The sequence below is a fragment of the Dermacentor silvarum genome, chromosome 2, assembly GCF_013339745.2.
Source record: "Dermacentor silvarum isolate Dsil-2018 chromosome 2, BIME_Dsil_1.4, whole genome shotgun sequence".
NCBI lineage: Eukaryota > Metazoa > Arthropoda > Arachnida > Ixodida > Ixodidae > Dermacentor > Dermacentor silvarum.
In genome coordinates this window covers 245,196,871-245,341,049 of record NC_051155.1, presented here as the reverse complement: position 1 = coordinate 245,341,049, position 144,179 = coordinate 245,196,871, and the positions used below count along the sequence as shown (strand labels likewise).

General features: G+C 45.4%; 3 protein-coding genes across 9 annotated transcripts; all 3 read left to right on the top strand.

Moving 5' to 3' along the window:
• The first annotated feature begins 37,926 nt into the window (after positions 1 to 37,926).
• LOC119443026 (motile sperm domain-containing protein 2-like) lies at positions 37,927 to 61,874 on the top strand. The gene is made up of 8 exons (XM_037708147.2): positions 37,927 to 38,317; positions 48,372 to 48,518; positions 51,498 to 51,584; positions 51,961 to 52,115; positions 56,069 to 56,129; positions 57,913 to 57,951; positions 58,141 to 58,265; positions 60,563 to 61,874. Exons 1-8 carry the CDS (start codon positions 38,200 to 38,202, stop codon positions 60,620 to 60,622), a joined length of 792 nt encoding a protein of 263 aa, XP_037564075.1. The 5' UTR covers positions 37,927 to 38,199; the 3' UTR covers positions 60,623 to 61,874.
• A 6,502-nt stretch (positions 61,875 to 68,376) lies between these two features.
• LOC119443025 (motile sperm domain-containing protein 2) lies at positions 68,377 to 100,377 on the top strand. 2 transcript variants are annotated; one of them, XM_037708145.2, is made up of 8 exons: positions 68,388 to 68,723; positions 79,396 to 79,542; positions 84,976 to 85,062; positions 89,038 to 89,192; positions 94,201 to 94,261; positions 95,816 to 95,854; positions 98,616 to 98,737; positions 99,326 to 100,375. In XM_037708145.2, exons 1-8 carry the CDS (start codon positions 68,567 to 68,569, stop codon positions 99,383 to 99,385), a joined length of 828 nt encoding a protein of 275 aa, XP_037564073.1. In that variant the 5' UTR covers positions 68,388 to 68,566; the 3' UTR covers positions 99,386 to 100,375. The 2 variants fall into 2 exon arrangements, with proteins under 2 accessions (XP_049518505.1, XP_037564073.1); XM_049662548.1 differs by lacking the exon at positions 79,396 to 79,542 and having other exon boundaries at positions 68,377 to 68,723; positions 99,326 to 100,377.
• Positions 100,378 to 103,377: 3,000 nt separating this feature from the next.
• LOC119443024 (venom protease) lies at positions 103,378 to 126,112 on the top strand. 6 transcript variants are annotated; one of them, XM_049662543.1, is made up of 8 exons: positions 103,378 to 103,638; positions 105,836 to 105,860; positions 113,368 to 113,636; positions 113,721 to 115,218; positions 119,157 to 119,251; positions 120,263 to 120,558; positions 124,479 to 124,624; positions 125,160 to 126,112. In XM_049662543.1, the coding sequence occupies exons 4-8, from the start codon at positions 114,352 to 114,354 to the stop codon at positions 125,409 to 125,411; spliced, it is 1,656 nt and encodes a 551-aa protein (XP_049518500.1). In that variant the 5' UTR covers positions 103,378 to 103,638; positions 105,836 to 105,860; positions 113,368 to 113,636; positions 113,721 to 114,351; the 3' UTR covers positions 125,412 to 126,112. The 6 variants fall into 6 exon arrangements, with proteins under 6 accessions (XP_049518500.1, XP_049518498.1, XP_049518501.1 ...); XM_049662541.1 differs by having other exon boundaries at positions 113,368 to 113,720; positions 113,763 to 115,218; XM_049662544.1 differs by having other exon boundaries at positions 113,368 to 114,459; positions 114,592 to 115,218.
• Positions 126,113 to 144,179: the final 18,067 nt, after the last annotated feature.

Sequence of the window (144,179 nt, the reverse complement as noted above, 5' to 3'; positions counted from 1 at the left end):
TCACGAAATTCCTCTTACGGCGGCGCTGCCCACGACTGGCCGTTGCCGCGGCGATAGTCTCCTTATCACGCCGATTGTCATTACGACTGGCTGGTACCAAAACACTAGTCAATGGAGAAATTGTGTGACGTAAGGGAAGTTCAGTGAATACGAACCCTGATTAACACTCGCTGCACAATGGCAATGTGTATACCAAAGCTTAACGGCGAAGCCTACTTGACTTTTTGTGATGACTATTAAAAGATGTCCCGTTTAATCCACCAGTGAAATCGTTTTTCCTAAAACAACAAATAATATTGGTTGCTGTGAACACAGAGTGCGGTTGCCTGTTAAAGGGCCTATTGCCTCATATAAACGCAGAAATAAAGCATTCGACTTTGTTGCTCATCTTGACCACCACCGCTCGCAAAAAAAAATGAATAAATAAATAACAAGTAGACAACACACTCACGCAACATCGCTTTAGTGCTTTACATTTAATAAAGAGAGAGAGAAGAACTTTATTTATTTCCGTCAGATTGCTGGGCTGGGCACCCACCTAGGAGCCAGCGGAGAGACCGTGTCTCCCGGCAGCTTCCTCGGCCTGCTGGATAGCCCACAGTTGCTGGTCCAGGCCTGAACTGAGCAGCGCAGTCCCCCAACGCGCCCGAAGGCCCTCATTGGAGGCCGCGACCCCAGTATTGCTGATTAATGCTGGACATGCCCATAGGATGTGATCTAGTGTGGCTCTGGTGTTACAATACTGGCATAGATTGGTTGTATATAATTCGGGGTATATATGGTTCATGATGACAGGGTTCGTGTATGTTCGTGTTTGTAGCTGCCGCCATTGAACGGACTGGGCCCTATTGAGCTTGGGGTGAGGTGGTGGATACTCACGCCTTTGCATTCGATAATGTTGAGTAATGTCACAGAATTTAGTGAGCCGATCGTCCCATTCCCACACCACCGCGGAGGTGTCCGTTCGAGTGGCTGCTTCTTCGAACGCGGCTCGGAACGTGAGACCTCGAACCACGTTGTGCGCCACCTCGTTTGGACTGAACTCCGGCTGATCAAGAGGTGTGTGGGCTGGGATCCAGAGGATTTGTACGCATTTGTCTGCCTCATAAGTTTTGCCTGTAGTAAGGATCCGCAATGCCTCAGGGGAGATTCTGCCGTTGGCGTAGTTTCACCTGACGGTCGTCTCTAGCGTCAAAGATTGAGACGCCGACCATTGTGCCATTGCTTCTTTTTGTCAGAATAACAAAAATGATTTCAAGCTACAATAACTGCCAGCCAGTTCGCCACCTGTATCATTTTTTTTATTGTTTATTACTGCGACGTGGGCAGTGAGTGAAGAAGTTACTTAAGCGTCGACCAGGTAACCTTCACTATAACAAATGTACACTTTATTAAATGTAAGATACTCGAGAATCTCGGCATCTCTTACATTTAATAAAGTGTACATTCGTTATAGTGAAGGTTACCGGGTCGACGCTTAAGTAACTTTCTCACTCACTGCCCACGTCGCAGTAATAAACAATAAAAAAAAATGGTACAGGTGGCGAACTGGCTGGCAGTTATTGTAGCTTGAAATCATTTTTGTTATTCTGACAAAAAGAAGCAATGGCACAATGGTCGGCGTCTCAATCTTTGACGCTAGAGCCGACCGTCAGGTGAGTGGTTTGAATTTTGTGTTTATTCGAGTGACCATTACTCGTAATGTTTTTTTTTTCTTCTAACACTTAGATTACGACAAGGATTAGCAGATCTTACTGGCTAAAACTGGGGCCACCGAATCCGGGATGCCAGAGCAGGAAATATTCAGCTACAGCTCTGAAACCATAATTTATACGGTCGTGTTTCCAAGCTCAATGAAATATGCTCGATAACCTGCGTCTGCACTCCTCGTACCCGCGAAGCGAGGCATCGGGACCTTCCCCACATGTAAAGGGGCACAAATTAACGATCGTTATTCGTCATTCTCGTATGCTGAGGCTGCCTCGATACGCGTACCATCTCTGTCTTAGGAAAACATCAGTCCTTCTTCATAAGGGATCGACGTTGGGATAGTTGGTGTTGCATTTGCTTCTTGTCGCGTCTCAGCTTCTTTCGCTCGACATCGGGTCGCGCTTTCTGCTTTCTTCAAGATGCAGTTACCCCCGCCTCCTTCACCAGATGAGTGGAAGAGTAGAGCAGGACGAACGCGAGACGGAGAGTCGGAAAGGGAAAGCCCAAAAATAGAAATCGCGCAACGAGGTGACAGCGCACGCAGAAGCGACGCTCTTTATTAAAAATGCGCCCTAATGCGCGGGACGCCCCTGCTTTCGCCCACTCGCTCCCCGGATTTTCCTCCTCCGCTTCGTCCCCCGGTGTCCGGCCTCCGTGCGATTTATCCAAACGTTCCGGAAAGGTCGCTGCCGTGTTTTAACAGGGATCGGCTCGAGGCACCCGGACGGGTCAACAAACAAACAGGACGCGGCTGCAGGGCGCGAGCCGCCGTCGCGCTCTGATTTATTAGCGCTGCTCGCGGTGGTGCGCTTGTACAAGCAAACTCCTCGGAGCTGGCGCAAGCGCGGACGCCCCACCCCGCAGAACAACCTCCTCGCTGGCCCGGCGCTTTCCTCGACGGCCAGCCGACTTTTCCACGAAGAAAAAGAAGACGGACCAGAAGCGAAAATGAGTGACGCCGTAACAAGTCTGGTCCCAAGGGAGGGGCTTAAAAGCGCGAAGCTCCGCGAGCGATCTCTGGAGGACCGCGCAGCACGACGCCTTTCGCTGCCAGACTCTGCTGTCACCTGCCTTGTCGTTGCGCGTCATCGCTTGCTGGCTGGAGATGAGGTTGGGGCACACATCTGCCGTCCTTGGTCAGCCCTGTATAGTGTATACCTATACAGAGCCGTAACCATTCAATAGGTTCCAAGGCAACCCTCGCTATATCTTTGGGAGAATGCACGGCGTCGGATCTCTCATCTGATGCTTTTTAGCGTTTATGTACACTGTTAAAGCAGCAAATGAATTTCATGCCTTTAAGGTGATTAGCGTTCTTATTGTATTTTACGCACTTCTCGGGGGCTTTCTGTCTGCCTGCCTGTCTGCCTGTCGGCGTCTCTAACCGCTTTTCCGCCAACTTGGGTCACCGGGTATCCCATGATCCAATGGTTAGGGCATCGGGCTGCCAGTGATGAGGGCACCGGGTTCGGAACCAGTCGTCGGGCCAACTTGTGTCGTAGTCATGTGATATTGCGTATGTGCCACTCACCAGTTAAGCCATTTCACGCCAACTTGTGTTATTAGTTATGTGATGCTGCTAATGTGCCGCTTTTCCATAAACCCCGTTCACCTACCTCAACTTGGATCACTGCGTATGCAAAGATAGATATGCATCAAACTTCGGTGAACCTCTTTGATGTTAATTTGGGTCACTGGGTTTGCGTAACTGAGTATCTGCCGCTCTTTAATGAACCTCCTTAGCCCCAACTTCGGTCACTGGTTATGTGCCACAACCGCTCTTTAATAAACCTGTTTCACGCCAACTTCGGTCACGGGGTATTTGTCGCTTTTCAATGAATCTCTCTGACCCCAACTTGCGTATGTGCCACCCTTGAATGGATGGAGAGATGGAAAAATTTCATTTTGCCACCCTTGAATGAGAAAACAAAACCCCTTAAGTTTATCCGGTGTTGGGAGGAGTCGGACCCGAGTCATAAACACTCAGCCAATCTTGTCTAAATATATATTCACACACACACGCCACGCGCAGCCTTCTCTGCGGTGAGGGTGACGATGTGGGCTTGTTGGTCGGTCATGATGGAATGGCGCTTGGATAGCGCAGAAAAAACACGAACACCAGAAGAAACGAAGACGAAGACAAGCGCTAACTAGCAACAACGGCGGCGCTAGATGCCACAGCGTGTCCAGAGGAAACGGGAGAGAGCATCACAGCTGCCTACACCCCTCGTATACATGACGCGTTTCGGCGGTTGTAATACGGTGTGTCGATATGCTGCTCCTATGCTAATCGCAGCCACGTCCACGTCCACGGTCATCGTGAGATGGGTCCTGCCTGATGTTTTTCGTTTTTCTTTGAATTTTTCGTAGAACCGCTGCGAGTGACGGATGTTGGAATTATTCTGGTGAGTCGGCGCCCATTTCGATATGTCCATAGCGCCGACGTGGTCACTAGAAGAAAGAGAATTGGAAAACGACACGTTCTGGGCCCGAATGTCGTACACAGCTGTTGAGCTCTGGCGAATTCTACACTCAATTTGCGTTTTTCTGCTTGTACTTCTTCGTAGAGCCCTTCGGCTCTGCTGTTCTGGAGATTCGGCGAGCACGGTGATTGCGACTCGTGACTTACGTTGTTCAAATTGAAATTTAAAGGGACATGCGCGTCAGAGATCCATTTTCGTTGACGATAAAGTTACTTGAGTGGTTAAATGGAAGTTAAATGGAAGCTTATTCTCCTATTTGATAATATGAATTTAGTTCCTCAATGTCTTATCTGGTTATCTTTATCTGCTCCCTGCAAGTGGGAAAAGTAAGATCTTTTGTGCATTGTTTGCGCTTCGTACCAAACCTAGAAGAGTGTTATGACATAGCCAGTATTGCACTTTAGCAAAAAATTGAAAGTAAGCTCGAAAGGTATTAGCGTTTTTCTTGAACATTTAAAGAAATAACCTTTAATCTCGAGTACACTTATCGAGAACATTGATGAATGGCCTCCAAAAAACGCACACGACGAAAATTGTAGTAAGTTACACTAAAGTTTAAATAATTGCATTTTGCACACCTTTTTGCATGCACATGCAAAATTTGGTCGATATTGGCTCACATTATGTACAATAATGTTTCTGCACAAGTACTAGAAACAGCGTATGATAAGAAAAAAAAAATAAAGTTTCCAAACGTGCTTATTACTGTTGCGGATGATCAATCTTTATGAAATCTGTCCAGAAGGATGACCAGTGTTTCCAGAAGAAGTATAAGACTTCAAAATTCGCCTGTTGCATATGTGGTGCCTTCAGAATCCTTGCAATCTTCCTCATCAAGCCAGGCTTTCTTTGCTACCCTGCAATGAGAAAATATTTAGCTTCAGCTACTTGCGTCCCAGGGATTCCTTTTATTCTCCTATGGTCTTGTCTGGACTCTCTGGTTGCTCGGAGCGGTCAACTCCCGAGTTGGAAGGACGTCCAACTATAGACGTATTAAGTGCCCCCCTCTTCCCCACTTTTAAAAGCGGGCGCATGCGGCTGCACGCTGGAAAATCCAACAAAACTACAGCTGAAGCAAAATTTTCTTTCTTAATAAAGTGGCCACCACGTAAGTGATGTTTTTTTTTTTGTGCTTCAATGCATGAAACAGCGTTTTCCTTTAAAAATTAGCTTGAACGCCAATGTATTTCGTTCGGACACATTGAAAATTAATGTGTTGGCACTGGTGCAAGTCCTCAGAATTCGTTCCAAATGTATACGCCTTGCGAACTCATCGACAATAATTCATAGATTAAAATATGTGCCGTATTGTAAATAATTAAAAAAGTTAATTAGCCTAATTACGTTAATTCTTCAATTAAGCGTTTTGATTTCTCGTAGAAGTAATGACCAACTCATCGAGTAATTTAAATCAAGGGACAGAATTGTGCTATCCGCCACAGGCAATTTTTTTTAATGTGGTGCCGCTAAAAAAAAAAAAAGAGAAAAAGAAAGAAAATAAAAACACCCTTTAGTATACGCAGCTGCGTCCATGAGCATCAAGATTCAAGATTGAGATAGACAACGAAACTTTGTCTTAAGCGCTACATGAGAGCAACTTGATCGCAGAGATAGAGAAACACCATATCACAGGAATACCAAGCAACGTCGAGAACCAATACTGAGATGCAGTGGCGGCGTGTGTATGCCCCTCAGCAAGTCGCCGCGAGTGTTCGTGGCAGTGCCTTCATTAGCATTCATGCGCCGTGGATGCTGCGCCTGGGTTGAGAAATATGCGCTGAGTAAATGGCGCTCCCTGTATTTGCTTTGCCCCTGTACGGTACGAGATACCTGCGACGAAGAACATTTGCGTCACTCGAGACAAAGAAGAGTTTGAGGAGGAGTCTGGGAACGTAAACAAAGCACCGCATTGGTCCACGTCCTTGCTGGCCGGCGAGCGCTGATGCCGCCACTAATAACGCAGGCGTTCGCTATAGTTGGGGAACCGCTGCGGAGTTGTTACTGGATGATGTCGAGGTGAGAATAAACCAATCGCTGCGAGCATAATATACGCACGAAAACCGTGAGGCCCTCCTCTGACGAGACGTGGGGCGCTGTCTCTGAGTGGGGAGTTTAAAGTCGCTTCATTCACATGCAAGCGATGACGATGGTCGGGCAAGGACTGGGTGCGCTTTCATAAAATGTATCTTACGTAAGAACACTTCCTGAATGGTCGGTGTTCGGGCGTCTGTAATTCATGATGGTGATCGAGCTGACAACAAAATGATCGCCACGCACGGCGATGGCGAATCGTAGACCACTCTTAATTACGTTACACTAGCCAAATTCACAAAGCCGAATTCGAGCGAACTGATTATGTTCAAGATCGCGATGGCCTCGCATCTCTTCTCACAAACAGTTATAGTAGGAGAGCATTTTTCTTTATGCGAAATGGGTTCGCGGCCCGTATTCACAATGCAGTGCTTAAGCTAGAACTGTTCATAAGATTGTGTGATAGCCAATCGTGATGTTCCACATTAATACAGGAGGAGGTGGCCGGCCAATGACAAACAGCACTTACACACGAAAAGCTTCCTTAATTGGACACCTGGGTTCGTGTGTGAGAAAAAATGTTCCACTCAAGTTGATCGTATATATATATATATATATATATATATATATATATATATATATATATATATATATATATATATATATATATATATATATGTGAATATGGTTCCTGAAGCCTTGCGAATATGAACTCTTGGGCCCAGCTGGCAAAGCTTATCGTGCATATGTGTTCTTTGCCATTGACCGGTCCCCTTTGCTAACCATAGGCCCGACATCACGATTGGCTTGCATCTATTCTTAGGAACAGTTCTAATGTAAAAGTCTTTATTTTTATTTTTTTTTGTGAATACAGATGAGTAAACGCACTCAGTGATGTGCGCATTGCGGAGAAATCTAACAGACACCAATTCAAGCGAAATTCATTGAACCGATTTCAATTTCCGCTTTTCCATGTTCAGAAACTGTAGCACTACAGTAGAGAGAGATGAGCAGGAAGAGGCAGTGAGGTTAACCAAGGCAGTGCCCTCTTTTGTATACCATGTGCACTTGGGGAAGTGGAAAAGGGGAAAGATATAACACATGAAGAACACTAAAGATGTAGTCAACATGAACACACTCGCAGAGGAATGTTCGCTAACAGTCACAAACGTTCGTAGTCGCCTTCAAGAAGCGTAATAGGGTTTTTTGCGGCCTTGTGTCTGTGGTGGCGAAGAGAACATCGAACATTTATTGTGTCACTGTCATCGATTTCAGTGGGCAAGACAAACATTATCTATAGCATTGCGAAGACTGGACGATGGGCCGTTGTCCGTGCAGGTGATACTTGCACGGACAACGCAAGACCTCGCTAGTCGATCCACGAAGCTGTCAAGGCAATTTTGTCTTTCTCGAGGGCGACTAGCCGCGAGCTCACCGCGTCCTTCCTCCCCCCCCCCCCCTCTCTCTCTCTTTCTGGTTAACCAGACGTATTTTTGATTAACATGCCTGCCTTCTCTCTTTCCTTCCTCCTCCTCCTTTGCATGCAGGATTGCTTAGGCCAAGACTCCTTGATGTTTTATTCCGAGAGCGGTGCGTCTTCAAGGTGCCTGAGGCTAGTTTGCAGAACACATCATCGAGTATCGAATAATGGGCAGTGGCACATAAGGATTGTCTCGTCCCACCTTGCATGCGTCTCTGTTGGGCATTCCTATTAGGTATGAGAGGCGTTCGTAAATGTGACTTCCGACCACATGCAGCACAATAATAAAATTGTTTCGCGACAAGAGAGCCCGGGTGACAGGCGAAGTCGCTAGTAAAAGACGAGAGAATACAAACGGGAGTTCGTGAAACCCGCTGAATTCAACCGTAGATGTGTGATGTGGTGAGCAGGTTATTCAAATTGCTATGCTGAATCCGTTCTCGAAAGCGGTATACGTATATGTAGACACCAGCATACCTTGTTCATGGGCCAAGCATGCATGCATCTTCCTCTGCGCAGTTGTTGCTGACAATTTCACAGTGGCACGGCAACCATTGAAATAAAATGTCCTCTCCCTTCTCGAGTGCGTGGTGGTGAGCGTGCATTATTTTATACACTAGCTGTTCGTGTGAACCATCACGTAAAGAACACTGCAAAATGTCTAGGGCTGTCTTCGAATCGAACAAGTCTGCCCAACGATTAGATGGCTGCTGGAGCACGTAAGGGATGACACCTTGAATAGCCGCAAGTTATACCTCTGTTCGTATAATGTGAGAAAGTTTAAACTGCATAGAAATGGCGTCTTGTGGAACAAGCACTGCTCCAGTAGAGTTGTATTTACTATTTCAACCATCCGTGCAGATGTGTACGCAGTCAAAATAGGCCGCGTTCACGAGAAGTAGAGAATCAGAGTTAGCGGTGACAATTCTGCCTAATTAACGATCCCAGGAACTGAGATGCACATGTGAGGCTGTCGAAGACACCACAAGGATATAGGTGCTTCTCAGGTTTGAAACTAAATGGTATGGTACCATGGTGACTAGTCACAATATCACGCAATGAAACCTGTGGTCTCCACGCAGTTTAACAAGCTAAAGGTGGTGGTGGTGGTAATGCTGTAACAAGCGGGGTTAGCCTTGCATAGCAGGCAAGTGTTCCACCTAGGCATCCTATATGAGTTGAGATCCGGGGTGTGTCACCAGGTTTCGATGAGCCCCATGTCTCGCAGGAAGGCAATCAGCAGTCGTTGCACTCTCTTCCTGATTGCCGCGGGCCCTCAGGGGAAAACGACGTCTTCAAAGGTCATGTGCGTAAGACCACTTTATTGAATTGTCAATTCGTCCGATCTCACTTCTTAATTACACAATACTCTACTATTCGCAGTTTTACTTTTTCAACTTCATTTTTCCTGAGTTCATAACTGTGTGTACAACTACTTCAAGTTTGGACCGTCCGCCATGTCGGTACATGCATGTTTTACAGGCGTATCATCATCATCAGAAGACGAAGAACCAGAATAACAATTAAGCAGATGAAGGCCGATGTCTTCCACAGAACGCTTTATGATACCGAAATGGGAGAAGAAAGATATAAATTCATAATGAGGACGTGATATTTATAAAGTTGTAGTAAGGCGTGTATTGCGTCCATCCCACTCCGTTTCTGCTGGTGTAATTTACCCGTGCTGCATGCGTGTGTGTTCCTCCTTAATGATAGTACGTCATGTAGATTCCTTTTAAACTTTTTTGAATGCTCACACCTCGCACTTGAAAAGGCGTGAGATGCAAGTTTCCAAGCTGTTTCCGACACTTTCCAAGCATGAGGCGTTCGTCTCGAACTTGAAAACTTCCTGCTAGGCGCGCCTTCACGAAGCTTCGCCCATCTGTAAACAACGCCTTTTCCGTCCGCGAACAATCCATCGCTTGCTCCTCCTCTTCCTAGCTTCTCGCAGTGGCAAAACAAGGCACGCTTGCTGTATTTGTTACGATGCGCTTGCTTTCGTTGCTAGCGAATTATGACAAGAAAGTAACGAGAACAGTGGAGGGAAGGACTGGAAAGAAATAGTGAGCGTTCTGCCCCGTTCACCGAGACGATTACGGATACGCTTTGGATTTTTGGTATTCTAATCTCGCGCTTTTTAATTGCTTTCAATTTTGCAGGGTGTGCTGTATAGCGCTAAGGCACAAGGCAAGATGAAGGTAAAAGAAAGCAAAGACGAAGCCGTAAATACGCTCAAGACTAAGGTTTATCGGAAGAAACAAACACGTATATACCGCGTGTGGCAGCTAACGTTAGCCATGCCGTTCAAAGAAAAAAGAATAAAGGTTGAAAAATTATTGTGCAAGACAATATGAAGACCTACCAGGTCAGGCATCTGACGACATTGCACTGTCGTTTTCGAACATGTCTTTTCTTTGAATAGCTTAGCTAAATAAACAGGAAGAGGACAACATAAAATATCAATAAGCGTTTGGTTCTCCCCGTAAGGATTAGCTGTGACTGCAGCGCTTCGTCCACCTTACATTTTGAGTGTGTGCGCACGCGTACTGTAAACATTTTTATTCCTTTTCTTGCGAGGTAGCCAACCTGACTCAGCCTGGTTAAGTTCCCTGACCTTCCCTATTGTGACTACTTTCTGTCCTTCTTAATCTTGAGTTGCCTCTTTCACATTACATCCACATCGTGATCTGCTAATGCCCAGTGTGATCTGCTAATGCCCAGTTTTATTTTCTGCTAAGTTTTCCATCTTGTAACGCACTTTATCACGATCTGCACCGTTCGAGAGGTATCTGGAGATCGCAGATGGCAATTATATCCGAGTCCAATATGCTTTAAACCTTAGTCGCGGAAAAATTGACCTGAAGAAAATAAATTGTTTTTTGTAGTCGAGTAGACAAGAAGCCATCGGCAGGCTACAGATAACCACAACAGTGAGAGATCAAAGTTTAGCAAAGTAATTAGACGAAAAAAGGGTATGAACGCGGAACCGCTTTTAAAGGATGGCGCCACCGCGCTGCTTGCTTTTTCCACCGAGAGCTGGCGCCACTATAGAGGAGGCAATTCGCCGTCGCCAGGGCACTACCTGTCGCCGGCAGCGCCGACCCTATACTGGCCCGACACGCACCTGATGCAGAAGTCGCACAAATACTTTCGTACATGCTATTCCGTGACCCAATGCTCACCAACGTATTTTATGCTATAGTATTTATTACAATAAAATTTGCTCATTTCAAGTATGGTTTTTAAACTCTGAAGCCTCGTGTAATCCACGATCTCCTAAACGTGGCCACACCGGCCAAACGCCCACCTCAACTTCAAAACTCCCTTTCTATTCCAATTATTCAATCACGGTTATTCTCTCATCTAGCAACCAAATTATTCACTAACTTTGTATCTGTTGACTGTTCAATAACCTAGCGTAATCTCTGCCATTAAAAAAATATTTTTAACGAGTCTCCCGATTACCTTTTCAGCTGCAATAAACCATTTATTTATTTTTTTCTGGATTCCATGGGCACGTGCAAAAATGGCTAAAATGATTCCAACTCTTAAAAATAGAGGAGAAGGACACATGATTAATAATGTTAGACCAATAACGTCAAACTCCAATAACTCAAATTTGGTTATGGTAATTGAAAGAATAATGTACATGGAACTTCTGAAGTCTGTACATAAATGAGAGTTGTTTAATTAACACCTGCCAAATCGGACTCAGGCCAAGATGTCACATCAGACATGGTCAGGGGGATCTGGAATGCAAGATAAAATCATCACGGCGCCAGAGAGACAGTGGCACTAGGTATCTCCAAAGCCTATGCTTGCAGAGAAAATAGTTTACTGGATAAGATGACGAAACCATGAATTTCAAAATTATCTTGTCACGCGGATTATGTGCAATTTTATCTGGGAAACAATCTTTATTGTTCTCTGAAAAGCTTCTCATCGTTTATACAGAAGCATTCACGGAGTGTTCCTCAACGAGCCATCACTTCGACATTTAATGCGATTACCATTTTTATTATACTTCATTCGCTTTTCGGTGTCTGTCTGTCTGTCTGTCTGTCTGTCTGTCTGTCTGTCTGTCTGTCTGTCTGTCAGTCTGTCTGTCTGTCTGTCTGTCTGTCTGTCTGTCTGTCTGTCTGTCTGTCTGTCTGTCTGTCTGTCTGTCTGTCTGTCTGTCTGTCTATCTGTCTGTCTGTCTGTCTGTCTGTCTGTCTGTCTGTCTGTCTGTCTGTCTGTCTGTCTGTCTGTCTGTCTGTCTATCTGTCTATCTATCTATCTATCTATCTATCTATCTATCTATCTATCTATCTATCTATCTATCTATCTATCTATCTATCTATCTCGCTGTCTGACCATAAGGGTATATTGAAGCCAGCTTTCTTTGCCTATTCTCTCTGAGGTTTTGTGTGTGCAAGTAGATATTTAACGCCTCTCGCCGATTAGGCGACAACTTGGGCCACAGGGTATGTGCAACTGGGTGTGTGCAACCAACCATGTGCCACTGCGTATTTGGCCGAATAGAGCACTTAGGTCACTGGATATGTGCAGTAGAGTGTATGTGCCCATTCTTGACTCATTCCTGGATTCTTTGTTCTTATGTTCATCGCTCACTACAAATAGTGGTTCTTACCTTTTACACATGCTTCGTTTTCTATATTGCCAACTATATTTATGTGGGTTCCTGGTCGTAAGGGCTTATTAGAGCGCAGCTTTCCTTTCCCTGCCTTCCGATGTTTGGTGCACGTACGTCAGTGACGTTTATTGCCGAATTGACAACTTGGGCCACATGGTGTGTGCACTTGCTATGCGTCATTGGAAACGGGCCGGAATAGACACTGGGAATATGTGTCATTGGGAATATGTGTGCCCCTTCTTGGCCAATCCTCCAGATTGGCTATCTGCCACCAGTGTGGCACAATGTGTATAGGAGCCCTAAATGTGTTTAGATACGTGTCGCACTCCTCTGTGTGCACGCACCTCTCACCAACATTCTTTTCTAGTCTCCTTCGTCCACGTGACAGAGGCAGCTACAGGAGACGAGAGTGTGAGCTTGAGTTGGCGAGATCGCCAACTCAAACAAGCTTCGCGATGATAATTTTGATTCTAACACTGCGTTGGATGTGCGTGAATTTATGAATGACAAGGCTGATAGCCTGGTGACGGCAGCCTTCGATGGTCTTGTTCTGTAGGCCCCAGTGAAAGAATCTGCAGATAAGAAAAAAAATAATTGCAAGTTGTCATAACGGTGCTTCTAAAATGTTTTCCTTAAATACAATAGAGGACGACAGAATAACAATAAAATTCAACTGTTTCCATTTCTACAGAATTGGCACATAGGCGAAAATACCAAAGCAGCTCTACGATAGTAAACGTTTAAGGTAGGTATCCGAAATCGTAATCGAGTGAAAATTACACGAGTTTTTCAAGTGTGAAGAAAATTTCTGCGCCAAGAAACTACGATGTGTCGACACTCAGCCAAATAACTTATAGCGGTGTTCAAACGTCTAGCATAATTCGATGTATTGTGAATTGCTACAGCAGTTTTGTATGTTGACGCGGGAAGTAGTACTTCCTCCCTCTCTTGAACACTGTCATAGGGAGGCTTGTTCAGCTGAAACGTGGATGAAATTCCAATGTTTGAAGGCTATTTTCCTGATGACAATTTATTACATTTCATTTTTCATTCCTCCTTCGCCCAATTTTTCGTTGTTTTCAATAAGGACTATACGCTTTTCTAATATGATCCGACTCTTTACCAATCACGCACAGTGACCCACCAGTAAAGGAAAATCAAACAAGTGTGGTTTTGGAATGGAATTCAGTTCTTTTACTTCGTTTTTTGCTGTTTCGGGAACTGATGATGCTCCCTTCTATCGAGTTTCTGCTCTATCAGGACAGGTAAATTCCAGTAAGTCGTTATGGTGCTTCCATGAATGCGACTTCTTTGTTTTCCGTTGGTGACACCTTTGGCCACAGGTGCAGGAATGTTCACGCTGCTATGAAAAATGTCCTTATTGAATCTCTCCATATGCATGCTTACTCTTATTGTTGTCTTCTCCTTTCTAGCTATCTCGCTCTTTTCGTTTGGTTTTTTTTTATCCTGCTCATGCCAGACTGACCGCTTTCAATTTCTTATTGTCTTTTCCTCTTGAAATATAGGTTTCTCAGTTTCAATTTAAATTTAGACCTTGCAAGTTTTCACTGCTTGGACCTCCAAATTCTTGGCCGATCCTGCAGTTTCTGAGGTCATAATAGTAATAATAAATGGTGGACGACACCCACCTATATGAACCTGCATTTCCGGCTGGTTCTTTAAGCTGCGAACGCTATATTTTGGCGCAGCCGACAGGATGAATGAAGAGATGTTGGTGACAAGATCAACGTGCGATGAACCTCTCTCGTAACGTGCCCTCTACGGCTCTCATTGGCACAGTGCTCGAGAAAACGTCGACAAGCCCGGACGAAGAGCTGCAGACTGGTTAAGACAGGTTTGTGGCTACAATCACTGGAGAAGCTTCTCCTGATGCAGACGTGGCGTCGGCTTACCGAAGATGAAGCATCAGCTGAAAAGGCGAATGCTCCGCGAGAACAGAAACGAGAAGTGATGCGAAAAAGTGAAATAAAGGCAGCACTTTTATTGTTTTTGATTCGAGGTACGCTAGTTAAACGCACCGTAAACCCTGAAGCTTGTGAGGGAGACTCGTGAAAATGCCTGCCATAATGGATATCGTTTGATGAATATGCTGCATATATTAATAGACTCCAAGAAAATCTTGCACCCTTCGGGGCTCATCTTGTCCCCCAACAATAAATGTCCTCTATAGCCGTAATGTGTGACGATTCTTTTCATTTTTCGTTTTTTTTTACTTCGTCATTGCATTTAGAAGAGCTGTGAATTGGGCTAATTGGTGTGCATTCATTTTTCTTGCGCAAAGTACTGTAGGCGCTCCCCTGTGTCAGAATAGTGCTTCCCTGTGTCACTTCGTGTCCCCTTCATATCCAGCGTTCGTTTCGTCCCTGTTGCGTCCTACAGTACTTACAGCAGGAAAAATCAATCGTAATTGTTGCGGTGGGTGATAAGAAAAGAATACCTATCTGTGAAAAGGAGCCCTTGCAAAATACCGCCTCTAGCGTGCTCTCGTACGCGCTGCGCCATATCGTCATCGTCATCAGCCCATATTTATGTCCACTGCAGGACGAAGGACTCGCCCTATATATATATATATATATATATATATATATATATATATATATATATATATATAGTGTAACGAAGAAGATGCCCGCTCCGTAGCCGCATCACCAACGCAACGCAGGAGCCTCGCGCTGGAGACTGTTCCGGTTAAGCATTGACTGTCGCGTCGTCTGGTTTCTACATTATGCGCGCCTACGATGTATTCTACTAAGCTTCCTTATATTTGGTGGAGGTGCGAGTTAAAATAGGCTTCAAAATAGACACTTTAAAGCGACTGTCTCAGTCCCTTCATGGACCCAGTTTTTTATGGACCCAGTCTTTTATGGCGCAATGAAAAGCCCACCCTCGGTAGTGTTTACACCTTCAACGGTTACTTCCAAAAGCGCGTGAATATGTTGTATGCAGGATTTTTTTATCTGAGCAGCCTCTAAAAATTAAGAGTCCCTCCTCCAGCAACGCTGAGAAGTGACAGCGATGCCGATAGCCCCCCTCGCAAATTGTGGAAGCCGCCCATCGTCCTGCTTTCACTGGAGGAAGTGCAACTGTGGGAAACCACCTATATTGTCACCTTTCCAACCACTTTTAAAGGTAAATAGACTGGAATACAATACGTTTGCGTTGTTGTACATACCTTTCTTACAGTTGTACTGCGTTTTTTTCCCCAAGTACAGGCCTACGTCATGGCTGGCTGGCCCCCGGCGTCGATATTCTGTCGATAGACGAAACAAGCCAACCCATCGAAAACGAAGGCAAAAGCAGCGCCACTTTTCCACTCGCTACAAACGAAGGCATATCTGCACATTGTAAGTTAGAAAAAGCTTATAATAGAAATAGTGTTACTGCATTTCAAAATTAATAAAAAGACTAGGAACCGCGTACACTAGTAGAAGGTCACGTGGTAGACCTCATAAGTATGTTCTATTTTTTTTGCCGCATGGGGCGCCAAAAGTAATTTTTCGCGACTTTTAGTGAATAATTAAAAATATGAATCCACGTTTAATGAAAAAAGCAGGGCCCGTTCTAGCCAATACAATAGACAATCTTTCCATCAACGGGGTTATCTCAATTCATTTTCTGAGCGATTGTCTGTCTCTTTAAGATCGCGAACGGGGGTCTGTGTCGTCGTCTGGTTTCTGATTTCTGCATGCCTACGGTGTGTTCAACTAAGCTTCAGTGGCACACCGACGGGGGGGGGGGGGATTCGGGGGGGGGGTTGTCGTAACCCCTCCCCCCCTCTGGCATATGAGTACTGCAACTAAGATGTAAGACGCGCAATCGTCTGCACACTGCATGCCTATTCGTGCTGTTTAGATGGTATTGGTGGCAGAGATCCTGGGTGCGCTACTGCTAAGCTTCCTTTTAATTCCTGGAGGTGGGGGTAAAATAGGCTTCCGAATAGGCACTCTAAAGCCACGAACGGCCTACCTGTATCAGCGTGATTTAATGTTACTGACAGAAAAGTAGCGAGCGCATTGTTAAACAAAGGAAATGTGCACAGGTGCATAGATTACCGTTTGGGGACATGATAAGCTTCAAAATGTGTAAAACAAATTTTAAAGTGTAGGTGATCTTCTGAAAACGATAACGTATGCTGACGCGACAGGTGCTCGACGCTGGGTTATCAAACACGATGAGCGTGCGGCAAGACAATCGTTCATTGAGGCGAATTTGGTTTACCGCATAATCAAAAGCAACTAGTCCAGCAACAGGTGTGAGCGCGGGCGGCGGTCTGGGTCAGTGTTTTTTTTTATTTTTTAATGCGATAGCATTATAGGACCGACTTCACCCACTTTGCAGGTATCTAACGGAAAATATGGGTCGATCCCGAAGGCGCTGCTATATAACACAACGTCTCGAAGCGCTGTCACGAGGGAAGAGTGCGAGAAACTGGCACATGGCGTGTGCTCCAGACGTTTCAGAGAGCGACTTTCGCACGATAGAAGCATGCGCACGAGCATAGCCTAATAAATAAAGAAAAAAAAAAGAGCGGTTGTTCCCTAATGATCAGAGCATCGGGCTTGCTGTGCCGAAAGACAGAAGTTTGATCCCACCATCGGTCGCGCAATTCTTTACAACATTTTAGGTGCACTTCTCCAACTGTAAATGCGTCTAACAGAAAGCTCGAATTTGTGTTGAGCGTACGCGAGCGCGTCCCAATGTGCACAAATTCGCAAGCTTGTAAGAAATACCAGGTATGGAAACGTCACTCTGACAAATGCAAGTGTTTAGAGAATATTAAGCTGCGCAGTGACGCAGCTAAATTCTAATGTAGTCCTTTTTTTTTCTTTTTTTGACATGTATTAAGAGATGTTGGCGTCTTAAGGTGGCACCGGCTTCTCCGCGTTTCTTGACAAAATATATATAGACACGATCGCAAAATCTGTCGAAAAACACTGAATACAGTCAGACAGCATGAACTGAAAGTTACGTGCATTAGTCCAGGAACTCACAGGATATAAACATGTACAGTTGCATATATGTAAATAAAAGTACCTCTAAGTGTCCGAGAACAGATACAGTTCAGTTTGACGTAATTAATGAGCCCAAAAGGCAACCACAGCACAAGAGAAAGGGGGTGGACACGTTCATTAATTATGTCAAGTATGCTCCAACTAGGCTCTCAGCAAGTCCTTTAAGTTAAATTTCGCACACCGGTGTACGAAGCGTAAGTAAACATAAATAATAGAACGTGTTTCGGGACGAATTTATTCATACTTTCAGATTTAACAAGCGCACACCTTAGACGAGACACGTTATGTGTCTAACTTCCCTGTCCCGTCTAAAGTTGCGCTTGGTAAACGTGCACGTATGCATAACAGAAGCTTAGACTTACATTACTCATATATCTCTCACGGGACAATAAAATTTATATAAACCTAAAATATTGGTATTTCCCAATAATATTTATGTAAACCTAAGATATTAGTATGTTCTAAGAAAGCTTTTAAAGCGCCAAGCGTTTTTCTCTGCAAGCCCACTGTTGTCCTTGGACCAAGCGTTCTTTTTTTTTTAACACGTAGGGTTTAGGGCCCCGTGTCGCAGAAAATCCGGCGTCGGCAACCGGCGTGTGATCGCGGATGGCGGAGAAAATCATCTAACCACATCGACCGCGCAGGCCCTCCACGTGGTGCAAGGTTTTGGTGAACAAAAATTCAATTTCTCACAGTGAAATCCGTCAGAAAAATGGTAAAGTACGACTTCACCATTCGGCGTCGGATTCGCCGTCGGATTGTTTACCAATCGGCATCGGATTATAATTTGAATGTACAAGAAAACCTAATTCTGCTAACAGGAAACTCAAACATTTCTACCAGACCTGCGCGCGTCGGGGCAATAGCAAACAATTAATAAAATAATATAAAAGGCGCTAGGGCTTTCACAGTTTAATATAACACCACTTAACTTGCCCCTGGCAAAAAGTCATTCCAGCAATGCATTTCAGTTTTAAAGTGAAGCCGACTTTAAGGGGATTGGTGTAAGCTTGGTCTTTGTAAGCTGGCTTTCCCACGTTCAGTGTTGCAGTGAATGAAGCCTACTTGCCGTATGCGAATGATGCGATGCGAACGGCTCCCGATAACGCTAACGCGTTCTACTCTTAAAGGCGAAGCTTAAGCATCCACCAAGTTTATTTTTTTCGGTCTGAATGGTTGTAGATGTAATAGCAATAAATCTGCCCTCTGTGTTCCTTGCACTTTCGTGTCTTGGGCACTCAGGATAACGATCGTCACTCGAGGGTCATAGCTGCAAAGTTGGAAAGGCCGGTTGCGGTGCTCAACACGCGCTGTTACCTCGTCGGTGGCGTTGGCAAGAATTCTTAAGTGTAACACCGGTATGTTGGAAGGACTCGAAAGCAAAAATTTTGGCGGCATTCCGGACCAATGCATTGTACTCGTGGGATACAGCACTACGCTTCAAGTAAACGCATTTTAGGGTATGTTCGTGAGAAGCGTCGCTTGCTACATGCGGCCGAACCTAAGCGCCCACTGTCAAGAGTTCTTGGTTTGTTGCAAATGGGCTATGTTTAGATCTCCGAAGACGTGTCCAGCTTACAGTTCCAAAATACTAGACAGGTTACCGCGAGTCCTACAGAATGCATTACTTGTCTCAAGTGGCACATGGACGACCTGCATGGGGAGCACCGCCCAGCAGCTGTGGCTTAGACAAGATGAATGAAGATAAGCGTCATTGCGACCTATTTGTCCTAATGAGTAAAATATAAACACTGCATGCCATGCCTTCTTATTTGTTTAATATTCTAATCAATGTCGATGGAACTGAAACGAGTTCCCCTGTGCCCCGTGGGCCATCTGTGTCTATCACAAACAAAATCTGAACACAGAGCCATCTTGTACGCATAGGTAAAACTCTGCGTGCCCACAAAAGGCGCCGGCACCTGCAGAGATTGATTTTCAATTTGAGTTTGTTGGTTTAGTGGCATGTTGTACATACCTAATGTCTGCTACGATATCCTGTAGCCCGGGTCCGACATGAAAACGCTTAAGATTTACCTGTGCTGGGATTATGTTAGGTGAGGACAATAAGGAAATGCCAATTTATTTTCGGCGCATTCGTGGAATAATAGCTATATGGGCATTTGGGAAGACCATATCTAGAAGCCTGTCACAGGCTGACCTCGGAAAAGTTCTGATGCTTCAGTTCGATAGGAAAAAGTGCACTTTTCTTTAACTTGATGCGATCCCGTCATACGCCTGGCGACTTTTTCTATATATCTAGATATTTAGTTGATGCCTTGCTTATGAGAAAGCATTAAATGCACGCAGTTCAATATATCGCGTTTCCACGGTATTCGCAAATAGTAGTATACAGTCTGCCTCAACAAGAAACGCACGAACGTGCGTCTACTTTAACAATTGTGCACGAACCTGTCTATCTACTTTTATACAGTTTCAAGCTCATTCGCGCATTGCTGGTATACAATCCTGCACATTTTTCATAGTCGATAACGACATGAATAAATACTTTGTAGGCCATTAGCTTTATTGCAATTAGGACGAATTGCAGAAAATGATTGAGGACCTTAACCGAGAAAGTGTAAGAGTGGGGTTGAAGATTAATATGCAGAAGACAAAGATAATGTTCGATTGCCTCGCAAGGAAACAAGAATTCAGGATCGCCAGTCAGCCTCTAGAGCCTGTAAAAGAGTACGTTTATCTAGGTCAATTACTCGCAGGGGACCCTGATCATGAGAAGAAAACTTACAGAAGAAGAAAATTGGGTTGGAGTGCATACGGCAGGCATTGCCAAATCCTGACTGGGAGCTTACCACTATAGTTGAAAAGAAAAGTGTACAATCATTGCATTCGACCGGTGCTAACATATGGTGCAGAAATTTGGAGGTTAACGAAGAAGCTCGAGAACAAGTTAAGGACCGCACAAACAGCGATGGAGCGAAAAATGTTAGCTTAACGTTAATAGACAGGAAGAGAGCGGTGTGGATCAGAGAGCAAACGGGGATAGCCGATATTCTAATTGACATTAAGAGAAAAAATGGAGCTGGGCAGGCCATGTAATGCGTAAGATGGATAACCGGTGGACTATTAGAGTTACAGAATGGATACCAAGAAAAGGGAAGCGCAGTCGAGGACGGCAGAAAACTATGTGTCGTGATGAAGTTAATAAATTTGCAGGCGCAAGTTGGAATCAGCTAGCGGAAGACAGGGGTAATTGGAGATCGCAGAGAGAAGTCTTCGTCCTGCAGTGAACATAAAAATAAGCTGATGATGATTATCATTATGATGACGATGATGATAATGCTATTAGCTTTAAGTCATCTGGTGTGCGCTGCGCGCGGAGTCCTTCGCAAATAGCCATGAATTCATATCCCTCTTCGAAGAGATCATTTTCCAACAACGATGCACAATGAATGTTAATAGCTCTGTCGTAAACAATGCCAGTCACTAAAATAAATTAACTACGACACTTTTCACTCTTGAGAATGAACAAGGTGTAATGGTGATAGCTTAGAGAAAATAGCGTTTCCTCTAATAAACGCATTTACAAAAGCACATTACAACGCAGTAATGCTGCTTACAAAGTGTCCACACCATATTATATGGTCTGTAGAGGCTGCTAATTCACTGACAGTCCCTGTGACAAATGATCTAGCTACGCGCATTTTCCCCATTTCGGATGCAGTCCTGGAAGAAGTTCTTCGTTCGCCTGAGCTTGCCTGTTTCCAGCGCAAAGTTGAAACAGAGTCCACGTGGGCACTTCGGCGTAACTTCGTTTTAAAAGGCTAACATGTTACCTTCCAGGGACGCATATGAGTATATTATATCTTTCAAGAGACAATTTCGTTGAAAATTTATTTGTTATACTGGCGCTTATAATACATATTTAGTACATAATACATACATAATACATAAAACGCTCCCTACTTGATGTAGTCCCCTTCGTTATCCAGACACTTTTATAGTAAAAGCGTTCATTGTAACAGTGTTCGACTGCGCTCGACGACTATCGCCATTGAAAGAAGAAAGGTTCTTGAAAAGAGCCGCGTGGGATGTACAAGTTAACAAGCACTGCGTGCGAGCCGACGTCGTCAGTTTTCACCCACCGTTAGGCACTGAGGGCACGTATAAACGTTCCGCACAAAGAAAAACCCGTTTCTCTGTTAAGAGGAAAAACGTCGCGCACGTTCTTTTGCTGCAGCGGTTAGGATTTGTACCCATTGTTTTATTTTATCTGAGGAGGCATCTTGCTCCTTGATTTCTCTCTTGCGTTCTGTGCCAAATAAGGTTAACATGAAGCACTAGGGGGTTATCACCGGAATCGAGAAATCGCGACATAAACTTTAAGGCTGCGGCGAATGTACAGCCGCAAGAGAAGGCCAGGCAGTTTACTATGCGCAGCATTCATAAACCAAAATAATTGTGCTTTCTTGTCGTGGTTAGTGCGGAAAACATAAGCACCTTATTAAGTAACGTTGTGCGATAATTTTTTTATCTTTCTCGTATTAAGCATTATCCCCGTGCTAGTTTCATGCCGCTCACATGGAACGGAAATCTCTTCATTGTAGTCACTTGTCGTAATGCGATTTTTTTTTCTTTTCTCGAGAGAAAGGAGGGCATGCAGGCTGGCTCCCATTTAGAAGTGGTCACAGGTGGCATTCTTGTGTGCTGGACGTACATATTCAGTCTGATTAGCGTATTACACATGTCTGAAAGCGGTCTATCTGGAGATACTTTCTGCAGAAAAGAAGAGAAAGAAGAACGGAGGGAGTGCATTTATTTCACTCTTTATAGCTTGCTTTTTCATCGGGCATCTGTGGCCCGCGTTTTCTGACATTTATTCTCACTCAAGCAGCATGCAGAAACTTCCAAACAGGCCGCATTTCCAAACAAACCCTGGACATCCTGAAGAAACAAGAAAATGTTCAAGAAAAAATGTGGCAGAATTCATCTCACGACGAATGTCGACGTGACTGCAGTCAACATAGAAATAATCTATCGACACACGTTGCTGCAACCGCCAACGCGCGTCATGTATCAGGTGTGTATGAAGCCGAGGTGCTCTTCCACGCTTCCGTCAGGTTTCCGCGGCGCCATCTAACGCTACCGCAGCGAAGACCCCGCGTGACGCCTGCGTGAATTCAGACAGGATCGTTTGAATATGTATGACGCGTGTTCGACTCCACCCGCCCCTGGATAACTTTAAATGATTTTTTTTGTCATTCAAGAGCAGCACATACGCAGCGACACATACTCAATAACCCAAATTCACATCGAAGACGTTCATTGAAGTGTGGCACATACCTAATATTACGTACGCAGTGATCCAAGTTGGGGTGAACGGTGTTCACGGAAAAGCGGCACATAAGCAGTGGCATATATATACGCAGTAACATAAGTTGGCGTGAAATGGTTAATCTGATGACGACGCGTACGCATGCAATGTCACATACCCGTGACCCAAGTTGACCTGACGATTGGGTTTGAACTCGGTTCCCTCGCCTCAGCAGCCCGATGCTCTAATCATTAGACCATGGAATATACCCAGTGACCGACCGACCGACCGACCGACCGACCGACCGACCACCGACCGACCGACCGACCGACCGACCGACCGACCGACCGACCGACCGACCGACCGACCGTTTTTATTGCGATAGCCATTATATGGACACTCCAAAGCGAATTTCTGCCGTCGCCGTCGCCGAGAGGTTCCTTATGACGTTAACGGCGATGAAATCGTCGTCGCGCTCCGGACACTGTATGTGAGAGTGAAAGGCACGAGGGACGCGCGCTTTCACGGGGAGTGAACGCGCGTTCTGCGCCGTGCTCTCTGAAGGGCTGCGTCTCCTTCCTCCGTTACAATCACCATATATAGAGAGCAAACGCGACTTCTTCCGTGGCGCAAAATGCCATGGGGGCACGGGAGGGAGGGAGGGGAGGCGACGTTTAGCTGCGGCACCAAACGCGTATTTATATAAAAAAATGTCTCAGTTTCGCCCTAAGGGCGAAGCAATGAATGCGATAGCAACACAGCAATGTCATACGAAGTAAGGTGAGCGGCCTTGGTAGCAATATGAATTGTAGTAAACATGAGCTGATTAAGTAAGCAGGTGTGCTGCGGCGTAAGTAGACCGACATGAAGAGAGACTCGATGACCACGAGAAGGCGCGTGTGAAACGGTGGTGTTGATGAGAAGCGCTTCCCGTGGGCAGCGCGTGCGAAGGGATACACCTGTAGCGCTGCACTGCCGACCCGGGCAGCATTGCATGTGTAGCGTGCGTTGGAAAATGTGGCCCGACTATTACTAACTGATTGAACAAGCGTGGTGTGAGCGCGCACAAACAAACATGAATAGATCACACTGAATGACTGCAGACGACTGTCAAAATGCTGGAAGCAAGCGCATACGCCGCACCAACGGGCGAAGGTACGTGCGGTCTATCGCTTCAACGGAAACTGAGCGGCCAATGCACGGCGCATAAAGGTCAGAGCCGTGTGGAGATAAGCGACGGTGCGAGCGAGCGACGAGCGCGGTTGTTGGCAGAGAGGAAGTGCCCCCCCTCCGCTCCCTCCGGCGCTGACTTCCCGCTTCCTTGCTTGCGCGTGGGAGATTGAGTGCGTTCGCTCTCCGTGATAGCGCGCGTCCCCGCACGCTTCCGCTCGGGCATACGGCGCGCGGCGAAGATTTTATCTATAGGGAACCTCACGGCGACGGCGACGGCGACGGCAGAAATCCGGTTGAAGTGTCCATATAATTGCTATCGCAATAAAACGTTGCGAGGCGAGAAGGTAGGTAAGATTTCCGACGCTGCTCGACGAGTGTCCCATTCTGAACTCGTCGAGAACCTCCGAGCCGCCCCCAGAGGCACCGGCAACAGTCACCAACGCCACGCGCGTTCGGTGCGAACGCGGATAAAACGCCGACGGCCTCGACAACAGTTCTGCACGTTGCTGGTGCTGTTGCATGTCCAAGTTTATACAGCTGATAAAACTACTATCCTTACTCCGTATAGCTCTCTACTAATTTGCTATCGCAATTGATGCTTCGCCTTTCGGGTGAAACTGCGACAATTTTTTCTTTAGTGCATTTCCAAATTTTGTTGATGAATAGTAAGATTTTCCGGCTCTTTCGTGGTGCGTTGGTCGCTTTGGGTGAGGCGTTACAAGGTGCGTTGACGGAAGGAAGTGAACTGTTGTAAGGTACCGTAATATACAAAATGAATCAGCTTTCTTCCTGACGTACGTGTAAACCGCTATGGTCGCCTTGTCATTCCATCCAGATCAAGTATGGTCAACTTTTTTGAACTTCAGAAGTTTAATCTCTTGCAACCACACACTGACACCTATTTGTCGACAGATTTTTGGTCTCATTGTAACATGGAAATTACAGGTCTCGTTCACAGTTCACACATTGATTCGAAGTTTTCCTTTTGCTTACCTGCCTCACCTAAGTCCTGAGGATACGAGATATTTTATGAGCTACGCTTCAACTTGTATTCACAGTAGCTTCTTCGAAATTGTGCTGCTGCCTCGAGCAATTTTTTTTTTTTTTGCATATTGTACACTGCAATTCTCTATTTGTTATTTTTATTTTTCCAGGCTTTGAGATGGTAATTTTGTACTTGGTTTTTGACGTTCTTTGTCTTTTCGCAAAAAACAGTGTCTTTGATTTGCTACTAAGATAGCCGAGATACGTAAACTTTTTTGTATAAGCAACAACTAACCGTAGAAAAAGAAATGAATGTCTGCCTGCGCGTAGCGCCATTGACTTGTTGACATTCCTTATTATTATTCCTTCTTTTTTTTTCTGCCCTGCTTCTCCTCGTTTCAGCTGGTGGTCAATAACCTCGGCAATTAAAGCTTCCAAACAATTCAACCATATTAAAAAAGAATATGTTCCCGCCGTGTGTGACTTTACCTGCTTCTCGTCTATACACTTGCCGGGCTCATACCTATGGGCATACACACGTCCTCTCTGCTTCGTGTTCTGTATTGCTAGTATACCGAAAACGAATAAGCTAGTGAAGGAAGTCTGCGAGGGCTAAGAAACGAATGGTGAATAATTTGTCGCAAGATCAAGAAAGAGAGCGTCCCACAACGCACAGGTGTATGTATGGTCACAAGCGTGCTTGTGCGCCGCGTTATCTCGAACCTTCGTTAAATTTTTATGTCTTCCCAGCGCCGAACGAGCCTTGGGCCGCGTGCGCGCTAGAACATCGAGTCTCCGTGAAAGAGTAACCGTGCACTTCGTGTAAAAGCCAGTCGCGCTATGTGTGTGGCACTTTTATCGCTGATTTCATTAAAATCAGATCACGCGTGCGCGTTATAGGAAACGCGCCGGAGAAAAGTCGTCAAAGTGAGAGTCGTAATTCCCGACTCATTTTTATATAAATTTTCCAAGTCCCACTTGGATGAGGAAAGCCCAGTTACGTATAGCGTTGGGATTCCAGAAATATGGAAACTACGGGCACTGCTATAGGAGTTGTTAAAATGTTCACCTCAGGTGTGACTCGCACGGCTTCTGGCGAGTGCGCATTCGGAGCGCAAGAAAACTTGAGAAGCCCGAAGGCGACAGAAGACTCCTATGGCAAACAATAACAAAAGAAAATATAAATAAATGACAGGAAACAGGTGTGAGCGTCTCATAGAATTACTATACTTGGAGAACAATGGAAGGAAAAAGTACTCCAAGCGCATGAATTAACCCGTTTGTCCTCGCACACAAAGAAAGTGATGCTAGCATGCAGTTGAATGGTCTCAATTACACCCAGCGGTAGACGGCGGGAACAGAGAAGTCTCTCTCTTTACCTTCGCGTCTCGTCAGCTCCCAAGTCCCACAAGCGGAGGGAATAATGGCAAGGAGGAAAGGACAAACCCAGCGAAGAGGAGCAGTCATCACGTGTCTAGATCTTGTGCCCTGAACGCATGGTGTCACAAAGCATATACGTGTTGAGTGCGCCAGTCGTCCTTCGGTGAGGCTATGACGTGCGTCTCCTCTCACCCTCGCTCCCGCTCTGCGTCTTTCACTCTCTCCCTTTTTTGGTCTCCTCGCCCTAGTGGCCTCTAAGTAAAGCGCTTGCTGCTCAACAGTGCTCCGGGTTCTCGTTGTTATCTGAAAATGCCGTCAGAAATAAGTACGGAGGTTGCTATTTTCGTAGCCTGTGATGAGTGGTATAGCGATGCCTACCTGTGAAAACCATGTTTTCCTGACAGACTTGTTTACGATGGTGTGTGTATACACGTTTCAGGTGGCTGGAACTAAAAAAAAAAGAAGAAAACGGGGAAGAATACGAAAATCAATAAATAAGCTGCTGTTCAAACAAAATGAGGCGGCTTTGTGGGATAAAACGCCTGCACTTCCCAACCACGGATGGTTTAGCAATAGAACATGATGATGCGACCCATCTTTACATTGACGCACAATGCTACCAGAAATGGAGGTTGCGACGTATTCATACGCAACAGTTAAAAAGCATCCTAGTGAAACCCTGCCACGATATATACGCTTACCACTACCCGCTGAGGCACACGTATAGACGCAGTGAGTTGTAGCACCTCCTTCCGGTTACATTTTCTTCCATTTCCGCATTATACACTATACATTTAAATATTCTTTGCAACGTAGTTAGTCTCTATTGCTTCTTTCATATAGTATCGCCACCATGTAGATTTTTTTTAAATGTATTTTTGTGGAGAATAGGAAAGAAGAAGACTCAGCCGAAATTGGACACAGCCCAACCAGAGGCAAGTGCTAGGAGAACGAAAGCATGTGACGGAGCTCTTGTTAGTTGAAATATACTGCAACGATTTTCTAGCGCTGAAGAGGTGGAACTTGAGGACTATAGTAATGCAATAAAAAGACACGGATAGAGGTAGTCCGTCTGTCTGTTTTAGTCTGTCCGTGTGCCTTTTTATCTTAGCAGACCTCAAGCACAACACTTGTAGCTCTGGAAAATCATTGAAGGCAACGAAAGCAAGTAAGCAATCCACACGGCATGATGCAGTAACTATCATGACAGATGGGCGTGTTCAGACATGTTCAGCTGAGCGTGTCCGGAGCGATTTCTTGAATTTCACACATTTAATGACAAATTGTATTTTTGTATACAGCGAAACCTACGCCTATATATGATGTAAGAATTATTTTCTTTCTAGTATATTCCTTTCTTATAACCCGCCGGTCACGATTGGTCTAACCTGGTTTTAGGCGAACCACGTGACGATGCGTGAAAGGAAAAATCGTTGGAATAGAGTAGTTGCACAATTCTGTCTTTGCTATAATAATTTTACAAGACCTTACAAGACAAATTACACTTTTCAAAAAAATTATGCACATTAAAACTAAAAGCTATGCGAGCAATTATCTTTATCTTCATTGTGTTCAACGTGTTATCTCGTGCAAGGTTTATGTTTATGCTTCACAAAGATCATAATACTAAATGCTATGCAGTGTTCATGCAAAATCACGGTGGGCATGGCAAACAAGGCTTCGCTTCAAAAGAAAACTAGATGGCCCTCATAGAGATGAGTGCATCTGCGAATTTCGCAGAAATCAATTTTTGACTAGCTTTTAAAGGAAAGGTAACGTGTCTAAGATTGCATAAGTAATATTAGTGAGAAATCATGAGTAAAGTCCATTACAATAAAGGAAACTTTATTAAGATTCAATCGTTCAACTTCGAGCAAAAAAATAAAAATTGGAGGTGTGGTACACAGCGCAACACTGATCATATTTTACATTCTTTTCCTTGCACCTGTTCGAAATTTCGCCAACCTGACGCCGTCTACCTGATCGAAATTTCTCCAAAATATTTTTACCTTTGTTCGTATGGTAACTCATTATGCAGAGCTAATACGCTGGTGTGTTGACAATGCCTTATTAAAATAATTAAAAAACGCTCTTTATATTTTAACTACCGCTATGTTAAAGTCTTTGACGTGCAGTGGCAGAATTAACAGAAACGGGTTTTACAGCTTTTTTGTTTTATAAGCTATACAACAGACGACACGTCACACGATAAAAAGCACAAAAAAAAAAAACGAACGAACGAAATGAGGTCCGATCGGGTAAGAGCTATTACAACTGCCAGAAGCAACGATTCCATTTCTCGTTGACTATCTTCGTCTGGAGCACCGCCCATCATCAGCTAGACTGTCCCGTATTCCACAGATTTGTGGTGTAACACAGCTTTTTAGCGTATCGCCGCAAGCTGCCAACTTCTAGCCAGACTGGCTGCAAGTTAGGCTTCTATAGCTAAAACTATCAAGCGGCAGCGAACCACAGCTATGTCGCTGCGCCGATGCTCAACATTTTAACCTATGTAAATGACAATACTTCTGCGTTCACGCCTTAAAAATCTATGTTTTACCGGTTTATCCTTTTGTGACCATCCGGAAGCATTAATGCTACCCTAAACTGATGAACGTGACCAGTATCGATAGGCAGTGCAAGGCAGTACGATAGGCAGTACATGAATTTTGTTCTGTTTCCTCGTCTTTGTGAACTGGAAACCAAACAAACAAGGTAACGAGGTTGCATATTGTGCTAGTATATTTCTTCGACTTTTATTTAGGAGAGCTTAAAGAAAACGACATGGGGGCCTTGGTTTTGAATTTTAGAATGACGTTAACATGCCCTCACTTGAGCACTTCATGCTAAATTTTCCCACCAACCGGGGTAAAAATATTTAGCTCAAATTTCGATTAATTAGGTGGCCAAATAATGGCGATCGAAGTTTCAAAACCTTGAACAAAACAAAATTTCATCAGTATTACTCAGTGTTTTGTACAGTTGCGCTTTTTTCCCCCAATATTCGGCCTGCTGACTGTTCGTGATATTAGCTGGCTCCAGCGTAATTGTACCTCCTTGTAATATATCTTCAATTATGTTTAAATACAGAACTTTTACTTTGAGAGCTAACTTAAATACGATGTTCGGGTTATTCGCAGAATGCGCTCCTGGCTCAGAGAAGAGAGAAAGAAACGTTTATTGTTGAAACAGTGTCCCGAGCGAGGCCCGGTATCACCCTGAGGTGGGAAGGTTCCTTATATAGTCCATGGAACCCTCTGGCTTCCTCCTGGCGCAGAAGAGACATTTCTTTATGGGAGGCAAAATTTCTTCGCGCCAAACTAAAATAGTTTACCGGCCCTGAGAATTCAATCAGTAAATGATAACCTTTCTTATCAAAATACAAATTGGTCACCGGACGCGATCGGCTGATGTAATTCGAACGTACCCAGCACTCATCAGCGAGCTCTATGAGACAGAGCAACGTACGTATCTTCTGTAATGCATCCAATGCGTGTGTAATTGTAAATCACAGGTTTGACCGCACACATGACTGCAGCCAGCAATCAAATCAAACCCATGAAACTATAACGAGGATATATAGTGCTGCACGGTTTTCTTTTCTTTCTTTTTGTAGAAGAGCTGAGAAGGCGAGCGGCCCCTACAAATGTTTTAAGAATTAGAAAGCTTGGCCCTCAAGCGTGGAGGTGGCTGCGCCATGGCTTCTCGGTGTCATCGTGGGCAGAACGGGCAGCCCTGTCAGCAAAGAAAAGTAAGAAAGGTATCGGGCAATAAATGGGGTTACAAAAAAAAAAAAAAGTTGTCGCAGTTTCACCCGAAAGGCGAAGCCCGGTGGCATCATCGCGACCCGAAACGGCTATTGGAATGAGCCCATAACAGCTTACGCTGTAATACCCTTCAGGAACACGGATGCTAAACGTGCATATATAGCTCCATTGAGTGATTATAGAACTATGACGCTGGTTCATGTTCGGCACTGAGGCAGCGATCATGCGTACTGTTGCCGCAGGCAAGGAAGACTAGGGGCTCAGGGCAACGGCACGATGACGACTGAAGAGAACAAGAGCAACGCATCTGCCGCAGGAATAGGTATAGTAGAATCAAGAAATATAACCTAGAGAACAAGGAAAATGAAGTTATATTCGTTTAGGAGGGGGCTTAGATTTTTTACTATTTTTTTGTCACAGACGTGACGACTAATGAAAATGCAGCATACACACAGGTCTCCATTTCCTCTCACGGACGCCCTTGAGAAAATACGACGACTTCCCTTTACAGTTCCGTCGCGTGGGCCTCATTTTCCCACGGGGCCCACTGCCAGGCGTAAAAGCTTTCCCAGAGTGTCAGTGCCGTAACGACGTGTGGCCTCGAAGTGTTCAACGACAATGCGGAAGGCAGCCCCTCTCTGGGCACGCTCAAGTTTTACTTCCCGCAACACTTTAGGGCTGCAACAAAATGGTCACTCGGGTCAGTTGGTTGATTTGCATCTCGAAAACTATTTAAGCGCAACAACAGACAGCACACGAAAGAAACAGGACAAGGCGCTTACTCGTAACTGAAATGTTTATTGAAAGGCAGCACAAATATATACGCAAAAAAGAGAGGGTGATCGCGCATGCGCAGCAAGACAGGGGTGACAAAAAACGAATACAAAACCTGGAAAAAATGAGAATACATGTGGACTAGCTATCAAGAAAGACCAATTCTCTATGGTCGAGCATGACAGAAGGGTGGCTGACGCATGCAGGCACCTCCTCTTTTTCTGATATGGTGCACTTCTGCTAGCTCTCGAGTTAGATGATTGTTGCTTTAGAAGACAATCTCCGTTTCATTTAACACGGGATAGCACCCGAATTCTCTACAGTGAACAGGCCACATGCGACGCCTAAGATGATTTGATTGACGTCTGCTGCTCTTTTAGAGTCACGTTGATGCAGCGCCCAGAATGGCCCACATACACTTTGCCACAGCTGAATGGAATCAAGTTCTTTGTTATTATGTCTTCTTTCGCACCCAAAAACAACGTTTATCAGCACTGGTGACGACGCAGTGTTAGTTCATTGGCGCGAATTCCTTCAAGTAAACAGCCATACCGCTGACCTTTTAAAAAAATGCCAACGTAAATTTAGCTTCTCACTTGCACTTAAAAGTATAGAAATTCAGATGAAATAGCTGTTGTCAAAGTTTAACGAACAAGGATGTCATGCGTTCAGAAGCATTCAATAAAAGAAGAGAGTATTGCTCACCTGCAAGCACAACGCTGTTGTCACGGAAAGCCCCATATCTACCCTTTCTTCTTTAAGTAAACTGTTTGAGCAACTTCTTTTAGTGCGGCTTTATGATGACTTGTCAAAGTTCAATTCGTTAAAACCATGTCAATTGGCTTTTATTTCTGGTTCTTCAACTACGAGTAGTTTAGCCCTTCTTTCTGTAACAGACCATACTTCACAAGGTATTGACGCCGGATACCTTGTGGGTTCTGTTTTTCTTTATTTTTTTTAGATTTCACGAATGCATTCGATACAATTAACCATGACTTGTTACTTAACAAACATGAGGCGCGGAATAACTGGTCCTACGTAAAATCTTCTACCAATTTATTTAAGTGACAGGGAGGAAACTTTGTATATAAAAGTACATTTTTGGAGACTAAAATAACAGGGTGTGCCTCAAGGTTCCATCTTAAGCCTTTTACTTTTCGACATTTTCAGGCATAGAGTGGCTGCCTGACAACGGCAAAAAAAAATCGCTGAGAGCTAGAGGGGCTCTACTAGTCAAGGTGCAACCAAATTAGGAAGGCCCACTGAGCTTCAACAAAGTCACTGCCTCACCAGAACAGGAATTGGCCTCCCTGGTGCAGTATTCGGCCTCTACCTCCTTAATGACTCCAACAATTTACCCATGGCCCTCAGTCCCCAGCGGCTGCGGAGCACCTGACCAAGGCGGTGGTCAGACCTGCTACGCGGCGGAGGGTGCTAAGAATCTCTGGGTTCGCGGACAGGCCGCCAATGGAAACTGAACGTGGCAAGCACGCGCACCCTATCGAGTGAGGCTAGCTTAGCAGGGCTATTTGAAGAATTATCAGGTATTGTCTGGGATATTATTGGCCTTAGTGAGGTGAGAAGAACTGGTGAGGCTTATACAGTGCTGACTAACGGGGCCACGTCCTCTGCTACAGAGGTCTCCCAGATAAGAGAGAATTCGAGGTAGGATTTCTAGTCCATAAGGACATTGCGGGCAACATTGATGAATTCTGCAGATTAATGAGAGGGTAGCAGTCGTCGTAATAAAGCTGAATAGGAGGTATAGAATGAAGGTTGTACAAGCGTACGTCCCAACCTCCAGTCACGATGATGAAGAAATAGAACAGTTTTATGAAGATGTTGAATTAGCAATGAGAAAGGCGCAAACTCAGTATACTGCAGTCATGGGGCGACTTCAATGCAAAAGTGGGGGAAAAGCTGGCTGGCGAGCAAGCAATTGGCAACTACGGCATCGGTTCTAGGAACACTAGAGGATAGATGTTGGGAGAATTCGCGGAAAGGAATACGCTCCGAATGATGAATACCTTCTTCAGGAAGCGCAGCAACAGGAAGTGGACCTGGAAAAGCCCAAATGGAAAAACAAGGAATGAAATAGATTTCAATCTCTCTGCCGATCCCAGCATAGTGCAGGATGTAGAAGTGTTAGGTAGGGTAAAGTGGCAGTGACCATAGCTTAGTGAGGTCTAGGATTTCTCTCAATTTGAAGAGAGAAATAGTAAAGTTAGTCATGAAGAAACAGGCCAACCTAGACGCAGTAAGGGTAAAAGCAGGCCAATTCAGGCTGGTGCTCGCAAACAAATATTCAGCTTTAGAACAGGAAGATAAAGACAACATAGAGGTAATCAATGAAACCGTAACTAGGTTGATCTCAGAAGCAGCAATTGAAGTGGGAGGTAAGGCACCAAGGCAACCAGTAGGTAAGCTCTCCCAAGGAACAAAGGACCTAATAAAGAAACGTCAAAACAGGAAAATCTCAAACTCCAGAGATCAGATAGAATTCGCTGAACTGTCGAAACTGATCAACAAGAAGAATGTAAGGGATATTCGAAATTATAACGTGGGAAAGATTGAGGAAGCAGTAAAATATGGACGCAGCATTAAATCAGTAAGAAGAAATCTAGGCATAGGACAAGGCAAAATGTATGCACTGAAAGATAAGTAGGGTAATATCATCAGCAATTTCGATGAGATAGTAAAAAACAGCGGAAGAATTCTATACTGACCTGTACAGTTCCCAGAGCAGCCAAGCTACTTTCATTCGAAGTAGTGATGAACAGGATACAGAGGCCCGTTATATAACTAGCGATGAAGTTTAGAAATGCGTTGAAACGCATGACCAGGGGAAAAGCTGCTGGAGACGATGGAATAACAGTCGATTTAATCAAGGATGGAAGAGATATCATACTTGAAAAGCTTGCGGCCCTTTATACGCAATGCCTCACGACTTCAAGTGTACCAGAAAGCTGGAAGAACGCCAACATTATACTCATCCATAAGAAGGGAGACATTAAAGAATTGAAGAATTATAGACCCATTAGCTTGCTGTCAGTATTATATAAAATATTCACCAAAGTAATTTCAAATAGAATCAAGGCAACACTTGACTTCAGCCAACCAAGAGAACAGGCTGGCTTCAGGAAGGGATATTCTACGATGGATCATATCCATGTCATCAATCAGGTAATAGAGAAATATGCGGAGTACGATCAACCTCTCTATATGGCTTTCATAGATTATGAAAAAGCATTTGATTCAGTAGAGATACCAGCAGTCATAGAAGCATTACGTAACCAAGGAGTACAGGATGCATGCGTGAAAATATTGGCAAATATCTATTATGTTTATTTATTTATTTATTTATTTATTTATTTATTTATTTATTTATTTATTTATTTATTTATTTATTTATTTATTTATTATTATTTTATTTATTTATTATTATTTATTTATTTATTATTTATTTATTCATCAATAACGTAGGTCTTCTGTAGAAGGATTGCACAGCAACCGTTGTTGTGCACAAGAAAAGTAGAAAGTTACCTATCAAAAAAGGGGTCAGGCAAGAAGACACAATCTCTCCAATGCTATTCACTGCATGCTTAGAAGAAGTATTCAAGCTCTTAGACTGGGAAGGCTTAGGAGTGAGGAATCAACGGCGAATATCTCAGCAACCTTCGGTTTGCAGATGACATTGTCCTATTCAGCAACAATGGGGACGAATTACAGTAAATTATTGAGGACCTTAACCGAGAAAGCGTATGAGTGGGGTTGAAGAATAATATGCAGAATACAAGGATAATGTTCAGTACCCTGGCAAGGGAACAAGAATTCAGTATCGCCAGTCAGCCTCTAGAGTCTATAAAGGAGTACGTTTATCTAGGTCAATTACTCACAGGGGACCCTGATCATGAGAAATAAATTTATAGAAGAATAAAATTGGGCTTGAGTGCATACGGAAGGAATTACCAAATCCTGACCGGGAGATTACCACTGTCGTTGAAAAGAAAAGTGTACAATCATTGCATTCTACTCGTGCTAACATATGGGGCAGAAACTTGGAAGTTAACAAAGAAGCTCGAGAACAAGTTAAGGACCGCACAAAGAGCGATGGAACGAAAAATGTTAGGCCTAACGTTAAGAGACAGGAAGAGAGCGGTGTGGATCAGAGAACAAACAGGGATAGCCGATATTCTAGTTGACATTAAGCGGAAGAAGTGGAGCTGGGCAGGCCATGTAATGCGTAAGATGGATAACCGATGGACCATTAGGGTTACAGAATGGATACCAAGGGAAGGAAAGCGCAGTCGAGGATGGCAGAAAACTAGGTGGGGTGATGAAGTTAGGAAATTCGCAGGCGCAAGTTGGAATCAGCTAGCGCAAGACAGGGGCAATTGGAGATCGCAGGAAGAGGCCTTCGTCCTGCTGTGGACATGAATACAGGCTGATGATGATGCTGCTGCTGCTGATGATGATGACATATATTATGGATGTAAATGATTGCATTCAGTCATCTCATTGTTTTTGATATACCGACGATACTACAGCAACACTTTGCAAATAATAACATATGTTGTTTATTTCTGAAGTGAATGATGTCCAGGACCACGTAGTTAGCTGGTGCCAACTAAATTGCTTTATTTATCAATCATACAAAGAACTAAATGTGTGGTTTTCAGGGCGAATCCGAGACCACGACCTGTTCTTTCTGAGGTAATGTTACAAGGTCATTCTATTCCTGTTTGCGACAATGTCAGTTTTCTTGGCGTTAAGTTTGATCCGCACCTTACGTATGGTGATCATATTGCACACACACAAAAAAAGACGTTATGGCATTAAGGCGCTCATTAAAGGTCGCTCATTCTTTCCAAAAGTCACTCTCATCACGCTTTAGTTTGCATTCATACATAGTCATATTACATAGGGCACTGCTACACCGGCAAACACGTATGAAGGTCCTCTCTCATCCATACAATGTATCCAGAATCAAGCCCTTCGTATTATTCGTGGTCAATCCTACATTTCTAAAGGCAGTGCACTTCTGCGTACAAATAATATTTTACCTGTTGGCAAGGTATTCAATTACAGTCTCGCAATTATGACCTTTAAGTTACTGAGAAAAATGTTACGTCATGAATTTATTAATGCCAGTCAGTTGAAGAACAATTATTGCTCCAGACTGGCCCATATTTATTTTATGCTACCCAGTGTAAACAGCAACTATGGAAAAATGACATTTGCCTCTTCAGTTATGAAGTGTTGGAACACTTTGTCAATATTATTGAAATTGGTGCCATTTTTTTCTGTATTCAAAAGTGCCCTTAAATAATTTCTTCTAGATTGATAATTTTTGTTATTGCCTTTCTTTGTGACTGTTGTTCCTACCATCACTTCTAACAGGTTGGTTGTCCAAATTTGTTTAGCATTGTATTCTAGAAATATTTGCTGTTTCCATACATTATCTCTGCAAACACTTAAATGTAGTATATTTCTCTATATTCATTACTGAGTAGCTTATTTTATTTCAGTGCGTTTTTGTTGTTGGCCTTGCGTTGTAGAGTTACATTGCCTAGATAACTCTTCCAGTTCTATGTTTATATATTGTTCTTACGTTTCATTGTTTCCTTTGCTCATTGTTTATTTTTTCGCTATTTTACTAAATAACCAAGGTTGCTGTTGCAGTCGTTGACTGTCGGACCCTTATCTGCATGTTATTACGGTACCTTGTTGTAACTTTTCAATGAACTTAATAAACATTCTGATTCTAAGTAGTCGGCACTCGTGACTAATAACAATACCAGGAAGCACAAGGAAAGTGCAGAGTGGAGTTACTATTCTCTTGAAAGGATATATCAGTTAAATGATAACTCCTACCCCCCCCCCCCCCCCCACCACACACACACACACATACACACTAGAGTTGTAAACGATTCATCAACAAAACTGTCAGGGTGATTCACCATGTCAAGGACTGCACCGCACAAAAGCGTCCTTAACGTCTAAAATTAAAGGGCTATACACGCAAAGCTCGAGGCACGTTAGATAACGCTAAGGTGCCCGGACAACGAAGCCACCACACTGTTTTACTGTCGGCAGCGCCCTTGCCTCACACGTAATTTTTGCTTTGATCACAATCATTACAGTGACGTTTGTAATCGCACATCTACAAGGGTTTGTTAATAGAGCTCATGGCCCCAAGGTAGACACGAAATGCATAAAGCGTGAGCACAGAAGAAATAAAAATAAAGAAGTGGCTTTGGGATGCCGAAATGTGATAAGGCTTTTCGAGAGAGATAAAATCCACGGAAACGCGTTAGAGGCAAAGAACCTTATCCACGTATCATCTAGCTAGCCCGCTGTCCGTCGTCCCTGATTGTTATGGACGCCCAACGAGAAATTTCCCACCGCCCACGAAACACACACCAAGAGCAGCTCGCTGAGCAGTCATGCACCGTTGAGTCCGAAGCCTTTGGACGTTTGTAAAACACGGCTCCTTGAGTTGCGTGGCCTGCCTCGGCGTGAGTATAGATCGAGAAAGTCCCTGAGTGATTTCCTTCTCGCTCTGTCTTTTCATTTCTTCGAAGACCTCTCTCCGTCACTGTTCTTCACGCGAGCGAGGGCCGAAGCGAACGCCGTTCGAACCGGTTAACCTTCGCTCCACGCCGGGGTCGCTCGTCCCGTGATTGCTACAGACGTCGGCGACGGCTGCAGCCCGCAGGCCGCTCGTTACCGCCGCACTCTCACGACACCTTCTCCTCGCTTCATTTCTCTTTTATCAGACTTGTCTCTCCTCGACTCGCGATCCTATCGCCTCGCGGTTTCTTCGGATTGCACTCGACGCAGCGGATATGACGTTGGTGCGCCGGTGTTTTGCTTCTTCGCCACTTGCGAGGGCCGCGTAGGGAGCTTACATGCACTAGCGCCGCGAGGCTCCTGTGGTTACTTGTCGTGGGTTGGCGGCGAAACGCACGCGACGGTAGCAGAGTGCGTGGTTCGAGCAGAGAGAGGAAGGGTGAGAGGTGAGACGGGAAAGGGGCGAGGCCTTCCGTTGCGGAAGTCTGGTGGTCGACGCATGACGCTCGGCCCTCGCTCGCCCGCTTGCTTATTATTACGGCGCGTAGAGAAAGGAGGTCCAAGGTTGCCACCTGTGCGTACAAAGGCAGCCACCGGGGAGAAGCGATAAAGCAAGATCAAAAACACAAATCAAAGGCGGCGAGAGCGTCGATGCGAAAAAAATAGAGAAGGATTACTCGAGCGCAGCGCGTCGCGTGTACGAAAGGGAAAGCCCGCCGAACCACCGTTGCAGTCCGCCAAGTGTCACGGTGCGCGAAACGCACGTTGGTCTGCGAGACAGAAATCGGAGTAGTCATTCTGTGGACCGGCACCGCGGACTGAACAACTCTTCTTCATCCTCTCACGTGGACTTGTCGCTTGAACCGGGGCGCTTTAGCGTATCGACCAGCAGCAGCAGCCATGCCGTACATGTTGGAGAACGACGTATTTGGAGAAGAGAAGAACTGGGCCCTGGTAACGCCGGAACAGATCCGCGAGCTGCGCCAGCACTTCCTCGACACCTGGAACGAGGAGGACGGTGAGTGTGTGTGCCGGGTCCAAACTCCGCGATGTGTGCGTGAGGCACGCCTGAGCAGTCAATAAATGCAAATCCTGCGCTGTCCAACATAAGCACCTTTGGTTTCGGGCGTTGAAAGGTACTCTATACTTAAGTGCGGTTGAACTGAGGAGTAGCTAAAGACAGCTGAAATGCAAGAAAATTCGCCTACAAGAAGAAACTGTGGACTTGCGTGCGACTTGCGTTTCAGTGTTAAAACGTGCTGCGCGGTGGCATTTATCAGTACCCTTAAGGCAATCAAATTTTTATTTAGATAATTCTCACGGATTCATTTTTGAGAAGTTATGTCTGAGGAGAGACAGTATATTGATGTTAGCGAATAGAGGATTTGAAAAGCAAGAAAATGACCATACATAAACTCACACACAAAAAAACACAGAAATTATGCAAAGTCTAAATGCAACGGTCATTAGTTTCAATGCAAGTTGTCATTGTGCATAAGAAGTTACATTGTAAAAACATTGCGTGTAATCTACAGTACTTGACGTAAGTGCCTGAAATTGGAGTTCAGCGATATTAAGAAGACAGGTAACGTTGATGGTAACGATCTAATGGAAAGATTATACAGAAGCGGAAAATCCAGGCGTTTTCCTTGTTGAGGAAAATGGTAGTGGTATATGGACCCATGCGAACTGGTGCGCGGAACAGCGCGTCTCGACAACAAACGTTTTCGCGCTGCATACCGTAGATGTGAGCCGAGGCTTCCGTGACTTTTCATTTCCTTTCACTTGCAATAGTTTCAGAATGATTACTTTGGGAAAACTTGTGAGAATTCGAGCGTTTCGCCGAGTTCATGCGCCTTTGTGCTCGATGAAATTTCATGCTAATCTTTTAAAAAATGTCTACGACGTGCCTTCAATAAAATAAGCGACTAAATTGCATTGTTCTGTGAAATCGCATGCACTGACATTGAAGGAAAACGCGCCTGCCGCAGTGTGCTAACTGCAGCTACCTGTACAAGTAAATAAAGAGGCTTCAGCGTAAAGAAGGAACAACACTGAAACGATGTTGTAAGCCCATTAATATACGCAAAATTGTGAGACGTCTAATTTTATTCTGATACATTGTTCCGATCATGCTGTTCGCGCCCAGATGGACATTCATTGAACAACTAAAAACGCCATTGACGCACATACATTACATTAACTAAAACTAAATGTTCACTTCTCCAGTATGGAACCAAGACTATTCTCCATTCAACGAAGCTGTCGCAACCTCGTCGCAAAAGTTTGCCGGAAAGTTCTGCAAGATATTACACGCAGCTTCTTGCCGGATATTGAAGATATGGGCAATACAAAAGACATTCGGTTTTCCTTATAGCGCGTTATCCTGCATGCCACAGTGTATGCTGAATAAGTACCTCGTATTCGTGGCAAATCGTCCTTGGAAGTCTCATTTTACGTCATTCAAGACAACTATAGCATAGTAATAAGGCGACTTTAAACAGCGCCATTAAGGGGGTAGGGAAATCTCGCACACGGGAAGAAAAGAAGTCATCATGCAGGTATTCCAACGTGAAGGCAGGAAGTATGCGCTTGACAGTTGGCTTACCCCTAGATAGTATTGACGTACCATTTCCCACAGCTACAAGAATAATCCGACGTGCCTGTTCTTGCGCGTTGTGTTTTGTGCTACTTTTCTGCAATTTTCTATGATTATTTACCCCTTGGCTGTGTTCCAATACTGACAAGACTAACGCGTCTGTATAGTACATTCAAATATTTTTATTTTCCCAAGGAATGATGCAATCACATAAGCCCAAAAATAGGAGTGGATTCGGCGCCGCATTTCATGCTGTAGGTGGTGAGCGTAAACGCGTTTGACTAAATAAGCAATGACATGTGCACTGTCAAAGTACGTCTTGGAGAGGAAGTTTTAGTTCGCAACAGACTTCTTCAAGTACACGTGAAACGCTGAAACTGTAGCCGCCGTAGGGCGCAATAGGGTGCAATAGCGTGTAATATCTGACGCATAGAACTTGTACAACCATATGAAACCTATAATTTCCTGCAATTACAACGGGTTTCAGCCCTCCCAGCAGGCATCTTCCTTCCAGACATGTCACGCGCAGCATCAGAGACTGCGTCGTGCCATGCGGCTCCTTCCTGATGTGCCGCCCAAATACGCTCCCCTACCCTCACGTTCAGCAGCAGCCTTGCGCTGCTTGCGTGTCGCGACCAATTGGCAGACAAAACTCTGCGAAGCGGGCACTCCTCCGTTGAAGTGGGTAGCATTTCTTTCCGACCGGGAGCAAATGCGCTGAAGTCTTATTTCAGATGCTATTTCAACTGGAAAGAATGGTTCGCGGAAAAACTTGAACTGATAGCATATTAATCAACATAGACAAAATGTCTCTCAGAACAATCTGCAGCCCCCATAAGACTGGAATAATATAGATACTCCTAAGGTAAGCCAGTATATTCCACTTTCTCTTCAAAAGATTCGTCCGCGGAAAACGAGGCACCGTCGTAAGCTGCGTAGCTTGCCTGCAGCGTCTCATTGTGAACACCCTTGTGTTCTGCGCGCCGCCGACAACGCTTCCTCCGAAAAGCTTTCAAATTCTCCAAAACTAGTGCTGATGCCTGTTAGAAGCACAACACGCATACAATTTTCTACGAATAGATAGGGGCGCCCTTTCCCGATTCCTTCTGAGTTTCCTCCCCTTGTTTTTCTCATGAATTAAAGGCATATCCTGACTTGCTTTCTGGGTGGGACCTTATAATTGCTGTATATATGCCGCTGCAAGACGAGAACTCGATGGTAATTAAAGCAACCGCTCGCCCAGTCTTGAAATTAACTACACGTGTCACCGAACCGCCGCAATTTGAGGCCCGTTGTTAGGATGACAAAGAATGCCATCTTTCACGCATGCTTCGCGCGTTCATTAGACTCTGGAAGGTAAGTTTAGCCCGTGAAGTATCAAACATGCCAAGTATGACTGGCTACAAATTCTGCAAGGATGAGTCTGACAAAAAACACCAGAAGTAACTTGCAGCCAAGTGAGATACGTTTCTCTGCTTATAAGAATGGAGTCCTTTGCTTGCTCAGTGCGGCTGCCCCAGACATGACAAAAGCTCTCTAATGAAATTTGAAACGACTTCTCAGATTCCTTGACAGACAAATTAATGTTTTTTAACCACCATTCAACAATAGCGACATATTTACTTGCGCCTATATTATCCCCGTTGTCCTGGATTAGACACACGTTTCGGTAAGCATTTTGATTTCTTTCCTCTTTGAAAAGAAGAGCACTTGGCTCGCTTTTGGCCATCTGTTTCACTTATATAACGATTCTTGCAAATTGTGGCGCTGTCTCTGTCCATACTTGAAAGCTTCAACTGCAGAGCGCGCATGTAATATGATTCAGTTTCGTTTTTGTTAGTAGTCTTAAGAATGGGGGCCCAGTGTACATGGTCATTTGCGTTCCGCACACATTGGTTACCGGCTACGGCCGGTAACCGACGGCCTTCAACAGAACCAGTTGCCACACGCTCAGCTGGCCGACTGTGTGAGTTGCAAGATCTCTCATTACTGGGCAGCCTTCGTGGACGCTTTAGCATGAGCGCCAACTTTCGCTGGCAAAAAAAAAAAAAAAAAAAAAAAAAAAAAAAAAAAAAAAAACGGAAGATACGAGTAACGTTTTTCGTGGCATTTAAGCACTTTGACTAAGCTTCAAACAAGATAGACCTTTACTTTCTTTTTTCTTTTTAAGAGGGGAAAGGAAGGGGGAACGTTTATCTTCACGTTTGGCCGCGCGAACTGCTTAACATGCACTCTGGTGGCAATTAACGACAAATGCTGCAATTTGAGCCCAGGAATGACACCAAAAAAAGCTTTTCATGCCTGGGTGAGGCTACAGAAAGATTACTTTGAAGGAAACTACAGAGCGTATTTAGTTCGTTTATTATGGCAAACTAGACAACAAGAGACGCTGAAAATGGTTCACAGTTGCACAATTTTCTGACCAGGAACTTAGCTTCAATTCAATTAGCTCCTGTTACGTAAGTTATTCTGCAAGGGCTCGATGAACCTCACGCAATAAGGAAATTTAGCGTGTGTTGTCAAATAGTTAAAAACAAAAGAATTACTTCAATATATGGAGTCATCGCCGCTTCCTCATAACTATTCCACTCATCGCAAAATGTCGATTTCTTTAAATGCACTTATACTGCGTTTCATACATTACATGCAACGCTGCGGAGGCTAGCGAGACTTCTAGCTGTAGCTGCGTTCACACAAAGAAAGAGTTTGGTGTTTTTACCAACAATCACGTGAAAGTGTTCTTCATTCAGGCTCAGTAATAACGACAAAAGTTTCTTACCCTAAAAATTAACAAACTGTGCTATGCGGCTGTTAATATATCGTCTTATATCATTTTGTTACCCGCCGAGGTTGCATAGTGTCTTTGGCGTTGCGCTGCTAAGCACGAGGTCGCGGGATTGAATCCCGGCCCCAGCGGCCGCATTTAGATGAAGGCGAAACGCAAGAACGCCCGTGTACCGTGCGTTAGGTGCATGTTAAAGAACCCCAGGTGGTCAAAATTAATCCGACATGCCTCACTACGGCGTGCCCCATAATAAGATAATGGTTTTGGCACTTAAAGCAGCAGAGTTTAATTGAGACCATTTGGCTTTTCGTTGTTTTCCTTTTCGATTTCTTCATTAGCAAACCGTCGCGGCGTCTCGCGAGCAGGATCGCGCGAACATGTGCGACCACGAAGCTTTAGTACGAAACGCGCCGATCTATATATTTCAATTACCGAAATCATTGCCTATCTTGGACAGCGTTGCACGCTAAGAATGAAAAGGAGCACAGAGATCGTCCACTCCTACAGGAGCCATGCTGACTGCAAGTGTTCCACGCAAATTGGTCAGCTATATGGCTGGTTGTAGGGGGAATATTATCATTGCTAATTTTGAGCGCTAAATACTAGCACACAAGCTAAGGCACGAGAAGAGACAAGACAGATCACTGTGTGTTGTCTCTTTTCGTGCCTTAGCTTGTGTCCTAGTAGTTCGCGCTCAGAATTAGCTTCAATACCAACTCGCCCATTTTTCGCATCTGGGCATACTATCGTTTTCTTGCCAAGTTGTTCGCAAACTTTTGACAGCATGCGGTAAGCAAACTGTTCTGCCAGGTGCTTACAAAACATGTAGACCTTTGGTCATTATCGGTAATTTCGCGCGCTAAGCTACTGAACACGTCTTCTGTTTTTGCACCCGCACATCGCCCTCCCCCTTGCCACAGTTTGTATACATATTTGATTAACTGTTGGCAGGGTGGGCGATAATTCGAGACACTATGTCATGGTAGTAATGACTTCTCTTTCAGAACGATTTCAATCAGAAACATTTCCTCTCAGCGAGACGAGAGGATAAACAACAAGTTTGCTTAAAGTAATTTTTCATTTGCGTAGTTTTACCTTCACGACGATAATCTTCATTTCCTGAGCGCGGAGTAAGGAGTAAGTCAGCAGCGAACAGGTTTGTTTTGCTTTCCTGCTGGTCAGAAATGACCATATCTACCGGGCTTTTCCTGTTCGTACACGTGAATCTTTAGCTTCATAGAGGCAAGAGAAAAAAAAAAGAGTGAAAGAAAGAAGGAAAGAAATGTCTCGTGTAACTACCGCGGATTGCTTGTCGTTCCTCGCAGGCCATCGAGGAACAGGGACATAAAGATCATTTCGTGCCCCCCGCGCAGTTCCACACGCGTGTTACACAATGTATACGATGAAGCACACCGGTGACTGAAAGCCATCGGTGACGGGCTTGTCAAGCGTGCGATTTGTCACACACACACAGAAAGAGGAAGAGAAATAAATAAAGCACTTCAGCATTTCTGGTCTATCAGGTAGCCCCTCATAATGCATAGCCGCATGTGCTATCGAAATACGGGGCCAAGGAAACACCACAGGCCGGCACAATGTTTGTAGAAAACGTTATTCGGCCAGGAGGGGGGCGTACGCGCGAGGAACACGCAGGTAAACGTCACAAGATGTCAATTATAGCGTAGATGACCGCCCGGTGGGAGGCTCCCTTTGTTGCAATCCGGCGCGCATTAGTGCCTCCAGCGTGCGCGGATGTGAGTGCAGAGACGTTTCGGGTCAGGGAGAGCGGAGTGACAGCCGCTCATACGTGGCTCTCTCGAATAGGGACAAGGTTAACGAAACGTCGCGATGACTTCGCTTTTCTTTCTCTATTTTTCTTTCTTGTTGTTTCACGCTTCCGTGTAAGCGTCAGTAGAATATACGTAAAGCCGTACGGACATATCTCTTTAAGCTTGTACGGTTGTTTGCTGGTCGTCGCGTTTGGCCGCTTCGTTAAACACGACGCTTGACGGACTTCCTTGTCTGCGACGGCGCATGAAAAACCAAAGACGAAAGAAATCACTAGTTTCCCGCGTACGTAGGCAGTGATTCATTTCGACCCGTTGAAGTGGCCAGACCTTGGCTCAGTGCTTGGATCTGGGGCGTGAAATCTTGCGGCGACCTTCCATTACTAAACAATACCTCCTGGTGCGCGTCGGACCGTGTGAGCATGGCCTGCACTTTGGAAACAGTGGGGAGAAAAATGCAGTGACCCTGTTCACGCATGCGCGAGATTTTAAAACACTGTTGTGATTGTCTAGTCGACCTTAAGATTAAATGCAGTTTGACTGCAATTGCAGAGTTTCAAGGACCAGTTCTGCTCTGCTGACGCACCTAACAAAGGACATCTTGAGTTAAGATTTTCTCTTGATTATATGCAAGACAGTAAATAATGACTGTCTTTGTTTCACTTTTTTTTATTTCAGCCTATTACATTCCTATTGTTATACTCAAGGAATTTGAACACTACACTCCAGTGGAAGTTAGGCACGAACAATGAACTTAAGTGAAAATAATCATATCCTGGTGCCCTAAACATTGGGCGATACAGTGAAGTTGATATTCCGCTGAATCCAGTGATATTTTTTCTTCTTCTCAAGGCAGTCGCCACCTGCCCCACGCGGCTTCACTTATCGAAAAATGCTTAGCGATTATTTCTATTTATTGTGCTAACCGTTGTCATCTGCGTTTAGTTAGTGCACGGAATATCTGCAATAAAACGTAGCCTATGTACTCTGCACTGAGTACATAGGCTGTAGGTCTTCTTGGAACCCTCCATGTATCGGTTAGATCACCTTGCCCGATTCTCGAACGGTTTCGAATTATTGCATATTAAAGATGTGAAGCAGCCTTCAGCAGGTGCTCTCTGCAAACTTGATTGCGCATTTACTAAGGCGTGAATTGGCACAGCGTTGACTTCGTGCCTTCACTGTGCCTCCTCTAAAGTAATCTAGAGCCGAATTCATGAATTTTATTGCTCGCAGCAACCGTTTGTTACAATCCCCCTGTATTCGCTGATATTATTTCTGCTATTACGACTGGCCGACACCTGTTCTTGCAAATTGCTTAGTCGTGCGCTGCCCTCTGGACCGCAGCATTTGACTTTATTATTTTAGAGCGAGTTGTTCATCCTTTGTATTGTTACTGTAATACCTTCCGGCGAATGTAGGAATCCAAATAAAAAGAAAGGTGTACTCACTGATCTGTAAATGCGGCACCTGCTGTGTCACAAGTTGCGAGAGAGATAGAGGTTTAATTCGGAGAGTAAAGATGGGAGAGATTGCCGTAGCAAGAAAGAACACCGCCAGCTCCACGCATATTGAAAGGAAGGATAAAGATGACAAAGCGCAAAAATTAGAAAGAACAAATATGAAGCACTCACAAATCCGAGCTGTGAAGATAGGCACGCAGTACTTAACGCAAACACAGATCAGCATATACAACAAACGCTTAAAATTGTTTGCAATAATTATACCACGCACGTCCATACGTGGTCTCACTAATCATGCAGAGAATAAATATTCATTCATGTAAGCACGTGTGCACATGAGTTCAAATCAACATGAATCGAATTAGTATCACTTTCTACAAATCAGCAATCTTCGCGTGTTTTAGGAGAATGCCGCAATTCGCGTTCAAACTAAGCAGCATTTAGAAAATAAACGCTTCGATTGCATAGCATATACACGGTAATTGTGTTATGAAAGGGAGCTCTCTTTAGCCAACACGACTTGACTCAAGTACAGTGTTTAACGGGACCTAAATTTTGGCACACCTGTGGTGGCCTAGTAAAAACTGGCTGCATTCACGAATTCACTACGAGTTGGTATCGCGCCTCGCACAAGCGTACGCTAACCGCCAGAAATCCCTGCAGGATGGACCTCTTTCCAACTGTGGACCGTGTCTTTTGGATACTGTCCCATCGTGCTTTTCTGACCTTGCGCACGAGGAAGAAAAATCGCAGCTCTCGAACAAGGACAAACGTTCAAGTGTGCAGCATTCCTCTTCCTTTTTCACGTATAAGCAGGTCGTCGGAGCAGGGCGGTTAACGTTGCATCATTTTTACGTTCCGCTGACTTCCAGGAATTCCGTCTTTGTGCCACACAGAGCATGCCTTCTATAGCTGGTAGTCCAGCAACAAATGTGCGCACATTTTTGCAATTGATTGTTATGTTAATTGGTTATAATTACGATGGAAACGGCTGACCACACCGACACGCCCACATACAAAGCGCTATCAGCCTTCGCCGAACGAACCTCATGGCAAACTTGAATATGAACTATGAAATGAATAGTTGCAGAGAGAGAGAGAGAGAGAGAGAGAGTGAGCAGGGAAAGGCAGGGAGGTCAACCAGACAAGCGTCCAGTTTACTACCCTACACTTGGGGTAAGGAAAAGGGGGAATAGAAAGAAGAAAATAGGAAGAGAGTGAATACTGAGTGCACGTGGGATGATGCACAGGGACACTATAAGCGGTCTCTTAAACCTGTGCCCTTCAAGTAGTGTACTCGCGCCCGAATCGCTTTTTGTGCCAGTGAAACATGTGGCCCCGGTCCGACTATCTTTGTATCAGAGAATCGTCTCGAGTCCAGTCGGTTTAAAGTTGTCCTGAGAGAGAGGCGTTGTACGTCGTAGCGAGGACAGGTACACAATAGGTGCTCGATGGTTTCCTCGCACCTACAGGAGTCGCACTATGGGCTCTCGGCCATTCCCATACGATAGGAGTAAGCGTTCGTGAACGCCACTCCCAGCCGCAAGCGGCACATCAAGGTTGTCTCGCCGCGGGAAAGGCATGATGGCAATTGTAGCCGTAGCAAGGCGTCAAGCTTATGCAATCCGCAATGGAAGGCACTTGAACTCCAGAAAGCTTGTGACTTAGTTGTACTAATGTTCGGGCCTTAAGAGTAAACAATAAAGAAGAAAAATAGTGATAAGTCCTAATGAGTGCCTTACAACTGACATATCCCTTGTGTTTGTACTGCTACATTTCTAGGTTTTGCTTAAAGATAGCTTTCTCTGAAAACGCAGAAGGTCGAGATGCTCAGCTACGCCGCGGGATTACATATGCTTGTCAAGTGCCATTTGTCTGACTTCGTAGGCCTCTGCTGGTGCATAAATTCTGAGATATTCGTGTAGCCTATCGGTAAGGGTACACTACACGGCTATGTCAGTGCTTGGTGAGTTAGCCAAAACGTCGATAAGACTGCTTCATAGATGTGGTATCGCTGATGTACGCGCCATTATGCAGATTGCCGTCTCCAAAGCCAAAGCCGACTCATTCTAACTTTCGTGTGCACCCTACTTGCGCGGGTTTAGTGCCGGTGATTCATGACAGCTTCAGGCAGGGGCAGTGGAGGTGCAGCCTGTCATTCCTTGACTTGTCCAACCCATCCTCTAACAGAAGATAAAAGCGACTAGCACAAAGTCGAAAGAAAGCCAGTGCTTTTTTTTTCGCTTGTTTTGGGGCACCTGTGATCATTCATAGATCTTTAATTTGGACACTACGCGCTTCCAATGCGCTAAATTGCACTGGAGCGATCCATGGCCAGTTCACCTGAATGTATGCCCCCACATTCTCGCTCTGATGCGTGTGACCTAAGATTGCTTTTGCTTATGCCCACGTGCGTTTCTCCCTCGCCTTCTTCGCAGATGTGTACTACGACGAAGATGTCAAGAAGATAAAGGAGAGCGATGATTTCTGTCGGAAGATAATCGCCCACGTGCGGCTCGACATGGAGTTGGCCCACAAGGTCGCCTCGTACCATCTTCGCTGGAGACGCTATGTCAAGATTCGAGGTACTGCTATCGTCCCCGTGTGTGTTGTTGCTGTTCTTGCTGTTATCATCATCATTGCCATTATATCACTGAGATGACTTGAACAGTACGTGTCTCCCTTCACAGTGGCAGAGAGAGTGAAAGAAACGAGGATAAAGAGCGAATCGGACATTTCCTCGTTTCGTTCTTTCTTTCTACTCGCGTCTTCAGTGGTACTCGTCTCGATTCATTCCGGTCGCCAGCAAGTCTCTTTGTATGCCATCACCATGTTGCGCGCGTTGCGACAGCGGAGGACACATTTTGAGACAGCATTCGCGGGCACACTGCCTCAGTGGGCGATGACAAATGCAGGAACAATCTACTGCGGTGTGGCCTTGCTTGTGCCCGTCGTCTTGTCTGCTTCGTCTACAGAGCACGTAGCTCCAGATTACATTTAATAGGCGTGACCATGAAGGAGGAAAGTAAGGCTTAGAACTGTTCAAAGCATACGTGGTTAAACACAGCATCGTCAAGCCCTCATTTTTTATACTGCAGTGCACTACTCGACTGAAGGAGAGCGTTTTTCTTTTCGTCGTCTCGTGGCGATGGATATCTGGAAACATCGCTTCGTTATTATATTTTCCCGCATGATGGAATAGAATTATCCTTGATCGGAGATCGGGCGTGTTGTTAACGCAACTGCTAAGCAAAGGCGTGCTCGCTTTCAAGGCTTTGGCCGTCAGCGGGTTCACTGGGCTCGGCCAAAACCGCTCAAGGACAGCCTCTCGGGCCGATGCTTTATCGATGAAATCGCCCAGCGCGTTTGCGTCGTGATCCAGACTGAGAAAAGCGATATTTCATAAAGAACACACTTTTCTCGTAGACCGCGGATATGAAATCCAGGGGCGAAAAGCCAGACGTTGCTTGATCTGTCGGCGAGATAAGGCTGAGCTGTTGCCGAGTTCTATTATGCATGCCGTGACGGCTCAAATAAAAAGCACAGACATTCGATCAACTATGGTATCATTAGAATTATATATATATATATATATATATATATATATATATATATATAGTTATGAACAATTACGTGCACAGATTTTGGTGGCATCCGTTATTGAACGTGGATTGGGCAGGCTTGTGAGCACATTATTTCGGGTCGATGGTCCCACTCAACGCGCTCGTTAATAGATAAACAGCGAAACGCGTGAAAGTTGTAGATCTTGTATGAAGCGTATACCAAGTCTAGATTAAAAGAAAAGCGAACAATGCCTCAATATTGGTGTCAGAACTATTTGCAGCGCTTGCCATAGTCGACCCAGCGTCATATGTGTTTGTCACACCAAGAGTCCGAGTAGGTACCTGTGAGTGTCGTTGAAGAGACATATGAATTGCTGGCAGAGTGCATATATCGTATATTGAGGGGCAACTGTTGCGGAGCTGACCTCAATTACAACATGAACTTGCATGCTACACAAATGCAAGCTCATTGTTGTCATCACCAGTCATACATGCGTTGCAAAACGAAGGCCGCTCTTAACTGTCTGCTGGCGCCCACTTGTATTGCGCCACTCTCGTTCATTATTATTTTTTTTTTGCGCCAAAATATTATTTTTTCGTGCCTTCACGAAATTGGCCTTGCGTCATTTTGCTCCGGTACCTCAACATGCACTTTTTTGACAAGAGTACGCCTCACGTAACGTAAGCTCAAGGTGTACCGTTACAAGGCACCATTAAATTATTTTAATTGGATGCATTTAATCGCATCAAGTTATAAGAACCGCAGCTTTGGGCAAGCTCTGCTCGTCCCGATGCCCCAAGACGAAACATGCACCAAGCCCAACACAATACGGCAAACGTAGTCCTTGATACGGTGTGGCCATGACTCTGCATAAAGCTTATAAACTGCTTGGTCAGACCGTTTGCATGCCTACGAAACATCGGCGTAACTTGTGCTTTAATAAGAAAATATAACATAAAATAGACTGTATTCACAAGTTGTTGTCTAAAACCGTACTGTTGACTATCGTGTAAGGCATGAAGAAAACATGTCGCTTCTATATTAATCCCGCAAAGCCCAAACACTATTCTAAATCAAGAAAAATTAGGACAGCTCCTTTCCTCTATTTTTGACTATGAATAGTATATTCGTACCAAAAACACACACACACAACGAAATGTTAAAGCTAAATATTAATTAGTACAGTAATTAGTAATTTGTTTCCCGAACTATTCAGAATTGAAGCTTCCCTCCAGCAGATCAGAAACGCTACTATGGGCATTGCGTTAAGTTTCCCACGCTGAAACCGGCATTGTGAGATATCAAAATTTGCTCATCGCTTAGGGATTTTTGGGGCTAAGCATTCAGCACCAGTGTCGACTCTGCTGAGCCAAAACACGCTGACATGTATCACCTCCGCAGATTTTTTCTGGGGAGCTCTGCGGCCTAGAGCTTTTGCTACCGAATGGAAGACGGAATTAAATCCTGCGTCATTCCGCGGGTGAACATCGTACGAAAGTACTCTGGGTTAAATCCTGTAAACGAACGTAGACCCTGTGAAGCTTATGGTTCTACATGTAGATCAGAGGCACAGCCTGGAGTGTCAGCAGCCAATGGGACCACGTTTAGAGATGCCGTGTGCACCTCTAACCTTATTAGGAGATTTCGCTTCACTTTTGACCTCTAGTCTGGATCTGGACGTGGCCAAGAGTCAACCATTGAAATTTCGCACCGGTACGTTCCGTAGACAACGAATAGTAGAGTAGACCGAGCAAAAACCCATGGCTTGGATATTTGGGTAAGGGCTTCTGGGCCGACCTGGGTTCCTGTTAACAATTCACACACTTTCGCAAATATAGGCGCAGCATACCCGAAAGGCAGGAAATGAACAGACATTCCTAAAGAAAATACAGGAGACAGAAAACTATTTTGGGAGGAGGCAGGGGGATGTTATTAACACTGCTTTTGAAAGCTAAGCGTAGATTTGCATGATTCGTGATTAAAGTGATGCGCTCTTGCAGATATCAAGGAGGAGTCCATACCTAAGGAATATTTTGAGCAAAACGCAATCTACCCATACGGCAAGGACAAGCTTGGATGCCACGTGTGTAAGTATACACAAAACTAAGTGCAACCTCTTTTGTCTATTACGATATGTAGATGCCTTAAGCTAGTTTATTACCAAAATATTTAAAAGGCCAGGCTTCACCAAGCTATGTCGTCGATGACAAAATGTACAGGAGAGCTTATCACCTCGGCGCTTGGAAATCCGTAGCAAATTTTAATTCCCTTTTCACATGTGCCGGCATACGTTTTAGAGCTGTAATGCGACAAAAGCGTAAAAATTAAGCATGCAAGACAAATGTGCGCGCAACCTTATATTATTCATGAAAGGTGTTCGCACTGGGATTGCTGACGCTTAGTAGAATCCTGTCTGTTTCACTGACCGGCCATTTGGCATCTTGCTTTTCCTTGTCTAACCAGTGGTGCTCCGGTGCAAAAACTACACCAAGGGCCAAGCCGACGTGCTTGAGGTGAAGCGGGTGTTCCTGTTCTTCCTGGAAAAGTTGTACAATGAATATGGCGCCAAGAAGGTCACCATGGTGTTCGACTGCAGCGGAGCCGGCCTAAGCAACATGGTACGCAGCATTTATTCCTTACCTAGCTCGTTCGCGCTGTTAGTAGAGAATAGCGGCGGCACTCACTTTTACCCTATCAGTTAAATGCACTACAACCCGCGCCCTGGGATGCATTTTAAGTGCATGGAAAGGTATAACTCTTTGTTTAGATTGGCTGTAGCCTATGAACAACGCCTAGCAACCCGTTGAACAACGGCGGGGTGGCGACTTGAATGGTTCCGACTTAGTATGATACTAAGTCGGAGTCCATCAACGAGAAATGTGCTGCGCTGCCAGCATCGACCACTGGATGCCACACAACGCGCGTGGCCTTCCCGAGTGTCTCGCACCTCGTGCGAGTTTAGCAGCTGCCATGAGTACTCAGCGCTCGCGTAACTGGAGCTGCTTTTACCGCGCAGTAACACATAAATGCAGGCGCGTGGTGGCAGTGAGAAATGCCCCAAACCTTCAGAGCGAGACGCTATGCTGATACGGCCCCGTAGGCGAATAGTATATGGAAGGAGTTGAAGTGCTACAACATCTTCATGCCTGCTGAAAACTGGACGTCGTCGTGAAGACTCTCTTGGTGGAAGAACGGACGGGTGAGCACTGTAGGCAGACATGCACGCCGTGTTGGCAGGGCTAGGTGATGTCACTGGTTACGTAAATTTAGCCATGAAAATTTTATTGCGATAGCAATTATATGGACACTCCAAAGCGGATTTCTGCCGTCGGCATCGCCGTCGTCGTCGCCGTCGCCGTGAGGTTCCGTATGACGTCAACGGCGATGAAATCGTCGCCGCGCTCCGGGCGCTGTATGTGCGAGTGAAAGGGTGCGAGGGACGCGCGCTTTTACAGGGAGCGAACGCACGTCGAAGAGCAAACGCGCGTTCTGCGCCGTGCTCCCTGAAGGGCTGCAGAATTAAGCGTCTCTTTCCTCCTTTCCATATATAGAGAGCAAACATGACTTTTTCCATCGCGCGAAAGGCTGTGGGGAGACGGGAGGGAGAGAGGGAGGGGAGGCGACGTTTAGCTGCGGTACCAAATGCATATTTATATAAAAAAAGTTGTCGCAGTTTCACCTGAAAGGCGAAGCATCAATTGCGATAGCAAATTTGAAGAGAGCTATACGGAGTAATGATAGCAGCTTTATCAGCTGTATAAACTTGGACATGCAGCAGCACCGGCAACACGCAGAACTGTTGTCGACGCCGCCGGCGTTTTGCCCGCGTTCGCACAAAATGCGTGCGGCGTTGGTGACTGTTGCCGGAGCCTCTGATATAAATAGGCACTTGGTGCCGCAGCTAATCGTCGCCTCCCTTCCCTGCCCCTCCCCCCCCTCCCCCAAAGCCTTTCGCGCGTCGGAAGAAGGTACGTTTACTCTACATATATGGTGATTGTAGAGGAGGAAAGAGACGCCTACTTCTGCAGCCCTTAAGGGAGCACAGCGCAGAACGCGCGTTTCTTCTCCGCCGTGCGTTCACTCCCCGTGAAAGCGCGCGTCCCTAGCGCTCTTTCACTCGCACATACAGCGTTCGGCGGCGCGCGGCGACGATTTCATCTCCATTGACGTCATACGGAACCTCACGGCGACGGCGACGGCAGAAATCTGCTTTTGAGTGTCCATATAATTGTTATCGCAATAAAACGCCGCGCGCGTTCAGTGCGAACGCGGGCAAAACTCCGACGGCGTCGACAACAGTTCTGCGCGTTGCTGGTGCTGCTGCATGTCCAAGTTTATACAGCTGATAAAACTACTATCCTTACTCCGTATAGCTCTCCACTAATTTGCTATCGCAATTGATGCTTCGCCTTTCGGGTGAAACTGCACCAATTTTTTTTATGTTCAGTGCAATATATTTCGAAAATGTGTCGCTTGGGTGTCCGATTAAGATAACCATAGATGACTTTAAGCCCCCACATATCTTATAGCAGATCATAATCAGTGTTCAAAAGCAATCACACGCACGGCCATGAAAGCCATTCAGATCTGAGAGAGAACCACACGTTGAGGCGTGCATCTGATATCTGCAGCTACAAGGACTTCCCGAGATGCAGACACCGAAACAAGAGGAAAAACTCATAATAAACTATGAAAACAATAAACCTAACAACAAGGAAAAAAACGCTGTCTGCCACAGCGTTCGGCGTACATGATCGCTTTCATTTTGAAGCAACGAATAAACATTTATTGAATTGAAATTGAATTGAATTGAAGATCGAATGCTGCCATGGTCCTAAATGATAAGAAGTAGGCCGGCGTTGTACACGAATGCTAGTACTGTTGTCGGCCTTTTAAGATTGGCATGTTGGCTTTGTTCTTTCAAAACACCATGGAGAGCCCTGTCATCCAGATGCGTCTGTGCTCAATTAGCATCGTAGCAACACCGCTCCAGAGACAAGGCTGACACTTACGCAAGGGGCCTCATGCCCTTCTGCGACTGGCACTTATAAATTTCATTTTCTCGTCAAGCGTGAAGCCTAAGATGTAATATTTGTGCGTCACAATGGCGCGCCCTTGTACAGAAAGACAGTAGTCAGTTGGCCTTCGGTGGGGCCATCAATCGCCGAGGCTTGGAAGGCCTCGCGCCGTTCTGCATCCATAATCCGTGTGACAGGCTCAGACGTCAAAGAAGCTTCAGCGTCGCCGCATCTTGACGTTTCCGCGTTTTGTGAAACCAAAGAAGGCAAGCCTTCCTGCATTCGGAACACCAGCGTTGTTCCCAAGGTCCTAAGAAAGTTACAATAAGAAGGTACATGTGTAACTTGTGGGCATATGTAGCCTAATGGTGCAACCTAGCCATGGGAGTGTTAGCCAGGAGAACTTGTCGTAGTTCAGTTCTCATAACCCGAGTATTGTCGATTTTTACACTTCTACTACTTTTCCCTTCTTTGAGAAAAGCAAATATTTACCTTCTACCAACTGTTAAGCGATACTTTAACAAAACAGCGACAGGTTTCATACGCTGTTCGTGACCTCAATGCTTCACAGTGAAATTACTTGACGCCTAATGTTCTTATCGTAACGACTTTCGCTACGCACGCGACATATACAAAAAATACACTGACTATCGCCTCTACAGAAAAAGAAAAAAGAAGGAAGAACATCAACATGAACATGAGCATGAAAATAGCTGGCTTCTCCTCAAAATACTCGCTATTGTGGAGAAGCCGGCCTTCACAAACGCAATATGCACACCCGTTGCGACAGCTCTGGGAGCGCGTCGAAAGTGCCTCATAATCTGTCCATGTCGGTTTACGAGTAATAGAATTTTGAAAAAGAAAGCAACAGGACTGATACATGCCACATCAAGAAGCAGCAAGCCAACACGTTCTCTTACACATTTCTCTGGATTAAAATCAGACATATGGCACGCCAAAGACGAAATGACTAAGGCCACGCTTTTATGCAGTTAGTATACCAAGGTTATTACGACCACTAACATGTGAAGAACAAAACATGCTAGAGAGAGAGAGAGAGAGAGAGATGGTGAGGAAGGCAGGGAGGTTAACCAGATGCTAGAATCCGGTTTGCTACCTTGCACTGGGGTAGGAAGATAGGGGTTAGAAAAAGGACAGAGAGTGAGTGAGAAAGAAAAGAAAAGAAAGCACGCACACAAAAAAATGCAAGAACAACTGTATAACAAAACAACCTGATCGCCCCCGCACTTACGTAGTATCAAGCTTACATTGTTTTGCTTTTTGGCGGTGACTGTTTTTCACCGGATTGTCACTGTTGTATGTTTGTCGCTTTGTGCAAGACGCGCGTGTTGTATTCGAAATTATTACCGTTTCCGTCGCTTCTATGCGAGAAGAAAGTCAACCACGCGTAGCGCCATACACGAAAGTATTCTTGTTCTTCAACGTGGCATAATATTTCTGTAATTGGTTTATGGAGATTCATATTTGCACAAATACGCCCTTATAGGTCTTTCTCGTGGATGATGTTTTGTTTCCCTTCCTTTTCTCTTCAGGATATAGACTTCACCAAGTTTATCTTCAACGTATTCCTCAAGAGGTACCCGCTGGGCCTTGGTAAGTGATCGTCGGGCTTTCAGTGCACTTTCGATAGCTTTTACAATAAATATTTTCTTGCGTCAAAATTTTAAAGAAAAAGCTGAATTCACAATATTAGGCGGCCCTTAACGGTCGTACACTTCTTTACATTAAGCAAGTATACTCAATATCTTGCCCGTGCTGAGAAAGTGGGCGCGTCGTTTTGTTAATCTGTCGGGCTGAGTTCGCGACATCTCATGTAAATTTTCAGGAGATAGATTTCAGAGATAAGGCCAAAGAAAAAGTACTTTCATTTTCGTATTTTATTTGTGCATCATTCGCATACACCTACAGGTGTATGTGATATCGAGGACAGCGGTCTGCACAACCGTACGCAACCTGTGCACGCCTTCAGATTTCAATCTACGCGGTCAGAACGCGATAACTGAACTTGCTCGTAGCTACCATGTATCGAATGCTTTTGCTTCCGGCATTACACAGCACCTTGCACTTGAACAGTGTACCCCATGAAAACGAGAACGCCAGCTCTTGAAGGTAAAGTAAGAAGCCACCATATGGTGGCAGATGCAATTTGCAATTTACGAAAAAAAATGAATAAATATAGGCGTGGTGACGTGCACACAGCTTATCATGAGAGGAGCCAAAACAGGTCGAGCCTGGCTACGAGGTTGGCCATGCAGGCTTGTTGCTCGATCATCATGGAATGTATGAAGTGTAGCGCAGCAAAAACAAGGACACAAGAAGATACTAAACATTGACAGCGCTTGTGTCTGTGTTTCATAGGTAACTAGATTTCTAGGTAACCGTAAGTTGTACCCATATCTTGAATCTACAACTATGATGGTGTGCTTAATTCTGTTGTTTTAGCCAAGCAACAACTCTTTGCATTAACACTCTTGTAATTATACACTGTATTCATATTCGCCTTGTTGTTCGCAGCTCCTACCATTGTACTTGCCCTTCCTGTGATAATCCCATGAGGAATTGACAGTATGTGAAATGAATGAATGAATGAATCAATTAATTAATTAATGTTCCATGAGTCTGGCTAGTTTTATGAACTTAGCGCGCCACGTCCTTTTCAGCAACAATTTCAGTGCAACTCTTGAGCAGCGTGTTACGTCGAAGTTCTTTGCAAAATAAAGCTGAATACAACACCCCAAGATAAGGCGCCGATATAAAGATAAAAACGCCGCGATCGTGCACTTTGCGACCAATGTTCTCTCTGTTCCTCCTTTATGAAAGCTCTTTGCATTTGTACTAATACATCGAGACAAAATGTCGACATTCGCGGGTGTCGATTTCTGTGATTCGCGATTGAGCTGTATCCACAAACTGTGTTGCTTCGGCGCTCATATGTTTTCTTTCCGTTCGTTCGGGTTTTCAGTCTCCACGGTATAGCTATTATAGGCAAAAGTAGCATGTACAGGTATGCACGGCGTGTAACTCTTTTTATTGCTACGAAGGCACATCAAGTTCTTTTGCTAGCATAGTAAAACTACCAAGAAATGTTTATCGGGTAGAGCGCTGCTGCTTATTGCGCCATTTGCGATGAGGAAAAAAAAAAGCATGCTACCATGATGAAAAAGACACACTCGCACTCGCTTATTACAGTGGTTCCAGCGGTGGTCATTACCTCTCTGTCGCAGAAAGAGGCGTGGACGAGAGGAAACCCTTAATTTCTATTTTTTTATATCAGTTCTGTTTCAAGGTCGAAAGTGAGCGAGCTCGGCACACCCAGGCTGACGACTAACCACATTTCTTTTTCTTTTCTTTTATTCCTTTTTTTTCTTTCTTTTAGGCTACGTCCTCGTCTACGACATGCCCTGGTTGTTCAATGGTGAGTTTTCGGTCCTCATCTCATACGCGACCTTGCCGACATGTACAAGGAGCGCACCAAAGCGCTCACCTTAGCAACCAAATATAAAAACTCAAGAGTCGTTCAGTCATGGCGTATATGCCATGTACGTCAGTACACTTAATCTTACACAAGTGGCTCACTATGGTTTGCCAATCCACTTTTTCTCAGCCGCCTGGAAGATCATCAAGGGCTGGATGATGCCCGAGGCCGCAGCGCGAGTCAAGATGGTCAACAAGGAGGAGATCAAGGATTACATTGACCCCAAGGAGCTCCCAGTCCACATGGGTGGAACGGTGAGTGATTATTGGACCATGGTTTTGGCGACGCTGGGTGATCTGAGTGCACTCTCCCGTTTCTTCGGTCGCGCCGTCTCAAACTTGACATTATTATTGTTCTTGCTGTGAACACATTCTCTTTACGAATTGTCAGTATCTTTCATTTGTATACAGTGTTTTTTAATTTTTATGTTTATTAACTTTTTTCGCGCTGTTGCGATGTACAGGTTTTTGATGCACTTGAAGCACGGGAATTAGAACAAAAAATTGTATTGTGCCTAACGAACCAGCTCAATAGTCAAGCTCTTCATTTCTATATTTCGGAGAGAGAACACTTGATCTCAACGCCTGTGGTCTCGAGTCTTTTTATTGACGCCTACGAGGAATTGCCCCGGTAATTGAGGAGCCGCTTCGCGTTTTCCACTTGTCGTTCGGCTTAAGCTAGTTCCGCCGGCAAGATTGAGATCCGTCATTCCCGCCAGCTGGCAGGACAAGCTTCCCTGTTATAGGCGCTTTATGTAAAGTTTGCTGACATTTTAACGCTCATAATGCTTTATGAAAGGTAAAACAAGTGTAAAATAGACGCCATTTTCCTAACCGTCTGCTGCGCACTGCAACTTCCGCTGGGATTTATCGTGAAGCTTTTGTTTTACCTCCGGCGGGTTTACTTATGCAAAATCTGGACACAGGTATAGCACTCATGACTCACCCGAGATATTATGTCAGTAATTTCCACCGTGTTCTCAAGGATTATGACGCAAACAGTTTCCGGCCCCTCTAATGAAAGGTTATGACGCAGCCACACGATACGCGCACAAGCAAGTATGGATACTCGTCCACACATCGACATTTCTTAGACCTGTATCAGCGCTTATTCGAACTTTACGGCACTAACCAATATATGTACAGTGCTTGCTGCGTTAAGTGCATCTGATGAAGCTTGGTATGTCTCGATGGATAACAACCTTCGATATTTACAACGATAACTGCGTATTTGAGTTCATCCTTTCAATTGTTTCGTAGCCATGTTTAATGAATGCTTAACTCAAGCTTGGTACTAATATACCGCAGCAGGGTCTCAGAGTGGGCAAGCTGGTGATCCACCTAGTAGAAACTCATAACACTGCGAAACAGTCGGCAGACAAAGCCCAGATTCTCGCACTATGAAGAAGAAAAAAAAAAAAAAAAGGACGACGGAAGATACACGTGTCAGTTCCCGTCTACGTTTTGTCTTTTGGCGTTGAGAATTTCGCAAGTTGACTTTTAAGCACTTAATTCTGGGGAGTTGGTATTCCATGCTGATGAAAAATAGCGCGAAAAAAAGGACGAGAAATAAACACGATACGAGCGCAGACTAGCAACTGTAGTTTATTGTCAGAAAAACAAACACATGCCATGACAAAAACACGTCTAAAATGTTAAACATTAACGGCTAAATAATAAATTTCTATCGCATTCTTTGCGGTGCTCAAATTAGACGACGGTTGCTCTTTCAACGAAGCTTTGTGGTCTATTAATCGGTTATTCAAACACCGTCCGGTTTGGCCGATGTGCCACTTCCCGCAGACAGGGGAATGTGATACACTACAACATTTCTACACTCAACCAACCTGTCACGGAGTTTAACATCACAATCACTCCAATTTTGCGTATCGCTTTCAACCTTTCTTACTACTGCTGCGCAGATACAGCCTAGAAGAAGAAGAAGAACGTAAACTTTATTATCAAATCGATAAGATTTGAGTCCGGCGTATTTTAGTGGGTCTGGGCACCCGCCGCGGACGCGGTTCCGAGAGCTTGTCTCGAAGCGGCTTCCTCGGCTCGCTGGACGGCCCAGAGCTGTACTGTCAGGTTCGAGCTGAGCAGTGCGGTCTTCCAACGCGACCGGAGGCTGGCGGTGGAAGAGACGGAGGTGTCGGCGCTGCCCGAATTGTCTGTTATGTCCTGACATTCCCATAACATGTGATAAAATATACATATACAATACAATATACATATACATATACAATATACATATGCAGATACAGCCTAACATTTTTTTTGTTACTTTCACGTGGCACTCCGCTAAGGCAGTGAGCGAAGCTTGGTCAGCTCGCGTGCAAAGCGAAAGAGACGAAAGGGGACGCCGCGGTTCGTTCCGTTGGAAGGCTCGATGATGCGGTATCGAGTAGAACATCTGGAAGTTCTAGGCTGGGGAACACAGCTTATACCGTCCGCCGCCGATAAACACTTGTGTTCAGACGTCTCGAGAGATTCATGAGTGAATCAGAATTGCCCATGCGAATAAATACGGTGGTTCTCATGTATTCTTGCAGGACACTTACGAGTACAGCTACGTCCCAGGAAAGCCGCTCGGAGAGCGAGTCGCTTGTTGAGTGAGGCCCAACAGCGTTCGCCTGTCCCACCGGATGACTACTCCCGGTGGCTCGCCGGATGCCGCGCACCAGATTCGGCAGACACTGAGAGCTTGTTTTCGAGCTGCTCCTCTCGAGGGATTTGACTCCAAAGACCTCCTTGCGGTACTCTGCTGAACAAAAAAAAAAGAGGGTGTGCTATTTTTTGTTGATAAAAACGACGACGAAAACCCAGTGTACAAAAAAGGTTGCCTTAGTGGAAAATGGAGAGCTGCTGAACATTGAATGAATGCTTTTTTTTTCATATTTTCATTTTTTCTAAATTTAGCAATTCCGGCATTACCTGGCGTTTCGTTTGTGGAAAAGCTTATGTATAACTAAATATAAAGATCGCCTGCTTAAATGGCAGGGCGATGCTCCCTTTAAAAAATCTATATTTGGACCGTGTGTACCTTCTACCAAACTGAAGTGCAACCTTTTTTTTTTTTTTTTTTGTACTCAACTTCTTTTCCAATAAGGGTTATTTGCGGTGTCTACTGTCTTTGATGGGATCAGCGACAAGAAATGTCAGTGATCAAGTTTGTCCTTTTGTTCTCTACTTTCCTTACATTTCATGAAATATCTGAACAAGTCACCCTGGAGCACTAGACGTGCTATGCTCAACGCTGTGATATCGAGTGTGGACTACCATCGCAAAAAAAAAAAAAAAAAAAAAACTAGTTCTCTTTTTCCTGCGAGCGTCTGTAACACGCATCTCATACGTACTGATGATTGTTATGTCGTGAATGACGTTTACCACAAAAAACACAACTGATATTAAAAAATATCTTTTTAACGTCCTAAAAGTATGTTTTCTTATTAAAGTAGTAAAAAACGCATTGCTCATAAGTTCTAACAAAGACAGCATGTACAGTCTCGTCAGTTATATTGGGTCCAGGCGACGTCGAATTAAAGTGATTTGTGTGATCTTATTAGAAGCGACATAATTAGTTTACACTTTTCCCCCAATTTGCTGGACTAGCACGTTGTCTAAAAGGCCAAATTTGCACTTCAGTTTTCTTCCGGAAGGAAAATTGTTCAGACATTCCTTCATTAGAGCACTTTTCCTTATCCGCACATTAGTCAAGGACACTGCTGCTTTGCGATTAGGCATTTTAACGGATATGCAAAGGTTCGTCATGCGGAAATAGGCGGCAGTGTGCCTTGCAGTTTTCATGAATTGTGAATGTGTACAAAGACGTATTTTTATACCAGAAAATAAAATCTGTTATTATTGTAGCATACTCGTCTCGATGTCTTGGTTCTTTGTGATGACACAACCGTAGCGTTCGAGACTGGTAAGACACGGCAGTTCACAATCGTGCGCCATTGAGCTGAGCTTTGAAGAGCAAGCAAACTTCCACAGAAGTAAAAGAAGAAGATACAGCACAAATCTATGACAAGACCAATACTTAAGGACGCGCATGAAATAAAACATAGATAATATTGCGACATATATTTATGCAAGACGATGAGCAACGCGAGAACAAGGTGAGAGCAGGAGCCAACGCTTCGACGAGTGAACTTATCTTCTTCAAGGCGACATATGCTCTGCCTCGACACAGTATATATAGGTACGGTTCTTCTAAAGGGGAGAGAGAGTAATGCGGGTGGGCGAGGTAACGAGCGAGGGTGTAGAATTCAAGAGAAATATAATGCGCTACTGATAGTGGGTGGAGGAATTTGAGGCAACGCCGTGTGTCAGCCGGTTGACGTGTCATTGTGGGTTCCTCTTTTCGTGGAAGGGGGCTGGACGATGGGGAGGAAGGGGTATGTGCTCCGCTGGAGGTTAGTGAACTTACCGTGTCTCTGAAAGAGAGAATATTTTGAATTTCAATTGAACTTATTTGCCAAAAGGATACAAAAGTGATGAATACTACATGAGAAGCATCTGGATCCTTAGCGTCCAGCTAGTTTGGATCCATACATAAATAATAACAGAGATTTATATTTATGCAATATCAATTTCAAGAGTGCTGCGTTAATAAATGTAGCGGCAGAAAAATGGTGCTCGTAGAAAAAGAAGAAAATGAAAATAAATAAATAAAAGAACGAAAGGAATGAATGAAAGGAAAGGGAGGTTGGAATATTATTGACAACCCAATATACGAAAAAAAGTAACTAAGCAACTCAATGAGAAATAACTAAGTGCTGTTGCCTATAGTTTGATTTTTTTTTTAATCTATGCCCTATGCTAAACTTCAATCTGTAGGGGTAGCACGGATCGGGCTGCAAACAAACCGATTCGTCATATGAATTCTATCCTGTGTGCAAGCTATTCGGCAACCCAGCAGCAGCACCACCTAGCAGCAGTCACAGTCTGCAAAGTCCGGGATAGTTATCCTGGAGAGCTTCGTTTTATTAAAGGCGTTGAAGCCTCCACCTGCCCTTCGTCAGCGCACACTTCCCCTTGCCTGCAAATTGCTCATCGTTACATCTAACCTGCCGCGCTATAGACAGCCCTTCGCTTCAGTTCGAAACCGCTATGTTGTTCTCATAGACCACCGATCATCTGCTCTCTATGCCTAACTTCTTCCTCTTCATCTCTACTACAATATCCGCTACCCATGTTTGCTCCTCTAATCCATACTGCTGTCTTCCTGTTAGGCATGTGCTTTTCCATTCCAGCGCTCGATGCGTGCGCGGATAGTTGACTATCAACTGTTATAGTGCCCACACTATACGCTCGAGCAATGCCGGATGCGTGCACAGAGTGTTTTCTCTGATTTTACGCTGCCATAAGCATTGACTATTTCACTTTAAAGCAGGAGATCCTGGCACTTAAGCTATAATACACCTACTTCCCTGACGGTTAAAGCCGACGTTTACTTTTACGAACACCGTTACGAACACCACAGCCGCCATATTAAACATGAAAAACCTTTCTCGATGAAGAATCCACGTTTCAATGGATGTGGCAGCTAGAGCACTGCACGGGCTCGAGCTTACCCGAAAGCCCGGGCCGGGCCGGGTAGAGCAGTTTTTTCACGGGCTCGGGCCGGGCTCGGGCACGGCGTGTGCTTTTTGACCCGGGCCCGGGCCGGGCTCGGGTTCTTTGACGCAGGCCCGGGCCGGGCTCGGGCTTTCTGCGAGTTATTCTCGGGCTTCTCAACTCTGAAAAACATGTATTTTTTGGTCTCGGGCCGGGTTCGGGCCGGTTTCGAGCCGGGCTCGGGCCGGGCTTGGGCTTAAGGTAAATGGCTGGCGGGCCGGGCCGGGCGGGTAACGTAGATTCTTTCCGGGCCCGGGCCGGGCCCGGGTCTCACCATAAAAGTTTTGATCGGGCTCGGGCGGGCCGCCCAATGTAAAAACGGGCCCGGGCCCGGGCCGCAAAAATCGGCCCGTGCAGTGCTTTAGTGGCAGCACACAGATAATATGAAATCGCACGCCCGTAACCAAGAGCCCGTAAACACCCACATTAGCGAGAGATCACCCACGTCAAGGCTCCATCAGCTCGCCACCCAAGCAACCCGAGCGTCGAAGCTGCGGCGGTTGACGAACAGGAAGATTCGCAGCGCCAAGGGTAAACAAGCGCATAAACGAAGCGTGGAAAAGCTGACGCCGCGTGACGGGCACGCCGTGTGCACGCCGAGCTCGGCGCTGCGTCGGGGCGTTGTTGCGTGTTGAGCCGGTCGCGGTATAATGGCTTCGCAATCGACGGGTAGGTGTGCAAATACCAGCCCCCACAAGGTTGCGTATCAACTGGACTTGGATTGCACGAGAATGCGGTCGAGCCGGATAGAAGTGCGTGGATATACGCTACAAACACACATGACTGAACGGGAAGGAAGAATTTCCGTTTGACCCAGCGGTCGCCGAAGTCAATTGGAGTCAATTGGCTCCATGGGACAGACTGAGGGCGGTGCGGTGTAACGCAGCGGCGGCCGTCAATGATTGCTCACCGTTGTGCGCGGCGATCACAGGACCGGGCTTGCGCGATGACTTGCTCGTGCAATCAGGAACCGTGTTGTTCGTAACGAAATAGGAGCGACAAGGCGACGACCGAGTTTACTAAGGCAGTAAATAGATAAATGCGAAAAAGAAATACAATTTTCACGTGCAAATCGTCATCCTTCGGCAAAACTTCTTTTAATGCTTTTAATGAGTTAGCATTCTTACCGTTAATCACGCACTTTCCGGGCTATCTATCTATCTATCTATCTATCTATCTATCTATCTATCTATCTATCTATCTATCTATCTATCTATCTATCTATCTATCTATCTATCTATCTATCTATCTATCTATCTATCTATCTATCTATCTATCTATCTATCTATCTATGTTGGTCTCTATGTATCTATAAATACATGATGTTCCTAACCGTTTTCCCAACTACCCAGGTCACTCGGTGGTCAGTGGTCGAATGGGTAGCGCGTTGGGGTTCTGTGCAGAGGTAAGACGGGTTTGAAATCAACCATCGGACCGACTTGGGTCACTGAGCCTGTGGCAATGTATACATACCTGCCGCTCTTCAAAGAACCTCATTCACGCCGAGGTGGGTCGCTGTGGATGTGGAAGTGGGTGGGTACCGCTGTTCGAAGGAACTCTTTGAGACGGATTGGAGTACTGGGCATGTCACTACTGCGTAAGAACACGATGCTTTGTCGACCTTCTCAGTCGAGATGGCGGGAAATCGAACAAGAAATAGTATCTACACGAGTTGCAGATTATGAACGAGGTGCTCCTATATATATTTGATTGCTTATAAAAAAGCGCATGTTGGAATCAATGTAAAGTGAATCTTTAGAGAAGTGGTCAGCTAAACGCATTGCATGCAACTAAAGGCGATGCGTACAATTCTGTTTATTTTCATCCAATGCAGCGGGTAATGTCATGCATTGTTCGTGCTTTTGCTCTACACCGTTCACAAGCTATGCCGAACTAAGTTTGCAAACCCCAAATAAGGTGGATGGCCACAGTGCGAGACGTCGACGCAACGATGTCACGGGTACGAGGGCGATGTACGATGCTTGTCGAAGGAAGAATGCATGGTGATGAGACGCGTGCGCATGCAAAGTAGGAGGCATGTCTAAATATATTTCTATATGCACTCCTTCTGTCAGAAGGGAGCGTAACCGTTTTGAAGGACTGGCCAAGAATATAAGCGCGAGGGTATAAAAGCGCAAAGCGCAAGTATGAGAAAATTTTGAAAATCAAAGTGATTGAATATCATGCGCTATTCCATTAAGAGGTACGCATGAGCCGACATTACGTCTACGTTTTATGTCGTGATGCATTCTCTCATTACGTATAACTGGCACTGCTTTCATTAGCACTGATTTGGTGGCCAAAATATCCTGCTATAAAGCCGGAACATCTGGTGGCACATATTCAGGTAACCAAAAAATAAAAAATAAATAAATGGGTACCCCAATTACAACAAAATAAAAGAAGCCGTTCAATTTCGTCCACCTTCTACTTAGAGATACCTCCTAGCCGACGCCATATGTACAGGTTTGATGTCGTGAGTCATCGTCCCTTGATTACGCAGAACGCATGTGCGCTCACTGCCACTACTTTGTCAAAATTCAGCGCTATGTAAGTTGTCCATTCGGGGAGAAACGCTACTTATGTACTTCTTACACCGTTACACCGAACTCCAGGAGGGTAAGACAAAAAAAGCTATACTTAAAAATAATATTATTTTTACGTGGAAATGGACAAACAAGGCGTTGACACGAGTCGCTAGAGCAGGTCTCTGGTGACGAAATGAGCTTCTCTGGCAGACGTTAGTGCCAAATCGTCTGCCTGAATGAGCCAGGCGGTTTGGCTGGTTTGGCTCGGAATGACTCAACCACCGTCGCGAGGTAGCTTGACCTATTAGGCAAAGTGCGTATAAACGCGGTCGGGCCGTCCGTTATGCTGCGTTTATCCAGTTGCGAAAAACCAGAAGCTGTCTGCAGGTTCTGTTTTCCTGCCTCTATTACTGTCGTCGTTGCTACATTGCGTGGCGTGAAAAGAGTTGCTCGAAACGCAGTCGGCTGCGTCACTACGCTCTCAGCGAACATCCTGTTCCCGAGCCCCGTGGCTCTTACCTGTTACTGCGTCCGGGGTTATAGAGGATTCCAACACCCGCGATCAGGAGCACATTTTTCTAGGTGCTTACGCTTGCTCCTGCTTAGTCGATAGAGGGGCAAATAAACAGTGATCAAGATGACAGATTGGCATACTGTTGTGGTTCTCTTTCACACAGTGAGTGATCCACAGAGCCCAAGCAATTAGGCTTCCTCGGGGGCGTGGAGAACTTCAGCAGCGCTGTAGAGCTGTCGCGTTCCAAGGTCAACTATACAGGGTGGTCATTTTTAAGTTTTACGGAATGTTTACAAATCGCCTGTGGCAGATAACATAATTCTAGTCCTTGAGCTGGATTATTCAGAGAGTGGACGTTACTTGCACGTGAAATTAAAACACGTTTGCAAATAATTACCAAAATTCAGTAATTGTCTTCTTAATTAATTACTTTACCATACATACTGCAATTTACGAACTGTAGCCGGTGAGTTTGCAAGGCGTACCCAATTGGAATGAATATCCAGAATGAGACCATTGTAAATGCACCGTGGTTCCACTTACTTCTTTAACAAAACGTTCTTTTATGCATTGGAGCACAAAAATAACTGGAGCGCCCATGTATTTTGTCCCACATTTCTGTAAATAATATCTCGAAACTGGTGTCATCCTGAAAATTCATTTCAGGTGGATACCTCTTGCAAACTCGCCGGCTACAATTTTAAATTGCAATGTGCCGTAGCGTAATTAATTAGGAAGTTAATTCGTTAATTTTCGGTAATAGAATATGCGTTTTGATTTCTTGTGCTAGTGATGTCCGCCTATTTGAATGATCCGGCTCAAGCACTATAATTACCCGATTTCTTCCACAGGCAATTTTTTTTAATTTCATAAAACTTAAAAATGATCACCCCTTATAGCGAACTATCCGGGGCTTTATCTTTGTGTTCGTTCATTCGTTCGTTCGTTCTTTTGTTTGTTTGTTTGTTTGTTTGTTTGTTTGTTTGTTTGTTTGTTTGTTTATTTGTTTGTCACAGCAATAGTTGTCATAAGAAACACCCTTATACTCGAAACTTGTTTTATCACCATTTTCGTGCATGATGATCGTTCAAAAACAATACCAACATTTTTTTTCCTCGCCATTTTACGCGTTCCTTGTTTTGTTTCATTTTGCTTCGCTTTCGCAGTCACCATAATCACGGAAAAAGCGTCTAGCTTTGGCGAGGTTGCACCGAAGGCCCAACGTGCACGTTTCCGCCTCATTGACCTCAACCAATGACCTATGCATATGTTAGCTTCTATGGCAAGCTGGCGTCCCCGCCTTAAGCTCCCAGGGTATGTTTTAAGAGAAAAAATTGATTTGTGGGTTTTACGTGCCAAAACCACGATCTGATTATCAGGCACGCCGTAGTGGGGGAAATTTCGACCACCTGGGGTTCCTTAACGTGCACCTAAATCTAAGTACACGGGTGTTTTCGCATTTCGCCCCCATCGAACGTATGTTTTAAGAGCTTGTGTGCATGTGCAGCACTATACGTTAAGCACTATAGTTTCACGTAGTTTCTCTTGATATACATGCCGCCTGCATGGCTTTCCAGACGTAGCAGGAAATTGGAAGCTCGGTGAATGGCATTGGGAGTTTACCTATGCCATTTAGAAAGGAAGGGACCTTCGAGGCCGCTGCTAAAGTGCGCGAGAGCTGATGGCGGAGAGATTGAACGCAGCTGAGAGGACGTCCCCGGAGGGCTAACGAAACGTGTGTGAGCTGGCGCACGTGCTAACGTCCAGGAAAGAGAAGGCGCACGCGCACGCGGCTTCGGCAGATCGGACAGCGAACGGTGTTGTTGTCGTACCGCTCTTTCAAGGCTTGTTGTGGACACACTCGACCGAAGGGGCAGGTGCCGCGTTGGTTGATGCTCGTTACCAGTGTGTCTTCGAGCGCTGTCAGCACAGCCATGCCTTACATGTTGGACAACGACGCTTTCGGGGACCGAGAGTACTGGGACCGTGTGACCATGGAAAATATTCAGGAGTTGCGTCTGCGTTTGCAGCAATGGCCGGAAAGACACGGTGAGAGCAGCCGATGGTGTCATGTATCGATAAAACTGGTTGCCGAAGGAAATGTTTTCGACGCCTTAAATCCAGAAACGTGCAACTGTTATCGGCTACGGATTAAGGTACCAATAATACGAGTTCCCAGTCAACGCGCGAGTTTTCTTATCACGCTGCCGTTATATGATTACGTCAGCTTAAATAAATTTAAATAATCGCTCTACCATGTTCATAGCATTCGAAAACGAGCTCATTTCTTAGGAGGCAGTCTTGTAGCGCAATATGCTGTAGATTTCTTCCTGTGTGGTACGCCCCGCGGTTCTGCGTGGAGTGAGTGCTGGTGAAGGGTTTTTACCTCGTAACAGTGCTAATGGAATTAGTAATTTCCATCGGGAAGGCGAACAATAATATATACTGAAGGTTTAAGCAAATTGACATGTAAATGCCTAGTTGCGATCATATGCCTCTATGTCTGCACCCGCACGTATTAAAAGGAAAGAAAGAAAGCAGTATGCATTGTCATCATTCTATATGTCATACCCTATTACTCGTACGGAAAGGATTCTGAATTCATACTGCGTTGCTATCATTTTCCCTCAAATATACAAAAAGCAAGTCGAATTGTGAGAGCGTGCACGTAGCCTTGTCAGCGTGGCTAGCGAGATGACAGTGTTCCAATCTCGTTCCTGAGAATCTATGCGCCATGTTGCAAGCTTAGTTTTTATAACAATATAATCAAACCGTCGTATCACGCTATGCCTTCCACGCTATGAATGCAATTAACTTTTCGCTTTTAACTTTTGCCTGTCAGCCGCCGCGGTGGCTCAGTTAGCTAAGGCGTTGCGCTGCTGAGCACGAGGTCGCGGGATCGAATCCCGGCCGCAGCAGCCGCATTTCGATGGAGGCGAAATGCAAAAACGCCCGTGTGCTTGCTTGCGTTGTAGAGCACGTTAAAGAAACCCAGGTGGTCAAAATAAATCCGGAGCCCTCCGCTACAGCGTGCCTCATAATCAGAACTGGATGCAAAACGCCAGAAAGCAGATGAAGAAAACTTTTGCCTGTCATCACAGAGAGAGGGCTATACAGAAAGTTGTTCTTGCCAAAAGGCAAACGTAGATTAACCACAAGACAAAAGCAGATATATTCTCAAGTTTACAGCAGAGAATAACCATTTGCATTTCCTGAGGATATATAGCAGTGATCATATATAGGAAAAGAAGGAGATGGTTTTTTGAAGTCATGTTACCTGCGCAATCGCTTTCAACAGCAATAAAAAAGTGACGGTACAATCAATAAATACATGTAAGTGGGATTTTTTCATCTGAAAACTTATCTTTAAACTCAAGTAAATCTTAACTGATGTAACAATGAACGGAGTAACACTGCAGATCACGCTGTCACTTATTCACTGTCGAGAAAGCAGCAATAGTTCCAAATTAGGTCACCAGTCGCAAACATCGGTGGATTATTATCGCGCTAGTTAGACAGATATAGGAAGGTACGAGAGCGAGTTATGAAAAATGTAATTATAACCGAAAAACGTATAAGCAACACTTACGTCAAGTATTTTCTCCAGCTGCTACGCTATAAAATTATGCTAAAAGTGCCAGGTATTGTACTCAGCTCAGTGTGCTGTAGGAGTAGCTATTAGCGTGGAGGGCAATTCCAGACATGCATGATTGCGTTTGACAGACACTTCGATGCACGACTGAGGTAGTAAATAAATGGCGCACATGCAAATATGTCAGGTAGATAAAGAAGGCACCGACCATAGGAACGTCTGTACAAAAGTGCGCGTTTCATTGCGCCTCTTTTTACTGGTTTCTGACAAACAAGCCAACTTAGTCCAGTAAACAAATAGACCAAGTTGCGCATAAGAACATGACTGCCTCCAGTTCTCATGGTCTGTTGAGGTTAAACTTATATAGGTGTTGAGGTAGTTACATCTCTGACAGAAAGATAGAGGCTTATAGTGTCACGGTAATGGTATTCATTTGCTTCTATGAGACGGAGATAGTGTCACCTTTCAGAAAATATAAAAACTACGAAACCTGTGAACTCTGGTTCACTTTAACTTGCAATGCTTATTCGTTTAAACGCCTCCGTCAGTGGGCCTCTTTGATTATCTGTCTATGACAGTTCCGGATTGTCCGAGATTCTGCACAGGCAACGCTCATTGGCTGAAAGCACTGCCTCGAGCTGTCCGGGACTGTCAGGGACTGTCAGGGATGGATAATCGAAGAGGCCCAGTGAATACAGCTGAAAAATTGAGTGCGAATATCTGTAAAGACGCCGCTCTTTCGATCCTTTGGTTTCTGGACTGTGTTCACCCAACATGCACTTGTACCGCATGCTTAGCGTCTTCGAAACTGAAACAACTGCTAGCTGTTGAATGACGTACTAGACATGTATTACCGCATTGCCCTGATAGTAAGGCATAGCTAAAGACAACCACAGTGGTGCCGTATATTGACATTGCGCCCAATCATAAGATGTTAGCAAAACCTTATTTTGTACCGATTATTCTTGCCACCAAAATAGTGACAGATATCCCTGTGACGATAGGGTATTGACGAAGAATTTACGTCAACATGTATTTGGAACAAAGTCGCACACTGAAAGTTGTATCTACGTTCCATTGAAGTGGAATTAGATGGCAAAAAAAGAAAAAAAAACCTGGAAAGGCAGACAATATAATAAAATTAAATCGTCGTCTGCAGGTGTACAAGCCGGGCAGAAGGCAGGCAAACTGGACAGACATTCGGCACATCGCATACCCTCTATATCCAAGTGAACGCTGTGTGGGTTACACAATCACAATACATACAATCGCAAAAAAAAAAGCAATCAATGCACTACAGTTTCACAGACAACCAGTCACTCCAGACGTCTTTAGGCAGCTTCGGCTCGGCTCATGTCCAACCGGGCAGTGCTACAAACCCTGGCCGGACCCTTTCAACTAAGCTGCAATGTGGCGTCACCTTTCTCTGTGTGGAGCCGCAGCCCGGGAGCCGCAGCTGGTCGAATCACCAAAACACCGGCCCTGATGCCCCAGTAATTGCATGCCCGGTCCCATAACGACACTCAAAGCCCCAACCTGCCTCTTTGTCACTTTATATATGGGTTCGCAGATACCCCAGCTCAGTACTTTTATAAAAACAAAAATTGCCTCGACCTGCTTGCAGCGGAATGCCGCGAATGAAATTAGCTCAGTTCTCAGCTTACTTTTGTTCGTTGTTGAAAAGACATTGTCTGGCCAGGCACTAGTGCCTGTCGCTTCATAAAATCAGGCATGAAGTTGGGTGGCAGATGGCAGCACGAGGCCCCCAGCTCGAAAGCTCTGTCCAGGCATAGAACAATGCGTCCTCGAGTTCCACCCAAATTCCAAGTTTGGAAGGATTTAGATGGTTTAAACTTCGTCGAACTCGCAAATTTCCGCAGCCTTCATTTAACATCGTAACATGACACGCATATTCGAGAGAAGTTTTCCGTGACAACAATGGCAGCACGTTGGCGAAGAATGTCGGAAGAAATTTTCGTACGAAGGCAGTAAAAATAGAGGAGAATGAGGCAAAAGTGCCTGATAATTTTTTATATTGTGTAATCGCTCGAACGGATTCAGTATTTTTCTAGCTTACGTCAAAGTATATTTCTTTTCTAAAGATACGTTATTTTAGACCATTTGAAGAACTTTTCTGCTCTACAATTTTGCCATAACACAGTGAGGTGCAGTGATGTGGCAATTTGCGGTACTGAACATCGTACATGTTTGTGGAGAGAATTGTGCATCTTCTGCGTCTCTTTCAACGACGCATTTGCCAGAGTCCGACGTCCTGTTGGAACACTCCGCGTGAGACGAAATTAAATAAACGTACGCGTACGTCTCTCTTTAGCTTCTAACGGAGCACCATTAATTATTGACGCTGTGTTTCTACACATCACTAATTATCCAGTGCGGATTAACGGAAGTTCATTGACAAACGTGTAATAAATCCCTTGATCTTCAATACATCCAGAGACCGTCAATAAACGCTGGACGAAGTGGTTTTCGAATGCTAATTCTGCGCACCTTTCCCGAACAGAATAGGTAAACACTTGAAGCCGAGAAAAAAAAAAAGCTATTGATGCCTGCACCCAAAAGTAAAGACAAGCATGACATGTTTCTTTGACTCGAACGTCAGCCTTGTGAATTTTACGTCTATGCTTCAAAACCCTAGATATTTTAGAACAGTTTCCTGGGCTACATTTTATGTTTTTACCTTTAGGCTTATGTGACGCTAGCCACGAGTAACTACGGAAGCTAAATAAGCTTCTTCAAAATTTTTATATAGCTTGCTTCAAATACTTGCTTTATAGGCCCACAAATTTTAAACAGCCACATGTGTTACCGCACCCCGTTCTTTCTGTCGGCGTTTTTAGCATTTGTAGATGCATTCGATGAAACCTTGCCTTCGTTCAGTGCATTAGCGAAATGTAGCCAGCCCGTTTTCTTGATAGCTTAAGGGCGGCCTGTGCTATACACTCGGCATATTGCCATATTTTTCAAAGGCATTTCACAAGCGCTCTTCACAATTTCCCAAGCGGTCGCTTCCTGCGAGGATATTATTCAGCCATATTGCTGAAATGGCTTCTGTGGAATTTACCTACACGTTATTTTGCCATTCCAAAATAAAGGGCATTGTCGGACACTGAAGCTGAAAGTATCAGAAAAATATTCTTTACTAAACTTCTTCCTTCAAACGCACGCTTTAGTTCAGCACGAAGGTCCTTCCGTATAGGATCACATAAGATTGTCGAATTATTCACTTTATTATTGGGAAAATATTGATACGAAACAGCCACCAGAGTGTGGCTGCACTGAAGAGGAGGAAGACGACGTGTTCCCGCTTGATATAGCGTCGCCATCTTGGCCTCCATTGACTTCCATGTAAATAAATTGTAAATAGCATTGGGCATCAGCTACACGCAACAATATTAAAGGTGGGTTACAGCCTTAAAACTTCACGCATAACTTTCTGTTACAACGAAATACTTGACTTTATAACTGGACACAGTGCTCAGAGATAAAGATGGGAAACTGAGATGCTAGTCGGAAAAGCGTCCCCACACTGGGAAAGAGTAGTCAGGGAAAAAAGCTATCTGGGCCATTATAACGTTGCAATGCTCTCCGCTTGATTCTATGGCACTCTTATCAGCCACGGTTCATTGCCAACTGATCCTATTGATAACGTTGGCGGAGTGTCGCTCTGATCAACGACTAAGCGCGAAAAGCACGAAAAAGACAGGCATCGGAAAAGGCATCGCTACAAAATCCCGGCCGTATTATGTAAGGACCCTTTTCCTTCGGTTCTATTCATTTCTTGTCACCCGTGGCAGCAAATGGCCGATACCGTCAATAGCGGTTTCGTGCAAACTAATTATCAAGGGTAAAAATAATGAAAAATAAAAATAATTCTTATGTAATACGTCCCCAGGCTAAGGGGCTTATGGTGCCCTCATATTTCATACGCTGAGACCACAAAATACATCATGGCTTATAAAACTAAGCACGTGGTAAACAAGGCACAAGCCAACGCAAAGCTCTTTGCTGGTTTGTTTGTTTGTTTGTTTGTTTGTTTGTTTGTTTGTTTGTTTGTTTGTTTGTTTGTTTGTTTGTTTGTTTGTTTGTTTGTTTGTTTGTTTGTTTTTATGTGTGACAATCTTGTAGAACATAATAAGATTGCTTCTTGGCTTTTTTTTTTTTTTTTTTTGCTTTTTTGAGGACGGAGTTGATTTTTTGCCTTTGGATTCCTTTCATCTCCATCACAGGAGCAATAGCCATACCCATGAGTTCATGTAAACAAAAATAACTTCGTGTTGCGCAGTGTCATCGGACACCAACAAAATGCCCAAGAAGGAATGCCCATTACTACGCTGTGATAAATGCCCACAGCCCTTTCCCCTAGAGTGTAAACTTACATTCCACCGCAGCGCCGCACATTATTGTGAACTACGGAGTGTCTCAACAAAGCTGACAGCATTCGGGAATACTTGCACTTTAGACAGGTTTTTCGTGGTGCTTTCAAGTAATTTCTGTCACCAAATGTCTTCAAACCTCTGGTGACAAGAGCTTGTGGTACGTAGTAATAATGTGCGTATTGCGACACACACAACGTACAGTTGTCTCCGAGTAGGTTCTATGGTTTGAAAGTATGTAGTATCCGGAAGTGCTTTGATGATTAATTCAGTCCGAGTCGGCACGTTGAAAACGTGCGTCTTATTTACTATCGAACTTCACATCCCCAGTTGCCAAATATGAAGCGCCTGCTAACGGCCATATTGCTGCTCATTACTTTAATAACAACTACCAGTTTGTGTGCTGTTATATCTAGGAATAATATTGTTACGCGAACGAAGGATTAAGCACTGGATACTATTCACAATGTATATTTACAAAATACAACTGCAGTGCTGGCCAGTTCAGCCGACAGCTCGAGAGCAAGGAGCATGCAGTTCGCCTTCTTCGTCGGGGCGCCCACGCGCATCGTCCACAAGAAACACGCAATATGCATGTATCATTATCCCCGGCGGCAGAAGCACCGTCCCGGTGCGTCTAAATATCGGCGGTAACAGGAGAGTAATACGGTTTGAGGCATGCGACATGCACAACGTCAGTGGAAGTCGGGGCAGATGAGGCACAGGTACTGACTGGGGCGATTTCATAAGTAACTGGAGTCTTGGCACGCGGCACTCGATATGGTCCTGTGTACCGAGACAATATGCATTTCTGCCTAAATATTTTTAATTCGATTTATACATACTGCCAATTTGATACCGGAATTTCACAAGGGCACAAACGATATTGAACATGATAAAATAAAATCAATAAAAGTCGTGCTCTACATTCTATAGTGGTACAAGTGTAGATACAGGGCGTTTCAGCGAACACGTTCAAAATTTTTTAAAGGTTGCCTGTGGCAGATGGCACAATTCTATAGTTCATGACCTGGTCTTCGAAGAGGCGGACATTACTTGCAAAAAATGAAATGCATAATCGACTAATTAATAAATATTCACTAATTAAGTTTTTCATTCATTATCTTATGGCCCATATTGCAATTTACAAATTCTAGCCGTGGAGTTCGCAAGGCGGACCCACTTGGAACGAATTCTCAGGATGACACCAGTTTCGAGATATTAATTCCCGAACTTTGCGGAGAAATGCATTGGCGTTCCAGTTACTTTTGTGCTTCAATGCATAAAACGAAGTTTTGTTAAGAAACTGCGAGCTTGCGCTGACCTAAGGTAATTAGTTAAAAACCAAATTAGTGAATGTTTGTTAATTCGTCAATTATGTATTTCCATTTTTTTGTGCGTGTAATGTCCTCCTCTTCGAGTAGACCAGCTAATGAATTAGAATTGCGCTATCTGCCACAGACAACTTTTAAAATTTTTTTTAAGTGTTCGCTGAAACCCACGGTATAGTACAAGTCAGTGTAAACGCAGTACTAGTTTAGCAAATACGTGGTAGCAGGACAATATACTTTACAAGGCAGTACTTGGTGGCCAACAAACTTATGAGCTAGTGCACAATGAAACACTTTGAATGCCAAATTTAATACATTCTGCTTGAACACTTCCGAGTTGATAAACGCACGCAGTACAAGCGAAAGAAAAAAGAAGTATTTCTTTAAAAAACTTAATTCTGGGGTGTCATGTGATAAAACCACGTTCTGATTATGAGGCCCGTCGTAGGTGGGGAAATCCAGATTCATTTAGACCACCTCAATTTCTTTAACGTGCCCCTAAACCTAAGTGCACGGACCGTTCTTGCATTGCGCTCGCACCGAAATGCAGCCGCCACATGCAGGATCTAACCCCGCGACATCGAGCTCAGCAGCGCTACACGATAACCACTGGGCTACCGCTACGGGTGGAGCATGTATTTAACAGATACACGTTGACGGTGTATGTTTCATATTTCACGGTATATATAGATGGTCTCCTCTAGAGAAACAGGCTAATTCCCCTTCATCTGCGAGCTTGCGCTGACCTTGTCCTCGAGGAAAAACCGCCGAGGTGAGGCGAACGAGAGCCGCTTCCTCGTGGAACGCCGCGCGACGTGGCGCACGAGGCAACGCGGCCCTTTGACGTCATTCGAGTGAGTTTAATCCTTGGAACTCGCCAACCAGCGGCACCGGCGGTGCAACTCTGCCAGCTTGGCATTCTAAGGCGAACCCTGTCTCATGGCAAGCGCGCTGCTAATTTTTCCCAGCCGTCTCTCTTTTTTTTTTTTTTTTCCCTCTGCAGTTGCGTGCATGTTTTCAGACTACTTATGAAGTGCACACGACTGCACATCACGCACAATAAGAACTTTCTTGAGTTCCTTTATTTTTTTTTTCTTAAGCCGCTACGACTATGCAGCGTTGTGCAAGCTATATTGTTTGTTTGTTGTTCTCGAACCTAAATCTAGAAAAATAGGAAGGTGCTACAAAGGAAGTGTTTTGTAACAGGGGCCGAGCGTATACCAGTGCAGTATATTTCTCGGATGGCATTCAGTTCCGGTGAAACTTGGTGAGGACAGCTACCCTATTTTACACGGATGTTTAAACGGAAGGTTTATTATTAATACCTGCACACTAGAGTTCTTTTTTCTTTCTCATTTCTTTTTCGAGCAATTGTTTGTCAAATGCGCAATAGAGGCTCCTACTGTCCAAGACAACAAAACGCCTTTCCAGGGCGTTGGTCCCGGATACATTTCAGTAGTAGCTTCGTGCAACAATCAGGTGGATGACAATTTTTCCCTTTCATGATACTGCGCGATTCCGCAGAGCTGATTTGCCAAATTTTACTGATAAATAATGGTATTAGTGATTAGAGTATTAGTGAAACACTGACGTTCGCCACCGTTGTAATGCTTGGTAAGCAAAAATTCTCATCTCAGCTCGAGTCCTCTAATTTTAATCATCTGAGATAGTCGCCACAGAAACACGCGACGAGAGACATAAAGAGCCCAGAAAAGTGTAGCTAAGTCACTACACCCTATGCTGAAACCTCTTTGGTGGGGAGAGGCGTCATCACCATGAACTCTGGCACTGCGACCGTGCCTCTGGAAAGAAAGGCTTATTACATGGATTCGTCTAATCTTCGTGCTTGCCTCTTTAAATGCTCTTATGGTTTTACTTACCAACCTTTAACAGTCCGGATTGACCTGAATTTCTAAGCAATCATATATTTCATAAATGCAGCACGGCAATAACGCTCTGCGCACACGCATAATCATCGCTAATTGTCACACTAATGACGCAATATTTTGTCCTACGTGATCAACTTGCAAAGTTGCAAAGTCCGTTGAAGCCAGAAGGACGAAGTTTAGGCAAATAAATGTCCATTCCCACAGTTCCCATGCCGGCTGGACCACGCTGCTGGTGATTCCCGCAAACACTAGCGCCGCAGTTCCCTCTAGTGATTTTTTAGGAAACACCGTATGGCTTAGATTGGTGACCGCAGTTTCCACTATGTATTCATGCATCGTCATGAAAAAAGACTTGCGTTGATCTTCGCCGACTGCTGACTAGACAAGTACTCTTGGTGAATCCAACAGCATATATATTCAAGCAGCGATGTAAGAAAGATTAAAATTATTTAAATCCTGGGGTTTTACGTGTCAAAATGACGATGTGATTAGGAGGCAGGACGTAGTGGTGGGACTCGTGTTAATTTTTGACCGCCTGGGGTTCTTTAGTGTGTACCCAAATCCAAGTATACGAGCGTTTTGTTTGCATCCCGCCCCCGTCGAAATACGGCCGCCCCGACTGAGATCGAGAACGCGACCTCGTGTTCAGCAGCGCAACACCAAATCCACTAAGGTATACCGGGCCGGCCAACGCAGGGAAGTAGCACGCTGGACATATTCCGACTGTGCTGCATGAATGCTGATCAGATCCTGCGGCCATGCGGAAATGCTTATATAGCCGATGCCGCTGACTACGTCAAGAATCATACAAGGGAGCACGTGCTGCCTTCATGGACAGCACCAACGCGCGCATTACCGTAACTGCGCATGGAAATCTCAATCCCAATGATCGTGCGAGTCAAACGTCGCGATGAGACTGATCATTTAAAATTTTATCTGCGATCATGGATGATGTCTATATATGTAACTAGTTGGGCTAGTTCTTTTGCAAACATAGCTTTGAACGAGCAGTGGCCCTGCCTCTACTTTCTATCGCTTTCTTTCTTTCCTTGCTGGTGTATCATGTTTAGTGCCACAGTGGCGAAATCTGAAGCCCGATACACCACTCTCTTTCAGCTCGATTGAAATATGTGGTAACTGATCCAGTCAAAACAAAAGCTGCTTGACGTTTCGGGTTTCCTACGTAGCTCTTGTTGATATTTGACACGCAATCTGAAGCCGAGTTCACAACCACCGTGCAGCCATGGTGCTGCACGGGAAGCACACGCGCGCAAAATTGCGCGCATTGAGCGGTAACCACATGGAACTCCTTTCCGACGTATTTTCGGCACCTGTGACGAGAGTTTTGTACGGAATCGGAAAAGTCGACAAGTTTTCGTTCTGACTTGGTCAGTCACCCAATTTTTCAGCCACATGTATATTGCAGTGTTACGTGACCAGATAGTGTATTCCCTTCAAGCTCACCCTATTTCACCTTCTACCTGTCCCTTCTCCTCTCCGAACCAACGCTTACAGAGCTGTGCTACCCGGATGAACTGCTGCGTGTGATGGAGGACGACGACTACTGCCGCAACATCGTGTGTCAGGTGCGCCTGAACATGCCGAATGCACACAAGTTCGTGGCTGACATGCTTCGCTGGAGGCGCGCCATGAAGCTGCACGGTGAGCGCGCGCGCGCAAAAGAGCGTACATTGAGCGCTGACCACGTGATACGCATTTTCGCCGTAATTTCGGCGCCTATCGCCCGCTTCCATGGCGTCTTAGCGATCGTCCATTTCACGCTGAGCCATGACGCCGCTATAGTGGCCGATCGAAAGCCATTGCGCGTTATTGCGGAGTCATACGAAAGCATTGCGGCATGGAATTTCTTACGATGCCGCCTAGAAAGATATCACACATTCAATGGGTATATTAGTTCTCTTAAACACCGTTTTCTATGGATTTAAGAAGGTGAGTTAAAGACACGAGAAAGCACCCTTAAGGGTGCAATTTTCCTCAATGTGTATGGAGAGCTGAAATTGTCTTGAACGTGGATCGGTCTAAAGCACGGCTTTAATTAGCTGCGCAAGAAAAGCGAAGACCTAATTACGAAGGTCATTATTTTCCCATAATACATCTTGCACTGATGTTCACTCACGTATAGTACGGAAAGTAAACGAAGAAAATGGCGATTGAAACCGTCGTACGATGAGGGACGACGTAGTCTTCTCTCGAACTTTAGCGACACACGGATACAGTTCGCTTTAGATATAATTATGCACATTAGCGTCTGAAGAGCTTGCGTCTCATTAGACGGAAGAGAGGTCGCCAGGCACATCTTCGAGGCGTTTTCTGGCTATCTGAAAAATATGTCAATCTGAAGCTCCAAACTTTCATCGCTTTCATGCTTTCAACAGCACTGCATCGCTACTCGTCCTCCAGTGCGACTTTTTTGAAACTCTACATCTCCCAGTAAGCACTTTGACGTGCACAAAACACTAGCGGGGTTATAAACGTAGCGAATTGGACGCTCTGACGCCAGGCGGCGACATGACAAAAATACGCATACGATCCTCGTGGTTGCCACTTTATCAATCTAGCAGTCTCATGGCTTCCGGAACATGCGTCCTGAGCAAAATACTTTGTGAAGCCCCTTTTATTCCTCAAGGAATGACTTTTGTGTGAGTTCATTTCTGATTCCCATCCCGCCGCAGATATGAATGTTTAGAAGTTTATATTTATTATATGACAACTGCACGCGATGCAATTCGCAACTAGACGCCAGGGAAACTAAGGAGCTTGTTGAAAGAACTGCTTTGAATTATAAGGAGCATCGCGGGGCATCGACACTACTGAAACAAGATATACAGCACGTTACCTAAGGTGACCAGACGTCCCAATTTAGGCGAAGCACTTCGCGCTTTCATCGCCGTGGTCTCACTGTCCCATTGCTTACGTGTAGGACAGTGTTTCGTCTCGCCTAGGCCTCTCTGGACTCAGAGTGGTCCCGAAATGCCTGCCCTGTGGTGCCGAATCGGCTGTTCACATTTTCGTGTGTGGTCGTGCCACCTTCAAAAAGACTTGAGAGGCAGGCGGAAAGGTGTAACTCTGCCGTAAGTTAGGCAGCACAACCTCTAGTGCGATCTCGTAACGGTTCAGGACCATTCACTTGCCCTCGGCTGATTGGTTAGAGACAGAGTGAGAGAGGAAATCCACGGAGGTTAACCAGAGGCGAGTTTCCGGTTTGCTACCCTGCACCGGGGTGGGGATATAGGGGTTGGAAAGTGGACAATGAGAGAGAGAAAAAAAAGATTTAAAAAAGATTTGCGATTTTGCTTACGAGAGCGCGATTCTGATCAATCCCACAAGTACAAGCGAAAAGTTATCTGTCCTAAAAGGATCACACCTTTCTCGAAACACATGACCACTTACAACTCGTAGGTCCTCTAGCTCCAGCTACAATGGGCATCTCAGTGTTGGCCAACGAGCCGTATACCGAATCCAAAGCGCACTGACCACACCGTCTTGCTTATCGCGCATGGGGTGTTGAAAGCACGTGCAATAATACCGAAAGGCAAGTGCAAGAAAGAGAGACAGAAGAAAGGGGAAAGGCAGGGAGTTTAACCAGATGGGAAGATCCGGTTTGCTACCCTACGCTGGGGAGAGAGGGGAGGGGGAGGTAAAGTGACAGGAAAGTAGAGATAGAGAAAGAAAGGAGCACAGATACGCAATCACAATCGGTCACAGGTCGCACAGCACAGTAGCACTTGCAGCACTATGAACATCTGTCCGGGCTACAGCCGCTTGTCTAAGTCTGTTGCCGTTATAAACTGGCGCAGTGCCCTCGTCGCCCTCCGCTGCGATGGCTCGTGATCTCGGCATTCTAAAATAAGTTCCTCTGTTAGAGGTCTATGTTCAAAACGCGCTATCGCGTGTACGAGCGATCGTCTCTGTAAATTGTAGCGAGGACAGTCACAGAGAAGGTGCTGAAGAGTCAATTTACTGAACAGCTCGGTAAGGAGCGTAAACAAAACTTGGAAATTTAAAAAAAATTAATCTTTCCATTTTAATCTATATACGAACACCTCCCCCTGTCCCGCTTTGACACCCGAGGAATCTGGTCACATCAACGTTACCAGATGCACGTACAATGTTTTGTTAGTTGAAGGGGAAAAGTGGGGTACCACAGCACCACACATAGTTTTAACGCGATGCAAGCATATATAGTGACACTGGCCAGATAATAAATTAGAATGAATTCGTATATGGACAGCCTAAATGCGAGCCATTCTCCTTGAACGACTGCAATTTATTAAGCACAAGCTCTATTTGCTGCGTGCACTCCCTCAGAAAGTGGCGCCCCTGCGCAATAACCGCACCTTTCCTGCACCAGAATCATTCGGAACAGTCCACAAAGCCATCTTTCCTCTAGACCCCAACAAGTGCTGTTATTCCTTATGTATTAAAAAATATGAACGAATATTTGACAACTTCGAATTGTGATTTCTCGAATCGAATTCGTATCAAGTAACAGGTATTATTCTATTCGTAATACAAACTTGGAGTATTCTCGCAACCCTAATTTTTAGGCAACTTCACTTTTGAGCTTCCCAATTCAAATACAAGTGAAATGAAAAAGATCACTCTCATTTTAGGCCTAACGAATTTGCCGGTGGGAAGTTTTGGTTGCATTTAAATAAAAGGTAAGTTAAAGCTTACGCACTGTTCCAAGCAGATTTTCGATTTAAGCCTCCAGCTTTTTACAAAAATTTTCCAGAACCATGAAAGTTCAATAAACTTAAGAAAAATTTTAAAACGCAGTAAAAAAGTAAAAAGACATCAAAATTCCGTAAGCGGACGCCTAAAGCAAACAAAACTGACATAATTACGCACCGCTTTCAAGTACGTCACCAATTTTAAATAGAGCATTTACAAAATTGACTAAAACGTATGATGACTTGATGTAGGCTGTAAACTAACGCATTAGAGTTACTCGCTTCAATTGCTGTTATAGTCCCTTTACGTGGTATTTGTATATATATTTTTATAATTTTTTCATTGTGAGTTACCGGAAGCGGTTGAGCTTGCTGCTTCTATTTGCTTTTTTTTTTCCTTGAAATTCAATAAATAAGAATTTGAAGGTATAAATGAAAAGTCTGTTCCCAACAGTTGTCATAATGAAAAAAATTATTGCAAATTATTCATTCATATCGGCTAAAGCGGTTGCCCAAGTACACAAGTCAGCGTTGGTTCCGAAATAAAACTTTCGCTGATCACTGTTCTGCTGAGAGCCTGGTCTTATTTTTCTCATCGAATTGGCGCCAACCTTTCGCTTCGACAAATAGCTTGATACCGATCAGCGAGACGTTAAGTCCAGCACTAGGTATTGTGAGCGCGATTGGGATTATCAGCGCAAAATGTCTCGGCTTCTTCAACAACAAATCTAGGGTCGTGCCGTGAAAATAAAAACTCAATAACGCACCACCACTTTGCGTGAAATCGCAACGTGATCACAATGTATTGCAGAGCGCCAAAAGAATCATGGGACACGGACACTTGGAGCTGACGTGAACAGCACTAGAGACTTGAGTGAAAGATAACGTTCTGTTCGCTTACGCCATTGATTGTGCATGCTTAATAAATATTATGCAGAACCTACGCATTCCGGGAATCAATGTTATGCGAAGCCTTTTGCCGGTAGCTGGCCATCCAGCATAGTTTAGGGTTCTGTAAAGTATTGCCACATGAACCAGCATGTTTGTAAAAGGCGGGAAAGTGTGGGCGCGATACAAACGTGTGTATGACGACAGCAGCAAGGCTATGGCGACGCGGCCGCGGTGATGTAATGACGGCTGATGTATTGTAATCCGCCGAAGAAACTGCTACGAGTTGCAAGCTGCTCCCTTACAACCTGGATCGAACGCAAAGGCGCTGCTAAAATGCAACACGAGGACAGGGCTGGGAAAAGTGAAATAATTCAGAAGAAGGTGCAGTGTCACATTGCATCACAAAGTACTAATAGGTGCCACATGAGAACCATGGGGAAGATTGACGTACTGCCGCTTCTATTAACAACTTGTTGCAATGCGGCGTAATGCACGCGAAGGACAAGGGTAAGGTTCATCAGAGGTGGTCATAGCGCTAGAAGACACGGACAAGAACAAGAGAACAGGACGAGCGCTAGCGCTCGTCCTGTTCTCTCGTTCTTGTCTGTGTCTTCTAGCACTATGACCACCTCTGATGTATCTAACCAACTAGCCCAAAAAGCCATACTTAAGGGTAAGGTTCTCTTTTTTCTTTCTGTCTTTCTTTTCATCCTTTTGTTCTCTTTTTTTTCTCTCTCTTTAGGACTAAGAAGCGACCAGATCGAATTGTCTTAAATTGCTAGTTCGCATTTCCGCGAGAGGGCTTGAGCTTGAAACTTGAAAACCTGAGCAGAGCGGGACAGCACTCAGCCGACTCTCGCACTATTACAAGTGCTACCTAAAATCCTAAAGCAAGGCGGGCCCAGATCTTTGATGCAAACCAGCTTCTCAAGAGGCGCAATGATGTTTCCTTTCTTTTACTGGCTGCTCTTATTCAGACTGTACTGTCTGGATCAGCCCACGAAAAAAGCCAGATACAAAAACTGTGCGACTCGTGCAAGAATATTTCGCATTAAAAAGCCGAAGCTCTGTTATATGACGTCTGTCACAAGAGAGGCCCTCGACTAAGAGCCTCAAACTTTGTAAATAAAGTGTATCCTACTTATTTCTGTTTATTTCCGGCTTTCTCGACAACATACTTGCATGCTCCCACAAGCATGGATGAGCTTGCTGCGAGTGAGTGAGTGAGTGAGTGAGTGAGTGAGTGAGTGAGTGAGTGAGTGAGTGAGTGAGTGAGTGAGTGAGTGAGTGAGTGAGTGAGTGAGTGAGTGAGTGAGTGAGTGAGTGAGTGAGTGAGTGAGTGAGTGAGTGAGTGAGTGAGTGAGTGAGTGAGTGAGTGAGTGAGTGAGTGAGTGAGTGAGTGAGTGAGTGAGTGAGTGAGTGAGTGAGTGAGTGCGCGAGTGCGCGAGTGCCGTGCGTGGGGGTTAATGGCGTAATTAACACGTTGCGTACATGTATACTTCAACCGCAGAACTTCGAGAGGAGATTCTACCAAGGGCAGTTCTCGAGCAGTGCATCGTCTACCCTCATGGAAAAGACATGGCGGGGTGCCACGTTCGTGAGTTTTCTTCTTAGCCACAGTCTATGATTAAGTTTACGTGAATACGGCAGCTGGCGGGTCGAATTGCTTAGCACATCACGCTATGCTCATTCGACAGCGTTGTACATGTACGTCCTAAACAAGTCGGATCTTCTTTTCAGCAATTCAGTGTTACAACGGCGAGTGCAGGGGAGCACACGCCGAAGCCTAAATTTCCCTCTCTCCTTCAATGCACTAGCGTTTAAACGCACCGCTTGAAATGACTTATATCGTCTCAAACTACTTTCTCCTGTCGCATTACTACGATTCGCCTTCCTAGCGCATTGCCATGAATGCGATGCGTTAGAAACGCGATGGAATGCTCCACTTCCTCCGTTGCATTCATGTAAGCGGCGCTTGACTGCAGGTTGACTGCATTGTTTCTTAAGGGGGAAATACTAATAGTTTCTGAGTGTCCCCTCTTCTGTTTACTACGAAACTGTCTTTACTATCTACGCTTAGCTCGTCAGTTTAAATGAATAAATGAGTTACAGCTACTTAAAGGCCAACTGCAACAAAATTTCTCTTTGGCTAAATTGGTTATCAATGACTACTACAGAGGGTGTCCCAACTATCATGCACCAATGATTTAAAAATATGCACATGTCACGTAGCTGACAGAACCAAGGTAGTTTGCCGTCGCTTGGAGATACTCGGATTTTTTTTGCATTCCACCTAATTACAAATTTAGTCAATTAATTAATCAACTTCTCAAATATTATAATTAGATTAAAATTGTCAATGAGAAAATTGTAGCGCTACCTGAAACACTCCCGATACAGCTTTCTGTTGCTCAATACGTGCTACATAAAAGTGTTTTTTCCGAGCATGAAAGAAGCCCGCGAATACACGCAAAGTACCTCGAGCGGCCAGTCGCGCGGCAATGTTGCAGGGCGGCTACAGCGTATCTTCATTGTCTGAAACTTAGCGTTTTACATAGTCCGGCATATTGACGCAATTTGCCTTTAAAGCTAAATGGTTTATGGTAACCCGTGGCGGGGGTGGGGCATCAAATTCGCGAATAACTAATGTCACAAAATTCGTTACATTTTACGCTGCAGTTTACAGAGTTCCGTTTGTATTCTGCAGCAACCATCAGAACGCAATAGCGCAATACACATTCCACGTTCACGGCAGTCGCCTAAACTAGAAACACATCAATAAACTTTCCTATTTTACGGATTTCCTCGAAAACGAACCTGCGTACGATGGGAAGCTTTTTCTCGTCTTTTCTGCATGGTGACAGTTTTGAGTGCCGAAGGCACCAAGGGCTCCGTTTCTGAACTTGCTCGTAGTGAGTGTTTTTAAATTTCATTCCCTACGCTGAATAGACGTAACGACCACCGAAAGCGGCGTTTTCAGCAACGCGTTGAAAACGCCCTGCCATTTTCCACGCGTCGTCTTCGCTGATGCGTTACGACGGCAGCTCGAGGCAAGCTCCATTATTGTAAACGACTGCTTTATGGCCACCGGCATCGGAGACCTTGTGTTGTACGCATAAAGGAAAACGATGCAGGTTCCCTCGGTCACTCGTGAGTAGAAATGAAGGAGGCGACGAAGTGGGTGTCACGTAACCGCTGCTCACTCGCTTCAAAGCACACTTTATCAGCGGGCGAGTATGCTTAACAGCCACGCGGTACGCGTGCCTTAAGAATCGAATATTTTTTTTGCAAGAGATTTACGTGCATAAACATTTGAGGAACAAGCAAATGCGCGAGCAGCATAAGCGACCACATTTTAGAGCGCGAAAATTGGTGTTACCAGATGTTCCCGTCCCTGAATTTTGCCCGTAGTAAAACGCCTTGCTGACTTCTTGCCAACAGTAATTTGGAACACAGCAGCGACAAATCCCTAATTGCAGTTTTTTGGCCGGACATCTAATTTCTCCTATCGTAACAATAACTAAGGAGAAGTAGCATACCACCGTAATTTCTTAAGATAACACACATCAACACACATTGCATTCTTTGATGTTTGCATCTTCGAATGAAAAAAATGTCACAGTTCGCCCTAAGGGCGAAGCAATGAATGCGATAGCAACACAGCAATGTCATACGAAGTAAGGTGAGCGGCTTTGGTAGCAATATGAATTGTAGTAAACATGAGCTGATTAAGTAAGCAGGTGTGCTGCGGCGTAAGTAGACGACATGAAGAGAGACTCGATGACCACGAGAAGGCGCGTGTGAAACGGTGGTGTTGATGAGAAGCGCTTCCCGTGGGCAGCGCGTGCGAAGGGACACACCTGTAGCGCTGCACTGCCGATCCGGGCAGCATTGCATGTGTAGCGTGCGTTGGAAAATGTGGCCCGACTATTACTAACTGAATGAACAAGCGTGGTGTGAGCGCGCACAAACAAACATGAATAGATCACACTGAATTACTGCAGACAACGACTGTCAAAACGCTTGCAGCAAGCGCATACGCCTGCAGCAGGGCGAAGGTAAGCTGTAGGCGAAGGTGCGTGCGGTCTATCGCTTCAACGGAAACTGAGCGGCGAATGCACAGCGCATAGAAAGGTCAGAGCCGTGTGGAGATAAGAGACGGTGCGGGCGAGCGAAGAACGCGGTTGTTGGCAGAGTAGAAGTGCGCCCCCCCCCCCCTCTCTCCGGCGCTGGCTTCCCGCTTCCTTGCTTGCGCGTGGGAGATTGAGTGCGTTCGCTCTCCGTGATAGCGCGCGTCCCCGCACGCTTCCGCTCGGGCATACGGCGCGCGGCGAAGATTTTATCTATACGGAACCTCACGGCGACGGCGACGCCGACGGCAGAAATCCGGTTTAAGTGTCCATATAATTGCTATCGCAATAAAACACGACAAAAGAAGATCGTAGATGCCTACAGCGCGGTACACACGCAGAGGCACACACACAAAAAAGCACACAGACACAGCGCTGTTTTTGCTCTGTGCGTGCGTGCGTGCGTGCGTGTGTGCGTGCGTGTGCGTGTGCGTGTGCGTGTGCGTGTGCGTCTGCGTGTGCGTCTGCGTGCGTGCGTGTGTGTGTGTGTGTGTGTGTGTGTGTGTGTGTGTGTGTGTGTGTGTGTGTGTGTGTGTGTGCGTGTGTGTGTGTGTGTGTGTGTGTGTGTGTGTGTGCGTGCGTGCGTGTGTGTGTGTGTGTGTGTGTGCGCGTGTGTGTGTGTGTGTGTGTGTGTGTGTGTGTGTGTGTGTGTGTGTGTGTGTGTGCGTGTGCGTGTGCGTGTGCGTGTGCGTGTGCGTGTGCGTGCGTGTGCGTGCGTGCGTGTGTGTGTCTTCGACTCCGTCGGGTCCGCGCTGTAGCCATCTCCGATGTACAACCAACAAGCCGAACTGGTTCCTCTGCTCCACAAAAGAAGGGCATAACACAACACAAGGTGCGGTCGGTGTGTTTATCCGGCGATAAAAACGTCGAAAACAATGTACCACCACGCCGAAATTTCAACCATTCTGAAGTTCCGAATTCCCAAAGTTTCTTTTTGTTAAGATTATGTATACCATTATTAAGGTGAACAAATCGATAACAAAACAATATCATAAATATGAAAAGCACCTCATTGTCTTCCTAGTGCTGGCAGAAAAAGAACTTCGCAGCTTTACAAAATCAGTGGACGGGACAAGAAACCGCCAGACACAGTCAAAAAACAAACACCCCGATAGAGCACAAAGGCATATGTCATTTCATTTATTTTATTTATTGATACTGTCAACCTTATCGTGCCTGTGGCAGGATGGAAAAACAAAGTGCTGACAAACATAAAACATTTCAACTGCACAAGCAGCACGGCGTTGCATATGAACAAAGCGCAAGCAGGCAGCAGAACGCAAAGTAGTCGATCCTAGCCAGAACTTCGGCGCGGTGCATGGCGTCCGGCCGACTCCAAACATTCTACGAAGAATGTAAAAAAAATTAACCATTACAAAATACGACTCTATTGGATACCCAATAGACACTTTGGTACATAACATTCTTCCCCTATTTTTCAGTGGTCCTTCGTAGCAAGAATTACATCAAGGGACTGGCAGACCGTGACAGCGTAAAAAGGATCTTCATTTTCTTCATCGAGCAACTCTTCAAAGAGTGTGGTGCCAAGAAGATAACTGTTCTGATAGACTGCAGCGACATTGGAGTATCGAACATCGTATGTATAGCCTCATACTGGTGGCTTTGTATTATAGTACTACGCGATGGTCACCTTGAATGGATTTAATTCATCAGTCTTACAAATCCTTTGCCAAGCAGCACAGGAAATGCGTTGTTGAAGAAGCATTAGGCAATACAACCGGAAGCAAATGTAAAGCCAATTCGTTAGACGAAGCAAAATGATGTGTTGTACTGGTACATGCTTCTTGGTTTAGTATTTTACCCCTAAACTTATGAACTTGTTTGAGAAACCACGTAATCTGATTTAAATAACGATACTTTAAACCGTAGATATCTGCACTTTCTAGGTGATAGTATAGCGTTTAGAGCCGCTTTGAAGGCTTGTACATGATATCTTAAAGGGACACTAAAGAGAAACAGGAAGTTCAGCTGGAATAAAAGAGGGACCTTCAGGAATGCATGCAGTTTTTGTTGGGTGCAAAAATACGAGTTATTAGCGGAGAAATTCGTAAACAAAGACCAAATATCCCTTCCTCAATTTCTCTCACCCCAGAGTTGGCGCTAAAGCAGTGTCGTCACAGATTTCATTGCTCTCAGCGAATCAGAATGCGCCATGATACGTCACCGCTTGCGTAAACGGCCGAGGCGCTGGCTGCATCATGGCTGCATGCATGGTCGCTGTGTTTGCGTTCGCCGCGATGGATACCGTTGCTGCCGCTGAACCTTGCAACGAAGAGCTCGCCAGGGAAGCAGGACTGCATTTCAGCGATATTCAGTGAAACGGAGCGCGAAATGATCCTCCGTGCTCGAGCGGTAGGTGTTTCCGCGTGCGATGGCGGTGAGCCGCCGGCCGCGCTGGCGGAAAGCAGAGCTTCGTTTTCGTCGATTGAAGGCGAAGCGTCCGGTCCGCCAGGCGACGATGTTCCCGACAGAACAAGCGTAGAAAGTTGCGCACATACTCGGTATGGTTATTTCGTGGCTTTATTTAATGACATTCAGAACTCACCGAGCCGCCAGTTTGCTGCTGCAGGGGCACCGGTAGGGGGTTTGATGAAGGCCGCATTGAGGGAACAGCTGCTCGAGAAAGGACTGGCCTCTGGGGCACGCCAAGATACTTTCCGAGGGCAGTATTATACACATAATCCGAGGGCGAGAAATGCAGAGAGCACACCATCGGTTTCTCTGGCTCTTTTGCCGTTTTATCATCGGCAGAGCACTGAGCCATTGCGAACGCCGGGGAGCCGGGGCTCACCACGCGACACCACATGAAAGGACACAATCGAGTCAACACTGCCGCTGCCCCTGAGCAAGCGCCTTGGGCCATTTATGCAGCCCTCATCACCACACACACGAGGCATTTTTGGCTGTTTCCCGCGAAGTCAACGTTTTTCGAGCCAAGCAACACGCAACAAAACACCGTAGAGCGGAACAGGCGCGCGCGACGATGCATTGACCAAAAACGAAACTACGAAACTATCACGACCGGATGTATCGCCATGGCATTTTTCTTATTATTTAATTTTGTGCTAAACTGGTACTTCCTCGCTTGAAACGGTTTAAAAAGTTGGCAAATGCTGTTTATGTACGTTTAAGGTGTATTTCATTTTACGTTTTATTAACAGCGATAAATCGCTCTCGACCAATCGCGACCGGCCTGCATTTGTAATCTCTGACGTCACGAACGTGTAGTGCGGGAAATTCGAAGGGGCGTCAGCACCTATCCTTCAGTTTTTCGCTATTTCTCGCTTATTAAACATCTGTTTGCAGTAAGAATGGTATGGCTGTGATCGTGAAAGGATAATCTACCATTTAATCTCAACTTCCGGTTTCTCTTTAGTGTCCCTTTAAAAAAGAAGACAAGCGTGGAAAACCAGAGACTGAGGAATGAAAATTTCTGAGAAACCTTATAACTGAAACAACTTATCTTGTAAGTACTGTCTGCTCGGAAATTCAAAATCAGACACCGCTACTTACTGTCCGTCAGGTGGTTGCTACTTTCAATTGCAATAAAAAGCCACAACTAAATATTATTAGGCCGCATTCTCCGTGTTCATATAATATTTTGTTCAATTATTACGGCAAATTGCGTTAGTTGGATTGGATTTCATGGTTAGAAACAAAACTAAGACAAGGGACGAAGTAAGCAGCGCTCGTGTGTACACTTCTTTCTGCGTTCCTTGTCTTATATAGCGATGAGTTCTCTCGTAACTACAAAAATTTTCTCAATTTTGTATCAGTGACACTTACAGAATATGTTTCTATGAATGGTGTCTTTCTACACGACATGCTAACGAACCAACGCAACAACATGAATTTAGAGGGAACACGGTGAACACCAGGAGTGCTATTCTGGACAAGTTCCGCCATATTGTTGAATTCGCCATCTTGTCAGCTCTGATTGGCCCAGAGGGCAGCTAGGCCTCTCCGACTGGCCTGAAATACGGCCCACAGCGTTTCTGGTGCTATGGCGTAGTTCACGGTCTTCGCATAGTGCCAAGATCCCTACCGGTCGTATTAAACTTGAACGCAACCAGCGCCAGCCCCGTGATCGTCATCCCATCTTCGTCATTCCGTCATGTAACGACCACAATGGCATGAGGATGACTGCATAGTGACGACGCAACGACGACGATGGAATGACGACCACGGCATAACGGCAATGGCATGGCGATGATAGACTGACGTCGACTGTATGGTGACGACGGCGTATCGACGAACCAATGACGACGAAGAAATGATGACAACGGCAGCACGACAAAGGCGTGATGACAATGAAATCATCATCAGCTTATATTTATGTCCACTGGGACGAAGACCTATCCCTGCGATCTCCAATTGCCCCTGTCTTGCGCTAGCTGATGCCTACTTGCACCTGCGAATTTCCTAACTTCATCACTCCACCTAGTTTTCTGTCGTCCTCGACTGCGCTTCCCTTCTCTTGGTATCCACCCTGTAACTCTAATGGCCCACCGGTTATCCACCCTACGTATTACAAGGCCTGCTCAGCTACATTTTTTCCTCTTAATGTCAACTAGAATATCGGCTATCCCCGTTTGTTCTCTGATCCACACCGCTCTCTTCCTGTCTCTTAACGTTAGGCCTAACATTTTTCGTTCCATCGCTCTTTGTGCGGTCCTTAACTTGTTCTCGAGCTTCTTTGTTAACCTCCAACTTTCTGCCCCATATGTTAGCACCGGTAGAATGCGATGATTGTACGGTAGAATGCGATAAGAGATAAATGAGATGCGAAAGGCAGGGAGGTTAACCGGAAGGTAGATATCCAGTTTCCTAAGCTCCCTATCAGGATTTGGCAATGCTTGCCGTATGCACTCTAACCCAATTTTATTCTTCTGTAAATTTCTTTCTCGTGATCAGGGTCCCCTGTGAGTAATTGACCTAGATAAACGTACTCCTTTACAGACTCTAAAGGCTGACTGGCCATCCTGACTTCTTGTTTCCTTGCCAGTCTGTTGAACATTATTTTTGTCTTCTGCATATTAATCTTCAACCCCATCCTCACAACACTTTCTCGGTTAAGGTCTTCAATCATTAGCTGTAATTCGTCCCCATTGTTGTTGAATAGGACAATGTCATCTGCAAACAGGAGGTAGCTGAGATATTCACCGTTGATCCTCACTCCTAACCCTTCCCAGTCTAAGAGCCTTAAAACTTCTTTTAAGCAATCAGTAAATAGCATTGAAGAGATTGTGTTTCCTTGCCTGACCCCTTTCTAGGTAGGTAACTTTCTACTTTTCTTGTGGAGAACCAAGGTAGCTGTGTAATCTTTGTAGATATTCACGTATGGCTCCTGTACTCCTTCATTACGCAATGTCTCTATGACTGCTGGTATCTCTACTGAATTAAATGCCTTTTCATATTCTATGACAGACAATTAAATCACTACACGACAAAATTACGACTGTGGAACGACCACAATGGCATGACGAGTACGCAATGACGAATATGGCATGGTGGCGATGGAATGACGGCGACGGCTCGCAGATGGCGGAGTGATGACAACGATGGGTTGATGACAATGGCATGAAGGCGATTAAATGACGATGACAAAATGACCACGGCAGCATGATAACGACGGTGTGTTGTACCTCACGTCCACTTTTACGCGGATCACCAGCCGCCGCAGGTCGCCTCGATTCGCAATCTCCGGTGTTTGTTCACGCTATACACGGTACTGGCCAATTCTCCAAATCTGCAGCCAAGAGCCAGCAGTGATGACAATGGTATACGACGACGTCATGATGTCAGTGCTTTCATTATGAGCCACGCATTTGGCGATATCTATTCGGTAAGACCATAGCCAGTATATAGCAGCGGCGGGAAAGTCGATCCAAGATTCCAAGAAAGCTTCTCTTTATTACGATTACGAATCGTAGCAATAGCAAAGATAGCAAATGGCCAAGTAGGACAAGTACGGGCTAGGACACACCATCAACAATAAAGAGAGCATTTACAAAAGGCGTGAGGAATCGGGCATAGCACTACGAAAAAATTCTTAGAAGCTTACGTAGGTATAAAGGCAAGTGACGCGGCAACAGTATTATAAACTTGGCACACAAAAAATGTTCGCAACTATACTGAGTCGTGCCGTCGATAGGCATCGTGTAGAAAAGAAAACCACCATAAAATTAACCGTAACTTTCTTTTTTTTTTATCTTGCAACTTTTTTCCGGTTCCAATATTAGGAAAACACACATAACTTCGAAATAAAGATATTTCGGCTTCGAGGAGGCTAAACCAAAACATTAAATTTTCGCTCCCATTAGAAGATCTATGAATTGTCTTTTCTTTTTAGATTTTAATGAGCAAGTCCCGACAACGTGAAAAAATCTAACTTATATTCGGCTTTCCCACGCGTTAAAACTTCCGAGGCATCTAGACCGCCATAGCAGTGCAACGTTTGTGAAAACATGTTAAGAGCATCACGAGGTGTATTCACCTCTCACAGCAGCGACCTCGTGATTTCATATATTAAACATAACCTGCACTCTTACTGCATTCTCCTTATTGTTGTTTTTCTTCTGCAGGATGTAGACCTTCTCAAGTTCGTAGTGGATGTCTTCATCTCAAGGTACCCCATAGGACTCGGTAAAAGACCTTCCTTCACCTGAAACTATCTACTCAGTTGCCCGTTGACAAAGCTCCGATGCAGCTAATAGCAAAATAGTAAAGCAGGCTGCTTATGGCCCTGACGGAGGCGAACACACGCAACGACTGAATGGAAAGAGGCCACGAACCTTCATGGAGTCTCGTTAGCAGAATCTTAATTCGACAACGTAAAGGGCACTAACGTACTTTTCGTCTCCTTTTAAGAAAGTATTTTAACGTTGTAAGTCATTCTTACGTGTATTTTCTTTCTTTATTTTCCATTGCTTTGGTTAGAAATGTTGCTATTCGTTGTTATGGCCGTTTACTCAACGATGAGCAATGTGAAAATAGGCCACCTAAGGGCGTGCTATCCCAATCATCAAAAATAAACTCCACTATGGAATGCATGAAATAAACAAAATAAATGAAAAAATGAGAAGGAAAATAAGAAAGGAAAAGTAGGGAATAATACAGCATCACTTAATTCCAGCATTACCTGCAGAATAAAGAGCGCAGCCTGCACCTACGCCATTCTTCAACATTCACATCTCCAAGATATTTGTTTTCTTTAACATAGCTTTCTAGTTTCATCTGTTGCTATGCTTAAACCTATGCATTGTTCATGTTCTTGCCAAACCTTGCGTTCTATATTTCGGTGGTATCTAAACCTGCGAAACCTCCAATTGTATGAGCGTTGGTATAAATAACTAAATAAATAAATAAATTTTGTAAAGGAATCGAATAACATGGTGCTGCAAGGCCTCGGAGAACAGTCCAATTCCAGGAACCTGATCTGATATGTCTCGAGCCCGCAGAGTTGGTGGCGCAAGGCTGCTCGTTTCGTCTCCTTCAGCGTTCACCGACTAATATCTCTGTCCCTCGATACTAAACAGAAAACTTAGTTCATTCATTCATTAACAAATAATTATTGATAGCTACACGGAGAAAAGCATTACAGTTTAACTCTCAGCTAAAATAGCTTCTGTCTTAACTATTTTACCGCCATACCTCCTACCAACAAAAGCTTCAAAACCGAAATTTCTAGTCGCGCTGCAATACAGAGAGATGAGGCGACTTCCTTCAACGACAAGCGTCGGGAAAGAAACGTCTCTTAAGACCAAAGGCTGCGAAGAGTTGTAAATTGAAGCACGTAACAAACGCGTTAAGAATGTTACCAAGCGACTAATCATTCACCAATAGATATGCATTTCGTACACAGTATTGAAGGCGCAAGGAAAAAAAAAGGTTTTGTGCTAGGACTGTTCTTAAGGGCAGATGTTAGCCAACCGTGATGTTTTAACGAAGGCGCCTGGCCAATGGCAAACAGTACTTTCGAACAAAAAGCTTTGTGGATTTGCCCTCAGATGCACAACTGGCGGGAAAAGAGAATGAACAATAATACTCCATGGACAATATTTTGTTTTTTGAAAAGAAATGCAAAGCCTAAAACAGAATGACATATGCCCCATACATTAATTGAACTAAAAAGCGGCACAGCCGTGAAGCCACATCTGCAGGGGGGAAAAATAATTCGTACACTTTCTGTTTTTCCAGGAAATGCACTAATATACAACATGCCATGGTTGCTTAACGGTAAGTTTGTTGTTGACTTAGTGCTTCGAAGCATGTTTTCTTGAATATGTTGCTTTACGCCGAGCATAATGATTATGATACGGAATGTTCGTAAGGTGATTTATTTTGCATCCAAAATTGATAGGTGTCTTTAAAAATGTGCGCACGCTTGGCAGTCATCCGAAGGCTGATAACAGCATAGCCATGTAGTTCCGAGTACGTAAGGATATAGGTGCTAATTTTCATATTTGAACACTTTCGCAAATTTACGTTTTAACTGCACATACAGCTCCGTTCTTTTCTCTCTTCTTTTTTTAAATACATTGTGGCGGATGTTTATTTATTCATTTATTTTATTTTTACATACTGCAGCCATATTTAGGGCCATGTCAGGAGTGGGGAACTATACAATCGTGCAGCATGAAAACGGTACAAATATGCACAGCACTACAGAGAAAAAAAGAAAGAAACGGATCAGCAACACACAAGTTCGAGCAAGAAATTGCCCAACAGGAGAGAACGAATGGCTCCAGCCAGCAAGTTCCAATATTCGATAGTTTCAGGGGAAAAAATACGACTTTAGATTTAGATTTAAGGCAGAATGTTTAAATACGAGGTATAGTTGCTATTTTAACGATGGTAGATGAACCTGATGAGCAAATACAATATTGAGTACATACAACCTTAAATATCCCAGGCTTAACAAGGCTGCATGTGTGCATGATATCAGACACATCTTGTATACCAGAAACGGGTCAGATCAACGGTTACCATTACCCAAACCGCCAACCGCTATTCATGCCGTACTGCACATGGGCTTCTATATGGAGTTTTAATTTGGATTAACTACTAGGACGTTTAAGTTCAGATTGAGCCTAGATGTGCTTTCAATATTAAAATGACGGATGTATTAGCCACAGGCGATAACTTACATCCGAACCCTTACACTGAAGCAGTAGAAACTCCACTTCCCGTAGGTGGACGAAAACCGGAAATCGCCGGTTACTATGGCACACGGTGGAAGAATAGATTAAGGTGTCTGAACGGCGCCGTCTGTCTGCAGAGCGAGCTGACTACAACTCAGTTCGGGCTTCCTTCCTTTGCCGGCAGGAGCGCTGCAGTGTTGGGGGGGGTCTAGAGTTACTGTATACGCTCTAGGGGGTCATCTAGGGGGTCATCATTTTCTGTCGTCCGCTAGTGGCGTGAAGCCCTGCGCTCACGAATTTCGCTGTAAAATGGCCTTAAAACGCACGACGTTACTTTTTCGGTGGCACTACTGGCTCTTGCCGATTGTGTTACTGCTTTCCGTGCTATTTGCGAAGAAAATTTGAATATGCGACTAGAAACCAGCTACTGAACTCTCTCTTTCATCTTGATTTGCAGTGCGGTCATCCATCACCGTACAACGTCTTAGTGGTTTCAGCAAGTTTTCCACCTATGCTTGTCTAGATGTGCTTGTGTTGCATCTGATGTGAAAACTGCTGCACCGTAGCCTCGATTGGGCGTTAGCACACAGGCAGTGATAGAGAGAGAGAGAGAGAAATTTATTTACAGAAAGGCAGAGAGGTCGGCCTGAGCTGTAACTTGCTCTGGCCTGCTACTCTACACTGGGGAGAAGGGACGGGGAGGAAAAGGGCTGATGGATGATAATGATAAGAGGAGGAGGTGTGTATGTACAATTTTACAACGTTGTGGCATCTCTAAAGGCAGTGATAGAGATGTACTGAGCTGAGCAGGCGATCGAAGCCATGGGCGCATTTTCGTTTAGATGTACGAGAACCTTCGAATTGTCTCATTTGCGAGTACAGCTCCTTTTTACACCTTGTTGTGGTCACAAACAATTGTTATAGCATTGTTCTAGCTATCGCGTGCATCATTAAGACATTAAAAGTATGCAGAAACTCCACTGGAGTTGTCTAAGTATGCGTAAGGATAGGTCCAAATTTCAAATTGGCCCACCCCTAAATTTAAGTTGGCCCACCCCAAATTTTAAGTTAGCCCACCCCCTAATTTAGGTTAGCTCACCCACAAATTTCAAGTTGGCCCACCCCCAAACTTCAGCGGCCTCCCCCCACCCCCTGGTGGTGGTTGGTGCTGGTGGGTTGTAGCAACAGGCGGGTTTAGCCTTGCGATAAAGGCCGGCAATTGCTCCTCCCGTACTATAAGCGTCCCCATGAATTTTCTATGGAGCCCTGTGTATCCCTATGGATATTCTCACTTATCAATTTTTCTTTTGGTTTCAATTGTTCGTTATCGCTCATAAGGCTACAAATCATCTATATTTACGCTATTATACCGAATAAATGGGCTAACTTCGTTTATTGCCCATTTGTGTGCAGACACAAGGCACACTTACTGACTATCGATTCTTTACGCGAGCGCATGTTTGAGGATCCCCGCGCGCCGCGCCAGCTGCTGTGGTGGACCCCCACCCTATGATCGGTCCCAGCTGCCGAGAGAGATTTAAACCACGACCGAAAAAATCGTATGCGCTGCAGTCTTGTTGAGACACCTTAATCTATTCATCCACCGTGTTCTGGCAGATAGTTGAGTGTCACTAAACAAGGTGCAGACGTTTATTTTGAGAACAAAGTGCCAATTAACTGACAAGGGACGGACTGAAGCAGATAGAACCGAGCTATTTTCTTGCTTGCTTCGCTTCGCCCCTTGTCTGTCGACGCTTTGCTCTCAAAATGAGTGTATACCAACTCGCCGTATAAAGGTGCATGCGAACAGAGTACGTACGGTGTGCTTATCGTCACTTTGATTCGTATCCGTGCAGCTATCCTGAGAATGATCAAGAGTTTACTTCCCTACGGCGCCGAGAGACTGAAGACGGTCAACAAAGACGACATTCAGCAGTACATCGACGCCAAGCACCTTCCCGTCCGTATGGGTGGAACGGTGAGGACGACGTGCTCACTGACGAGAAAACGAGCAACTACGGCGCTCAGAGGTTTACAACTTTACGCGAAATGAAAGAATGGTGTGCCTGACAATCAGATCGTGCTTTTGACATGTAAAACACCAGAAGTTTTAAACGAAATATTTTTACTGCACGCCCGCGATTATGAATCCATCAGGACGTTTGTTCGTCAGTTGAGCTATTCGCTATAGCTTATTGTTGAAAAAAAAAATCCTTCATCCTTCTGTGAACGAACGTGCGTCTAGAAAATGGAGGAAAACAAGAGACGTAACTAACGTCAGTAAGACTCGGTTCACTGAATTACTGGCGCGATGCGAAGAACAGGTCCTCCTTATCTGGTAAACACATAAAAAATTGAAAAAAAAAGAAAGCACTTCATGGGTGTCTACACAGTCCGGCCTGAAGTGGAGGTCACTAACACAGAGCATGCTTCGACAGAAAAGGCCTGTGCAATTTTAATGTACCACGAAAATGAACTGATTACACTTAAACAACTATAAATGCAATTGCTCCAGTTTCAGCTCATGCATTTATCTTTACTTTATCCGTCTCTCGGCTTCATCTAGGACACCTACGAGTACAGCTACGTCCCGGGAAGACCTCTTGGAGATCGTGCCCGCTACTAGTCACAAGTCGCTCGCAACCGCATCAGAACGACTACCAACTACTGGAAGTGTGCGATTAGTGTGCCCAGAAGAGCTGTGCGGAAAGACAGTGTGGAAAAGCCGCTTCCAAATATTCTCCATTATGTACCTCACGACCCTCCGCAGGACAGCTTCATCAACTCATCGAATAACAACTGCGGCGTGTTGTGAGATCCTTGAGAACATGAAAACGCCGACGTAATGATTGCTTTCCGCAGCAGGCGAAAAGCAATCATTATGTTCCTTTCTCTACTAAGAGGGAATCGCATCGACGGCCAGAAGAACTTCATGATGCTCTAAAGAGATTTTCTTGCAATTGTTGACTAAATAAAAAATAACAATGGCACAGTGATGAAGCTATTTGCCTGTATGTACTTCGGCTCATTAAATGGAGAATTTCCATCCACCCAAGTGTGGCACACGAAGCTACAAAGGAAACACACGTGGGTTTCTCAGACACAAAGGTTCGCAGTGGAGCAAAATTTTGTCCTGATCCGGAGATCGAACCAGGGACCAGCGCCTTTCTGCAGAATTGACTTCCCATATTCAGTGTCCCTGTGCTTAGAGTTGCGGATCAATTCGCCCTCGCGCTGCGATCTGCTGGCCTCCTGGTTAGCTCAGATGGCAGAACGACCGCTCTCGAAAGTTGTTGGTCCCGAGGTCCATCCCATGGCGAGGACGAACTTCTCCGCAACTGCGAAGCGTTCTTTCTGAGAAAACCTGTGTGGGCTTCCTTCGTGCTACAGTTGGGTGCATGACAATTTTCCATTTCATGAACCTTCGTCCACCTTGCGGGCTTCCGCTGAACTGATTTCTACCTATGTAATGTGGCATTGCGAACTTCTTATCGCTATCTTTAATAGTTATAGTTCATATGGTGTGCGTACACAGCATTTTTGTTCCCTATTTTATTTGAACCGATGCGAAAGCGAATAAAAGCGGACATAGAAATCTCTACTTCATCTATTTTCGTTTCTGCAAAGATTTAGCGTGTGTTTTCCGGCTAAAGTCACTTTCGTAGAATAATAAATGCTACAGAGCTAAAATAGCTAGAATCAGTGAAATTGTGCAAAATCAGTTTGGCAACTTTAATGAAATGCGGCGCTGTGACGAATTTCCTCTGCTGGTAGATGGTATTCTACTGCATGACGTCAATTATTCGAGGAGGGGAACATTAACACAGTAAGTATACCCTTACTAAGCAGATTTTTGTGAAAGAACTTTTAAATAATCACTCCAGGACCCACGTTAGAATTGAGGAAGTTAGGCCGCGGATTCGCAGGGCATGCCTACTGGAAAGAAAATGTGAAAATAAAGAATCACCTTTGATTTACGTGCCCTTCGACTTGCGAAAAAATGCCAAGTTTCCTCATTCATTTTTGAATTAATCGTTTTTTAAGTAGTGCAGGATAAATTTAACTGAAACGCCAATGTATTTCATCGCACTTGTGAATGTAGGCCCGAAAACTGGTGCCAACCTTATAATTTCTCCTCAGAGGGACCCTCCTACGGTACACGCTCTGAAAACTCACAAGCTCCACTTAGTAAATCGTAATACACGTACTTAGGTGATTAGGTTTTTTTTTTTTATTTGGTGCATAATGCCAGCTCTACGCAGTTCCGAGTACAGTGGACAAATAAAGAAAAGTTACTATTTCAACGTTACAGTACAGAAAGGTTGCACAATGTCAGCATTTTGCATGTGGTAAACCGCTACTCGCTGTTATTGTTCTTGGAAAAAAGAATAAATCGGAATGCTTGAACCTGTCGGTTCTAAAGAAGTAGGGTAACAGGAAATGCAGGTCCACGCTTAATGCGTTCGTCATTGATATGGGTTAACAGTTATTTAGAGAGTTTTGTTAATTATTTCTGAGACGACAGGGAACGAGCGTGAGAATGGAACGCGGTGCTCTGTGAACATTGTAAGAACACATATCCTACGTTCTCAGTCAAGTGGTCCCATAAACATGCCAGATAACCGACATGAGCTGGATCAAAAGGCGATAAATCCCAAGCGGGAGGTCCATTGATGTGGCTCTTCGTGCACTGAAACATTTATGCAATTAAGTGCTCGAAGTATGCCGTCCACCGTGAGCGCACAGCGCACAGCGCATGGCAACGGCAGTGCGGCTAGCGTTAGTGTTTCCTGAAACTCCGCGGTGACACATTGGAAGAAACCTTAACTTCAGCTCATCCCTTCGGAGCAACGGTTTAGAATAAGTCTTATTAAAGATTCATGTGACCTACGTTTTTCTGCAACCCGTAGTTCTTGCAGAACTATCTTGGCACCAACACGAAAGAAGCCATTCAGCGCATTGTAAACCTCTGGAGAAAAATAAACAGAAACTTTAAAGAAAAATATCGCATACTACGGAGAGGTGCGTCATTGTATATGATGTCAACGCAAAGTTTCACATCATGGTGCGCATATGCGCAAGTATTGTGAATGCATACATAAAGGCATCTCAAGTACAATGCCGCTGGCACACACCTGTCTGCAACCAGGACCCCTGTCATATGCCATAGCGAACGTCAGCGTAAGGTTGATTGATAGTTTCTTTTGTTTTCCCGTAATCCGGCCTTCAGTGCGCGGCGGAACCTATGGTGGACGCCCTGTTGGCATCAAACAGGATGTCAGCTGGTTTTCTGAAGCGATGCGTCTTGACGTGACATATTTCTTGGTTTAGTAAGCTAAGTTCACTTGATGCCGATCAAGGTACAAAAAGGTAAATTGGCAGAACTAGGCCAAAATGTGATTTATCCTATTTCCCTGACTTTTTGAAAAACTTTGAGACACAGGAACTGCGGAACCATGTGAGGAACGTAATACTTGCGTTCTTTGCATGCGCTCTTTGTCCATCATGGGCCCTTTCGCCGTAAAACACCATTAGGTACCAATACATGTGTCGGCGAAACATTGCGTCACACGACAGTCCCAAGGATCTCCGGCAGTGCGCCTTTAAATATGAACGAGCTTCGATATTTTCTCTTCCAGATAATTCTTGTGTAGGCCCTAAGTAGACGAAGCATTGACCTTGAATACCTGAATCTAACGGGTGCTTGCGTGGTGAAGAATTATCATACTTTTACAAAATGTTGCAATGCATGAAGTCTTCTCCTCACCCGGCGTGGTGACGTCGTCGCTTTGGCGATGCGCTGCGCTGCTAAGCGGCTAAGCCCCGGGGGCGCGGGATCAAATCACGGCAGCGGCAGCCGCATTTCGATGGAAACAAAATGAAAAAAAAAACTGTGTACCGTGCATTGGGTGCACGTTAAAGAGCCACAGGGGGTCAAAATTATTCCGAAGTTCCCACTAGGCCGTGCCTGATAATCGTATTGTGGTTTTGGCACGTAAAACTCTAGAATCTAATTTTTAGGTCTCCTTGTGAACGGCAAAAACACTGATTTCGATGCAGACGTGACGAGAGAAACTTACGCACGGGCACACTTCTCGTAAGCGCTAATCGACGTCACGAACAACACGGGTCCACTGATTCAACGGGCAGCAGAGACGTTGTGACGCCAACCCTTCATCAAAGCGAGGCACCGTGCTTCGTTGTCATGCTACCTCGCGAAAATTAGGGCATCACTGGACCTACTCTATCGACACTGCAGTCCTCGAAGTCAAGCCAAAACATTAGGCACGACCTTGAGCGAAGAAAACCCGGTCTACTGCAAGGAAGCACTCCCTCGTCGAGAACGCAAGGTGCGCGCAGCCGCCGGCCGTCTTGACAGACCGCCGCCGATCTCTGCTCGCGTGCGAATCGACATTCACTTTCTCTCATTTTTTTTCTCTTCCGCGAAAACAAGGCGAACGGTATAGGGCGCGAACAATGCGGCCATCTATCAGGCGACGTGGGCCCGTGGCCCAACGGCGCCGGAGTCTCCGCGACGCGAGATCGCAGCTGCCGCCACATCGCGGCCAATGTTGAGGGCACGACGGCTCGCTCCTCCCTTGCGCAGCTGTAACATGAGCAGGCCTTTTCCCGAGCCTGACGTCAGGCGAGAGTTCAACGCCAAAGGCCGCCGCGGTCGCCACGACTTGACGAGCAACGCTCTGCGGCTGCCTTAGCGGCGACGTCGTGTGCCATCATGGCGTCCGCTCTCCGCCGGACACCTCTGACCAGCGCGGGCGGGCTATGACAGCGGGCATACGGCCCGTCCGGCACAAGCTGCCACTCCTCCACCGACTGGCATGGATTCTGATCCTACTCGAGACAACAAATGCGGCTTCTGTGAGTGGGGTTTCTTCGAGGTTCCGTACGGTGCCGCGAGTGCTCTGTCCCGAGAAGCGGCAGGAGCTGGTTTGCGGAATGGCTTATGACGCTTAGGCAAACTTCTTGGCAAAGCACGCGCAAGGAAATAACTAATTACATTCCCTCGGTACAGTGGCGTCTGCCAGAACGCTGTACCTGTAACTGAGCGCGAATGCTTGCGTGCGTTTTCAGCTTTTGCTTGCGCCCGTGTTAGTCGTATCAAATGTCATTTTTATCCCCGTGAGCATCGCTGTAGGCGCGTATGCTCGCGAACCTCTCTAGTCTCTATTGAACAGTCTCTCTCCTTCGAAAATGGTAATCTCGAAGGAGATGACCATAGCCTGTGCTATGCTTATCACAGGCTCGGAAATAACCTGGAAGCGCTGTGCAGGAAAAGGTCACTTAGCAAGTTCCGTTGCCAGATCGGGAATTGATTAACTTTCGCATGTACTTGGATAAAATGACTGCAGCTGTTAACTGTTTAAAAAGTAGGAAGCCTGCTGTATTGCCACTTCCAAACGTGCTTCTCTTAAACAAATACTGTTCTTTACGTATGCTTTGGCGCACTGTGTACAGCAAACGGCAGAAGTTGTGCATTTTGTCACGTGAGCAAGGCTGAAAGCTTCTGGTTGGTCTTCAACACATGAAAAGTGTGCCGAAACAGCTGGCGCAATATTAGCAAGCAAGGCGATATTTACGGCTTAGGAATTGGGCTTTTCTACGCGAGTTATCGGTACGAGCTTTTTGATACGTTCCTATCTTATCGTGAATCAACTAAGAATCAGTTAGTAATGAGTTGTCCGCCATGCAGTGCCGTTTCAAGACGAGAACTATGATTAACGAGACATCCATGTAACCCACGATATATGCTTTTGTGTACGGAAAAAAAAAGAAATGAGCAATGTGTATCTTAAGACAATAACACAACAGACTGAAGCGTGAAAAATAAGAAACGAGAACATGTCTCTCCGTTTACACATTGGGTAGTGTTTCTGTGACATTTGCGTCATTGCAGCCTGTCTTGTGAGTGGCTACGCGAAAGTGCCACATCACAGTCTCAACTACTCGGGTGTAAGATACGTTAGCACTTCATTTTCCAGTTCGCGTTTCAATATATGTAAATACTGCATTACAATCGCATCTCTTGAGCAATGCTTCCTGTCGGCGCATATAGTTACACTGTTCCTAAGTACGACGAAAATCTGTATGTTATAATAAATTATGCTTGGGAAAGCAGATACACTGAGCCGTCACCAAAATGCAGCCAAAGAATCTGACGATGAGTGAAGATAGAAATGTGAAACTTGATTGCAGTTCGCGTTCCAGTTAAGACACCTGCTTGCTGATGCCTGAGCGCCCGCACAATCGTTGGCATTGCGCTGCACCTGGTTACAACGCACGCTTCGTTATTCTTCAAATGTGTTGACAGCTACGCTTCTTGTTTTTAAGGTTCGCCTGCACTGTAAGCTCCGCTGTTCGTTGACGCGTAGGTTTAGTTAAGTTGGTTAACCGCCTGATGTGGGTCATTGTTGCTATTCTTGTTTCTTCCTCTGTTATTCTTATTCACAAACATATTGCAGTAGCAAAACCATGAGAAAATAGAGATAAAAAGCAAGCAAACGAAGTAAAGGATGCTGCTCACGCCCCATCCCGACTTTCCTCCGCTGACAACAGCAGGGGCTTTCATCCAATGTTAAAGATGTGTTCAATGCTAATTTTGAGTACACTAGTACGTACTACTTGTACTTGCGATCGACAGTGCCACAATATAGCTAAGTTTACGCACCGCACATTGCACAAGTATTACTTTTGTAGACAAACGTATAAGTAAAATAAAGCATTATCCTGCGGCTGTCCGCAGAATGATAAAGCTTGTCTTGCTGAATGTTGCCGCTGAATGATGCTGGTGGTCGACGACGAGAGTACACAGCGGATGATTTCTGTCACGCCCGCAAGTCGCAGATGTTTCTGCCCCTCGTTTGCCCCTTTACACGTTTGCATGGCTGTCTTCTGTGATCGGCAACGTAGAATAAGTTGTAGCACGGCGTTTGCACTTTGATTCTCACTACATCTCGCTTCCCTCTTCGTGGCTTGTTTGTAACCTTGACTTAAGAAAGTTCATGTTTCGCAACATGTTGGCGTTTCGCTAACGTCACCGTTCGTCGTTCGTTTTCAGATCGTATATCCTGCGTTACAAGTTGGTAAGCATATTTTTTTTCTTCACCTAGACTCGGTGAAATAGCTGGCATAGTTCGCGAGCAAACACTTCTACCCTGAGCACGTTTTGTAAAGACCACGTAGCACTTCCCTTTGCTCTGATTTCACTCTCACCTTTGCTTCCCTGCAAGACGTGGCGCATATGCACCAAACGATATACTAACCGCAAGAGTCTGCGTCATGAAGAGCGATGAACTTATCCTCCTTACATGGAGGTTGTATAACACTATTCTTTCAATATGCTTGCGAGAAGGCGTGCAACATCCTTCTGCGTGCACTGAGAAGAAAGAAACAAAGCTAACGATGGGATCTCAAAAAGCAGTTCCTTACAACGTCAAACTGGAAGAGACGTGTCTGAGCACAATGCCCACCTTCCCGTAGATAATGTCGTCTTCTCTGGAAAATGTTATTTATCTTCTGGCATTTCAAACTCCTGCTGGAGGCGAGACATAAATGCTATGAATCAGTGTGAAACCAATTTTGAGAAATGCTGCTTTAGGTGATGATAAACGGCAATAAATTGATTGATAGATATCAAATTAGATTATTAAATGTGTAATAAAGATTTTATCGACAATTAAAGTCGTCATGCCAACAGAGTTAAAGAAGCAAGACTATACAAGAAAGAGAGAGATGTGGATAAAAGAAAAGACCGGGCGGTTTACCAAAGGATAAATATCAGGTTGTTGGGGAATGAAAAGGGGGGTACAGAGGATGAAGAATCAAGAGAGAAAGAATGAAAAATGTGAGACCATCTCCACCGGCGCGGGTACGCAGTCTCTTAAGTCGCTGCATAGTAACACAGTGTCATCCATCACAGTTTGTCGCACAAGTCGGTCCCTTTTATCCGACGCAGGAGCGCCTTTAAAGCCACTCGCGCTGATATTCGCGCCTGCCAGTATCCAATAATTTTGGTTTCTCTGAGTTGGTAATTGTCCAGCTGGTCTCATGTGGAGAAAAAAGTCGATTTTTGCTGGTTAAACCGAGTGCAAAAAATATGCAAAGCTTGGCTACTAGTTTTCAAGAAAGTAATTTTAAAAATTCAATCAGCAACTTTTTTTAAAGGGACGTACCTAGCTACGTATACGAGCTGTATACAAAGAAGAAACACACGTGCTACTCATTTGCAAGGAGATGTTAGCCTCCAGGTATCTGTTTAACTTGCTTACTCTTTTTGCGTCAGGGCGACGGTGAGTCACAAAACAAAACTTAATCGTTCACTACACCAGTTCTGAAAACGCAGCTGAGATAACGCAAACGAAAAACAACACTGGTAATACCTTACATTACCGTGGTTATTCCCGCAAGATGTGGCAACGGTTATGTGACAATTATTGTTATTATTTGGTTTGAAAACACATCTACATTTGAAATAGAGAAAAGAGAAAGCAAGAAGCAGGCTGGCAACCGCCACCGGAAGAGGCGCAACACCTGCCTACTCTTTGGAAAGGAGGGGACAGAAACGTGTGACCAAGTTAGCATGTATTTACGCAATGGCCTTCTTCATCGATATAGAATCCTGACTTATACAACAAATGCTTATACCGGCCCTGAACTGAAAACAAACACATTAATGCAGGGTGTTGCTTTTTTTGCGAATACATCTAACAGAAATACCATGAGCTTAAATGTAAATGGGAAATAAATTCAACGAGCCTAGTGATACGTGATATGTGCAGCATTGCCATTTTTGTGGGGGAGGTTTCTCTCCCAAAAGCACGCGGAGGTTTAGACACGAAAATCTATAGAAATCACCAAAATGTGCGCAGAGAAAGACAATTTGCCGGTGAATTACTGCGTGAACTTGAAAGTAGATGTCGCTAATTAGATAAGTTAGGGAATATGATTTCGTCTCTTTTTAAAATCACATCTCTGACGTGCATTAAAATGCTTTCAACGTCGCCGTTTTAAAAGGGTGGTAACAAGATCTTCCTCGGACAGACACCTGTCTACAACAAGTGACGCCAGCGCACATGGTTCAAGCGGTTTCGTATACGTCAGATCTTACTCTGCCATAAGAAGAATGTGAGGTTGCTTCCTTTTCATTACCCGACTGTTATATTTTTTCAATTTTTTTTTCTATTCGGTCCACCGGTAGTGCGAATATAGTTATCTACATTACTGTTTATGTAAGGAGCGAAAATTGTATATATTGCAGTGCTATAGCTTAGGTTCGATGAAGCAAAGATCGCGGTGATCCGTGTGGTGGTGGAGCGCCAAGACTGAACCAAATGACACCATTTTCTACACCGTACGTAAGGACAGACACACAGAAATGAAACGTGACCTCAGCAGCGTAGAGTTATTTACATTAGGGGTCGCATTACCGCGCGACCCTTCGATGAGGCATCAGCGTGTAAAAAGTTCGTCAGGTTCTACAGGCGTGGCACTTCGTAGCGCAACCTGAACCATTGCAATCACTCCGTCATCGATGGAGAAGACAATGTGACTCCACGTCTGACGCAGTAATCCGATTTCATTTTTGGGAAACTATACTCTGACAGTTCTTGCACACTGGGCAATAACGTATAAATAACCCCGTGCTCTCGGTGAAGTATATAACGCGCTCGGTAAAAACATTACTACGTAATTGCATTGCGGCAAAGCTGCCCAAGTCACCATGCCACCGTCACAAGAGAACACGAGACGCATTGTAGAGAAAATGTATTGCTGCAATCAATGCCCGTACCAAGGGATATTCGGACGGAGACTGCTTATTTGTAGTTGCGATGAGCAGGCGGTCACGCAACGTGACTTGAAGAAATGCGTAGACATAGGTGCACTGAAGGATGCATTGAATGCCGGCGTCCGATGGAAAGAAATGCAAGCGTCCTTATACTTAACTCTCATAGCATCACCGTGATGGAACACCAGCGAGTCAGCAGCCTGCCATCCCTAATTGTACAGGCCACCAAATTTTAATCTCATTGTAGTTTTTACAATATGGCGCCTGTCTTCTTAGACAACAAGGAACGCGTGCATTCGAAAAGCTCCGAGCATCCCAGAACATTTAAATAGCAAGACGCGTAAAGAAGAGGAGTATTTGCTCTTGACGTTTTTGACTCCGTTAAAGATGTGCGGCTTTATTCAGTCCTCCGAGTGCAAGCTGATATGATCGTCCGCCCTGCTATTCTGTATACGGAGTTCTGAAAGGCAAGCGAGACATGCGATTACGACCCTCGTGCATTCATACGACATACACGCCAATGGAAGAAACTACACACTAAGAACTATTGACTAGATCTTATCAAAAACAATGTAACGAAAGCAGACATCGTTTATAATCAGGCACAAGAGGCCCGTTACCGATTCATTAACATTGCAGGTAACATACGCACAAGGGCAAAACGATGCAAGGCGACTAATTAAGCTTGAACCTTTAACTTTCATGCCGCTTTGTTTCCGAGGAATGATTGGAAACAAAATAACATCCTGAATACATCGCCCGTTAATGAGCGATGAAGCTTAAGGTGGAGTACACTGTACGTTTGCTTTCACAAATACAACTGATAAAGCTTCATTCCTCGCACTGATACCACCAAACCATTTGATTATATATCTGAAGCTTGACCATTTTTTACCGCATAGTCTCTTGTTTTGTACAGCGCTAGGATCCATTTGCGGCCGCACACTAATATTAGCAACAGGAAGATATCCTACCAAGCGCCAGAAATGAGTTCACATCTTCTCAGAGTAAATTATCCAAATTAATCAAGAAATCCCGAGATCGTATGTTGATATTATAACGTTCCATTTTTCACTGGATGCAATTAGCGGGGCATGCGTGTAGCCTTCACGAAATTGGAAAATTGTCACGATGAGAGGAAAAAAAAACATTCTAGTTGGCTCTGCCTCTTCATTGATTTCATTAACGACGTTTTAATTGTCAGTGTCTAATTAAAGAAAATTCCGAACTTCTTGCAAGTCATAGGCAATATCTTCGGTGTGTAAAGGAGCATTAGAATATGTGTTTCCACCGAGCAGAAAGAAAGAGCGATAAACTGACACTGATGACAATTGGCATCCACTCTTTCCAGTTTCTGAGTTGTGCACAATGAACTCAACTACTACATTGATTCCGGTTTCTATTTCTCTTCTCAACCGTAATGAATCCACACCCATTTTGGGGTTTGTTTTTCCTGAGCTTCCTTGGAGTAGTCATCTTTCCTGGTTTTGTAGCGTCTCTTATTTTACCAATATCTGCAGGGCAAAATGGAGAGCCTTTCGGAAATGCAAACCTGTTCATTTTATTCCTTTTTTTCTGTCCTTTGAAGCGAATGCCTCGCTCAGCGTCATTAGATTGCATGATGCGCTTATGAGAGATGTCTCTCGAAATCCTGACTTTCTAACACTTTTCAAAGAAATAAAAGCTAACAATTCAGCGTGCGCCACACACTCTTTAAAACATGTAATAGTTACACAATATTACAACCATACGAAGCGAACACGTAGTGAAGCCAAGGAATGCACAAAAAAGTTAGTTGTAGTTCTTTGTTATTATTATTGAAGTGTAGAAATGATATGCTAAAGAGAAATGAAAGTGTACGAAAAAACAACTTGCCACCCGTAGGAGCCGAACCTACAACCTCCGCATTACGCGTGCGTTGCACTACCAATTGTGCTACGGCGGCGGCTGCTCACTGGTCCACTTTCTTGGGCTTTTATGTATGTCTACAAGATCTAACCCGGGCATTGTTAGCCAGCGCAACTCAAGGCCATAGCGGCGGATGTGAAACATCCTTTTGACCAATGGTGTCACATACTTTATGGGCAGGCAGTTGACCAATGCGACTGGTAGAGCAACGTACGCGTAATGTGGAGGTTGTGAATTCGGCTCCTACCGGCGGCAAGTTGTTTTTTCGTCCACTTTTATTTCCCTTTAGCTTATCATTCGTACACATCAATTAAAAACAGCAAATTACTTCCCCTGTGCTTTGCATGGCTTCTTTATTTGTTGGCTTCATATGGTTGTGAATAACAAAAAATCGGAACCTTCAGTTTTCCTTCTTCTCGTTCATAATACAAGATCAGTAACTCATTGTCCGGTATCTTGTCGTCTTCTCAGTCCTGTACAGCTATTAACAGTCAGGTCAGTTCTGCAACTAGGTCAGCGCACGTGCTGCATAATGAAGACTGGTGAAGTTTACTAAGTGTCTGTACTGTGCAGAATTTTTCCAGGAACGATCCCCGAATCACGCGTGAACAAACGAAACTCGGGAGACCTCATACGTTCTCACAATACGCCATTATACGTCATTACAGAAACAACCAGCGCAGCAATGTTACAACACCACGGGACTGTGTAGGAGTCGAGTGTCGATTTCAATAGCCGTTATCTCAAGGCTTTGAATTGAAACAGTGAGCACTTGTGCTTCGAAAAAGTACGGTACTTGTCAAACCAAATGTCTACGTAAACAATGTATTGGGAAAAGCAGCACAGGACTGTTAACTCAGTATTGTAAAAAAATGATACAATTAAAATGCCTCAGCATTGCAACACGCCGGGCAGTTGCGTGTATTAACTGAACATCCGCGTCAATTACGTGTTTCTAGCATAGCCAAATGTTTGCTTAAAGTATGCAAATTGAAAATCTCGGCAAATAAAGTTGATCACCTGATTGATATTTTGTTATGTGCGCCTCTAACGACAGAGATACAAAGCACTAAGAGGATTAAGACTAAGTTCGTTTCGAACAACGAAGTATGCACGAACACTGTATATCTCTTAATTCCGCAGATTTAAGCATTGTCAACTAAGGGCGCACCAATAATAAATCATTTAATGGCAAACCCAGAACGAATTTTACGAGTCACTATACGCGAACCCATCAACCGTAGCATCAGAGTTGGATTGGTACTTGATCTTATTTGAGTATTGAGAAAACAGGTTCATGACTCCTCGCGACACATTACAGGAGGCATACGTGAATATCTACAAAGATTCCACGGCTATCGTGGTTCTCCACAAGAAAAGTAGAAAGTTACCAATCAAAAAAGGGACCAGGCAAGGAGGAGACACAATCTTCTCCAATGTTATTCACTGCATGCTTAGACAGAAGTATTCAAGCCATTAGACTGGTAATTCTTAGGAGTGAGGATCAACGGCGAATATCTCGGCAACCTTCGGTTTGCAGATGGCATTGTCCTATTCACCAACAATGGGGACGAATTACAACAAATGATTGAGGACCGTTAACGAGAAATTGTAAGAGGGGTTTAAGATTAATATGCGGAAGACAAAGCTCATGTTCAATACCCTGGCGAGGGAACAAGAACTCAGGATAGCCAGTCAGCCTCTAGAGTCGGTAAATGAATATGCTTACCTAGGTCAATAACTCACAGGGGAACCTGATCATGAGAAGGAAATTTACAGAAGAAAGAAATTGGGTTGGAGTGCATACGGCAGGCATTGCCAAATCCTGACTGGGAGCTAACCACTGTCGTTGAAAAGAAAAGTATACAATCATTTGCATTCTACCGGTGCTAACTTATGGGGCAGAAACTTTGAGGTTAACAAAGAACCTCGAAAACAATTTAAGTACCGCACAAAGAGCGATGGAACGAAATCAGAAATGGATCACAGAACAAACGGGGATAGCTGATATTCTAATTGACGTTAAGAGAAAAAAAATTGAGCTGGGCAGGCCATGTAATGGGTAGGATGGATAACCGGTGGACCATTAGTGTTACAGAATGGGTACCAAGAGAAGGGAAGCGCAGTCGAGGATGGCAGAAAACTAGGGGGGGTGATGAAGTTAGAAATTTTGCAGGCGCAAGTTGGAATCAGCTAGCGCAAGACAGGGGTAATTGGATATCGCAGGTAGAGGCCTTCGTGCTGCAGTGGATATAAATATAGGCTGATGACGATGATGACGATGATTCATACTCGCACCTGATTTACCCCTTAATCATCGGCGCCAAAGTATGTCAATAACACATCTCACACCACCTGAGGCCGAAACAGGGGCATTATGTTATATTTATATAGTTAATTATCTCCCTGTTCCCCTTCTTCTCTCAGAGACCCGCCAATAAACATTACACCTAAACAAAGTCAGCAAAAATATGAACTTTCACCAAAAATGGACAGTCACGGTTCAAGGAATGCATTCTGTTGCTGAACTGTCCTGAAAGTTCATGCCTGCCAAGAATTTTCTATACATGCAGTCAGGCACAGACACAAACAAAAGCAGTTGTCAAGCAGCAACATATTCGTATGCATTGGTCATTGGCTCATTCCCTATGTAATAACCAAAATATGCGTATTCACCAAAATTGAAGACGTGTATCAGACTGACAGAATGGTCTACACTTCAGTGCCATGAATAGCATTAAATTAGTTCATCTAAGCCAGCTGGCTCGCAGAAATTTTCATTTTGTTTCCCCACCTTCTAAGTAGTGACATACCCTTCGAAAGTGTGTTAGGTGTGCTACGGCATTTTCCACAACATGTGGAGCACTGACTTATAACTCCCATATTTGTCCGAACAGAAACGACAGCAGCCACCAAGGATAACAAGGAACCGCTGACCAAGACGACCAGTGACGATGTGACCACCACCACACAAAGCCCCGCTGAACATTCAAGCGTTCAAGTGACCAGTATAGTCAGCGACGAACTGGCCACCACGAAGAGCACTACTGGACGCCCAAGCGTCCCTGTGATCCAGGCGGCTAGTGGCAGTATGACTACCACCACTGAAAGTACACTCGTTCAGGTTACCACTACGAAGAGCACCACAGAAAGCCCAGACGTTCGGGTAACCACCATAAAGAGCTCCACTGAACGCCCAGTCACTCAGGTGACCACCATGAAGACAACCACTGAGCGCCCGGTCGTTCAGGTGACCACCATAAAGAGCACCACTGCAAGACCAGACGTTCAGGGAACCACCATGAAGAGCAACTTAGAGCCTCTGAGCGTCCAAGTGACAACCGTAAGGTCCACTACTGGGCAACCAAGAGTCCAGGTGACGAAGGCAGTCAGCGGTGAGGTGGCTACCCTGCAGAGCACCACAGAAATCCCGAGTGCACAGCTGAATGCTATGAAGAGCACCACTGAATCCCCAAGCGTCCAGGTGACCAAAGCGGTCAACGCTCAGTCGTCCATCATGATAAGCACCACTGAACGTCCAAGCGAGCACGTGACAGAGGTGGTCGGTGGTGAAGCGACTTCCATGGAAAACACCACTGAACGCCCAAGTGTCCACGTGACAGAGGCGGTCAGCGGCCAGGTAACCGCCGTGAAAAACACCACTGGACACCCAGGCGTCCTGGTGACCGAAGTAGTCGGCAGTCATGTTACAACTATGCAGAGCACCACTGCAGCCCCAGACATCCAAGTGACTACTATGGGGACCACGACTGAAAGTCCAAGCGTTCACGTGACCGAGGCGGTCGGAGGGGGACCTGACAACTCCGCAGAGCACCACTGAAAGTCCAAGCCTGCGGGTGACCGAAGCAGTCAGCGGTGAAATGGCTACCATGGAAAGCACTACTGAACGCCCGAGCGTCCAGACGACCAAGACGGTCAGCGTCGAAAAGACCACCACGCAGAGCATCACTGAAAGTCCAAGCACGCAGGTGACCGAAGCAGTCAGCGGTGAAATGGCTACCATGGAAAGCACTACTGAACGCCCGAGTGTCCAAATGACTAAGACGGTCAGCGTCGAGAAGACCACCACGCAGAGCACCACTGAAAGTCCAAGCGTGCAGGTGACCGAAGCAGTCAGCGGTGAAATGACTACCATGGAAAGCACTACTGCACGCCCGAGCGTTCAGACCCCCACGCAGAGCGCCACTGAACGTCCAAGTGCGCAGGTAACCAAGTCGGTCAACGACGAGGTGAGCACTATGACGATCACCACGAAACGCCCTAGCGTCCAGGTGACAAAGGCAGTCAGTGGCGAGGTGACCACCATGACGAGTACAACTGAAGACTCAGGCATCATCGTCGACGTCGTCGTGGTGACCAGCTCGAAGCCAGCGACGCCCACTACCCCACCTCCGGATAATCTTGCCGCTATTGTGGAAGGAGCCGTCGTGGTTCCACAGGGCAGCCCAGTCGTGGAAGGCGGAGCCAGCGTTGTCATTGAAGTGGTTCCTATCGTAAATGCTAACGCTACTGCTGGGCAAGGCAGCGTGGCTATTGACACGCACTCTACCTTTAAACCAAGCTCAGAGAAAGGCAGAAAGCCGAAAAGAGCACGTACTCGCCTCAAGAAGCAGTTTACAAACACCTACATGCGCCCTTACGTTGTCAAGCACTGCGGTATACCCCATGAACGAATGCGGCGAATTGTAGGAGGCAAAGTCACGACGCTTGAGCGTTATCCATGGACGGTGAGTGATATTTCAAGGCTCCGCGGTTAACGGTGTGCAGATTTTCTTCTTTATCGAAGTAGGGTCAGTTGACAAAGCAGCATCGCATAGATAATTTGAGTGGCAGCGTCGACAGGAGTCATACACGGCCGGCAGTGATCAACTGCAACGGTGTCCCAGCGTACCAATTAAAGTTCGCTTTGTTCTGTCACTGGTATATAGGACCAAGGTAATCATATTGTTCTACATGTGGCACTTGAAATGTTTATACGAAAGCATAAACCACGCTCTTCCGCCGCTTTCTATTTTAAAACTGCCATATTCTCTATTCATATCGAATTTGTGTTTCAGGGGCCGTGTTTCAGGGCGGTCCGATATCTTTAAAGAATGTACGTTGAACGTAGTCCCATCTTCAACCAAAGTAAAATTTAGATTTAAAAAAAGTCCGGCGATTTATTTGCCGAAACCGCGATCTGATTACGAAACCACGCTGATAATGAGGCACGCCGTAGAAGGAGACTCCGGGTTAATTTTGACCACGGTTCTTTAACGTGCACCCCAACCAAGTACACGAGCGTTCTTGCATATTGGCACCATAGAAATGCGGCCGCCGCGACTAGGATAGAGCCTGCGAGCTCAGCAGCGCAACGCCATAACCACTGAGCCTGCCGCGGCCAATTATAAACTAATCTTTCAACGAAACAAAACAGTATTCGTTGCACACCACCACGGCACGGCAATCTATGAGCAATCTGCAACGCAATGTAACAATGTTAAACTCTGCGCTCGAGCTCCCTGCGAGCGTCACTTTTTATTATTATTATTATTATTATTATTATTATTATTATTATTATTATTATTATTATTATTATTATTATTATTATTATTATTATTATTATCACCATCATCATCATCACCATCATCATCATCTTTGTTGTTGCAACGTGCAAACAAAACGTTTCAGAAAGGTAAAATACTTCAACCATTAAAAATGATATTTGCACACATTAGCTCGAAAACATGGTTTGGTGATAATTCTATAAGATTCAGTAGTTTGTACACCGACTCCTTCAGTAAGTATACTCATGTTGTGTCCGACTCCAGTAGGCTTAAAAAATATTATTGGGCACATGTCCAACATCGACAATTATGGAATATTTGCCCGATGAGACGCGCCCGACGGGCACGCCTCAAGGCTCAGTCATATCACCATTACTCTTTAGTTTAGTTTTACTAGGGCTACCCGAGAAATTAACAGAAATAGAAGGATTATATCACAGTCTCTACGCGGATGACATCACCCTCTGGGTTCCCGGGGGAGGTTGTGACGGTCACGTCGAGCGAACGCTATACAGGCGGGAGTAGATGCAGTGCAGGAGTACTTGCGAGGAACGGAACTCGAGTGCTCGGCGACAAAGTCCGAACTGTTACTCTACAAACCCACAAGCAGAGGTCGCAAAACCCTGCGTGAATAGGAACGGGAATACTCAAAAATACGCGTTATCTCGGAAGACAGTACTCCCATATCGCACGTAGACAAAATTAGAATCCTGGGATTACACCTGCAGGCAAACGGATATAACGGAGAGACGATGCGCAGATGCCGTCGTTCAGTAGACGACACGATCCGACTCTTGCATCGCATCACGAATAGACGCAACGGTATGCGCGAACACTGCGCGATCCGTCTCGTGCAGGCGTACGCGATAAGTCGCATAACGTACACCGCCCCCTACCTCAAGTGGATAGGGTCGGAAAAAAAGAAAATCGATTGCATGATACGAAAGTCTTTCAAGAGGGCGATAGGCGTTCCAATCAACGCGAGCACCGACAAGTTTCTAGAGCTCGGACTTCACAACTCACTCGACGAATTAATGGAGGCGCACGACGTTGCGCAATACGAAGGATTATCCGAGTCAACGACGGGTCGACGCATCCTCGAGTCGCTCGGCATCACGTACCACACTCAGCATGGAGAAAAAACGGTGGTTCCAGCCTCGGTCCGCGACCGCCTGATCGTCCCGCCGCTTCCCAAGAACATGCATCCGACGCATCACGTCGGGCTACGCAACAAACAAGCTAGCGACCTTCAAAAGAAATTTGGTAAAAGTAACGAGGCGGTGTACGTAGACGCCGCGCGATATGGCGAAGGATGAAGCGCACACGCGATCGCGGTTGTAGACAGCACGGGCAAATGCCTCGCGAGTGCCACGGTGACCACGGGACACATGGAGGCGGCAGAAGAAGCCGCGATAGCCTTAGCACACTCCAAATCTATGAGGACGGGGACTCGACGTCACAAAATTCTACGGGCTTCCTCCTCTGGACCCCGGCACACACCGACGTCCCGCTCGCGGGCAACGAGGCGGCCCACGCCGCGGCTCGAGGTCTCACTCGCCGAGCCGTGGCAGACTATGTGGCCGCCGCCTCCGCCCCCGAGTGCGGGGCGTTGGATCTGCCGGATCGAGACACTACGACAGGCATGCTGCAACAACAACAATCACAATGGCTGTGGGGCGATCGCCTGACCACGTTCAGAGACCTCACAAAACACTAAAGACTCGAAAAACGCAAATTCCCGCCGCCGCACGTTAAATTAAACAGGAAAGAGGCCGTAAACTTACGCTTACTACAAACACACAGTTACCCAAGTCCGGCAGTCTTACGCCACTGTTACCCTATATATAGCTTATATCCGACTGATGCGTGTAAAGCGTGCGGACTCAGAGCAACGCTGCGACGCATGCTCTGGGAATGTGCCGGCAACAACGGTACTGAAACCGCCGCCGTTCGCGACGCGCCCATAACGGCAGGCGTTACTGGATTAAAGGAAGCCTCGAGCTTGCTCATTCCCGCCGTTGCCCCGCTGCTGGGGCCGCCGGGGACCTTCGCCATCGGCGTCGCCGCCGCTGGGAGACGGCCCTGAAAAGTTCGGAGCTGGAAGACCAGCTCTGGGCCGTCCGGCAAGCCGAAGATGCCGCCCGAGTCCAAGGACTTCGAGCCGACACCTGAGACCACCGGCACTTTAAATAAAGTTTATTTCTTCTTCTTCTTCTTTGCCCGATGATCTAAGAGTACCTCTGAAGATTAGTGGTCGTTTTCCAATAGGAAAGTAAGTAATAGACGCCATGCTCACGTAACTTCAAGTTTCTGTATGTGTATAGATGTCCGCGAAATTAAATGTCGTTTTACACCATTAATTTGTCATTGCAATAGATCTGGGGCTGAATTCACAAAGCTTTTCGCTCGCAAGGGCTGTTTACTGTTGATCGGCCGCTTTCACTATTATGTCCAACCAAACGATAGCCTGGCACTTATTACAAACATTTCTGGCGTAAACACTTCTTGAATACGAGCCCCGGAACCCAAGCTCTCCAAATGTCTACGGGATACTATATATGGCGTTCCCGATTTTCTGCCGTACTGAGGGCGCCCGCTGCTCATGATAGCGATCGGCATGAGAACGAGACGACTACAGTAGCTGTGGCCAATCGTGAACGGAACTTGCAAGGCCACCCATTTGATTGTATATGTGGATGACAACGCAGCACGCTATAAAAATTATATACTGACTTTGTTGATGTCCTTTATTCTAATACTTGTGCACGTGTACCTTGATGCAGATAGAGAGATTCAGGGAACTCAAACACATCTGAAAATCGGTTTTCACCCTACATTGGGTGACGGAACCATGATGCAAACATACAGAGTGCTAGCCGGCGTGCGAAACAATTTAGATAGCTGCGTGTGCACGCGTACTACGTGTACTTGAATAACACCGCGTTAATGCTCGATTCCTCTTTGCTGACTTTTGTTGCATCTTCGCTTTCGCTCATGAGGTAATGAAGCAGGCAGTGCCATTTTCTGGCGCGATCTCCTTGGATATTTTTATGAATAACATATGCAGTATTGTCTTGTAGATTTACACGCACTTAATTATTTACCGTTCAAATCCCCAGGTCGGCATTTGGATGAAGTACGGAGAACGGCCATACTGCGGTGGAGTCATCGTATCCTGGCTCTTCGTCTTAACGGCCGGCCACTGCACACGCAAGTAAGACGGCCGCTCTGCGTCGAGGTGATGACTTTGTCAATGTGCATGCAGCTGCTTCTCTTCTGAGTGGGCGCTCTGCACCTAGGGCCTCGGTTCACACAGCCGTTAGTACGTAGGAACTAACGGCTGTGTGAACTAACTTTCTACTCTAGCACGTAGGAAGTCACATGTTACTCAATTTCCGTGCGTAATAGATGTCAAGGGTCCATCGGCCTTTCGCTGATAATTCTCTATCACGAATGAGAAGCAGTTGTTCTTACAGTGGCTATAGCGTATTAACTATGTTTGTTAATACGAACCCTATTTCCTGCGAGCAGTTTCCGAGAGGATAGGTATTGCCATTTATAGATCAGATATCGTGAAATGCGGCTCTAATATTTCATTACTGCTTTCGAGGCGTGTTTGTGAGTCTGGTGTAAAAAATCTGGCCCAAGTTCGCGCAGCGTCCACAAACGCAAATCCATTGCTTCACTGAGAGCCCCAAGTAAACAAAAGCCATCGTCTGCACCAATTTATGGTAGAAAGATGCAAAATGTGCTCAAATAAGCCTTTCAGTGAGACAAAGCCATCAAAACAGCAAGGAGCTTGGCCTCTCCTAATCAGGGAATGATATATAGGCGGAGTCGACGAAGCTGACCTCTCGCAAAATCCCGCAGAGCTTTGGCAAACGTGATTCATCATGACCCTGGCCTAATGGCGTAAAGCACGAGAACTATAATTTCATCACAGCGTGTGCGTGCGTGCGTGCGTGCGTGCGTGCGTGCGTGCGTGCGTGCGTGCGTGCGTGCGTGCGTGCGTGCGTGCGTGATGCATATCATTGGTTCTTACTCGTTTCCGCAGTCCGAGAAAATTTGTTTTGGAGTGTTTAATGATTTTTCACTTTCAGTATAGTAGTGTGCGCCGTATATATAGATCTGTACAGCCTATACGTACACAGACCGCAATGAGAAGCCAGTTTAAAACAAACCCCTCGCCTTTATTTCCTATATCCCCTATTCATTCTTCTTCCAGCAAGGTGGCACACGACCTCCGCGTTAGCTTCGGGTTGAGCGAGATCGATCCCGACCGCGTGTTGACTGAACAGCAAGACCACCTGGTCAACGTGGCGGCCATCCACCAGAACCCGCTGTTCAAAGACATCGTCCACGGCGACGACATATCTATACTGAAAATGAGCAAGCCGTTGCAGATTGGCGGCTACCCAGTTACGCCCATTTGCATACCGGAAGCCACAAGCACAAATATCACGACAAATGACATCGTTGGTACTGACGGTGTCGTCGCCGGCTGGGGACGAACCAAATACGGTAAGAAGACCCTTCGCTGTTACCCTCATTTTCAAGTGCCGAATATTTATTGAGCAGTGCGACGAAGCTAAAAGTGATGTGAACAGAATACGTTTAGGGCTGGGTAATAACACAAAGTGTGAACAAATGCACTGATTTTCCTTAAGCTCACTAAATATTCCCATTGAACAGGCATTTCACTGTAAGCGGAAATAACTCTCAGGTGGGAGTATACTGCTTGTCCTCTAGCGACCCCCCGGTTGGGAGTTTATTATGCTCCGAATGATCGGAGTATTATTTTTACTCCGTGCGGGCGGAATTTTTGCGTGGCGCCACGGGAGTTTTTTTCCTGTCATTTTTATTTTTTTATTTCGGGCTGTACGGATGTTCTCGAGCTGCACCGGGTGTATAAAAAAACTATCACGTCAAATTGCGTGGAGAATTTTATCTGTAGAAGCTACGGGTCAAATTCCAAAATATACGCACAAGAATAAGCCAAATTCTGCGAAACAAGTGAACGAGACCAGACAGACCAAGCCATACACAAACACATAACATTTGAGAAACACCCGATGAAGAACTGTGAAGGACATCCAACGGACGCTCGACACACAACAAGCAGCAACCCTGCCAGTATATATATAGCTACGATAATGTGTGCCTCGAAACGGCCTAGCGAGCAGCTGTACTGTTTTCGGAATTACGACTCACAGGTTCGCACATATGAGCTCTGCCTCTCTGAAAGTAACATGAAACCTAAATCCACACGGAACTGTTAATTTAGAATACTGATAAAACAACGTTAATGGCATAATTTTTCATAATTAGAATGCCATTCTGTTAGCACTGAAGCGACTTCGCACACTGCCGGCGTCCGCGGCCACAAAGTAGTGCATTGGTTACAGTACGCAAGAAAAATGTACGTGCGCGTGCTTCATGACAAAATTAGCTTCGTGCGAAAGAATGGTGGCGGGACAACAATTTATTACATGTGAGCATGACCCGTAGCAGCCCACGTAACACCGAAAATTGCGTAGTCATACATTTTTTTTTTTTTTTTACCGCACTACTTGCTCCGCGTCCAAGCAATGTTTCTCGGTTGTGAAACGGAGCTATATCGCTGATCTGGCAAACGAATCCTCACGCTCGGAGCCAGCAGGTATGCTCCTAAATAAGTACCTTTGATGGAGCATGATGTTAATGCAATATCCGAAGCAACGACGTCATCAAAACAGAACTGCGCGATAACAATTCGATTCACATCGCTCAGTAAGAAGCTTTATTCACAGTACGTACTTACGTCCTACCGTATTTCCTGGGCGAGGATATCCGTACACAGGTTCATAAAAAGAATTGCTTGCACGACGGTATTACTTACTGGCGGCACAGCACAGTAACGAAGTCGGAATATGGCATTCATGTGCGGCTTTCACGGACGTGGTCCCTCGAACAGTGGCTGCTGTTGCCACTGCTACGCGGCACTTTACACCGGACGTTGTCAGCATATACTCAAAAGGACATAAAAGTGGTATTTCACGCACTGAAGAACACAAGTCAAGGTCACGCAACACGAAAGCACAGCCAGAAACATGAGCCGACATTACGAGTCAACCGGCAGCTTCGTGGTCACACCTAAGCCTTTTTCCGCACTTGAAATCATTGCTCTTGCATTCATCGCTGCCAGCAGAGTGATCACAGCTAACGTACATAAAGATGAGATACAATGAGCTTCAGACAGGCCTATAACACTTTCTGGAAGTGTAGGAAAGAAAATCGGCGAAACGCTGGCACGGAACAACACTTCACAGATGTAAACAAACCGTCAGCCATGAGTACAGTGTACTATAGTACACTATAGCCATGAGCCCCGCCGACTCCGCCGAACGCGGCCGGTCGCTCGCGTGGAGCACAGCCTTATGGGAAGCACCACGTGACCAACCTGTTCCGGCGGGGGAGTTTTTTAAAACTCCCTGTTAAAACTCCTCTGCGGAGTTCCCGCAGAGAACAAAATTTTGAAGGTGGAGTAAAATCACGTCAAGTCCGCCCTATCCTCCCACAGGTAGTGAGCGGAGTGGAACGAGGGAATGCCGTTGTATTCCTCCCATACATCGGAGTAAATATTCAAGAATGGGAGTATATAGGGCACATCACCTTGTTATAATTCCCATGTGGGGGTATTTTCGTTTACAGTCAGCCACTGCACGTGTCATTGCTGCAATCTATGCATTTGCAGTTTTCTTATAGGTGTACGACTCCGACAGAAATAAAGCGTGATCAACGAAATATTACTATTACATTTGATTATTTGTATTCAATAAGCTTCAATGTAAGTTGTGTTCTAGTGCCTTTAAAGCGCAATAGGGTTAAAGTACGTCCTAAGTCATGCTTATTTCCGTGCCTTTTGAGAGTGATGGAGGTTTCAAAACGATTCCTACAACGAAACGTGGCGCTAGCGCCTGTGTGAATTTTGTCAGTAATGTTCAGTTTCTACTGAACGCTGTGTCATTATTCGCGTTCGCCATACCAGACACGCACCGCATGCTACATAGATTACGATGCTTTACGTGCAAATGAAGTCGAACTTATCTCTGAAATATTCTGGACGTTGCACTGCATTGTAGGCAACGAATTATTCCATTTAATACGGATGTCGATAAAAAGCATGTCGATAATACGTTCCATGTGATTGCGAACGCATCGGTTAGGCAGCAGTATTAGAATCGAACCAAGAGGGCTTAGTTTTTCCCCCAGGGCTAAAATTAAACCAAAAAGAAATGTGGGGGAGCCCGCACCACCAGAAGGTATAACGGGCATTAATACCAATCATAAAATAAAATAAAATGGGTCATCGGGGCTGAAAACCAAAAAAAAAAAAAAAAGAATTCCGAGAAAAAAACAATCAAAGAGAAAAAAGGGGTTTCGGAGGCAAAGTCAGCAAGTGGAATCGTGAACAACAAAAAGCAATAATTCAGGTAGTGCTAGTGTAACAATAAAGAAACCTGGTAATGAGCTCCGGGAGGAAGAATAAGGAAATTATGTGGCAGCTCTCGGCAGTGACCTGCCGAGATCGGCCTGGTCCATTCATTCATTCATTCATTCATTCATTCATTCATTCATTCATAACAACGGCTGTATCCTTACTATGGAAACATCCCCGGCCTACATATTAAGAACTTCCAATGTGCGGGCTGTCGCATTTATGAGAATAATGACAGAGGAGGGCTTCTCCCGACAAAGCTTCTGATTGAGGAGAAGCAATCCTCGGCAAATGCCTACAGCTCGGGGAGTAACATGGGCATTCACGAACAGACTTCCTTGCATTATAATAATGAATAAATTATTACTGTTTCAACAAAGTTTATCTATATTTTCCTTGCTTCGTCATTATTAGTATCTGATAATAGGTCAGTACTTAGAATATTTATCCACATAAATACCCATAGAGTGGCCCCGATTTATCTAAATACGAAGCTTCTGCCCCTTTTGGTCCTGCCAGGGAAGCGGAAAATCTGTTTAAGCGCTTTACATAACGCCTCTAAACAGGTCGAGATTGAGGGTTTAGCAATTTTCATTTTATCTCGTAATTGGCACACACTTCTAAATTTGTCTGCGTATCGCCCCTAACATTTCCCGCATTTCCTCAAAATATACAAGCGAACGAAAATGCAGTCTAAATAGGGTGGTCAAGCATTAGATTGAGCGACGGGAAACAACAAATGTGAAATTGGCAGACAGGCAGGCTCTGTGCTCGTGCGTGCGTGCGTGCGTGCGTGCGTGCGTGCGTGCGTGCGTGCGTGCGTGCGTGCGTGCTGCGTGCGTGCGTGCGTGCGTGCGACTTTACATCCGCTGCAGGCAGCTACGCGTGCAGCGAAGCTGGCACGTTTAGATTTGCATTAAATGCACATGTGTACATGTTTCCATCTTCTGCCCCGCTTTCTTAGGTGGTGAGAGCAGTAAGCAGCTTCGGGAAGTATGGTTGCCTATTGTGTCCAACAACGCATGTTCGGAAATATTCAAGGACATACTTAAGATTCGGGACGAGATGATCTGCGCTGGTGACATCAATGGCACAAAGGACGCCTGTCAGGTAATGTTGTCTAGTTCTACAGACGCCAAAATGTGCTCGTGTTTCATTAGGATGTTATCTGTCGACGTTCTCTTTGCCTAAAGCTAAAAGTAACATCACCGTTAATTGTAAAATATAACAACTTTTAAAGCTTTCTTTATTACTAGTTATTACATTGGTTTTATCCGCGGACTCTGCAATCAAAGCACTCTGTCGTCGTGGCGCGTACGACGCCAAAATGTGCTCGTGTTTCCTTAGGCTGTTATCTGTCGACGTTCTCTTTGCCTAAAGCTAAAAGTAACATCACCGTTAATTGTAAAATATAACAACTTTTAAAGCTTTCTTTATTACTAGTTATTACATTGGTTTTATCCGCGGACTCTGCAATCAAAGCACTCTGTCGTCGTGGCGCGTTAAAGAACACAAAGGTATTATAAAGCTTATGACCACGTATTTATGAGGGAGGACAGTTGCCCAAGAGTAAATGGCAGAATTCACTTAGCGCGCTGGAGGTGCATGAAGACAAGTTGTGTGACTACCCGTTTTCTTTGTGCAGGGTGACTCCGGAGGCGCGCTCATGTGGCGGTCCAAGGCTGATGATCGCTGGTACACGTTGGGCGTCGTGTCGTTCGGCGTGAAATGTGCCGAGCCCGGATACTATGGTACTTACACTCGCGTGCAGAGCTACTTGAACTGGATCTGCGAAGTCACTGACGGCCTGCTCTGCTTCGGCTCGTCCTCCTACAAGCCCGTGATTTTGCCATCGAAGAGCATGAGAGAGAAAAAGGACGACTCCACGTCTCCGTGAACGTCATCAGCTCGCTTTAGTCTACAAACAGTTCTGCGAGAAAATATAGCACGAAACTGCGGGGACAAAAAAAAAGTTATGCAATAGAAAGGAAAGCAATCGCAGACGTCGCCCGTGGCTGCACGTAAAGTCACGGCCCAGAGAGACTGCAACGTGTGTGCAAAACTGGCTGTTACGCAACTGGATGGGATACCTGTGCCATGCGCAAGCGGGATGATTCTTTATAGATATGAACCTGCCTGTCCAGTAACAGAGTTCGTGGCTCCGGGCACACCAGCCATGGCGTGGTCAATCGCTGCAACGGTAATAACGAGCCTCGCGCTTCGGTCGCTAGTGCGAGCGCTTATACAAAGCTTCTTACACCATGTCTGTGGTTACGAAACACACGGCCTGGCGCGAATGAATGACGATTGTCAGAGGCGCTGGCTACCGAACAAAGTCAATGCCTTGTCTCGTGAGAGGAAGAGCAAAAGTTGCCATGTAAAAAATACAACCTTGTTACAAGGGACTTCTTAAAGACACTTACAGATAACCAGCTTGCTTACGAAAAATAATCGAAATGCTATGCTTAAAAAACGAAAGAGAATAGACTGATACCATTTGTAACAGTGAATATAAAACAGTCATTTTGGAGCGAGTCGTAACTGGATGTTCTTTGAACAACATGTGATATGATTAATAAATGTTTTATCGTTTTCAAACATTGGTATATGCAGTAGTTGTTCAATAACGTATAATAATTGCTCATGCAGAAGCTTATGTGACAGAGTGGCGAATCAAGGATTCTGAACAGCGCTTCATCAACTGGACCATCGACCACGACATGAGAGGTGTGCGTAGAAAGTGCTCACGCGGTATCTCCCGGTTGCCTGCAATGTTCTGACCTGCCCGTTTCTAATTTATTGAACGGGCCCGTTGAGCCCTCAGTTTTATCCTGCCCTCCCCCTCGCTTGGTTTTTGTCCAAATACATTCCATTTCTTTTTAGATAGTACAAGTAGTTACAGATGGCACAATTATATAAACTTCATCTTTTCGAGAGCCTAAAGCGGACAGGTCGATTATTTGAGGAGTTCTTTTTTTTTTTTTTCTAAAAGAGCCAAGTGGCAGAAACCGAAACTGGGCTAAATTTGACAGAAACGTAAAGTACACCTAGGTGTCTTTTATTTTAATCACAATTGTAATCAAAACAAGTATATTCCTGATTGAAACGTGAACTCTAAAGAACAGGTTCGAATCAAAAATGGGCCAAGTGCTGCACCTGCTTGAACCAAAGTGAGCCAGATCCATTCACCCAGTGCTGCCTGAATGCCTCCTGACCAAAACAACCAACATGGCCGCATGCAGTCTGTTTCACGTGCGCTAGTTGCCGTGTTATAGTGTTTTAGTCAAAGACGGTACATTTCAAATGGAAGACGACGGTAATGAAGAGATTGGGGACTGGTCTATTCGTATAAGAAGAAGAAGTGATCCCAAATAGAGGATGCAACCGACGAAGACAGATAGGTGTTAAGTTTGTCGCACAGTATTGCGATATTCTTCATGCGCTGATATATAGTCTTTTTTTTTTTTTTTTTTTTTGGGGGGGGGGGTAGCCAATGCAAGCGCAAATAAAATGGTTCAATGAAAATGAGCCAATGACTGTGTTACATATCTATAAGAGCCAAATCCAAACTTTACTCCTGAATTACGGCGATAGTAGGCTATATACATTTTAACTGCAATATAGCTTTGAGGTATTTTGGTGACATGAGCGCAATGGCAAAAAAATTGTTGGAGCAAGCTCGACCATATTGCCATTAGCAAACAACTGCCTTTTTCGCAAGTCCATTTAATGTGGACTTGGCGCTTTTAGAAAAAAAAACGCCTCATTTAACTTATACGTGAGTAAATATTTTACGTAAGGCAGTTGCCAGGAGTCTTATATTCAATATGCTATTTCCCATAGATGATGTAATATCGTATCTCAATTATGTCTGCCACAGACGTCCTTGCAGATGAAGCGTGCTGAATTGGGATATATATTTTGCTTTATATAGTTGTAAACTTGATACTCGAAAAATAATTTTGAAATCTCCCGAGTTTCAGCAAAATCTTTAGTAACATTCGAAGACCTCAAAAATAATCTGTTCCAGACACCCACTAGAATCTCAGATTTTGTTATAAATGTAATCAATTTCATTTAAGATGGTTCTGGTAGTAACTGTGTACACAAGCTAGCAAAGTGTAGCGTTCGTAGAACACACTGGCAACGTAATTAAACGATTAGACGTTGGAGCACTCGAACTAAATGCGCTGAAGCCCTTATGCCCACGGATAGCAATGTAACGCTTCTCTCGCACAGTCGATCTTGCGACACCTAATGAAAGCTGTGCTACTACAGAGACCCAGTTTTAACTCGCTTTTTAGGCTGCAGGAGGCTGTAGATGCCTATATCACTGCACACGGTGGAAGCGCCGAGTGACGAAAGCTTTCGGAAACGGCTTTTATTTTACCTATAGAGGTAGAAGGCCTGCAGGACACGCAGCCATAGTTACCATATGGTCTCGAAGGTACGTTCTTCGCATCTAAAAGAATGAAAACGCCACGGAGGAAGACAGCTGCTTTAATAAGCGAGCATCATGTAGATGTCGCGCAGACGAGCCGCTTGATAAGCACCTGTAACCACGCCATGCTGTAACAGACGACGCTCGCACGCTTGGCACAAAAGTCGATCGCAGCGCTATGGCGGCGGGAACTAACAGGTTCTCAATGCATTAAACAAGGAATTTTGTTTATATTCGGCGAAAATAAAAGGAACGTCATGGTTAACGTGTAGGCAAAGTTCAAAGTGTGTGGGTCAATTGCGGCCTTTACAATAAATTACGTATGCAAGTGCTACAGCACATTATAAGTGTGTTTTACGAGCGGCGCAACATCTTGCCCGCTGCCATGGCGCAACTACAAATGCCACCAAGATCAAATTTAGCAAACATAGAGGAACGCTATGGCAAATTTGTGCGCGAGGTTAAATGCCTCTGCATCAAACACAGCCTTTGTAAAAATTCCTTTATCAAGTGCTCTCAAGCCTTACACGGCCATTTTACGCTCTGTTTCCCATTGTCCCGAGGAAACTCTACACAGAGTATATATTTGGCGAAAACAGGCTGACTTTTACATGATACATGATTGAGTTTTACGAGCCGCGAAATATTCTGCGCGCAACCATGCCATACATACAAATGTCGCAAAGATCAAACTTAGCAGTCTTCTGCTGATTGATCACAATGGCATATTGCTTTGTGCAGTTAAATGCGTGTGGATGAAATATCGCTTTAGGAAATAATTTGTGAATTAAGTGTTCGAAAGTGTCATACGGCCGTTAACAGAAATGATTCCCAATGTCCCGAGATAACCCAAGTTTATATTTTGTGGGAACGGTGGTCACGCTAAGTGCAATGTGTGACTTAACCTTAGAGTTGCTGACCTAATTGGAAGAGTTGCAACTAATTACCGCACTCTCATTCTCTTTTTCTTTTTTATGCGTTACATGTTCGTATAGTAAAGGCTTGCCCGGTGTCCAATTGGTGAGCTAAAGAAAGTCCTTGTTTATACACGGTGTTTCACTTAACTGCGAATACACGCAAAGTGTTTCGAGCGGCCAGCGGCAATTTTGCGTGTATTCGCGGGCTTCTTTCACGATTGTAAAAATACTTTTATGTAGCACGTATTGAGCAACAGAAAGCTGTATCGGGAGTTTTTCATGTTACTCTACAATTTTCTCATTGACACTGTTCATCTAATCATAATAATTTAGAAGTTGATTAATTAATTAGGACCAATTATCTAATTAGGCGAAATGCGAGAATAATTGGAGTATCTCCAAGGTACGGCGAACAACATTAGCCTGGTTCTGTCCATCTACGTAGAATTTGCATATTTTTAAGGTTTGGCCCAAGTTCAGTGAGACGCCCTGTATTTATTTTAAATTAGGGGCACATTATGGGTAATGCGTAGAAATTCAAAGTGTGTGAACTAATTACTGCCTTTGCAGTACATATTACGTATTCAGGCTATCTGGAGAGTTACAGTGTATTTTACGAACAACGCAGAATTTACTCCATTGCCCAGTATGGGCGAACTACGAACGCAACATGGGTCAAATTTAGTGAAAATGGGGGTGGAGGGACACACTATTGCCAATGTTCGGGCGACGTAAAATGTGTGGATGAATCACTGTCTTTGTAAAAATTTCTTAACAAGTGCTTTAAAACGTTATATGCGGGCAAAGTTTCAAAAGGACCAGTCACATACGGGGAACATGTTAAAGTAAATGATTTAATTAATGCAACTAAAATTCGTATTGCAAATGCTCGAAAAAACAGTTTCGCTGGAAGTTGAGTTGTGATTGTGCTGCCATCTTCTCTTTCCATTTGTTTTTTTACAGCCAAGCTGTTAAGGGCTCACTCTTCGATGGTCGCGTCCGGCAATAGAAAAAAACTCTCATTGGCCGTATGGTGTATGTGCGAGTGAAAGCGCGCGAGGTTTCACGGGGAGCGAACACCCGGCGGAGAGCAAACGCGACTTATGTGCGAGTGAAAGCGCACGAGGGCGAAGGACACGCGCTTTCACGGGGAGCGAACGCACGGCGGAGAGCAAACGCGACTTCTTCCGTGGCGCGAAAGGCCGTGGGGGGACGGGAGGGAGGGAGGGGAGGCGACGTTTAGGTTCGGCACCAAATGCGTATCCTGCGACCCGGCGCAAGGGGAACTGGTGACTCAATCACAGTCTGCAGAAGATTTAACATAAAAGGCACGCCCTGCCGGTGTTTTGTTTCATGACATTTGTTTATGGGTTGTCATTCTCAAAAAATGTCGCAGTTTCGCCCGAAAGGCGAAGCATCGATTGCGATAGCAAATTAGTAGAGAGCTATTCGAAGTAGGGATAGTGGTTTTATCTTCTTCTTCTTTCTGGGGTTTTACGTGCCAAAACCAGTTCTGATTATGAGGCACGCCGTAGTGGAGGGCTCCGGATTAATTTCGACCACCTGGGGTTCTTTAACGTGCACTACAACGCAAGCACACGGGCGTTTTTGCATTTCGCCTCCATCGAAATGCGGCCGCCGGGGCCGGGATTCGATCCCGCGACCTCGTGCTCAGCAGCGCAACGCCTTAGCTGACTGAGCCACCCCGGCGGGTGAGTGGTTTTATCGGCTGCATAAACTTGGACACATTCGCTTACTAGCTCAATTAACAATCGTGGTGTCAGCGCGCACAAGCAAACATGAATAGATCACACTGAATGACCGCAGACAATCACTGTCAAAACGCTGGCAGCAAGCGCAGCCGCCGCAGCGGGCGAAGGCTCGCGCGGTCTGTCGCTTCAACGGAAACTGAGCGGCGAATGCACAGCGGATACAAAGGTCAGAGCCGTGTGGAGATAAGAGACGGTGCGGGCGACCGGCAACGCCGGGCAAAGTGCAGAGGAGTTGTGCAGAGAAGTTGTTGGCAGAGGAGAAGCTGCCCCCCTCCCCCCCTCCTCCTTCCCGCGCTGCCTTCCCGCTTTCTTGCTTTCACGTGGGAGATTGAGTGGCAAGATACGCCTTTGGTGCCGGAGCACAGCGCCGCCCCGCCTCCCTCTCTCCCATACCCCCACTGCTTTTCGCGCGACGGTCGCGTTTGCTTTCCGCCGTGCGTTCGCTCTCCGTGATAGCGCGCGGGGGAGTTCGCCCTCCGTGATAGCGCGCGTCCCCCGCGCGCTTTCGCTCGCGCATACGGCGCGCGGCGACGATTTTATCGCCCTTGGAATCTATACGGAACCTCACAGCGACGGCGACGACGACGGCAGAAATCCGGTTGAAGTGTCCATATAATTGATATCGCAATAAAATTCTGAGGAGCTGTATAAACTTGGACATGTAGCAGCACCTGTAACGCGCTGAACTGTTGTCGACGGCGGCGGCGTTTTGCCCGCGTTCGCACCGAACGCGCGCGGCGTTGGTGACGGTCCCTGCGGTCACTAAATAAATGAAAACCACCGGATCATATATATTCCTCATTCTTTAATAGTTCAAATAACCAATTACACCATCACATCTTAAATAGTCATAATTGGAAACACATAATTCCCACCATAGTACAGCCCTTCGCTGGTCTTCCATCTCCACCACTGTGGAAGGGCTGACAGTTTTATCCTTACCTTTGCTCCCGTTGATATTGCTACACGCGTGTGGTATTTGATTGTTTGAACTAGGCGCGCGGGCGCCATCACTCGAGAAAAGAGGAAGAAGAACGAGCTGGGCTCGCGCGGTGAATCTAACCGGTCAGCGCTGCAACCGCTGTTGGAAATATAACCTGTAAATAGTTGCTCGTCTCACTGACTCGTCCTTCGCGTAACAATACGAAGGTAAAACCGGCACGTGACCACGGGAGTAAAAAAGCAGCGGTGCGAGGTGCTTCAGTTTTCAGATGGTATATGTATATATATAGTGTCTGGATATAGCTGCAGACTTGTTTATACAGGGTGTTTCATTTTAGCTGCACCAAATTTTTAAAAATTGCCTGTGGCAGATAGCACAATTATAATCCTTGATCTAAACTACTCGATGAGGCGTTCATTACTTCCACGAGAAATCAAAACGCCTATTTGAATAAATAACAAGTTTACGCTAATTAACTTTTTGATTAAATATTTTACGGCACATCTTTCAATCTACGAATTATAGCCGCTGAGTTCGCAAGGCGTATCCACTTGGAACGAATTCTCAGGACTGAACCAGTTTCCAGATATTAATTTTCAAAGTGTCCGACGAAATGAATGGGCGTTCCAGTTAACTTTGTGCTTCGATGCATAAAACAGCGTTTTCCTCAAAAAGTTAACTGGAACGCCCATACATTTCGTCGGACACGTTAAAAATTAATATCTCGAAACTGGTTCAGTCCTGAGAATTCGTTCCAAGTGGATACGCCTTGCGAACTCAGTGGCTATAATTCGTAGATTGAAAGATGTGCCGTAAAATCATTAATTAAAAAGTTAACTAGCGTAATTATGTTAATTATTCAATTAGGCGTTTTGATTTCTCGTGGAAGTAATGGCCGCCTCATCGAGTAGTTTAGATCAATGATTATAATTGTGCTATCTGCCACAGGCAATTTTTAAAAATTTGGTGCAGCTAAAATGAAACACCCTGTATAGCTTTCTTTTAGGGGCGAAGCACCTTAGGGCCGAGCCTTGTCCCTCGTCGTCGTCCGTTGTCCGTAGCTCTGGTTTGCATGGAGACCGCTAGGGGCGCTGCGGTGCACAAGGGCTTAGGGAGCCTACATTCAAACGCTGTTTTAGGGTGGTGACAACACGAATATTTTGACCGCTATTTACCGCCAAATTTGGTGGGCAGCCATTTTGGTCCCCAGTCTTTCTGCCTTTTTTTTTTTGTCACGCTCTGATGTACTCATGTTGAAACGCGATCTATTAAACTACTTTAATTTAGTTTTGCGCCAATGCGCACAAGAAACCTGCATACATCTTTAATATACTAGTTGTCTTTTCCTTTTATTTTAACACATCAAACTTACTCTTCTATTGCACGTCGTGCGACACATATAAAGCAACAAGTCATAAAGCACGATGGCGTGCTCGTGGTAGGATTATCTCACGCCAAGAATGTGAACTGCATTAAGCATTGTCGTTGCCGTCCAGTTGTACATAATATATAAAGGGTGTTTTTCGAAGTGTGCTGTAATAAAGACTGTCCTTACTAGTCTGTTTAACTAAAACGTAGACGGGCCGTGTACGGCGCTCAGACGCGCCAGTTGTCTCTGGCTGCTGAGGCCAAAGTTTATTAAAACAAGTTAATTAATTTCACATCACCAAGGGTTGCGGGAAATGTGGTCTGTCGGCTGGTCTTTCGCCATTTTGTGCCCCAGATGTAACCCGCCAATTTAGCTGGCGGCGGCAAGTACCCTTACAAAGGCTGTCACCACCCTAAAATGGCGTTGCATGTATAGGCTCCCTACAAGGGCTATATAAGCGCTGTATATACTGTACACATGTATGTATATATATACGGAGGATTCACGGTTACACGAATGATCCCCCGGTGCTTCGCCCACTAATCATCATTCACTTCGTGGATATGCGGTGATTTTTTTATAGTTTTTTCTTGTATTTGGTTTTATTTATTTTCTTTTATTAGTGAAGATTTATTTTTTACATAGACCTTTTGAATAGGTCTTGTGAATAGACCTTTTACATGATGTCGACAACCATGTTCGCACAGCAGTGGGTTCCTGCCTCCATCGTGAAGGAAGACATGCGGGCTTGCGCAGGACGCGCTTAGGAAGCGTGTGTGCCGCGCGCGCTCTGTTACAGCTGCTACACGTCTCTGAGTTTGCCGGGGTGCTCTCACATGCGGATGTGTTCGCCGAATAACATGTCCCTGACTTGGATCCCCGCAAAGGGATAAGAGAGAGAGAGAGAGAAGTTTAATGATGGGAAATGCAGAGAGGTCGGCCTGAGGTAAATTCCTCTAGCCAGCTACTCGGCGTTGGGGGAAGGGGAAGAGGGAACTGTAGGCTTTGAGCATGCCAAATTGCTTGCCATATGTTTTACATCCTCCGTCTCTCGTCATCGTCACCCATCATGTGCAAAGGGATAAGTGGAATATACTATGTGCTCCCGCGCTTCGGGGCACTGGGAAGCATGAAACACCAAGTGTTTCTAAGCAGGAACCACAAAATGCTGCAATATATCTCGTCTATTAGTGTAGCAATCCCACGGTGTCATCTAGCACGGCCGTCCTTCGCAAACGCTATAGTATTGGGCCACACGATAGGATCAGCGGAGAAATAGCACAAAACTTATAATCACGCGGCGGGAAGGTAAAAGCTGTTGCGGGCCGGGGTTTGGTAAACCTTCAACAGCGTCTGCTTGGAGCTCGAACCAGGTTGACCTTCGTAGAGGGTCCGGCAGAGACGACGAGGCGACGTAAAAACAAATAACACGTCTAATACATGGTTACGAGTGAGCGGTGTGCACCGAAGAAAACATGCAAGAAACGTTCAGCGTGCATCCGCCTGCACGCTAGGGCAAAGCAAAAGTGTTCTCCAAGTCGCTGCTTGCTGGCTTTCTTATACCCTCCACCATCCGGGCATTCTGCCCCTCTCCTGCCCCCACTGCAGGATAGGTCAAACCAGACGAAGTAATGAGGGTGGGTGACAGCAGTGAAGGTTGGTGGTCGTAGCAGGGTGAACGTCCCCAGCTGGGGTGAGCTGGTCGCAAGGCGGCACGGCAGGTTTCGCACATTCCTCGGACCCACACGACGGACACGTCTGTTCATGTTGTCGTTAGGCACACCGTTTCTCATGTGCTTGCACGTGTTCTGGGCATGGCCGCTCATAGTGAATCGTAACACCGCCGATTACAGCCTGGATTGTGAGAAACAGACATTATGAGGGATAGACAATTGTCTATCCCTCACAATGGTAGGCCAAAAACTATATTAGCATGACCACAGCACAGGGGCGTCGGCGTTATGCAAGTCCCTTATCAGGTTTTCCCCGGAAGTGCAGTTGACAAAACGGATTAGCGCTTTGGTGTGCTTTGATTGTCAATGACCTTAATTTAACAACTTAATTTTTAATTGTTCACTTTATGTTAATGGTGAAACTGTGAAATTTAATACTTGTGAAGTCATGGCTGCTAAGCAGAATCCTATCACCTATTTTTACATCCGCGTCTCTAAAATATGTGGTACGAAACATTGGCGTTCGTGATAACAGTTTCACGCGAAGAGCTCGGAACGATGATAGCTGCAACACCAATGCATATTTTAGCACATTCTAGGGATGAATATGTCGAAAATGTTGCAGTGTCACGATTTCTGCTTGGCAGACATGATTTCTCTCCGTCTTCGTTTCAGTTTCACAATTTCCACAAATGAATAATTTAAAAAGTGATCAGCGCATTTCTTAATTATCTGCATGGCCGTTTTAATTAGTCGTGCGGAATGTCCGCCTTTTCATATAATCCACCTGCACAGAACTGATTGCGTTATCTTTCACATGCGATCTTTAAAAAATTCGTTCCAGCTACAGAAGTCGCACTTTCACCTGACAGGCGAAGCACTGATCGCATTAGGAAATTATTAGACCGCTATATGAAGTAAAGTCAGTGATTCTATCAGCTGATATACTGTTGTAAACATTCGCTTACTAACTAAATTAACAAGCACGTTGCCACGCGCGCCCAGGCAAACACGAACACATCTAACTCGATGACCGCTGACACTCACGGTCAGAACGCTGGCGTAATGAAAAGCGGCAGCAGAGGCGAGCGAATTCACCTTCATTTTGCTTCTCGCGTTAACGCGAACTAGGCGCGCGAGAACACAGAGCACAGGAAGCCATAAGCTATCTCCGGTCGGCTAGCCTTCGAACTCAGCGCAGATGGCCTCCAAGATAGGAGGCAATCTCCTCTTCTACTCCCCCTGCGGCGCAGCCGCCGCAGCAGTAGAAGAGGAGATTCGCGTTAACCTGCCCCTTCACCCCCCTCCCCTCCTAGCGCGCGTGAGAATACGGCGCGCATGCCTCCCAGCCTTGATCCCTTGCGAGCGCAAGACACCGCCGCATCAACCCGCCATCCTCCTCGGCTGACCCTCACAAGTTTTCACTCGCACTTAATAGCATACGGCGCGCGGCCGCACGTTACGGAAGATACGGAACATCACGGCGACGACGACGGCGGAAATTTGCCTGGAGTGTCCATAGAATTTCCACCACAATAAAAAGAAACAGCACACACATGTGGTATCGCTCTCAGCGAATCAGCGAAATGGAAATATCGCCATATTATGACAACGCGCGATATCGCGCGTCGAAATATCGCCGCAAAATAGAAAAGCGCGCGATAATACACTTGCGCAATTCCAACCGGCCCTTGAGAATTCGCACGATCACTGCCTTGAGACGAGCTTGGCTTTTTCTCTCTCTTTTTTATGCGTGAGCATTTCTACGCTTACCCAACGAGAAAAACCTACCGTCCGTCCCGTAAGATGATCGCTGTCAAGATCGCGCCCGCAGCAGCGAGAGCAAATTCACCTTCGTGCTGCCTCTCGCTTCAACGCCAACGAAGCAGCGAGAACACAGCCGCTCAGCACACGCGCCGCACTCGATCTGCCCCGTTCGCAGATCGCTTTCAAGTTAGGGGCCGCGCGTCTCTTCAACGTGAAGTAAGCGGCGAGAACACAGCGCGCGAAGCTATCAGCAGCCGGCACTCTCTATCGGCCTCGCAGATCACTTTCGAGATACGGTCAGCGCGGCCGTGCCATACGCAGCCGCCGCCGAATTGTGTTTGGTCACAGTTCATAATGGCTCGACGTGGACGGTTAAGGCGCTAAAGAGTGATAACGGCTTATAATGATCGGAAAGTCATCAGCGCACCTGGCGCCGCCACAAGCAGTACTTTGCTTACGTCATCATTGCACCTTGCGCCACCTCAGCACCAGTTCGTGTCGCCGCAGCGCTGTCGTTTGTACTGGCTGGATCAAGTTTTCTTACATTGAAATGAAAATAAAAGAAAGATATGTAGGTCACCCTATAATGACGACGCTACTCCTTTTCGCATAGCAGAAACAACAATATATATATTTGCAAGAAAAATGAAAAGAAGCAACGTCATAGGGCCAGAAATCTACAGCGCACAGTCCTATACACCGACGAACATATAAAAGGCAAAGGCGAGTCGCACCACAATGATTTTGTAAACGAAGTCACAAACTGTGATGAGCATGTGAACAGATGAGGACTTCCACAGAGTTAAAATAATTCACGCACAGAATAGAACAGTTAAAAGGGAGCTTCAGCACCGAATACAAATGAGTATAACGCTGTCTGTAAAAGAGCCAAGGTAAACCGAAATTTACAGACGTGCATTTACAAACATGAATATATTGCAATATATTGATCCCATTGCAACGATCGCACACAGCGGCCGTGCATTGTATTTTGTGATGATATATCATGTGCAAAGTGTTCTGTGTTTGCAGCTTGCCCTGCTCCATGCAGTCATTTGGTAGCTATTAGTAGTTCCCATACTTGCCTTGTTTTTAACAGCGGAACTGTTAAGCTTTTCGTTTCCCCACGTAGCGTTCGCAAAAACTCGCCTAGCGATGACGTCACTGCGCACAGCTGCGCCTCGCTTCACCTTGCGATAGCCAATCAATAGCTAATCGATCAATATCAATAAATTCCGAAAAATACTGGGGATGACATGCTAGTGATTAGCCTAGCCCAAATACGTGGCCAATACCTTGCGATAGCCAATCGATAGCCAATCATTAGCTTATCAATAAGCAATCAATAATCAATAAATTCCGGAAAAGCATAACCTGTAAGGCCAAGACCTGCAGCTAGGTGCCGATCAGCCCCACTGTTTCTTTAGCCTTGCGCCACTAGTGCAAGCTACGCTATTTTTTTTTTTTTCAAGTACTTACAGAAATATTCAGCAGGTTGCCCGCGTACTGCTTCATTTGAACGCCGGCAGCTAAACGGCAGCCACCGTATGTCCTCGAACATCCGGACGACGGCCATGAGTAGAGAGCTTTAGAATAGGGCAAAGAACTTTGCGGGTGTTAGTGTTGGGGCATGCAGGAGTGAAGTGTTTTAGAATAGGGCTTTGCGTTTGCGAATAGCGTCTTGCGCTTGCAGCGCCACTACGGTGTCAAAGAAAAATCGGCAGCCGATCCACGAAGTGAATTCTGATGATGGAGCGAAGCTCCTTGGACGATTACGGCTGCTGCTCGAGCTTTCGCTTCGGGGTCTTGCTGCCGTTGCCGGAGTGCTGCTGCTTCTCGTACTCGTAGCTCGGGGTTAGCTTCAAGACGTTGCCGTTGGGCTGCCGCGTCTCGTTCTCGAAGTGTAGGATCAGAGTCACGACGTTTGCGCTTACGTTCGCGCTCCTCCGTACTGCAGTGCTAAGTGTAGCGACAGCGGCGCGGCGCCGGCGTATGCGCGCTGCGTGCGCTCTGCGAACAGTACTGAGCATGACGTCGTGCGCTTGCTCGGAGAGGGGTTTCGGAGCGGCGCCGGCGCAGCGCAACACTTGTGCGCGGTCGGTATGCGCGCTGTGTGCGCGACGGGGAGTTACGACGACGACGGCGACAACGGACATCGTGAGAGCCTAAGGAGCTTCGCTCCTAAAAACTATTATAAATGTTAAAATAAACTATGCCATTTTATAATAAGAGTAATTTTGACTTTCGTGGTTTTGCGTTTAATTCTATTAGCAGCAAGCGATTTGTTGCGCTTAATTTTGAGTAACCAACTTTACGTGCCTTCGCCAGCTAAGCTAATCCACGTTAGGCCTACGAGCCATGAAATCGACAATTGAATTCGGAATCAGCGGCGTCTAATGAATCTATCTTCATTACACACGTTAGTTGAAAGACAGCGATAACAGCAGTCACTTCTCCTAGCTTACGAACTTCACGCGTTACCACGAATCAAGCCCAGTTTGGAACTCGGAGAGCCGTCGCTTCGATGGATGCCGCCATGTTTGTTGACGCAAAGCTTTTGGGGCAGCTTTTGGGGCTTCCGCTAAATCGGTCAAATAGCGTGCCCAACGCAAAACTCAAACAATAGACAGTTTTAGTATTGCGGAAATGGCACCACGCTAAACGCAAAAAAATAGCGGAGTCAGACTGCGCATGCCCAGAACGCTATTTCAGTTTTGCGCGTAGCGTGCGTCCGCTATTTTTCGAATTTAGCGGAGACGCTAAACGCTCGCTAAGTCTTTAGCGTTGTAAACATGGTGGCACCCTCGGAATTGACGGCAGCCGCTTCGCAGAAATCGTCTCGTCCTGCTGCCTTGTAGGACTCGCTGATTTACAAATAAATGGTGCTGCTGGTTTTCGCTTCGGGCATTCTTGCTGTCGATTCTAGGTTAAGCACACTCCACATGCACAGCGAAAGCGTAACTCTGCCTTTAAACACTCGTCAGACAGAGGCAAGAAATCCTAAAATTATTGTTGCCCAATTAATTTATTCATAATTGTTTACGTGCTTCAATTGTTTTTAACTTACAGCGTCCGATACGTCTCAAAGTTGTTACCGATTTATTTCCGTGCCCGAGCGCTTGACCATGCAGGCTCTTTTCAAGGCTTGGCGTGGATCCAAACGGTTAGTTTGATTGCCCAGCTGCTCAGTTTGCTGCTTTGACTAGTCGCAGATAGATGGCGCAGCGAATTTTGGCGCTTAGCGGCTCATCGCTGTTTTACGCTATACTAAAACTCTATCGAACAGCGTTCAGCAAATATTTAGCGTGCGTAACACGCTAACGCAGACATTTTTCGCAATACTAAAGCTCTCTATTGCCCAAACGCAGTTCGCGTCTCGCGCATGCGCAGTGGTGTCGACGCTATTTCTTTGGGGCACCAAAACGTTTGGGGCCCCTATTCTATAGCTCTATAGTGACGCGGGTCACCGTCACGTCACCATCATGGAGCAACGCAATGTTGGAATCGAAATGAAGCGAAGCTTTCGTGCTACACTCTAAAAAAGTTTACACCCTTTGGGTCGTATCTTATCCCCAAACAATATTCGTCATCTGTCGTGTCCCATTTCCTTTCTTTGAGCCCGGTACTTCCTAGTCACGAAAGGCTTGCGCGTTATCAGTGTGACACAGCCTTCTCGGCAGGAAAGTAGCGAGCGCTGAGTTTTCAAGAAAGGAAACGCAAGCAAGGCAGATGACGATTATTGTTTGGGGACAAGGTACGACCCAAAGGGTGTAAACTTTTTTAGAGTGTATGTTTAGGTGTGTTCTTAATGTGAGGCAAGGTCACTTTGAAGGTCGCGTCAGGCAGCGTCATTGAAGATGCAAATGCGTAACCTTGACAGAAACGCAGAAGCCGTGGGTTGATAGCAGATGTGTTATATATATATATATATATATATATATATATATATATATATATATATATAGACCCTTTTCGCGAAGCAGTTTGTTCAGAGAAACGAGATGGTGCTCACGGCGGCGCGCCATACCTCTCCTCAGCGAACACGCACGAATACGAAACCATTACCGCTTCTATCTTGCTTCTGTGCGATCAGCTCTTGCAGATGCAACTGAGTTTTCGCTAACACACTCTGCTCTAATCATGCTAGATTGAATCATGTGGATTGAAGACGTGTGCAGTAGTTGGCTGCAAAAATAGTGACTGGCATTTTAAGGAATAGAATGAATCTGTGTGGCCAAGTTCGCGGACCGTTGCTGCAACTGTCCGAACGTGTTACCGGCACTTCGTGATGTACGGCTTTCCTCGAGGATACAAACATTCGCTCATCCGCCAGCCTTGTATCGCAAACCTTCAAAGAAAGGGCTTCATCCCCAGAACGTCGGCAAGAGTGAGTACCACTCGTTAAACAATGACAAAGGGAGTAGTGCCGCTTCCTGTCATAGTAAGTTTCGCGCACGTTATCTATACACATCTGTCCCAAGTGGCAGGAAAACTTACGCCCACTCTACCGCCGACGTATCAAAAATAAGTGAATGGGCGCACACTTGAATATATGCGAACTGTATACGCACAATAAATGACGGACTACACATATGGCGCACGAATGGTCGAAGCTGAATGTTTCGTGACGGTCCACAAGAGTAAGCGAGTTACTAGCTGTAATATATATTTGCTACAAGGTATTGTAATGTACAAAACAGCTACGTTTCAAGCCTTGTGCGCAGCATGAACACGTCTATCGGAACTGAGCACACCCGCGAGCGATTAGGCAGAAAATAATCAGATAGTGGCCGCACCGAGGAACTTCACTGAGTCAGAAACTGACAAGCGATTGCTTCAAAATATTTGCCGAATAAAGAACAAATAGCAAAACACACTAATCCTGACTGAATTCATAATCGGAAAGCTTGGATAGCTTGGAATACATATTTAGCCCAGCTTCTAGAACAAGCACCATATACGCTGCTTGCGCCGTTTGGACATAGCTTAATCAGCTCCGAAAGCGCTTTTGCATGTTCTCTGAAGCTGTGATCGTGTCGTCCACCTAGTCAACGTCTACGATATCTCCGAAAACAGAGGTTTTCTAAGCCGCGCCAGCGTCATACACTTCCATTGTAAACAAGGAGGCAACGGAGGCTGTTGAGGCAAGCGTCCATTGAGGTTCAAACCAACTCAGTGTTGAGGATCGTGTGTCCTGTGTGCGGTATTTTTTGTAGCGATAGCTACATTACGCCAGGTTTTCGCCTCTTCGCCGTCGCCGCACTTTGAGCCGTGGCCGCACTGTGACGTCACACCACGGCCCTCGATTCTCCAGCAACTCGGCTCTCCGGCCGTTGGTAAAGCCCTGTGATCCACACTCTCCTCCGCGCGCGCGCTTTCCTCCTCAATTCTCCTCGGATTTCTCCCCTCCCCGGGCCGGCGCGCTGAACCCTCCAGTGGCTCGCTGCAGCCGCATTAGAATCAATGCGCGCGCTTGTTAATTCGGCCCTTTGAAGCGTTATATGGGAATTTATCCCCTGTGAAACCGTCGTGACGAAAGTACGCTTCCGATAGAACGGCGTGACAATTTTTTTTTTTTTGAAGACGCTTCGATAAAAACAAGCAGAAGCGCTCCGAAAAAATTAGTACCAAGCAGTGGCTAAGCGGTTTGCCTCTCCGTCGCCACTTGGGCTGTTCGTAACGCGGAGGTGTATTGAGCGCATATAATGTAAGCAGCATAGAATATACACGAGAATTTGTTTCATAATCGTGGCTCTTAAGAAGCTCAAAAAAGGCAACCAAGAAGACATGTGATAGTTTATTTAAAGCGAATTCGCGTGGGTCAAAAGCATTTGTAGCAATGTCGCTATGCAAAATACGTGCTGTGTTTGCTAAATAGGCAATATAGAACTTAACGCACGCGCCTGTATTCCGTAACGATGAAACGACAAGAAATTGTATTCCATCTCCTCTGGGACTACCCTAAGTCTCTAAAAAAGAGAAAAAAGAGGCTGATTGCTCACAGGGAAACTTCTAAGACTGTGGCAATTGATAATCAACTTACAGCATTCAAGATGTAAAAGTTTATCATAGTTCAGGGAGATTATGAAAAGCGCGTGGCTTGTACGTTATGAGCATCCGCGAATAACACATGCCAGATACGTACAAATTCGCTTTCTTGCGTACGGCTTTTACTTCACGACGGCTGCCAAGATATCATTGAGCGGTTGTTAATTGACTTTACTTCGCTTAATCAACTCACGTTCATAAACCTATACGCAGGAAAGAAGATAATTGTTTGGTTTATTTCAACTAAATAATTCTTATTCGCGCTTTTTCACACGATGAAAATCGCTACCAGTGTTTCATAACTGACGCCACTGAACTACAGAATGATCTAGGCGGCGACGAAGGTTGCGGACCGGACCGGTAGGTGGTTCGAAATAAAGTGCCACGTTAACTACGAAGTATTTCAATTCGGCGCTCACTCACACGCACACACTTAGACACACACACACAATTACAGAATAGGAGTTACAGCTATTAACTCATAAATTACATACACTTGGAAACTAACACACGCGCGAAAACATAAAAAAAAATTTTGTCACGGCACGAAGAGTCAACAAGAAGTTCAGCGACTCACTCAAAAAGAAAAACAATATGCACAGTTATAGGTGTATTGTACTGAACGAAGAGTCCGGCTATGCAAAGGGCATTAAAATCTCCATGCAACTTCACCTACCAATATAAGGAAAGCTGAAACAATCACCTCGCAAAGAACGACGTGCTTAGAAGGAGCGAAATCCTTTCTCCCGATGTTATGCAGCCACTGCTGCCAGCGCACGACATTCCATTCTTCCCGGGGATAGAAAATGCTAGCCCTTTCTCTGACCTGCTGTTGCATTGAAACGCGCCGCAGCAAGGCATTTCCACGGAGAACGAAGCCCAGATTCCTACGGAAACACGGGAAAACTTCGGAAACGCACGTTCGGAGCGGCAGGGCGACCATCGCTTGGAAGGCGCATGGCGGGCGGGAGGAACTAAAAGCGCACGAAAGAAAGTTTCGCGCCATTTTCGTGACGTCAGGGTAACCTGACAGGGCCGTATCGCGTAAAGCCCCTCAATGTAAAAAGTAGCGTCACGCTTTGAAGAATGCCGCCTCCTCCTCGCACGCACTGTCCGAGGCCGTCGCCGCGTCGGTATTCGCCTAATGGAATCACGTGGACCGTCGCGCCGCCGGGCGCGGGCTGCGTTTGTTTACGATCGCGCTCTATCGCCATTTTCGCCTGATAAGCGTCTACCGACTGGCGAGGAGCACATGTTGGCGCCGTTGCTCTTCCGTGTTGCTTTGGTTTGCGAACGTCTGGAACTATGTTTTGCGGCAAGTGCGACGTCGCTTCACGGCAATTTCCAACACCATGACCTGCTGCGCCTTCGGATGCCAAATTAGTTTCAGCAAAGGCAAGAAGCTTAATCGTTTTGTACGCCAACAGGCTTGAATTCGCGGGCACGCGAAACAGCGTGTGAAAACGTGATTACGAAGCTTCTACGATTCAGCTCAATCCTTTTGACCTTGGAGGCTTGAGCATGAAAACTCATCTTGGGAAAGCAGCGCTGCCTTTTGTGGTTACTTACTAGCTTTCTTTAGAGCGAATAGCTTTGCTTGTCTCTTTTGTTCTGGTTAGTCGTTGGCGGCCACCCGGTGGATTTGCGATACAAAGGCACCGATGAAAAGCGCGCGTGCTCCCCCGAAACCGAGTTACGGGGTGCGTTCGTCGCCGAACGACAGCATCATATGTCT

Coding starts and splice junctions, on each gene's coding strand:
- LOC119443026 (XM_037708147.2), top strand. CDS start 38,200: ATGCCGTACATGTTGGAGAACGACGTATTTGGAGAAGAGAAGAACTGG. Junction 38,318..48,371: donor CACCTGGAACGAGGAGGACG/GTGAGTGTGTGT, acceptor CCTTCTTCGCAG/ATGTGTACTACGACGAAGAT. Junction 51,585..51,960: donor CAAGCTTGGATGCCACGTGT/GTAAGTATACAC, acceptor TTGTCTAACCAG/TGGTGCTCCGGTGCAAAAAC.
- LOC119443025 (XM_037708145.2), top strand. CDS start 68,567: ATGCTCGTTACCAGTGTGTCTTCGAGCGCTGTCAGCACAGCCATGCCT. Junction 85,063..89,037: donor CATGGCGGGGTGCCACGTTC/GTGAGTTTTCTT, acceptor CCTATTTTTCAG/TGGTCCTTCGTAGCAAGAAT. Junction 95,855..98,615: donor CATGCCATGGTTGCTTAACG/GTAAGTTTGTTG, acceptor GTATCCGTGCAG/CTATCCTGAGAATGATCAAG.
- LOC119443024 (XM_049662542.1), top strand. CDS start 114,352: ATGGCTACCATGGAAAGCACTACTGAACGCCCGAGCGTCCAGACGACC. Junction 115,219..119,156: donor TTGAGCGTTATCCATGGACG/GTGAGTGATATT, acceptor TCAAATCCCCAG/GTCGGCATTTGGATGAAGTA. Junction 119,252..120,262: donor GCCGGCCACTGCACACGCAA/GTAAGACGGCCG, acceptor TTCTTCTTCCAG/CAAGGTGGCACACGACCTCC.